The 142,456-nt window shown below is 45.6% G+C and overlaps 1 protein-coding gene across 4 annotated transcripts; it reads left to right on the forward strand.

Moving 5' to 3' along the window:
• The first annotated feature begins 17,432 nt into the window (after positions 1-17,432).
• Positions 17,433-115,672, forward strand: CRYM (crystallin mu). Of its 4 annotated transcripts, none has more exons than XM_073543020.1 (8): positions 17,433-17,559; positions 55,805-55,955; positions 58,317-58,379; positions 60,225-60,326; positions 67,495-67,678; positions 69,340-69,461; positions 72,502-72,586; positions 115,283-115,672. In XM_073543020.1, exons 2-8 carry the CDS (start codon positions 55,818-55,820, stop codon positions 115,354-115,356), a joined length of 768 nt encoding a protein of 255 aa, XP_073399121.1. In that variant the 5' UTR covers positions 17,433-17,559; positions 55,805-55,817; the 3' UTR covers positions 115,357-115,672. The 4 variants fall into 4 exon arrangements, with proteins under 4 accessions (XP_073399121.1, XP_073399118.1, XP_073399120.1 ...); XM_073543017.1 differs by lacking the exon at positions 17,433-17,559 and adding an exon at positions 48,203-48,440; XM_073543018.1 differs by lacking the exon at positions 17,433-17,559 and adding an exon at positions 50,484-51,018.
• The last annotated feature ends 26,784 nt before the right edge of the window (positions 115,673-142,456 follow it).

The following is a 142,456-nucleotide window of genomic DNA, read 5'->3' on the forward strand; positions in this document are numbered from 1 at the left end:
GTTCCTGACTATTTGGCAGACTTTTATTATGTATTTAGTGAGAATGAGTCTGCGTCCTTGCCTCCTCATAGGAGTTATGACTGTGCAATTGAACTAAGCCCAGGGTGTAAATTTCCCAAGGGTCGGCTCTTCAATTTATCTGTACCCGAGCACGAGGCTATGCGGTCCTATAGTAAGGAGGCGTTGGAGAAGGGTCATATTAGACCATCCTCTTCACCCTTAGGTGCCGTTTTTTTTTTTTGTGGCCAAAAAGGATGGTTCTTTAAGGCCTTGTATTGATTATCGTGCCCTCAATAAAATTACTATTAAATATCAGTATCCGTTACCCCTGATTTCGGATCTATTCTCTAGAGTTAGAGGTGCTTGCTGGTTTACCAAGCTTGACCTCAGGGGGGCGTATAATCTTATCCGCATTAAGCAGGGGGATGAATGGAAGACGGCGTTTAATACTCCGGAGGGACATTTTGAGTACCTGGTGATGCCTTTTGGGCTCACTAATGCCCCTTCTGTCTTCCAGTGCTTCATGAACGATATTTTCCAAGACTTTGTCAATAAATTTTTGATTATCTATCTGTATGATATTTTGATCTTCTCCAAGGATTGGGATTCTCATGTGGAACATATTCGGATTGTGTTCCGGATCTTGAGGGAGAATTCCCTGTATGTCAAAGGATCGAAATGCCTTTTTGGAGTACAGAGGATTTCATTTTTGGGATTTATTTTGTCTCCGTCAACTACTGAAATGGACCCGGCCAAGGTACAGGCCATTTATGATTGGGTTCAGCCCACTTCTTTGAAGGCCCTCCAGAAGTTTTTGGGTTTTGCTAATTTTTATCGGAAATTTATAGCAAAATTTTCTAGTATTGCCAAGCCATTGACTGATCTGACTAAGAAGGGTGCTGATGTGTTGAATTGGTCTCCTGAGGCTGTTGCTTCCTTTCAGGAGCTGAAGCGAAGATTTACCTCCGCCCCGGTTTTGCGGCAACCTGATGTCTCACTCCCGTTCCAGGTAGAGGTGGATGCTTCTGAGATTGGTGCAGGAGCTGTTTTGTCCCAAAAGGATCCTGTAACATCTAAAATGAATCCCTGTGCTTTCTTTTCCCGAAAGTTCTCTCCATCTCAATGTAACTATGATGTGGGGAATCGGGAACTGTTGGCCATGAAATGGGCATTTGAGGAGTGGAGACATTGGTTGGAGGGAGCTAAACATCAAGTTGTGGTCCTCACTGACCACAAGAATTTGATTTACCTAGAGTCGGCTAAACGCTTGAACCCTAGACAGGCTAGGTGGGCCTTGTTTTTTACACGTTTTGATTTTGTGGTCTCTTTTCTTCCTGGAACTTAGAATGTCAAGGCAGACGCCCTCTCTAGGAGTTTCTTTGCTGATTCTCCTGTGGTGACCAAGCCTGCTACCATCTTAGGCGAAGGGGTAGTTCTTTCTGCCATCTCGCCCGATTTGAGACGTGCTCTGGAAGAGTTCCAGGAGGACAAACCTGAGCGTTGTCCCAGTGGAAAGTTGTATGTTCCTGACCAGTGGAAGAAGAGAGTGATGTCTGAAGTTCATTGCTCTGCATTGGCTGGTCATCCAGGTATTTTTGGTACTAGAGATCTGGTGAGTCGCTCTTTTTGGTGGCCCACCTTGTCTCATGATGTCAGGAATTTTGTGCAGTCCTGTCGGACTTGCTCCCGGTCTAAATCTTGTTCTTGCTCTAGTGGGTTGTTGATGCCTTTGCCGGTCCCCAGGAGGCCATGGACCCATATTTCAATGGATTTCATCTCTGATATGCCGGTCTCTCAAAGAATGACCGTTATTTGGGTGATTTGTGATAGGTTATCTAAGATGGTTCATCTTGTACCACTCCCTAAGTTGCCATCTTCCTCTGAGTTGGCGCCCCTGTTTTTGCAACAGGTGGTTCGCTTGCACGGGATTCCTGAGAGCATTGTATCTGATAGAGGAGTTCAGTTTGTGTCTAGATTTTGGAGGACTTTCTGTTCCAAGCTGGGAATTCAGTTGTCCTTCTCCTCTGCTTTTCACCCTCAGACCAATGGGCAGACAGAGAGAACAAACCAGACCTTGGAGTTGTATTTTAGATGTTTTATTTCCGCTGATCATGATGATTGGGTTTCATTTTTGCCCTTGGCCGAATTTGCTTTAAATAATAGAGCTAGTTCTGCCACTTTGATGTCACCTTTTTTTGTAACTTTGGGTTTCATCCTCGATTTTCTTCAGGGCAGGTGGAGCCTTCTGCCTGCCCAGGTGTTGACACTGTGGTGGAGAGAATGCACCAGATCTGGGACCAAGTGGTGGATAAGTTATCTCTCTCCCAGGAAAAGGCCCAGCGGTTTTCCAATCGACATAGGACCATTGGTCCCCAGTTTAAGATTAGTGATATGGTGTGGTTATCATCAAAAAATATTGCTATGAAGGTGGCTTCTCCTAAGTTTAAGCCTAGATTTATTGGACCTTACAAGATTTTGGAGATTATTAATCCGGTCTCTTTTCATTTGGCTCTTCCTGTCACATTTAAAATCCATAATGTGTTCCATAAGTCCTTGTTGAAGAGGTTTGTTGAACCAGTTGTTCCTGGGGTGGCACCTCCAGACCCTGTATTGGTTGAAGGTAACATGGAATATGAGGTAGAGAAAATACTGGATTCGCGTCTGGATAGACGGAGACTCCAGTATTTGGTTAAGTGGAAGGGTTATGGTCAGGAGGATAATTCCTGGGTCTCTGCCTCTGATATTCATGCCAAAAGATTGGTGCATGCATTTCATCGGGCTCACCCTGATCGCCCTGGTGGCGTGGTTGAGGGTTCGGTGACCCCTCCTCAAGGGGGAGGTACTGTTGTGAGTTCATTTTCACCTTCGTCATTGAGGTCTGGTGAACTCCCTATTCTGGTAAAGGAAGGTAATGAGCCTGATTATCAGGCACCTGAGTCTAATGAGGATGACTGGCTGAGTGGAGTCACGGACTGGATATAAGGCTGCCGACGCCCTTCTGCCCTGCGGGTGATTTCTCTGTGGACTTCTAGGACACCAGTCTGATTCCTGCTCCTCTAAAGCTAAGTTTTCTGTTTTGCCTGTTAGCATTTTAGTTTTTTGTTTTCCTTGCTTTTCTGTATTCTGCCATTCCCTGCTGGGGTGAGCTGAATCTCCTTTTGCCTGTAGCTCTGTCTTCAGAATATTCCTGAGTACTGACATAGCTTTTTTGAAGCCTAGCGTCTTCAGGGTCTTTTTCACTGTCAGTCTGTTGGCTCTTATTTTCATAGGGTTTTTCACGGATTGCAGACAGCAGCCTTCCTGTCCTTTTCTATCTAGTTAGCTTGGGCCCTGTCTTTGCTCAGTCTATCTTTCTGTCTGTGTTAGTATTTTCATCTTGCTTCACCGTCATTATATGTTGGGGGCTGCCTATTGCTTTGGGGTCTGCTCTGAGGCAGTTTAGATTTCCCCTTTCTTTCTTTAGGCCTATTTAATTCTCCGGCTGTGATCGAGGGGTCTTGGGCATCGTAGGAACCCCCCACGGCTACTGCTAGTTGTGTTGATAGGTTCAGGGGTCTGCAATCCGATAGCTGCCAACTTCTCTGGTTTTCTGGACTTAGCTAGCATTTTGTTTTGCCTCCTACGGTGACTCTATCATAACAGTCACCCTCTTGTGTATGACCTTTGACTTTGTCTGACCTCCCGTCTGTTTATCCCTCCTGTACCTCGCTGTCCGTACTGTGAATGACCTCCGTTTTGCCCAACCCTGAGCTTCTGTCTTCTCTGAAAGCAGGATGCTAAGCCCCGCCCCCTTGCAGTCACATGACCGTAGGTCCCGTGCCGGCTTGCTAAACTTCATCACTCAGGTCCTATGCACCTATACTTTCTGGCTGTCCTGGTCCCCAGGGGTCCCTACAGTGCGGGTGAGTCCCTGCTCAGCGGAGGCTGTACGCCGGCGCTGTCAGGATCCTGATATTATAACTGACCGATACCATTTTTTTCTCTGCTCCCTTCTCCTGTGTGTGATGGATCCTATGCACACTCTTTATGAGCAGGTTAAACACCTAACCCAGATGTCTGAGAAACTCCTTGGAGAACAAAGAGTCCTGGCTCAGTCTCAGCAGCTGATCGCTGACAATGTGCAGGGGGTTTTTTCATCGGGGGCTCAGGATATTACATTAGTTTCCCCTGAGTCTCCAGTGAAGTTACCGGATACCTTTTATGGAGATAAAAAAAAGAGTTCAGAGTTTTCAAGGAGGGATATAAGTTTTTTTTTCCTTAAGACCACACTCTTCTGGGGATGAAAGTCAGAGAGTGGGGTTCATTATGTCTCTGTTAAGGGGAACCCCCAAGCTTGGGCTTTCTCCCTTCTGACCACGGCCCCTGAGCGTATGAATGTGGATGCATTTTTTAAGGCCATGGGGCATATTTATGATGAGCCTGATCATATGCGTATGGCTGAGGACATGGAGATAAGTGTGTGCCAGGGGAAGCACTCAGCCGAGTGGTTTTGGTCAGAATTCAGACGCTGGGCTGCTGAGGTCTGTTGGAATGATGCCGCCCTCCAGGATTTGTTCCATAGAGGCCTGTCTGAATATCTGAAAGATGCCTTGGCTCTCCACCCTCCTCCTGATTCCCTGGAGGAGGCTATGACACAGGCCGTCCGAATGGATCGCTGGCTACGGGCGAGGGGAGTGATGCAAAGTGAAAGACCGTTATTCTCCCAAGGAAGGGGAGCCAGTCCTATATTGGAGATCACGGAGATGGGAACCATCGACCTCAAAGAAAATGAAAGGAGACAATGGCGCATGGGAAAAGGCTGTTTTCACTTTGGCTATTCTAGACATTGGAGAAAGGTTTGCCCCTCCCGTCCACTAACCAAGCAACTGAGCCCGGGTGATTGTCGTGGAGGTCACCCAGGCTCGGGTACCTTTTGCTGCCTTCTCTAAAATGTTGTTGCAAGTGGAACTTTGTTGTGGGAGTGTCTCCACATCCACTTCTGCCTTTGTGGATTGCGGATCAGCATTGAACTTTATTCACTCTGATTTGGTATCCAGGTGTAAGTTAGGGACAGTTAGGTTGGAGGCTCCTATTCACATTGAGGCCATTGACAAAACACCACTGGTAAAGAATGACATTATGTTTCGTACTGAAGAGTTTCTCCTTAAAGTGAGTTCCTTGCACCAGGAATGTATTTCATGTTTTGTGATGGACAACCTGCCAGCGGGACTGGTGTTGGGGTTCCCCTGGTTACAATTGCATAATCCTGTAATTAATTGGGAATGTCGGGACATTGTTAAATGGGGTCCCTATTGTTCTGAGAAATGTCTTGATACTGTGCCTGTGTCGTCCGTGGGTCTGGAAGGTATTCTGGAGTGCCTGATAGACTATATGGACGTTTTCTCCGAAAAAGAGGCTGAGGTTTTACCACCACACCGCCCATTTGATTGTGCCATTGACCTGGTTCCAGGTGCTAAATTGCCCAAGAACCGCTTGTATAACCTTTTGGGTCCAGAACGGGCTACGATGGAGTATATTTCCGAGAGCCTCCGTAAGGGACACATTCGTCCTTCTGTTTCTCCTGTTGCGGCGGGGTTCTTTTTTGTAAAGAAAAAAGACGGTGGTTTACGCCCATGCCTCGATTTTCATGAGTTAAATAAGATAACTGTGAGGAATACGTATCACCTTCCACTTATTCCTGATTTATACAACCAATTGTCCGAAGCTAAGTGGTTATCAAAATTAGATCTACAGGGAGCATATAACCTTATCTGAGTCCGAGACGGAGATGAATGGAAAACCGCTTTTCTCACTACTGAAGGGTTGATTGAAATCTGGTCATGCCTTTCGGCTTGACCAATGCTCCAGTGGTCTTCCAAAACTTCATAAATCACGTGTTCTCTGATTTTATTGGACGTTTTTTGGTGGTATATTTGGATGACATATTGATCTATTCTCCTGATAAACCGACTCACATTGGTCATGTTCGGGCGGTTCTCCAAAGGCTCCGGGAGAACTGTCTCTTTGCTAAACTGGAAAAATGTTTGTTTTTTTGTTCAGGAACTGTCGTTTCTGGGGTTCATCGTGTGTGCTGAAGGGTATCGCATGGATCCTAATAAGGTGCAGGCCATTGTCGAGTGGGTTCAACCTTGTGATTTGAAGGCTCTGCAGCGTTTCCTAGGATTCGCCAATTACTATCGCAAATTTATAAAGGGGTTCTCACAGGTGGTTAAACCCCTCACAGACATGACTCAAAAAGGGGCCGATATCAAGAATTGGTCAACCGCAGCGGTAGCGGCATTTCAGTTTTTGAAAACATGTTTCATGTCGGCCCCGGTTCTTGTTCAACCGGACCCGTTGGAACCATTTATTGTTGAGGTAGATGCCTCAGAGGTGGGGGTGGGGGCGGTATTGTCCCAGGGACCCGCCACTTTGACCAATTTAAGACCTTTCGCCTTTTTCTCAAAGAAATTCTCTCCTGCGGAGAGAAACTATGATGTGGGAAATCGGGAACTTCTGGCCGTTAAGTTGGCCTTTGAAGAATGGAGGCATTTTTTTGGAGGGGGCTGTCCATCCTACAACCGTAATTACGGACCACAAAAACCTAGCTTATATTGAGTCAGCTAAGAGGTTGACTCCTAGACAGGCTAGATGGTCACTTTTTTTCCCCGATTCAACTTCTTGATCACTTTTCGGCCAGGGTCCAAAAATGTCAGAGCGGATGCTTTGTCACGCAGTTTAGATCCGGTGTCCCCCTGGAACCTCCATCCTCCATTCTTCAGCCTGGGGTGGTGGTGGCAGGTATTTCGAATATGTTGGAACGAGAGATTCGGGAAGCCCAGTCTCTTGCACCGCCGGCTAAGCCGGTGGACAAACTTTTTGTGCCAGCTCCGCTTCACCTTAAGGTCCTCCGGGAGTTCCATGACTCAGTTCTGGGTGGACATCCAGGGATCTCGGCTACTCGGAAGGCCATTGCTAGAGTATTCTGGTGGTCTGCTTTAGCCTCTGATGTTGGGGAATATGTGTCTGCTTGTGATGTATGTGCCCGTGCAAAAACCCCCCATAACCGGCCGGCCGGGGAATTGGCACCACTGCCAATTCCTGAGAGACCATGAACGCATTTGTCCATGGATTTCATCACCAATCTTCCCCCCTCCAAGGGTAATACCGTCGTCTGGGTTGTGGTGGACAGGTTTAGTAAGCAGGCACATTTTGTACCTTTGGCAGCTCTATCTAATGCAGAAACATTGTCCAGATTGTTTGTTGAGCATGTGGTGCGGTTCCATGGGGTATCCTTGAATGTGGTGTCTGATAGAGGAGTGCAATTTGTTTCCAGATTTTGGAGGGCTTTTTGTAAAAGGTTGGGTATTGGTCTGTCCTTTTCATCCAGAGACTAATGGGCAGACCAAGCGGACCAATCAGTCTCTGGAGCAAATTCTGTGTTGCTTGACCTCAGACCGACAAGATGATTGGTGTTCTGTGTTACCGGTGGCTGAGTTTGCATTTAACTACCGCGTTAACCAGTCTACGGATACATCCCCCTTTTTCTGCAATTATGGGTTTCATCCTCATTTTGGAGAATTTTCCCGTTTGAATTCTGGGTGTCCTGGGGCGGATGAGACGATCCAGTGGTTGGGGGAGGTATGGCGAGAGGTCCAGAGTAACATTACGAAGGCCCAGGACAAATTTAAATTTTTTGCGGACAAAAAATGATCCCCGGGACCGGTGTTTCAGATTGGGGATAAGGTATGGTTGTCCACCAAGAATATAAGACTCAAGGTCCCCTCTGCGAAGCTTGGACCCAAGTTTATCGGTCCTTATGAAATTACCGAGGCAGTTAACCCGGTGGCTTTTCGGTTGCGTCTCCCGTCATCTCTGCGGATCCCAAATGTTTTTCATAAGGCCCTTTTGAAACCTGTGAGGTCCGCTGGGGAGGGATCATCAGCTTCCCCAACACCGGTTTTGGTAGACGGGCAGTCGGAGTACGAGGTGGAACAAATTGTCGACTCCCGGTTGGTCCGTCGTGCCCTTCAATATCTGGTACATTGGAAAGGCTACGGTCCTGAAGAATGCTCGTGGGTTCCTGCTCGATCGGTTCATGCGGATCGGTTGGTCCGGGACTTTCACGCCAAGTACCCTGAGAGACCTGGGGGTCCAGTGGCCCCCCATTGAGAGGCGGGTACTGTCATGATCCAGGACGGGGTTTCGCTTTGGCCCGTCCTGGTCAGACTGGGGGTTAATTGTTCCGCCTCTCCCTGGCAGAGGGCGGCTATTTAATGCTCACTGGACCTAGGTCCGGTGTCAGTTATACCCCTGCCCTCGGCTGAGTTGGATGACCTTGTGCGTACGTGTGCCTTGCGCCTGATATCTTGCTTGCTTGTTTGGTTTTGATCCGGTTCTGTCTCTGTTACGAGTTCTGCCTGTCCCTCTTGTACTGCAGTACCTCTCGTGTATGGCTCTCTGCTTGTGACCCGACTTCTCTCTGCTTGTCCCCTTGGTACCGTGTCGCCCTCTTGTGTATGACCTTTGGCTTTGGCTGACCTCCCGTCTGTTTATCCCTCCTGTACCTCGCTGTCCGTACTTTGAATGACCTCCGTTTTGCCCGACCCTGAGTTTCTGTCTTCTCTGAAAGCAGGACGCTAAGCCCCGCCCCCTTGCAGTAACATGACCGTAGGTCCCGTGTCGGCTTGCTAAACTTCATCACTCAGGTCCTGTGCACCTATACTTTCTGGCTGTCCTGGTCCCCAGGGGTCCCTACAGTGCGGGTGAGTCCCTGCTCAGCGGAGGCTGTACGCCAGCGCTGTCAGGATCCTGATACCATTCCCTGGCTTCCTCAGGGACCTCTTGACCACCTGGTACCTTTCTACGAGGCCTACCAGGTCATCCACATTCCGGGGTCTCCTTGGGCAACCGAGGTCTGCAGCGGCCTGGGGAGCGAGTGAATGACGACCCCCTCGACTATCTGGGCTGGAGTGGAGGGCTCCGGCTGCAACCATTTCTGGACCAAATGCAACAAGTCAAACATTTGTGAGCGGGGAGGTTTGTCACCACGATACGGCAAGTGATGAACCCTTTGGGCTTTGACAGACATAGTGACCCCTCAGCGTGCCAATATCTCAGTTTTCAACTTGGTATATTCCCAGGCATCCTGCAAGGTCAAGTCAAGATAAGCATTCTGGGGTTCACCTGTCAGATAGGGAGCCAGCACCTCCGCTGACTGCTCCGTGGCAGCCTCTCCCGCTCTGCAACCTATTCAAAAACAGTCAAAACCTCCCCTATATCATCCCCTGGGGTCATCTTTTGCATGGCTCGTCTTACCGCTTTCCAGACGTACGAGTCATCACCTTGATGTAGGGGAGGGACAGTTTATCTGCTGCGGACATCTCCCGCCAGGAGTTCCATCTGTCTTTGTTGTTGTTGCAGCTGCCGTTCTAGGAGCTTATTAGTCTCCTGCTGTACCTAGTGCTGTTTCTGCTGGCTCAGGATCAGGTGCTTGAGTAGCTCCTCCATTTTGTCCGAACGCTGTTCCATCGCTGTAGCCGCCTTCACCCAGAACATGCGGTTTATCCACCGCTGCTACACGTGTACGTGGAACGTTGCACGAATCCGAAACACCACGTGTGAGGTGTTGACAGGTTTAGCTGCTCCTCGACGTAGACTCAGGCACACGAGTGGTTAAAGATTCTTGGTGGTTTATTGCCTCATAAACAAAAAAAAACAAAGACGGTAACAGAAAAACAGCCTGTCCGGCTCAAATGAAAATAAACAGTTCATACACAGGTCCTCTGGGACAACACATATGGCAGCTCTCGCAGGAGCTAGGAATACGGAATTTTGCTTTCCTCGACACACATAGACAAAAAAGTCTTGACATTTAACCCCCCCTCCAGCCACACCATGGAGGTGGAGATATGGTGAGTAGGTAGGCATCCCGCCAATCTCTGACCTACCCACCATGAAAACCATGCCCATTTAGCAACTGGATTGCTCTCAGCACATATCATGCTGGAGAAAACAATTATGGCTTTCACATCACACAGGAAAGCAATCTTTGTGACACATATCTCTCCTCATGTACGACACCAGTGACCCTGTAACAGTCCTTCGACAATTTTTTTTTTTAGACCAACTTGTGCACCAGCACAACAGAGTCCTAATCTTACACATGGTGAACGAATGGAGAGGATGGTGCAGGAGTATTTAGAACTAAACATCAATACCATCAGGGAGGGTTTGGATCCTTTCACATTTTGGTATTCCAAAATGGATGAGTGGCCTGAGCTCGCCGTGCATGCCTTGGAGGTTTTAATGTGCCCGGCAGCCAGCATTCTCTCAGAATATGTTTTCAGTGCTGCTGTTGGTGTCCTGATGGATAAGCACATCTGGCTGTCTCCTGAAAGTGTAGACCGCCTAACTTTCATTAAGATGAACAAGTCAACGATCTCCAAGGACTTTTGCACTGCAATCGCAGACTATACAGACTAGGTGATATTGCATTTTTTAGTGTGATGCATTAATGTCACGTAACTGCACTCTGTGATATCTTTAGTGTGGCTTCTGTGGCTGCTGCTGTTAATGTTAATACAAATTTGTGGAAATGTGAACAGTCATAGTTGGTCTACATCTGCTGGGTTAGCTGTAGTGGAAGACGGAACTCGAGGGCTGTAGCAGTCACTTCTCGGTTAGAGCTCCATGCACCACCTGACAGGCAGGAAGGGAGTGGCTTCTGCATGGAACACTATATGTGTCCCATTGTATATAGAGCACTACATGGGGCCCATTGTGTATGGAACTATATGGGGCCCATTGTGTATGAAGCACTATTTGGGGCCGATTGTGTATGGAACGCTATAAAGGGCCCATTTTGCATGGAACCCTATATGGAGCCCATTCTGCATGGAACCCTATACGGGGCCCATTCTGCATGGAACCCTATACGGGGCCCATTCTGCATGGAACCCTATACGGGGCCCATTCTGCATGGAACCCTATACGGGGCCCATTCTGCATGGAACCCTATACGGGGCCCATTCTGCATGGAACCCTATACGGGGCCCATTCTGCATGGAACCCTATACGGGGCCCATTCTGCATGGAACCCTATATCGGGCCCATTCTGCATGGAACCCTATACGGGGCCAAGTCTGCATGGAACCCTATACGGGGCCCATTCTGCATGGAACCCTATACGGGGCCCATTCTGCATGGAACCCTATACGGGGCCAAGTCTGCATGGAACCCTATACGGGGCCCATTCTGCATGGAACCCTATACGGGGCCCATTCTGCATGGAACCCTATACGGGGCCCATTTTGCATGGAACCCTATACGGGGCCCATTCTGCATGGAACCCTATACGGGGCCCATTCTGCATGGAACCCTATATCGGGCCCATTCTGCATGGAACCCTATACGGGGCCAAGTCTGCATGGAACCCTATACGGGGCCCATTCTGCATGGAACCCTATACGGGGCCCATTCTGCATGGAACCCTATACGGGGCCAAGTCTGCATGGAATCCTATACGGGGCCCATTCTGCATGGAACCCTATATGGGGCCCATTCTGCATGGAACCCTATATGGGGTCCATTCTGCATGGAGCCCTATACGGGGCCCATTCTGCATGGAGCCCTATACGGGGCCCATTCTGCATAGAGCCCTATACGGGGCCCATTCTGCATGGAGCCCTATACGGGGCCCATTCTGCATGGAACCCTATACGGGGCCCATTCTGCATGGAGCCCTATATGGGGTCCATTCTGCATGGAGCCCTATACGGGGCCCATTCTGCATAGAGCCCTATACGGGGTGCATTCTGCATAGAGCCCTATACGGGGCCCATTCTGCATGGAACCCTATACGGGGCCCATTTTGCATGGAATCCTATACGGGGCCCATTTTGCATGGAACCCTATATGGGGCCCATTCTGCATGGAGCCCTATACGGGGCCCATTCTGCATGGAGCCCTATATGGGACCCATTCTGCATGGAGCCCTGTATGGGGTCCATTCTGCATGGAGCCCTATATGGGGTCCATTCTGCATGGAGCCCTATATGGGGTCCATTCTGCATGGAGCCCTATATGGGGCCCATTCTGCATGGAATGCTATATGGGGCCCATTCTGCATGGAACCCTATATGGGGCGCATTCTGCATGGAACCCTATATGGGGCCCATTCTGCATGGAACGCTATATTGGGCCCATTCTGCATGGAGCACTATATGGTGCCCATTCTGCATGGAGCATGTATGTATGGGTCTTCGATTTTAAGCACTACTTTAGTAGTAAAAACGTAGGTAAAAAACGGATGGCACACTGATGATACCAGTAGCATGTTTTCTGGAACCGGTATTACGTGGGCGTGTGAAGGGGCCTAAGGATGAAAGCGAAGGCTAAGGTAAGGTTCATTGAGGTTTAGACATACGCTGATCATAAAGGTTGGGCACATCCTAGTGATACATCATCACTATGCTAATATTTTACTATTTATTTATCTAATTAGGATGTAATAAAAAAAAAACACTTGTGATTTCTTCACACCCATCATAGCGACACTTTCACTGCATAGTGAACAGAGTAGTAGAAGAACATTGATGGAAGAGCTGGTCTGGGTCTAAATCAAAATCGATTAGAAGAGCAGCCAACTGGAAGAAGCAAAATGTTCTATTCTACGGTTGAATGGATTGGGTAGAAACTGTGGGCGAGCCAACTTCCCACAGTACCGTGCCAAAATAAATCAATGACGCTTTTGGTAAACTCTTTTCACTAAATAGAAATTCACCTACAATACCCAATTAATTCCTTAAGAAGGTAGAGAAAGAATCATTACCCACAATGAACAGATATGTCATCTGTTCCCAGTAGTTACGTAACGTTTCACTCAATTACCTATTTAATAAAGAAAATGTACTCTACGGTTAGTCATCCAGCTCCTTTTTCACCAGTGTACAGGATCTGATTTTCATACATTTTTGAACCGCGTGTCACCGTTTCATGTTTTTCTCTTATGCAAAAAAAAAAAATTCCAACTTTTCTATTTTTTTTCAATGGCAATTGGTCAACAACAAAAAAAGACGTGAAAATGGGGTTTTAACTCCATCACCCCCGGGGACATTTTTCTTTTTTTTTTTTTCATTTTTTTCCTCCCCTTCACCCAAGAGCCAAAACTTTTTTTTTTATTTTTCTTTCAATTTAGTTGTATGGGGCTTGTTTTTTGCGAGATGAGTTGTACTTTTGAATGACACTATTCATTTTATCATACAGAATTCTGGAAAACTGGAAAAATAAAATCCAGGTGTGGGGAAATTGCAAAAAAAGTGCAATTGCATAATTGTTTTTTTTTTTTTTTTGCTTCTTTATTTACCATGTTCACTATACAGTAAAACTGACATATATAGGTTTTCTTTTTATTTAAGTGGTGAAAAAAATATCAGAAATTTGTATGAAATGCATTTTTTTTTACATTTGTCACCATTTTCTAAGAACCGTAAAGTTTTAATTTTTCTGGATATGAGGCTGTTTGAGAGCTTATTTTTTGTGACCTGAGCTGACGTTTTTACTGGTACGTATAGGACAAATCATGATATACTATGATTTCCATTTACAGGAAGAATATAATGACAGGCCACGGGGAACTTCAGCAGACCCCTGGATGTCATGACCAGGGCTGCCACCAGGAATTTCAGGGCCCAATACTGACACAATTTTTGGGCCCCCTTGAGTCTCCGCCCAGGCTCCACCCCAGCTCCGCCGCCACCTCCACCTCTCAAACCTTCCACAGTCCCACTGCCCACTCTTGGAAAAATTGCACTTCTGCACTACGTCCTCACAAATCACACATTAACAGTTCCCATCGCCATATCACATACATAACCAGCAGCTTTTGTTTTGGCCAGAAGAAAGATTTTTTTTAAGCCACCACCACAACAAGGTAGACTCTTTTGGCTGGCAGAGGCAGTGACATCATAACTTGGTGACATGTAAGCTGATGTAAGCTGCCAGCCTGTGATTGGCTGGTGGCTGTTAACTGTTGCCGAGCGGGAATCCCTTCCCACACAGCAATATAGATTTTGATGCATGTTCAGGTACTGAACCTGCAGAATCCTGTCTCTGGGGCTCGGTGAGAAGAAGAGGAGGGCTCACTGGGTCCCCTCTGCTCACCAGGCCCCATATACCAGTACGGGTAGTAATGCCCTCAAGGTAATCATGACAACCCATTGGTGCCCCGTGATCATGTGACAGGTGCTTCGAAGGGCAGTAGGCGGTAGCAATGACACACTTCTGCTGGCGTGTGTTAAATTTCACTGTCAATCTCTGACAGCGTGATTTAACAGGTTATCAGCTATGGGCAGAGCACCACTCCTCCCATGGCTGGTAAAGGCACATGATGGCTAATTAAATCAGTGTGTGAACCCATATCAAGTTAGGGACACGACATATGACGTAAATATACGTCATATGTTGTAAAGGGGTTAAACTTGTTTTCAATTTAAATACTTGTATAGAACAGGTATAATATCAGCTTAATAATATTTTCTAAAAATCTGTGTTTTAATTTAAAGAAAATTCCCATCAACCAAATCTTAGGTGCAGAGATAGTTGTTGCACTTGCTTTTTGGGAACAAGGGATCCATAGTCAAAGCCATTCTGCCACATAAGAAGTTACCAATTATATCAATGGCACATCACAGGTTTGTAGAGGGGCAAAAAGACTTGGGTCCATGAAGTTAAACCTTTCTCCACCGATTATACATTCTCTTTCGCTAGATTATTTATAACCCAGAATGCCATTTGTTGGGAGAAAAGCATCCAGACCTACTGGAAATATGAGGGTATGTGCACACGGTGCGGATTCTGCTGTGGATCCGCAGCGTTTCTGCAGCTGCGGGTCCGCAGCAGATTTAGGTGCGTTGTACAGTACCATTGTTTTCAATGGTAAACTGGAAAACGCAGTGCACATACTGCGGATTTTTCCGCTGAGTTTTGCTGCGGTTTACAATCCGCAGCATGTCAATTCTTTAGTGCAGAAACGCTGTAGTTTCACACCTCATCCATTATGAGGTGTAAAAACGCAGGGTAAAACTGCAGGCAAAACCGCAGATAAACCGCAGGACTAAAGTCCTGCGGATTTATCTGCGGTTTTCACTACAAAATCCGCAGAGCCAAAAAACTCCATGTGCACATAGCCTTAGACTTTCTGCAAGACCAAAACTTTAGATTTTTTTTCCAGAGAAACATGCTTTAGGGTATGTGCACACGTTGCGGATTCTGCTGCGTTGTACAGTACCATTAAAGGCTATGAGAACTGAAAAACGCTGTCCACATGCTGCAGATTTTTTTGCGCGGATTTTCTGCGGATTTAAATCCGCAGCATGTCAACTCTTGGTGCGGATTCCGCAGCGTTTTGAGACCTACTCCTTTATAGGAATCTGCAGGTGTCAAAACGCAGGGGAAACCCGCACAAAATCTGCACTAAATCCGTAGGTAAAACGCAGGTCATTTGACCTGTGGATTTACCTGCAGATGTAGCCAAATCCACGCAGAAAAATCTGCAGTGTAATCCGCAACATGTGCACGTACCATTTAGGGTGTGTGCACACATCGCGGTTTTTGCTGTGGATCTGCAGCGGATTAGGTCCTGCGGATACACAGCAGTTTCCATGCAGTTTACAGTACCATGTAAATCTATGGAAAACCAAAGCTGCTTTGCACATGCTACGGAAAATTCCGTGTAGATTTCCTGCTTATTTTCCACAGCATGTCAGTTCTTTTTTGTGGAACAGCAGCTGCATACAAATCAACTAAAATCTCTCTCTCCCTCTCCCCCTCCAAACCGCACTAGAACCTGCATCAAATCTGCTGAACATATGCTAGGAATCCGCAGAAAAAGTTTACCCGCGGATTCTCTGCAAAAAAAAGCCGCAGATTAATCCGCAACGTGTGCGCACACCCTTAGGCTGCATTCCCACAATGAGTTTTTGGTGAGTTATATACTAAGGCCGGAGTCACACTGGCGAGGAATACGGGTGCGTGAGAGGCGCAAAAAGCACGCATTAGACACGGACCAATGATTCTCTATGGGGTCACTCGCACCAGGCGTATATTTCTCCTCAGTATCCTACGCTCCGTGCCACTCGCAGCATGCTGCGATTGTCAGCGTACTACGCCCGTAATACGCCAATGCAAGTCTATGGGTGCGCAAAAAATACGGATTACACACGGACAACACATGTGACCTGCGAGAAATACGCACCCGGTGTCTTTTAGCAAAGCCGGCAATTCAGTGCACGATACAGTAAACTCACACTGACTGTTTTAATAAAGAAATGAAAGAATAGATATAGACACATAGAATACATATATATATATATATATGCATTCTATGTGTCTATATCTATTCTTTCATTTCTTTATTAAAACTGTCATAGGGCTCCATTATATGTCCATTTTGCAAGCCTGCGAGAAAATCTCACCATACGGATGCCACACGGATTACATACGGATGCTGACATGCGCAAAATACGCGACCACACCTTGATTACGGATGACATACGGAGCACTGTTTAGGGGTCTGTCATCCGTATTACGCATGTAAAATACTGACCGTATTTTACGCAGGTTAGGCTGGTTTCACATTCGCGCTTTTTAAGCGCACGCACGGCCGGGGGTAGCTCCACCCCCGAGCCGGCTCTCTGCCCGGCGTGCCCGCCCCTTCCTTGTAGCGCCGCCTCCTAGCGCACAGCGGCGCCTGCGATCGGCGCACCCTATCTTTAGCATAGGGTGCGCAGATCGTGCGCAGGCTGTGCGCTAGTTGCGCTTTGACCTGCGCTACTCACTTTTGACGGTGCGCCGTGCGCGCCAAAATCAAACTTTTCGGATTTTGGCGCGCACGGCGCACCGTCAAAAGTGCGCAGCGCAGGTCAAAGCGCAACTAGCGCACGGCCTGCGCACGATCTGCGCACCCTATGCTAAAGATAGGGTGCGCCGATCGCAGGCGCCGCTGTGCGCTAGGAGGCGGCGCTACAAGGAAGGGGCGGGCACGCCGGGCAGAGAGCCGGCTCGGGGGCGGAGCTACCCCCGGTCGTGCGTGCGCTTAAAAAGCGCGAATGTGAAACCAGCCTTAGTGTGACTCCAGCCTTACTGTACTCTTCATATTCTTGGAAAAATTCAAGTAACAAATTTACTTAACGGGTGCAGAAAATCTGCAACATCAAAAAAATCACCAAAAGTTCAACATGGGAACGTAGCCTAAAAGTGTTCACTGGAAACAGAAAAAAGGAAATGGTATTACAAATAAATTTGAACATGATTTTAACTAGCAAATCAAAATCGCTTTGTCTAGAAAGCTAATCACTTTACTAGTAAAACGGACACCATCTTGTTATGCTGAAAGAGACCTGTCCTTATAGGTTAATGGCAGAGGAGCTTGTGGGCACCTGCAGTAGAAGCTCCACTCTAACGTGTAGGAAGATTTGCTCCCAGTGGATACTGTGATATAATACTGGACATACCAGGAGTGCTGGAGGTGCTGTCCACCACGACTATCTGATCTAATACTGGATATACCAGGGTGCAGAGGTAAGAGAAGGCTGTGCACATACGCCCGCACTTCACCCGCAGAGACGGACATGCGGCACGACTCTCCAGACCGCAGCATGTCAATTTTTTTTGCATAGAAGCGAGTCTCCGCAAGAGAAATCTCACCCCTACGATGTATTGGGTGCAGTGATTCCTCACAGTTCAGTGACCACACGCGGAATCACCTGCGTTCGACAGATGGCAGCACTTTGGACGGAGCACGTGTCTGCTGCGTCCAAAGTGCTGCCATTTCCAGATCGTCTGCACATACCCTAAAAAATGGGTGTTTTGAAAGCCATGTTTTTACTGCCAAGAGAGCAGGCTTTGGCTGCAAAAAAAAAAAAATAATGCACCAAAAACGCTGATTCCTATGCACCCCTGTACTATATATGTGTATGGTTTACCCTTATTGTTTCACATGGAAATTCATTTATTTCTATATCATAAATCCCCTGATTCAGCAGACAATATCCCTGTCTTGTGTCATCCAGACAGCAGTGACAGGAGGTCACCCTGTCACATTACAAGCAGTGATTAGTGACTGCGGTCAGAGCTGATGCTGATCGCTGCTGCATGTTACTGTGAATCCTGATCCTGCAGTGATCAGCACAGAGCTCTGGGACCAAAGTGAGTAAATCACTGCACTCTGACCTGTTATTGCTGCTCTTACTTTCCAGGTTCTGCGGCTTCACTTAGGCATATTCATTCTCTGGACAGTGCTAGAAGCAGCCAATGATCAGGACTCAGGAGGAGACAGAGCTTCAGGCATCGTGCTGCACTGTCACTGTGCTGTAATCGGCCCCTCCCCCTCAACTTTTAACCTGACTGCAGGGAGAAAGAGACAGGGGGGCTCAAGGGGCTTTGCAAGACAGACGCTCCGGACTACAGAGGAATGCACAGCATTATTCACTGCTGTACACCACTTCATAAATGGACTGCAGATGCAGGGGGCCCCCTTTGTAGGTGGGGGCCCCAGGCATCTGCCTGGTCTAAGGAAAAAGAAAGGTCCAGCTTTGCAAATCAAATTCAAGTCCAATTTATTGTTAAAAACAAGTTCAAAACAGAGCAAAAATTGGTGTGTTCACATGAGTAACAAGTAGCAGATGATTACGTGTTTCAAACAATAGCTTGTTCTTTCTCAAAACTACTCCCCCTGGGTGTTACTTCAATATATACTCATTTCACCCAGTAAATTACAAACACATGATGTGAAGGGAAAAAGGAGAGAAAAAAAAAAAAGGAGGGGGGGGAAGGGAACATGTGTGAAATATAAGAAATAATGTGACAAAGAAAAACACAATTTTTTGAGAAAAAGGGGGAGAGAAAAAAATTTTTTTTTTAAAAAGTAAAAAATTTTTTGTGCGTATATATAAATACAATAATAACATCAATAATGAAACAATTTCTCTTCTGGCATTCAGTCCATTGGGAAAGCATGTATTTAGATGAAAAATCCAATACGCTTCACGTGTTAGAAGCCGTTTTTTCAGATCTCCACCTCTTATATGTGGTGTTATTCTCTCAATGCCCATGACACGAAAAAATTCAGTACTTCTTTGGTGTTCATTAATGAAGTGTCTGGATGCAGATGAGATGGAGCGATTAATACTGGAAGGAGATAAGATGTCAGTTATATGTTCAGACATGCGAGTCTTGAGCATGCGAGATGTGCCGCCCACATATCTCAAGCTACATTTGGAGCAGGCAATCACATATACTACATTTTTACTATTACAATTGATATATTGTTTTATTTTGTGTTCATTTCAATTAGTACCATCAAAAAAAGAATGAACATTATTAGAATGTGCACATGTTCTGCATCTGGATGTACCGCAGCGGTAAAAACCGCAGCAGTGTAGCCACGTCCGAGATCCAGTCTTAGAACTAAAAAAGCTAGGAGACACTATGTCTGATAAGGTGTTGGTTTTTTTAGCAACCACTTGGCAGCCCTTAGATAAAATGTTAGACAAGACCTCATCTTCAAACAGAATAGGTAGAGGTTTTAAGATGAGTGCTTTAATGGTGTTAAACTGAGAACTGTATTGGATAGAGCAAACCATCTTATCAGGATTTTTATCGTTATTATATACCTTAGATGATAACAAATCATGTCTTTTTTACATGACTCAATTTCTCCTTTCAGGGCATTGTCATCATTGCAATTTCTAGTGATTCTAGTGAGCTCCCCCACTGGTATAGATTTAATCGTGTGCCATGTAGGATGGTGTTACCAGAAAGTGGCTTGCAGAATGTAGCAGTGCTGATGACAGCACCTGCAATCCCTTTTAGTTTAAAGGGGGTTTTACACATAGCGATATCGCTAGCAATATTGCTAAAACGTCACTGATTTTGTGACGTTATAGCGATATCGCTAGCGATATCACAATGTGTAATACTTACCTCCGACCGGCTCCCCCGCTGTCCATCACTGATCGCGCGGGATCGGGTGGCTCCATTTCTCGTCGTCTGCTTCCTGCTGGGCTTCCTGCTGAGATGACGAGCGACGCGTGGAGGCGGGCAGGAGGCCGTCGGGATCGCTGTGTGTGAAACGTAAGTATCGTCCGCTGCGTCGCTGCTGCATCGCTGTGAGGGCTGCTTGTGTGACAGCTCAGTAGCGATCATTTAGCGATCTACCAGCGATCCTGACCGGGTCGTGTCGCTGGTCGGATCGCTGGTGCATCGCTAAATGTAAAAGGGCCTTAAGATCCAGAAACAAAATTACATGTGGATCGGTCATGAATGTAAATTTGAGATTAAAATCATTAGAGTTGAAATATTCTATTAGTTCTGGTATGAGGAGTGTATCATCAATGAATCTGCCATACCAAAAAATGCTGGACAAGAATGGATTATTATCAGAATACAAAATTACCTCCTCCCAGTGCGACATAACAAGATTAGCCACCGATGGCGAATGTTTGCCGCCCATTGATACTCCTCTGCATTGTAGAAAAAAATCTCCATCAAAAAAGAAATAATTGTGAAGCATTAGGAAATAAATAACCTCATGGTATAATTACACAATTCATTAGTAAAGTTACTATATTTATGCAGAAAAATATTCAGGATTGAGAGTCCTCAGTAGTTGATACAGTAGTTGAGGACTCTCAATCCTGAATATTTTTCTATCCACTGGCTAACACGGTACAAAGATATACATCTTTCCTATATTTATGCAGGTGAAATTCCAATGCTCTGATTGTAACATCTTGAGAAATAGAGGTGTAAAGAGCAGTAACGTCACAGCTAATCCACTGAAAATCACTATTCCAAACTACATTAGAAAATTGATGTAATACGTCTTTTGAGTCTCAGGAACCCCGACACTCGTGTAACCAGAGGCTGTAGCAAAGAATCTACCCACTGGCTGAGGTGTTCCGTGAGAGATCCAATGTCTGAAACAATTGGGCGCATAGGGGGTGGTGATATATTTTTATGAACCTTGGGAAGCCCATAGATTGTCGGATTAGTTAGAGAAACAATTTTTAAAAAACCTACCTGAGCCTTTGTCAGAACACCCAATGCTGCCCCCTCTTCAATTAGTTTGAAAATTTTTCTTTGAAAATCCTTTGTAGGATCATGAGTAGAGTTGAGCGATACCGTCCGATACTTCAAAGTATCGTATCGGATGGTATCGGCCGATCTTTAAAAAAAGTATCGGTATCGCCGATTCCGATACCGGAAGTCCCATTCAAGTCTATGGGACTTCCGGTATCGGAATAAGAAAAACCCTTTCCTGCCCTTGTACAGCCTCTCTGGGGTCTGTACGGGCCTTTCGGGGGGCTGTGCCGGCCTGCCAGGGGGTCTGTGCAGGCTCCGGTGGTCTGTGCCGGCCTGCCGGTGGTCTGTGCAGGCTCCGGGGGGCTGTGCCGGCCTGCCGGGGGGCTGTGCCGGCCTGCCGGGGGGCTGTGCAGGCTCCGGGGGGCTGTGCCGGCCTGCCGGGGGGCTGTGCCGGCCTGCCGGTGGTCTGTGCAGGCTCCGGGGGTCTGTGCAGGCATCGTCCGATGGGACTACAAGTCCCATCGGGCGATGCCTGCTACCATGACAGTGATTGACACATTAGCCAATGATGGGACAGTAGTAGTCCCATCATCCGGCTAATGTGTTAAATGTAAAAAAAAAAAAAAAAAAAAAATTACATGCTACATACATACAACATGCATACTACATACATGCTACATTCATACTACATACTACATACATGCTACATTCATACTACATAAATACTACATGCAACATACATACTACATATATACTACATGCATGCTACATACATACTGCATGCTACATACATACCACATATATACTATATATATACTACATGCATGCTACATGCATGCTACATGCTACATACATAACACATATATACTACATGCATGCTACATACATACTACATGCTACATACTATATATATACTACATGCATGCTACATACTACATGCTACATACATACTACATATATACTACATGCATGCTACATACATACTGCATGCTACATGCATGCTACATGCATACTACATACATACTACATGCTACATACATACTACATATATACTACATACATACTACATACATGCTACATACATACCACATACATAACACATATATACTACATGCATGCTACATACATACTACATGCTACATACATACTACATATATACTACATGCATGCTACATACTACATGCTACATACATACTACATACATACTACATGCATGCTACATACATACCACATACATAACACATATATACTACATGCATGCTACATACATACTACATGCTACATACATACCATATACATACTACATGCATGCTACATACATACTACATGCATGCTACATACATACTACATGCTACATACATACTACATATATACTACATGCATGCTACATACATACTACATGCTACATACATACTACATATATACTACATGCATGCTACATACTACATGCTACATACATACTACATACATACTACATGCTACATACATACCACATATATACTACATACATACAATACATTCATACAATACATACATAGACATACAGTACATATAACATAGAGTAACATACTTACCAATACTTGTCACATTGTTCCCCGAAGCCATTGTCTTTTCCGGGATAAATATTAACATAACAAACCACAAAAATACTCACCCACGATCCGAAGCAGTCCACGAGTGTGTCCCACGACGATCTTGGGTAGGAAATTCCCACGCAGCAATGGCATAAAGTGAGACTAGGGACTTTTTTTTTTTTAAGTGGCGGAGGAATACAGTGCGGAAGGATACCTACCTTCCGTCATTGGATTCCTGCAGCCCGTAGAGAACGGCAGCATCATCTGATGCTGCAGTTCTCTACCCAAGATCGTCGTGGGACACACTCGTGGACTGCTTCGGATCGTGGGTGAGTATTTTTGTGGTTTGTTATGTTAATATTTATCCCGGAAAAGACAATGGCTTCGGGGAACAATGTGACAAGTATTGGTAAGTATGTTACTCTATGTTATATGTACTGTATGTCTATGTATGTATTGTATGAATGTATTGTATGTATGTAGTATATATGTGGTATGTATGTAGCATGTAGTATGTATGTAGTATGTATGTAGCATGCATGTAGCATGTATGTAGCATGCATGTAGTATATATGTAGTATGTATGTAGCATGCATGTAGTATATATGTAGCATGTATGTAGTATGTATGTGGTATGTATGTAACATGTAGTATGTATGTAGCATGCATGTAGTATATATGTAGTATGTATGTAGCATGTAGTATGTATGTAGTATGTATGTAGTATGTATGTGGTATGTATGTAGCATGTAGTATGTATGTAGCATGCATGTAGTATATATGTAGTATGTATGTAGCATGTAGTATGTATGTAGTATGTATGTAGTATGTATGTGGTATGTATGTAGCATGTAGTATGTATGTAGCATGCATGTAGTATATATGTAGTATGTATGTAGCATGTAGTATGTATGTAGTATGTATGTAGTATGTATGTGGTATGTATGTAGCATGTAGTATGTATGTAGCATGCATGTAGTATATATGTAGTATGTAGTATGTATGTAGTATGTATGTGGTATGTATGTAGCATGTAGTATGTATGTAGCATGCATGTAGTATGTATGTAGCATGCATGTAGTATGTATGTAGCATGCATGTAGTATGTATGTAGTATGTATGTAGTATGTATGTAGCATGCAGTATGTATGTAGTATGTATGTAGTATATATGTAGTATGTATGTAGCATGTAGTATGTATGTAGCATGCATGTAGTATATATGTAGTATGTATGTAGCATGCATGTAGTATGTATGTAGTATGTATGTAGCATGCAGTATGTATGTAGTATGTATGTAGCATGCATGTAGCATGTATGTAGTATGTATGTAGCATGCATGTAGTATGTAGCATGCATGTAGTATGTATGTAGTATTTTTTTTTTTTTTAACATTTAACACATTAGCCGGATGATGGGACTACTACTGTCCCATCATTGGCTAATGTGTCAATCACTGTCATGGTAGCAGGCATCGCCCGATGGGACTTGTAGTCCCATCGGACGATGCTTGCACAGACCCCCGGACATCAGCACAGCCCCCCGGCAGGCCGGCACAGCCCCCCGGCAGGCCGGTACAGACCCCCACAGGGTGCACAGACCACCGGCAGGCCGGCACAGCCCCCCGGCAGGCCGGCAGAGACCCCCGGAAGGCCCGAAATGACGGCGCATCATGATGCGCACACACCGCGCATCATGATGACGTCAGGCCGTCAATCAACTGAACTTCCGATTCCGATGCCGACTTCCGATATTGAAAAAATATCGGAAGTCGGTATCGGAATTCCGATACAGCAAGTATCGGCCGATACCCGATACTTGCGGTATCGGAATGCTCAACACTAATCATGAGGCAATTTTCTATATGTAGAACTGTCACTCAGTAGAACATTCGCTTCATCGTGTACACTCTGCTCCTGCAGTTCTCTTCTCGGCTGCTCCCCGCAGCAGCTTCTCAGCCCTGCTACCCGTGTTCCTTGATGTTTTCCGCAGTCCTGCCTCCAGTGTTCCTGCCGTCCTACTCCAGTCCTGCCTCCAGTGTTCCTGCCGTCCTACTCCAGTCCTGCCTCCAGTGTTCCTGCCGTCCTACTCCAGTCCTGCCTCCAGTGTTCCTGCCGTCCTACTCCAGTCCTGCCTCCAGTGTTCCTGCCGTCCTACTCCAGTCCTGCCTCCAGTGTTCCTGCCGTCCTACTCCAGTCCTGCCTCCAGTGTTCCTGCCGTCCTACTCCAGTCCTGCCTCCAGTGTTCCTGCCGTCCTACTCCAGTCCTGCCTCCAGTGTTCCTGCCGTCCTACTCCAGTCCTGCCTCCAGTGTTCCTGCCGTCCTACTCCAGTCCTGCCTCCAGTGCTCCTGCCGTCCTACTCCAGTCCTCCCTCCAGTGCTCCTGCCGTTCTACTCCAGTCCTCCCTCCAGTTCTCCTGCCGTTCTACTCCAGTCCTGCCTTCAGTGTTCCTGCCGTCTTACTCAAGTCTCAGTCTTACTCCAGTCCATCCTGAGCCGCCCCTCTCGGTACCGGCTACCGTGGTACTCGAACCCCTGGGCCTGCTCCTAACGGTCCCTGTATAAGGGTTGGTTCCACCTGGCAGCTCGCCCGGGGTCCCTCGGTGCCACGGTCCAGAGGGTCCACTTCCAGAGCTTCCTGCTCTAGACCACACACGCTAACACTGTCCACCCTATCTATCAAAACTAATTCTGATACCTGGAGTGTTGAGTGCCTGATTTATTCCTGGAGTTAAGAGGGGTGCTGATGTAAGAAGATGCTGCTCCATCTGCTGCTTACCCTATCAACCTGATCCAATACTCGAGATTCCATATATACCATGCACGCTGAGGTAAGAAAAGGCTGCTCACACTGCTGCCCACCTTGTCTATCGAAACTAATACTGATGATACCAGGAGTGCTGAGTGTCTATTTGATTTATTCCTGGAGTTAAGAGGAGTGCTGATGTAAGAAGAAGCTGCTCATACTGCTGTCCACTATGACTAATGACTATCTTATCTAATACTGGAGATATCAGGGTGCAGAGGCTGGTCACACTGCTGTCCGCTCTGTCTATTGGATCTAATACTGAAAATACCAGGAATGCTGAGGTAAAAAGGGGTTGCTCACACTGCTGTCCACCCTGTCTTTCTGATTTAATACTGGAGATACCATGCCTTCTGACGTAAGAAGAGACTGCTCACACTGCAGTCCACTATGGCTATCTGATCTAGTACTGGAGTGTGACACTAGTCACAACCAATGGCTAGACCGTGAAAAAGCGCAATCAGACATTCCAGGGTAAATACCAAAAGATCACATAGTAAACCAAGGGAAAAACACAAAGTCGCAAGTCAGATCACATGCCAGGGTCAGAATGCCAGAGAAACAGCGGATAAGCAAAGGGGCAATAACAACAAGGTCCAAAGGTCAGCAGCTGAATATCAGATGCAAAGGGGAAATGACAAATGGGTAGTCAGAACACAGTTCAAAGGTCAGCAGCGGAAAAAGATCAGAACTTACAGCACAGGGTACAGGCGAATACACCAGAGAGCACCCGCTTAGAACAAGCTTTTGACTGGCAATGATCTGGGCCAGACAGCTCACCTAAATAACAGGGCAATTACCAAGAATATGGAGGACCTGTGGAAGTCTCTGCACATTCCAGTCAGATAGGTCGAGCAAGCTGTCAATCAAAGCAGCGACAGCTCAGCACGCCCCAGCACAGGATAGAATGCCAAAGCTGTCCATCACAGAGTCCCAGACACCCTGAGCAGAGGAATCATGATATGTAGATATCAGGGTGCAGACACTGTTCACACTGCTGTCCGCTCTGTCTATCTGTGAATCTAAGGCCGGAGTCACACTGGCGAGGAATACGGCCGAGTGAGAGGCGCTAAAAGCATGCATTACACACGGACCAATGATTCTCTATGGGGTCACTCGCACCAGGCGTATATTTCTCATCCGTATCCTACGCTCCGTGCCAATCGCAGCATGCTGCGATTGTCAGCGTACTACGCCCGTAGTACGCCAATGCAAGTCTATGGGTGTGCAAAAAATACGGATTACACACGGACCACACATGTGACTTGCGAGAAATACGCACTCGGTGTCTTTTAGAAAAGCTGACAATTCAGTGCGCTGTACAGTAAACTCACACTGACAGGTTTAATAAAGAAATGAAAGAATAGATATAGACACATAGAACATATATATATATATATATATATACACACATACATGTCATTGTGACAAACAGAGTTCTTCATAGCAGAATGGCCGCTAATTAAATATATATATATATATATGCATTCTATGTGTCTATATCTATTCTTTGGTTTCTGTTAGAAACCCTGTCATAGGGCTCCATTATATGTCCATTTTGCAAGCCTGCGAGAAAATCTCGCCATACGGATTACATACGGATGCTCACATGCGCAAAATATGCGACCACCCCTTGATTATGGATGACATACGGAGCACTGTTTAGGGGCCATTCATCCGTATTACGCCTGTAAAATACTGACCGTATTTTGCGTCGGTTAGTGTGACCCCGGCCTAATACTGAAAATACCAGGAGTGCTGAGATAAAGAGGCCGCTCACACTGCTGTCGAGCCTGTCTTTCTGATTTAAAACTGGATAAACCATGCCTGCTGAAGTAAAGGCCCCGTCACACATAGCGATCTCGCTAGCGAGATTGCTGCTGGGTCACAATTTTTGTGACACAACAGCGATCTCACCAGCGAGATTGCTGTCTGTGACAGCGATCAGCGACCCTCCCCCCTGCCGGAATCGCTGATCGCTGCAGGAAAGGCCAGGACTTTTCTCTGGTTGCTGGTCTCCCGCTGGCCACCACGCATCACTGTGTGTGACAGGCGGGAGACCAGCGATCAGCTGGTAACTAACGTACACATCGGGTATCCAAGGGACGTGCGTCCCTTAGATACCCGATGTGTACGTTAGTTACCAGCATCAGCGCACTGGTTACTAACATGCACAGCGACGCTGGGCGTCGCTTTGCTGATCGCTGGTGAAGATGTCTGTTTGACAGCTCACCAGCGATCACATAGCGATTCACCAGCGATCCTGACACATTGATATCATTGTCAGGATCACTGGTGAGTCTCTATGTGTGACTCCAGCCTAAGAATAGACTGCTCACACTGCTGCCCAATCTGTCTATCTGCCACAAAAAAACATCAGAAAAGAGGAAAACAAAGTTTAAAAAATGCTGCAAAAAGAAGAATAATTTGAAAAGATTGCCGTTGAGTATTTTAGTGCTTAGACCTGTATAGGAAAAAAAGCACAACAGAAATGGCCTCAATCAATTTTCCAATATACAGTCTCCTGCTCAAGCGGTTGTCCCATTGAAACTAATTAAAAACAATGTGGTGGGAGCACCAAGGGGGGATTTTTGCACCATACAATCACAAACAATCCAGGCTGACCCTGGATATTTTCACCATCAATAGTCATCAGAAATTGTTTGATGTAAGGCTGCGTTCACACATTGCGTTTTTTTTTGCATTTTCGTGGCGGTTTTTAATGCACGATTTTGCCGCGAAAACGCAAAAAAAACAGCATCCCATGCAATCCTATGGGATTCCGCAATGCTGTGCTAATGCTGCAGATTTTCCCGTGGCGGAATCGCATTGCGGAAAAATGTGCAGCATGCTCATTATTTTGCGGAATCGCAGCAATTCCACCCACATAGGAATGCATTGTTCTGCTTACTTTCCACATGTGGCTATGCCCACCATGCGAAAAGTAAGAAGAACATTTGCGGATGGTACCCACGGTCTGGAGGAGAGGAGACTCCTCCGAGCTCTGGGTACCATATCCCTGTAAAAAATAGAATTAAAATAAAAAATCGTCATATTCTCACCTTCCGATGTCCCTCGCAGCGTCACCAGGCTTCAGCAATGCTGCCGGCAGGTCCCGTTCCCAGTGATGCATTTCGCCAATGACCTTTTGATGGCGTTGCGGTCTCGCGAGACCGTGACGTCATCAAAGGTCATTGCCGCAATGCATCACTGGGAACGGGACCTGCCGGCAGCATCGCGATGATCAGGGACTCTGTGCGGGACGTCGGAAGGTGAGAAAAACACCATTTTTATTTTTTAAATTATTTTTAACATTAGATCTTTTTACTACTGATGCCGCATAGGCAGCCTCAATAGTAAAAAGTTGGTCACACTCGTCAAAGACTGTGTTTGACGAGTGTGACCAACCTGTCAATCTGTTTTCCAAGCAATGCTACAGATCGCCTGGAAAATACTAGCATTCTGCAAGCTAATTACGCTTGCAAATCACTAGTTTTTTCACGGGAATTTAAAATGCGGTTTTCCCACAGAATGGAATTCCGGAATTCCCGCGGTAACTTCTGCGAGAGTTCCTCAATGTGTGCACTTAGCCTAATTGTAATAAAGTTTTCGTACAGTAATGGCCACATCTCCGATGACTGATTTGGCCACTAGATGTCACTATCTCATTGGTTTAAACATAATGACTGTTAATAAAAAAAAAGCTAGTTCAACTTGTACCTACACAATCACTATTTACATTTATAACATAATTTCCATTAAAACATATGATAGCAGTGTTTTATTACTTTTATAGATGCATAGGAGAGAATCATCTTATAGAAGTAGGTAATTTTCAACCACTGATGGCTACAAGACCTAGTAGTTAGCTCTATGTGGAGAGCGGAAAGCACCTTGTCAGCACAGTTCCTAGCTATATCACAGCACAGAACTTATAGAGGTCCGGCGCCTGCGCACTGCAGTATTCTGCTCTGCCCTCGACAGGGCAGAGCAGTGCGCCTGCGCAGGAGCTGCGACGGGAAGCAAAGAAGAGGACGTCACTGTTAGAAGATGGGAGGCACCGGACCAGACTGCGACACCCATCGGACCAAAACCGGACCCGGACCGCCCCTGGGTGAGTATAATATAACTCATTTTTCTTATCTTTCAGGTTACATTGCGGGCTTATCTACAGCATTACAGAATGCTGTAGATAAGCCCTTGATGGCGGTGCCGGCAGCTGTTACTCGAAAAATGGGGTGACAGATTCCCTTTAAAAGAAATTATCCAGAAATATTTAGTTGAAAAATGGGGGGGAACATGGGAGGAAAAACATGTAATCACCATACGCGTTTCGAACAGAGCATGTTCTTAGACTTGGTGTGAATTTTTAGGCTGTGTGCACACGCTGCGGATTCACCTGCGGAATTTTCTGCGCGGATTTAGTGAAATCCGCAGGTAAATCCGCAGGTCTAAAGACCTGCGGTTTATCTGCGGATTAACCTGCGGTTTAGCCCTGCGGTTTCACACCTCTACAATGGGGAAGGTGTGAAACCGCTGCGGATGCCGCAGAAAGAAGAGACATGCTGCGGATTTGAAACCGCAGCAAATCAGCACTGAAAATTCCGCAGCATGTGCACTGCGGTTTTTGATTTCCATAGGTTATAATGGTACTGTACACTGCAGCAAAAACTGCTGCGGATCCGCAGGGCCAAATCCGCTGCGGATCTGCAGCAGAATCCGCAGGGTGTGCACACACCCTCAGAGGTATACAGTATATGTCAGGAAAATTCTCCATGTATGGCACTGTATTTCACATAGCCTAAATCTGACCAATTATATGACTGTGTGCATGACCTTTGCTATCTGTGGCGTAGTGATCGTTGTCGGAGGGGGGCCAGCAGCTATTTCAGATGGATGTGCTTCCGAGGATGCAAATTCATCTGAAATGTATTGCAATGCAGACACACGGCAGGTCCTTGCACCGCAATGCATTCCGCTAGCCAATCAGAGGCCAACAGCTTATGTCGGCAGGTGGCGCATGGCAGTTATATCATACTAGATGGAGGCCCGATGCTATCGCTTCAGGAGGGCGGTAATGTCACGATGGGGGCAGGCTTTGCAGCGTTGAGAATCTCTTCCCCATGTGCTCACCCACCTATCCACTCTCTCTTTCCCCTTGTGCTGACTTCTCCCATCTGTGCTCTCTTCTTTGACCTGTCTACCCTATGTGCTATCCCCCTTGACTGCTGTCTCTCTCCTTCCTGTGCTGTGTTCTCACCTTGCGTGCTGTCCCGTTTGAGCTGTCTCCCTCCTGTGCTCTGTCTCTCTCTCTCACCCCTGTGTCTGACCGTGTACAGAGCATACCACATCTCCTGGGCAGGGGAGGAAGCAAAAGACAATACTGACATTACAGTAGGAGATCGCAGAGGATACATTTTGTGAGGTAAAATATTGTTTAAAAACAGTCAGTGAAATATTTTACCTCACAAAATGAATCCTCTGTGATTCCCTGCTGTAATGTCAGTATTGTCTTTTGCTTCCTCCTCTGCCCAGGAGATGTGGTATGCTCCGTACACGGTCAGACACAGATAATTTTAAAAATGAACTTTCATTTGTGGGAAAACCCCTTTAATGTGATCAGCTTCCTCTGGCTGTAGACACGTCATGCATATGCCGCTGGGATCAGCCGAATGATTTACTGCGCCTGCACGGAATTCGCGCAGGTGCAGTGTGACGGTGTTCCGCTGGTGGCACCGTGCAAGAGGCTGCGTGAGAGTGTGAGTGTATGAGTGTGTGTGTGTGGTGCGTATGGTGTATAGAGTGTGTGTGTGTGTGTGTGTGTGTGGTGCGATGGTGTTCCGCTGGTGGTACCGCACAATAGGTTGGTACCAGCAGCAGTTTCCATATTGAGACACCCATCACTTGAGTATCCCAATATGGCAGTCAGTGAACTTCCGCTTGGAATTCTGGGATATGGTGACATCTGGACAGAACAGGAAATTAAAACATTACAAGGCAATTATATAAATAGATGTCACCGATAGCAGGCACGCTGATGTCAGCCACCAGCCTATGTGCCGGCTCCAGAAGTGGACGCTGCACAACGTGGGAAAGAGGGAAAGTTAGTAAAATGTTTTGGGTTTTTTATGTCATGGTCCAGTCCGGAGTTTATTTTCTGCTGTCTTCACTCCGGACTGGTCATGCGGGAGTTAATCTCCTCAGCCTCGTTCTGGAGCTAGCTGGGCTATTTCAGTCTCTCACAGCCTGCTGACCAGTGTTAGTGATAGCTCAAGCTTCCAGTTTAGAGCCTCTGACCCTTGTACCTTGGAGTTCCTCCTGCCTTTGACTGATATTCACGTGTATGACCCGGACTGATTTCTGACCCCGTCTCTTGGTATTCGTCTCTGCTGTTACGTTCCCTCTCTGGCATCTGACTCATGGCTTGTACCCCGACCACGTATTTCGTCTCATGCTTTGGACCCCGTGCTCATGTTCTGGCTTTCTGACTCTCGGCTTGGTATTTTGACTACGTGTATTGCTGCTCCTTCTGGTACGTCTGCTCCTGCTAGTTTCTGACTCGGTTCGTCTGACTATTCTCTCTCGTTACCTGTGGCACCTGTGCTGTTTCTCAGGGTTGCTGCTCTTAGTGTGTAACCTCTCTTCCCTCACCAGCTCCACTTGGTGGAGGTTTCACTACATTTTAATTATGCGTTAGACTACAGCGGAAAAATGGAGGACATGTATACCAGGAAGGAACCCAAGATGGGAGGCATATATGCCAGAATGTGAGACTTAAATATGCCTAGAGTGGGGGTCTCTCTGGCAGTTAATCATAACATGCAACACATTTCCCACTCCAGGCCAGCAGAGGGAGCTCTGAACCAGAATTGGGGGAGGAGTGCTCTCTGGGGGCCAGGAAGGGAAATTAGTCAGTTAGTGTGAGGAGGGCAAAGAGTGTAGACGTGTGGAGAGAAGCTGGAGGTTGAGCTGAGGATAGAGAGCTCCCTCCCAGTGATAGCGCATGATCTGGAGTCTGGTCTCCACGGTTGTAAGGATACTGAAGGTCCTGCAACATAAACCAGAGGAATAGGAAGCTGTAAATGCTCTATTCTCAACTAAGACTCGGAGGCACAACAGCGAAGGGTGAGCCAAGAGAGAAAGAAGGCTATAGCTGACTGCCATACGAGGTAGATCCAAAAGGGAAGAAGAAGGAGGAACTTCAGTGTAACACTGTACTGCATGTACCTCAAGTAAGCGCTAGAGAGGAGACTACACAACCCATCTGACAGAGAGATTCCTAAGTTGCTTCCAGGCTAATCAGCTCCTGTGCCATCTGTAATCTGGACCCTGGACTGCACTTACAAGTAAAGGTAAAGAAACTACATTCCGCGGTGTCCTTGCCTTCTTTCTGCAACTTCTTCAGTACTGCTACATCTCTGTGCCAGACACTGCACCTTCCTCCCCAACACCTATCTACACTGCCCTGGGACCAACAGCCCTGCCTGTGGAGGGCTACAACATCTTTGCTGCACTACACCATCTGTCCCAGAGGAACTGTCCTCAGTGTCGGCTTAACACCTTCATTGCCGAACACCACAGGTGGCGTCACGAATCACTCAAACTTTATTTCGCCTCTCAAACCCCTTTTTACATGGGCGCTCAGGGCCACGGACCCGGTCACCACTGCTGTGACATTCCCCTCTGAGAGTCCGGCCCGGTACCGAGTACCCCACAGCCCTGGGAGGGCGACTGTTATGATTGAGTCACCGAGGAGGAAAAAACAAAACACAAGCTCAGCCCAGAAAAACAGAGAGGTTGGAAACTAGCAGATTGCAGACCCCTAATCCTATCACACAGCTAGCAGTAGCAGTGGAGTGTTCCTACGGTGATCCTAGACACCTCGTCACAGCCGGAGATCTACATAAGCCTAAAGAGAGAAAAGGGAAAAAATGACTGCCCCAGAGCAGACCCCAAAGCAATAGGCAGCCCCCAACATATAATGACGGTGAAGCAAGATGAAAACACAAACACAGAAAGATAGGTTGAGCAAACGATGGGGCCCAAGCTAACTAAAAAGAACAGGATAGAAAAGCTGCTGTCTGCAATCCAAGAAAACCCTACTAAAAAATATTACCAACACAACTGATAAGCAAAAAGGACCCTGAAGTCACTAGACTTCAAACCCTATATCAGCACTCAGAATATTCTGGAAGCAGAGCCAAAGAGAACACTGATCAAGGAAAAAGAATCCAGCACACCCCTGGCCGGGGATGGCTGAACTCCAAAAAACAAGGTAAACAAAACCAAAACTAATACGTTCAATAGCAGAGCAAAAACTTATCTTTGGAAGCAGGAATCAGACTGGTCTCCAAGAATCCAGCAGAGAAATCACCAGCGACTCAGAAGGGCGTCGACTGCCTTATATCCAGTCAGAAGTTCCCGTTACCCAGTCACCATCCACCTGATCAGGTGTTTGGTAATCAGCCTCACTACCTTCCTTCACGAGAAGAGGGAGATCCTCGGACACAAAAGATGAATGAACAGATGAGCTCACAACAGTGCCTCCCCCTTGAGGAGGGGTCACCGAACCCTCATCCAAGCCACCAGGCCGATCAGGATGAGCTCGATGAAAAGCACGCACCAATCTTTCGGCATGAATATCCGAGGCAGAGACCCAGGAATTATCCTCCTGACCATAACCCTTCCACTTAACCAAATACTGGAGTCTCTGTCTAGCCAGATGGGAATCCAGTATCTTCTCTACCTCATATTCCATGTTACCTTCAACCAACACAGGGTCAGGAGGTGCCGCCATAGGAACCACTGGTTCAACAAACCTCTTCAACGAAATCACCAGTGACTCAGAAGGGCGTCGGCTGCCTTATATCCAGTCAGAAGTTCCTGTTACCCAGTCACCATCCACCTGATCAGGTGTTTGGTAATCAGCTTCACTACCTTCCTTCACCAGAAGAGGGAGATCCTCGGACACAAAAAAATGAATGAACAGATGAGCTCACAACAGGCGACCCAACTTGGCATCACGAATAGGATTACGGAGCCTGGTATCCCCGGGTCCTGTGTGCCAGAGACTGTTTTGTGTATTGTGGACTGTTGGCGCCTTTGCCACCATTATCCCGCTGCTTGGCGCGTGCGGTAAACCAGAGAGGTGGGCCCTCATGGGCGGAGCCTGCAGAAGAGCACAAGGAAGTGAAGTGCCGCGCGGGAAGAGAGGACAGCGCGCAAGAAGGGGAGGAGCTGAGGCCTACAGCTGGTAAGCCGCTCAACCCCGGGGCCTGGCAACCTTTAACTAGGGGGGAAGGAGAATGTCTGAGGCAAGCGCCGATGCAGCGGCGGACGCCCCCGCCAGCCCCTCAGCGCCGCAAGATGCAGTGCCCGACACGGCTGCGGCTCCAATAGCACCCACCACAGCGGTCCCCATAATGCCGCTGTCTATGCCTTACATACCGGGAGCAGCATGGCTATCGCAGTATTCAGGGGAGTCACATACCCTGAGTGAATTTAAAGAGAGACTGTGCAGTTTGTTTGAGGTGTATCCTCTATCTGAAAGCCAGGAGGTGAACATCCTGATTGGGCAGCTAACAGGTGCAGCACAGAGAGAAGTAAAAGCCTGGCAGGACACTGACAAAGAGACTGTTAAAAAGATTTTGGCCAAGCTAAGAAGCACCTTTGTCACTCGCCCTGCAGCTGAAATAAAGATGAGGTTCTTTGGATGTAAACAGAAAGCGCAGGACAATATAAGGGACTATGCTCTTAACCTGCAGGAGGCGCTGCGAGCTGTCAAGCAGATTGATCCTGACAGTGTGAAAGATGGAGACTGACTGTTAAAGGAACAATTCATAGAGGGACTCCTATCCAGTACCCACAGAGCAGAGCTGCGCATCATAGCCCTACAGAACCCGGATCTAGACTTTGCTGATTTCAAGGACAGGGCTATCCGGGTGCTGCAGGAACCAACTGTCAGCCGTCCAGCGCCCCCTAGGTGCCAAGCGATCACCTACCACCAGGAAGCAACATCTTTCCCTTCCATCCCTGTGGAGGCTGATGCACAGACTTTGGATAAAGATCCGACAGAAGAACTGCGTCTTCAGGCCCAGGAGTTGACCAAACAGATGGCTGCACTTACTAAAACCGTGCAGTCCCTGCAGGTGTCCTCCAAGGAGAAGATCCAGCTTGCTTCCAGTCCAGAGGATGTCCCGTGGCTCCGGAAGAGGAGAACCCCCGCCACTCTGAGGGAGGAACAACGATCGCTATGACCAGGACGGACGTCCCATCTGTCGTCACTGCCGCAAGGCAGGTCACCTTGCAAGATTCTGTTATTTAAATGAGCAACCCCTGGGGCAGAGGGCAAACCCCCAGGAGTGGGACCACAAGGCCCAAGGAACTGGCGAGCCAAGTATGTTGGAGGGAGACCGATCCTTCCAGTGGTGATTGATGGCATCCCCATGAACGCTTTGCTGGACACTGGCTCCCAGGTGACCACTATGCCCTATATCCTCCACAAGCGGTATTGGGCTGACTCTGAACTTACCCGTGGCCCAAGTGATGAACTGACAGTAGTTGCCAGTAATGGTCAGTCTTTACCGCAAGTGGGATGTAAAGAAATTACTGTTAAAGTGGGTAGAGTAGAGTTAAAATCTCAAGGTCTGATAGTTGTGGATATTAATCGACGAGAATGTAATCCCATGATGACTCTTGGTACAAATGTAATTGAAAATTGTCTTTCCGAGGTTATTGTCTTGTTGCAACAGGTGGCTGAGACTGCTGGTTCCAGTGAACGAGTCCTGCAGGAGGAGATCAAGGCCCTGATGCAAAGACAGCAGGTGGAACTCTCTGGCGGAGAAATTGGCAGCGTCAGAGTGAGTGATGCTTTCCCCATTGCAATACCCCCCAGATGTGAAATGTTGATTTGATGTCGGGCAGCCGTGGGCATCAGAGGAAAAGATTACCAGGCTTTGGTAGAGCCAGTATACTCTGATAGCAGGCCCACTGTCCTGACAGCCAGAGGGGTAGTTGATGTACGTAAAGGGAGAGTACCTGTACGCCTTTTGAATTGTGGGGAGGAGGAAGCCACAATACCTCGGTATGCCACAGTTGCTAAGCTGCTCACTGTCAGTAATAATGCAATGCAGGCAGCAGAGCCCTTGGTCTCATCCGACCAGGTGGAGGACAATGGCTCTGTAAAGAAGAGGGAGGAGTGGTGTCAGCAACTGCAGGTGGAAACTGACTCCACCCCTTCATACCAAAAGAATGGTGTTTACAGAGTGACCCAGGAGTATGAGCGGGTATTCAGTAAACACCCTCTAGATTTTGGGAAGGCAAAAGGGGTTCAACATCATATCCCCACTGAAGATCATCCACCCATAAAAGAAAGTTACCGGCCTATACCCCCAACACAATACCAATGTGCCAAAGGTATGTTGAGAGAGATGAAGGAAGCAGGGGTTATCAGAGACAGTTGTAGCCCCTGGGAAGCCCCAATAGTTTTTGTAAAGAAAAAGGATGGTACCATGAGAATGTGTGTTGATTACAGGAAAATTAACAGCATTACACATAAGGATGCCTACCCATTACCCAGAATTGAGGAATCATTGGCCGCACTGCTAACTATTTTTCCACCCTTGATCTCACTAGTGGGTATTGGCAGGTTCCCGTGGCAGAGGCAGACAAGGAGAAAACAGCATTTACCACCCCAATGGGTCTCTGTGAGTTCAACTATATGCCATTCGGGCTCTGCACCGCCCCAGGAACATTTCAACAACTGATGGAGTGCTGCCTGGGACACAAGAACTTCGAGACGGTCCTGTTGTACCTTGATGATGTCATTGTTTTCTCCAAGACTTATGAAGACCATCTGAAGCACCTGGCTGAGGTGTTTGAAGCCTTGTCCAACTTTGGCCTGAAGGTGAAGCCTTCCAAATGCCACCTCCTGAAGCCCAAGGTTCCATACCTCGGTCATGTAGTGAGCGCAGAAGGTGTGGCACCAGATCCTGACAAATTCACGGTCATCCGGGACTGGCCAAAGCCCAGCAACCTCTATGAGGTACGCCAATTCCTCGGGTTGGTAGGCTACTACCGAAGGTTCATCAAGGGCTTCACTGAAATAGCCACTCCTATGCAAAATCTTCTGGTGGGGCAGCCCAAGAAAGCCAAACAGAAAAGTTCCACATTTGAATGGACTGAGGAGTTGGAGAGGTCCTTCACCCGACTGAAGATGGCTCTCACAGGAGATGAAGTTCTGGCCTACCCAGATTATGACCAACCCTTTGTGTTGTATACTGATGCCAGCAACGTGGGACTTGGAGCAGTACTGTCACAGGTACAGAATGGCAAAGAAAGAGTGATCTCCTACGCCAGCAGGAAGCTTCGTCCCACTGAAAGGAACTCTGACAACTACAGTTCCTTCAAGCTGGAGTTCCTCGCCATAGTCTGGGCTGTGACTGAAAGATTCAAGCATTACCTAGCTTCAGCCAAGTTTACCATCGTCACGGACAACAACCCGTTGACTCACTTGGAAACTGCCAAGCTAGGTGCACTGGAGCAGCGATGGATGGCTGGGCTGTCTAACTATGAATTCACCAACAAGTACCGAGCAGGGCACAAGAATGCCAATGCTGATGCGCTGTCCAGGATGCCTAATCTGCCAGATGCAGGAGAAGATCCTGAGGCACTCGAAGAAGTAGTTACCTCCCTTCCACCGGCCAATTGCGGCCCAACGTGCCCAGGGAGTGAGAAACAGACAGTCTATCCTGAAAGAGGCTGCCCTAAATCCATTGGCTCACCATGACTGGGCAGAAACCCAGGATAGCGACCCTGCAGTCCGCTTGGTGAAGGAGCTACTGTCACAAGCTGACTCACGCCTGGATTCAGATGCTCCTGAAGAAACCCAGTAGTTGTGGAAGGAAAGAGGCAGACTGTTCCTCTATGAAGGAAAGCTGTGTCGGAGGAGTATCAATGTCCGCACTCATGAGTTGGTCTGGAAGGTGGTAGTCCCAAAGAGAAAGACATCAATGGTCTTGGAAGCATACCATAATGGATCTGGACACTTCGGATGGAAGAAGCTGGAAGCCTTGCTCCGGGAGAGATTTTACTGGACTGGTATGAGGAAAGCCATTGAAAATTAGTGCCGGGAGTGTGGGCAATGCAACCTGCGCAGAAAGGACCGAAACAGCCAGCGAGCTCCTTTGCAGCCAATAATAACCAAACAACCACTTGATTTGGTCTCCCTGGACTATGTGAAGCTGGTCCCAAGCCATTCAGGCTACATTTATGCTCTTACCATCGTTGACCACTACTCAAGATTCTTGGTAGTTGTGCCTGTCAAGGATCAAACAGCCAGGACAGCAGCCAGAGCATTCCAACAGCACTTTTGTAGACCACACAGATACCCCGAGCGAGTGCTTACAGATCAAGGTCCAGCCTTTGAGGCGGAAGTGTTCCAGGAATTCTGTAACTTGTACGGTTGTAAGAAGATCAGGACAACACCGTATCATCCACAGACCAATGGCATGTGTGAAAAGATGAACCAGGTGGTGATCGATCTACTGAAGACCTTGCCCTAGGAAGAGAGGAATCTGTGGCCAGAAAAGTTGCCAGATCTGGTAGACCTCTACAATCACATTCCTGTGAATTCCACCAACTGCACTCCAGCCTACCTCATGAGAGCAAGGCCTGGTAAGCTGCCTATTGATTTGGATATGGGAGTCCTGACACCTGAAGTGACATCACCAGATGCTGACTGGGATACAGAGAGGCAGCAGCAGTACAGTACAAGAGTGTGTGGAAAAGAGTCTAGCTGAGGCAAGACAAAAACAAGAGAGGAACTACAATCAGCATGCACCTGCAGTTCCCTTGTCACCAGGAGAACAAGTCCTAAAGAGGAAAAGAAGGATGCATAAGTTGGATGACCAATGGGAAGCTGAACCCTACACCATTCTACCCTAAAGCTTTGACAATACCAAGGTGTGCCTTATTAGTAAAGATGGAGGAGAAACCTCAGCAGCAATATCAAGGGATCACTTGAAATTATGCCCTAACCAGCTAAAGGAAAGAATGGAAGAACAAAATAACATCCAACCCATAGAAGAAGAAAAGGTCAGCACTATACTTGGAGATACTTGGAGAATTCCTTGCAAATTGGACTAAAGTAAATGATGCCATAGTGGTGCCAGTGTTGACATTTCCCCAACTGGTAGTACAAGAAGAAGTGACTCAAGAAGATCCTGAAAATCAGTCAGCAGATGCCACACCAGCAGTGGAGCCAGAGAACCCTCGCCCTGCCAGTGGTGAATCTGTCATGCCCACAGTGAGTAGAAGTGGTGCTAGGAAATCTAGTATCCCTGTGCTACGCAGAACCACCAGTAGTGTATCCAGTACATCACACACTACACCAGTAGTTACAGTGGGGCAAAAAAGTATTTAGTCAGTCAGCAATAGTGCAAGTTCCACCACTTAAAAAGATGAGAGGCGTCTGTAATTTACATCATAGGTAGACCTCAACTATGGGAGACAAACTGAGAAAAAAAAATCCAGAAAATCACATTGTCTGTTTTTTTTTCATTTTATTTGCATATTATGGTGGAAAATAAGTATTTGGTCAGAAACAAGCAATCAAGATTTCTGGCTCACAGACCTGTAACTTCTTCTTTAAGAGTCTCCTCTTTCCTCCACTCATTACCTGTAGTAATGGCACCTGTTTAAACTTGTTATCAGTATAAAAAGACACCTGTGCACACCCTCAAACAGTCTGACTCCAAACTCCACTATGGTGAAGACCAAAGAGCTGTCAAAGGACACCAGAAACAAAATTGTAGCCCTGCACCAGGCTGGGAAGACTGAATCTGCAATAGCCAACCAGCTTGGAGTGAAGAAATCAACTGTGGGAGCAATAATTAGAAAATGGAAGACATGCAAGACCACTGATAATCTCCCTCGATCTGGTGCTCCACGCAAAATCCCACCCCATGGGGTCAGAATGATCACAAGAACGGTGAGCAAAAATCCCAGAACCACGCGGGGGGACCTAGTGAATGAACTGCAGAGAGCTGGGACCAATGTAACAAGGCCTACCATAAGTAACACACTACGCCACCATGGACTCAGATCCTGCAGTGCCAGACGTGTCCCACTGCTTAAGCCTGTACATGTCCGGGCCCGTCTGAAGTTTGCTAGAGAGCATTTGGATGATCCAGAGGAGTTTTGGGAGAATGTCCTATGGTCTGATGAAACCAAACTGGAACTGTTTGGTAGAAACACAACTTGTCGTGTTTGGAGGAAAAAGAATACTGAGTTGCATCCATCAAACACCATACCTACTGTAAAGCATGGTGGTGGAAACATCATGCTTTGGGGCTGTTTCTCTGCAAAGGGGCCAGGACGACTGATCCGGGTACATGAAAGAATGAATGGGGCCATGTATCGTGAGATTTTGAGTGCAAATCTCCTTCCATCAGCAAGGGCATTGAAGATGAAACGTGGCTGGGTCTTTCAACATGACAATGATCCAAAGCACACCGCCAGGGCAACGAAGGAGTGGCTTCGTAAGAAGCATTTCAAGGTCCTGGAGTGGCCTAGCCAGTCTCCAGATCCCAACCCTATAGAAAACCTTTCGAGGGAGTTGAAAGTCCGTGTTGCCAAGCGTAAAGCCAAAAACATCACTGTTCTAGAGGAGATCTGCATGGAGGAATGGGCCAACATACCAACAACAGTGTGTGGCAACCTTGTGAAGACTTACAGAAAACGTTTGACCTCTGTCATTGCCAACAAAGGATATATCACAAAGTATTGAGATGAAATTTTGTTTCTGACCAAATACTTATTTTCCACCATAATATGCAAATAAAATGAAAAAAAAACAGACAATGTGATTTTCTGGATTTTTTTTCTCAGTTTGTCTCCCATAGTTGAGGTCTACCTATGATGTAAATTACAGACGCCTCTCATCTTTTTAAGTGGTGGAACTTGCACTATTGCTGACTGACTAAATACTTTTTTGCCCCACTGTAGCATCAGGCAACCAGTAAGATCCTCAACCACGCCAGTGTTACGTAGATCTACCCGTACTACTCAAGGTATACCACCCATTAGATTCCGCATATGAATAAGTTAAAGCAATCTAAGTGTTAACATGTATAGACGTAACTGTTCAAATTTTGTGCCTACAGATATTCTGTAAGAAATTTCCTTTTTAAGTTTTCCCATTTGTGTTATGGACATTTTGGCCACTGGACTAGGTGTGGTCACTAACTTTGTACATAGTTCACCATTTGCCCAGGAATGGACCATGGACGTTGATGCATGGACTTATCATCACAGGACTATTTTTGGAGCCTTTGGTTTTTGTAATTTTTCATTTTTCTAAACCTTGTACAATTATATTTGTTAATATGTTGTGTATGTTTTTCATCAGCCCTGGAGTGCTGAATTGCACTAGGGGGGAATGTGGCGCCCCCAGCAGTATGGTCGCCACACTGGCATTGCCTTCCTCCAGGGAGGGTGATGTCAGGCTTGGAAGCGATGAAGGGTCTCTCTGACAGTTAACCATGTCATGCAACACAGTTCCCACTCCAGGCTAGCAGAGGGAGCTCTGAACCAGAATTGGGGGAGGAGTGCTCTCTGAGGGCCAGGAAGGGAAATTAGTTAGTTAGTGTGAGGAGGGCAAAGAGTGTAGACGTGTGGAGAGAAGCTGGAAGTTGAGCTGAGGATAGAGAGCTCCCTCCCAGTGATAGCGCATGGTCTGGAGTCTGGTTTCCACGGTTGTAAGGATACTGAAGCTCCTGCAACAGAAACCAGAGGAATAGGAGACTGTAAATGCTCTATTCCCAACTAAGACTCGGAGGCACAACAGCGAACGGTGAGCCAAGAGAGATAGAAGGCTACAGCTGTCTGCCATACCAGGTAGATCCAAAAGGGAAGAAGAAGGAGGAACTTCAGTGTAACACTGTACTGCATGTACCTCAAGTAAGCGCTAGAGAGGAGACTACACAACCCATCTGACAGAGAGATTACTAAGTTGCTTCCAGGCTAATCAGCTCCTGTGCCATCTGTAATCTGGACCCTGGACGGCACTTACAAGTAAAGGTAAAGAAACTACATTCCGCTGTGTCCTTGCCTTCTTCCTGCAACTTCTTCAGCACTGCTACATCTCTGTCCAGACACTGCACCCTCTTCCCCAACACCTATCTACATTGCCCTGGGACTACAGCCCTGCCTGTGGAGGGCTACAACATCTTTGCTGCACTACACCATCTGTCCCAGAGGATCTGTCTGCAGCGTCGGCTTAACACCTTCATTGCCGAACACCACAGGTGGCGCCACGAATCACTCATAAACTTTATTCCACCACTCAAACCCCTTTTTACATGGGCGCCCAGGGCCACGGACGGGGTCACCACTGCTGTGACATTCCCCTCTGAGAGACCGGCCCGGTACCGAGTACCCCACAGCCCCGGGAGGGCGACCCATACACACGTGGTCAAAATTGTTGGTACCCCTCATTTAATGACAGAAAAACCCACAATGGTCACAGAAATAACTTGAATCTGCCAAAAGTAATAATAAATAAAAAATCTATGAAAATGAACAATTGAAAGTCAGACATGACTTTTCAACCATGCTTCCACAGATTTTTTAAAAGAATTAAACTCAAGAAATAGGCCTGGACAGAAATGAGGGTACCCCTGAAAATACCATTGTGTGATTTTCTCTCATTAAATGAGGGGTACCAACAATTTTGACCACGTGTGTATGTACCAGGATGGGGAACATATATTCCAGGAATTACCACAGGATGGGGGGGGGGCACATATGCCAGGAATGGGGACATATATACCAGGAAGGAATCCAGGATGGTGGACATATATTTAAGAATGGAGCCCAGGATGGTGGACATATATACAAGGATGGAGCATAGGATGGGAAGCATATATACCAGGAAGGGGCCCAGGATGGGGGGCTTATAGGCCAGGATGGGGAATATATATTCCAAGGAAGTAACACAGGATGGGGGCATATATACCAGGAAGGAATCCAGGATGGGAAGCATATACAGTATACCTGGATAGGGGACATACTGTATATACCAGGAAGGGGCCCAGAATATGGGTCCAAATTTTGAACTAGGTCCCACTGTTTATTATGATACTTGCCTGACAGTTCTTATGTCTTAAATATATACTAAAAAATAAATTGTTGCACTTCTGAAATGATACATATGTGGCAATAGACTAATAAATGTATGTACATCTTTATATTTAAAAATGAATGTGTGTGTGTGTGTATCACCAACCAATCACGAAGCATCTTTCATTTCACCAGAGCTGTTCAAAAGAAGCTGAGCTGTCATTGGTTGCTATGACCAACAGTTTTCCCACTTGACAACACTTCAGCAGACACTGACATGGTGGGAGAAATATAACATCCCTGGGAACATAAGCTCCCAGCCATTGTCTGCCACCCTGAAAGGAGCAGAGATCACAAGACAGAAATGAATCCCCCTTCCCATGCCTATATCCCCATCACACCTCCTCCATCCCGCAGGCACATCTTCCCTCTTAAAGGGATCATTGGTATGGAAGTCAGAGTAAATCCATCCAGCGCTTTGGTACTGAACCCAGGGTCTCTTAAAGGGATCATTGGTATGGAATTTAGGGCAAATCCACTCTGTGCTTTGGTACTGACCCCATGCCTTTCTTAAAGGGATCTCCGGTATGGAAGTCAGGGCAAATCCATCCAGAGCTTTAATTCTGACCCCAGGCCTCTCTTAAAGGGATCCCCGGTATGGAAGTCAGGGCAATTGCCTTCAAATGCTCTGGTACTGACCCCAGGCTCTCTTAAAGGGATCACCGGTATGAAAGTTAGGGCAAATCCACTCAGCGCTCTGGTTCTGACCCAAGTCCCCTCTTAAAGAGATCCCCAGTATGGAAGTTAGGACCGTTCCACTCAGCGCTCTTGTTCTGACTCCAGGCTGACGGGATGATGTGGGATATTAGTGGTAGTTGTCCGGTGGCTCTGGCTGACGGGATGATGTGGGATATTAGTGGTAGTTGTCCGGTGGCTCTGGCTGACGGGATGATGTGGGATATTAGGGGTAGTTATCCAGTGGCTCTGGCTGACGGGGTGATGTGGGAAATTAGGGGTAGTAGTCCGGTGGCTCTGGCTGATGGGATGATGTGGAATATTAGTGGTAGTAGTCCGGTGACTCTGGCTGATGGGATGATGTGGGATATTAGGGGTAGTTATCCAGTGGCTCTGGCTGACGGGATGATGTGGGATATTAGTGGTAGTAGTCTAGTGCCTCTGGCTGATGTGGGATATTAGGGGCAGTAGTCCGGTGGCTCTGGCTGACGGGATGATGTGGGATATTAGGGTTAGTAGTCCGGTGGCTCTGGCTGACGGGATGATGTGGGATATTAGTGGTACTGAAATAGCACAAAAAGAGGACTTAAAAATCCTCCAATAATAGAAGAAAACAGCAAAAAAGCAGAAAGGTTTACCCGTCCAGGCCTCCAGACAAATGCACTATCAGGATGCAGTGAACCAATATAATTAAGATGGCAACACAGGTGCAAGAGTACCGATGAAACAACCGCTCACAGCCTACCAATACATGGAGGGGGCGGTTGCCTGGTATGTTAATGCACAATGAAAAACTTGTATGCGGCGCTGTTCACACTATGGCCATGCACAGCATCCAGGTTAACAGCCTAGTAGTGACACCCTTCTACTAGCTCAGGCGGGCTGTTCAGCGCTATCAAAATGCATGCCATGCATTGCCATAAAAGTCCTCTTTTTGTACTATGTCAGTGTTAGGATTTAGTGTTAGGGACCCGTAAACATGGAGACCTTTGGAGCAGGTTACGGGCACACGTATTTTGGCCAAAATATCAGCCAATACTCCACATTTTTTATGTGTTTTTTGCACTTTTTTTTCAGGGTGCAGTTGGGCCCATTTGGTGTTGTAAACTGCGGTGTCTGTTCACATGGCATGCATTTTGATAGCGCTGGGCAGCCCGCCTGAGCTAGTAGAAGGGTGTCACTACTAGGCTGTTAACCTGGATGCTGTGCATTGCCATAGTGTGAACAGCGCCGCATACAAGTTTTTTATTGTGCATTAACATACCAGGCAATCGCCCCCTCCATGTATTGGTAGGCTGTGAGCGGTTGTTTCATCGGTATTCTTGCACCTGTGTTGCCATCTTAATTATATGGGTCCACTGCATTTGTCTGGAGGCCTGGACGGGATATTAGTGGTAGTAGCCAGTGGCTCTGGCTGATGGGAATATGTGAGATATTAGGGGTAGTAGTCCGGTGGCTCTGGCTGATGGGATGATGTGAGATATTAGTGGTAGTAGTACGGTGGCTCTGGCTGACGGGATGATGTGGGATATTAGGGGTAGTAGTCCGGTGGCTCTGGCTGACGGGATGATGTGAGATATTAGTGGTAGTAGTACGTGGCTCTGGCTGACGGGATGATGTGAGATATTAGTGGTAGTAGTCCGGTGGCTCTGGCTGACGGGATGATGTGGGATATTAGTGGTAGTAGTCCGGTGGCTCTGGCTGACGGGATGATGTGAGATATTAGTGGTAGTAGTACGGTGGCTCTGGCTGACGGGATGATGTGGGATATTAGTGGTAGTAGTCCGGTGGCTCTGGCTGATGGGATGATGTGGGATATTAGTGGTAGTAGTCCGGTGGCTCTGGCTGACGGGATGATGTGGGATATTAGGGTAGTAGTCCGGTAGCTCTGGCTGACGGGATGATGTGAGATATTAGTGGTAGTAGTACGGTGGCTCTGGCTGACGGGATGATGTGAGATATTAGTGGTAGTAGTACGGTGGCTCTGGCTGACGGGATGATGTGGGATATTAGTGGTAGTAGTCCGGTGGCTCTGGCTGACGGGATGATGTGAGATATTAGTGGTAGTAGTACGGTGGCTCTGGCTGACGGGATGATGTGGGATATTAGTGGTAGTAGTCCGGTGGCTCTGGCTGACGGGATGATGTGAGATATTAGTGGTAGTAGTACGGTGGCTCTGGCTGACGGGATGATGTGGGATATTAGTGGTAGTAGTCCGGTGGCTCTGGCTGACGGGATGATGTGGGATATTAGTGGTAGTAGTCCGGTGGCTCTGGCTGACGGGATGATGTGGGATATTAGGGTAGTAGTCCGGTAGCTCTGGCTGACGGGATGATGTGAGATATTAGTGGTAGTAGTAGGGTGGCTCTGGCTGACGGGATGATGTGAGATATTAGTGGTAGTAGTACGGTGGCTCTGGCTGACGGGATGATGTGGGATATTAGTGGTAGTAGTCCGGTGGCTCTGGCTGACGGGATGATGTGAGATATTAGTGGTAGTAGTACGGTGGCTCTGGCTGACGGGATGATGTGGGATATTAGTGGTAGTAGTCCGGTGGCTCTGGCTGATGGGATGATGTGAGATATTAGTGGTAGTAGTACGGTGACTCTGGCTGACGGGATGATGTGGGATATTAGGGGTAGTAGTCCGGTGGCTTTGGCTGACGGGATGATGTGGGATATTAGGGGTAGTAGTCCGGTGGCTCTGGCAGACGGGAAGATGTGGGATATTAGGGGTAGTAGTCCGGTGGCTCTGGCTGATGGGATGATGTGGGATATTAGGGGTAGTAGTCCGGTAGCTCTGGCTGACGGGATGATGTGGGATATTAGGGGTAGTAGTCCGGTGGCTCTGGCAGACGGGAAGATGTGGGATATTAGGGGTAGTAGTCCGGTGGCTCTGGCTGATGGGATGATGTGGGATATTAGGGGTAGTAGTCCGGTGGCTCTGGCTGACGGGATGATGTTGGATATTAGGGGTAGTAGTCCGGTGGCTCTGGCTGACGGGATGATGTGGGATATTAGGGGTAGTAGTCCGGTGGCTCTGGCTGACGGGATGATGTGGGATATTAGGGGTAGTAGTCCGGTGGCTCTGGCAGACGGGATGATGTGGGATATTAGGGGTAGTAGTCCCGTGGCTCTGGCTGACGGGATGATGTGGGATATTAGGGGTAGTAGTCCGGTGGCTCTGGCTGATGGGATGATGTGGGATATTAGGGGTAGTAGTCCGGTGGCTCTGGCTGACGGGATGATGTGGGATATTAGCGGTAGTAGTCCGGTGGCTCTTGCTGACGGGATGATGTGGGATATTAGGGGTAGTAGTCCGGTGGCTCTGGCTGACGGGATGATGTGGGATATTAGGGTAGTAGTCCGGTAGCTCTGGCTGACGGGATGATGTGGGATATTAGGGGTAGTAGTCCGGTGGCTCTGGCTGACGGGATGATGTGGGATATTAGGGGTAGTAGTCCGGTGGCTCTGGCTGACGGGATGATGTGGGATATTAGGGGTAGTAGTCCGGTAGCTCTGGCTGACGGGATGATGTGGGATATTATAGTGAATGTGGCTATGCAGAATGGGCGGGGCTCTACACTCAGCTTTCTATATATAGATATAATCATTATAATTTGTTATAACTAACCATAGTTAGTTACTATGCCCGGGCAGTTCCAGGCACTTCAGCTAGTAACTTATATAGCCAGAAAACATTTCAGAACTTTTTTCAGCTTAAGGTGCCAGGGCTTCCTCTGTCAGCCAGAGTGCAGTGATATAATGCAGTTAATGTATACTTGTTCCGGCAGCAGAAGGATTAAAAAGTAACCTCAGAACTGGTCGCCCAACCAGGGAGAGAGGTGGGTCTGGGAGAGGAGGTGTCACCAGAAATTGGGCTGGATAAGTAGCTGAGAAGTTCTCAGCTGTTTGCTATTTTATATGGTCTGGTGACATGGAGAGTTGTCTCTGAAGTCATCTATTAGACATTCAATATGAGTGAACAGCCGGTGTTCCTAGGGCCTGAGATAGTGGATAAGTATTTAGTTTATTCGACTTTAATCCCTTTGCTGGAGAAAGCTTTGATTAATTATTCTAGTGGAAAGGAAGGCGGTGTTGTGCAACCCATCCGGACCATTGTGCCCGTGGCAAAGCACAGAGGGTAAGCATATTCTTACAACAAGCTATATAAAATACTGTTATGGGTGTGTGTAGCATTATTAATTTATTATGCTTTGCTTATATAGCGCCATCATATACCGCAGCACTTTACAGACATTATCATTATTAGTCCTTAGTGTAGTCTAGTAAAGCTTCTTGTCTTAGCAGTATGTCCTGTGCCGTGGCTCCGTTATTCCTCCTACTGTAGAAGTATATAAATACAGTAGTTATCTGTGTTTTCCTATTGTCCTTGCAGAGGGTATATGTTCCTACACAGCTTGATATTGTCTGCACTGTGTGTAAGGACACCCAGGGGAATGTTAGCACCCATTGGTCAATGCATCCATACATTTCCAGGAAGAATAATAAAAGGAATGGTGCAACGCAAAGATCTGAGAAAAGATGCCTCATACTCATGTCAGGCGAGTCGTCAGGTCCTGTTTTATCCCTGTTTCCACTTACATTCAACATGAAACATTCAGAAAATCATTTACTGAATTTAGTTACATAATGATTTTTCCACCATTCATGTCTAAAGCTAAATTCAGCATTTTTGGTGACAGAGAGCAGTGAATTATGGCAACAATTAATCAGAACGTGTGGACTGTCAGGACTGGACATCCTTTCATTGATCCCTTTCATTGATTTCTTTATATTGCTCATTTGCTTGCTTAATGCAAATTTAGTGTTTTATTGGTTTCATAAATCAGAGGTACAAGTGACGATCAGTAGCAACAAGTAACATTTTACCATGCAGTAGCACTAGCAACAAGTAACATTTGCAGCAGCAACAATTTGCAGTAGCAACAAGTAAGATTGCATACTGTAAGAGTTTGGAGTGGACTGAGAAGAACAGCATGAGTTTGACAGCAACACCAGGTTAGTGAATGTGTATCTTTGAGTGGTTTAAATCTAGAAAAGTAACTGGCCACTCCGGTTTTGACACGACCTGCAGGTCTTAAAGGCAAGAGCTACTCATGCTCAGTTATTGGGCACCTGGGGTTGGGCTTAACATGAAACGCAGAGATCCTCAGATCTTGATATGGTGGTGAATGACCTCATAACCATCTGTGGACTGTGGTTTATTTGGACCTAGTGGAGAGAAGTGATTATGGAAATTGTGAGTGGTTACTGTCTGCTCCGTGACAACTACTAAGACTGGATGAAAAAAGTCAAGTTCCCTGAACCAAATTGTGACCCTTGGGTATGTAAATTGAAATGTACTCTAAGTGGCTTACAGCAATTGACGCTGCCAGGCCTACTCCCCTGCAACTGCCTGTGGCGAATATGATGTGGTCCAAATAGAAAATGTGACTGCAGCCTGTATCATTATGTTGTGCTGTAGCCAGAGACATCAGAATCAAGTGGGAAAAGTATATTGAACGTTGTGGTGTCCTACAATGGTGAAGAAAATTTTTTCTTTAAAATGGATCTTTTACTGAGAGTTCTACCGTGGATTTGTGTCAATGAGTAATATTATGGACTGTTCCTAAAGATAAAAAAAACATGGACTGCTCTGAGGATGTCAAGCAGCAAGGTGTACCGTGTTAATTGCCTCAAGCAGCTATTGGGATGTGTTCATTGCGGAAGGCAATCGTCTGCTTCATCTACTAACAATTCTTGTTGTTTACCATCACTGGCAAATCTCAATGCCGTGGCATTGTTGTGCCACTTCTAAGCTCTGTACTTAGATATTTAAATGTAACCACCAATCTCTGTGCCACTATCCAGTGTGTAACCATCAAGTCTGTGTCCTCTCTGAGAGACTGTAACCACTATACGGCACTGCTTCAAGTTGAATGCATTTGCTTGTTTCCATCCTTGTCATGTCTCATATAGGAAGCAATTTTTATGTGGTGCCCCTGTGGTTCAATCACTACAGAGGTATTGCACCTCACCTAGAGGTGTGGTACCTGGCACTCAGGTAAGGTGGGGGTCATTACCCAGGATTCTAACACTTGCATCCAACATTAGATCTCTCAGTCGATGGGAAGAGCTGTGTAGAGGTTGTGTGTCTGTGTGACCAGAGGGCAGTCTGTGAGAGTCTGTTGGAGGGAGAGGAAGGAGGCAGACAGTCTACAGGGGGGGCTAAAGCTGAGAGCAGCTTGTCCCCAGACTACAGAAAGTGAAGAAGCACGGAACAGAGAGAGAGGTTCCAGAAGTGAAAAGGAAGAAGACGTCTTGGGGGCACGGATAATGAGAGATCTATCCGTGGAGCCCGCATCCACCGGCGTGGACCGGCCCCAAAACTAGCGGTGACACTAAGGACTCAGCTAGGAAACCGGAGGTGGTAGGCATTGCAAGTGTTACAGCCACATCCATACATATTCGCCGAAAATGCAGACATATCGGATCCAGGGGCCTGACCAACGTCGTCCGACAAGATCCGAGTCTGCTGGATTGGGACACTGTATGTGAAGACGCAGGGCAGGAGAGGTGGTAGCCAGCGTAGTGAGACGGCCAGGAAAGGAACATCTGAAGGGAATCCTGGTAAAATGATTACCAAATTACTTGGGAGCTGGCTGGACCACAAACATGGAGGACACAGCACCCCGGCTGGGAACTGTAACAACAGAACTGTGAGTAAAGTGTGAAAACTGCACTCTACTGTGTCCTCAGTTTATTTGCTGCGTCACTTGCCCTGCACTACAACCACCATCATTTCCAACACCATAATCTGCCCTGGGGAATAGCTCTGCCTGTGGAGAGCTGAACCAACTCTGCTGCATTAACATCTGCCCCAGTGGACTGAATCTGCAGCATTGGCTAACACCTTATTTGCCGAATACCACAGGTGGCGTCACAAATCTTTTATAAACTTTAAACCCCTTTTCATCATTTTTATTGGACACCCAGGGCCACGGATCGGGTCACTGCTGCCGTGACACATCCCTTTAAGAACTGACCGGGCCCAGTGCCTAGTATCCCCACGGCCCTGGCGGGCGCTCTATTTATCCTCAAGACCCACCATAAGAAATTGACCCACTATTATACTGCTTTATCCTAGGCTAATATTCAAATACTTCATCTAAATCTTAGTGACCTGTAAGTTCTTTATCAAACCAGTTGGCAAATTATCGAGGAATCGATTCTGCATCACACATACGGTATACAGAAAAAGACAACTCTGACCATGTTTCATTCTCCTGATCTGTAACCTTTTGACGTCCTACAAGATGTAGAGATGGGAAATTGCTTCAAGAGAACAGGAAAGTATTCCCCAGATCACTCATGATTAACATTTGGAGAAATTGAAGTTTAGGGTTTTTTTTAAAAATTGTTTTATGTAAAAAATAATGTAAGAGTAAGTGGGTCTAATAAAATGTCGCACTACAGAGATTATACCTTGAATACAAAAACTGCAAATACACCCATTGATTCTGGTAAAATAAAGGGAAGGTGCCATAAAAAAATCAAAAATTGAAAAAAATGGAATCTAAAGTATTAATGTTTTCATTTTTTATATTATCATTTCTATTTAATTAAGTAAAATACTAACAATAGTCTAAATGGGTTGATATTTTCCACTTTTAAACACTAGAGGAAGCAGCTGCTGAAATTTTCCATGAAAGCCTAGTGTAGTGTTAGAACACATTACGACTGCATTAAATGTGGCTTTGATCTGCTCACATGTGTGACCGCGCTCTTCTCCCCTTCTGGGTGTTTGTTTGCTCCATTCACTTCTATGGGAGTAGTGGTAATATAATGGGCCCCATATAGTGCTTCACAGTATAATGGGCCCCACATAGTGCTCCACACATTATAATGGCCCCACATAGTGCTCCACACATTATAATGGCCCCACAAAGTGCTTCCCAGTATAATGGCTCCACATAGTGCTTCGCCATATAATGGGTCCACATGGTGCTCTACAATATAATGGCCCACATAGTGCACCACACAGTATAATGGCCTGACATAGAGCTTCACAGTATAATGGCCTCACATAGTGCTCCACAATATAATGGCGCCACATAGTGCACAATATAGTATAATGGCCCCACATAGTGCACCATATAGTATAATGGCCCCACATAGTGCACCATACAGTATAATGGCCCCACATAGTGCTAAAGAATGCAATGGACCCACATAGAGCTCCACAATATAATGGCGCCACATACTGCACAATATAGTACAATGGCCCCACATAGTGCACCATATAGTATAATGGCCTCACATAGTGCACCATACAGTATAATGACCCCTCATAGTGCACCATACAGTATAACGGCCCCACAGAGTGCTCCAGAATGTAGTGGACCCACATAGTGCTCCTCAGTATAATGTGCACCACATATTGCTCCATTGTGCTTCACAGTATAATGGCCCCACATAGTCACTGGACAGTGACTACAGACTCATATGTGCAGGGGCTCCCATATTTTAGGTGTGTAAGTGCTGTTACACACCAGCAAATATAAATGGCAGATCTCAGTGGTTGGTTAAATAATTAAAAAAAACTTTGATAAAACAGTGAATTTAGTTTTGAATTAAAAATAATTGATTACGGTATATATAAATGATTATTAAAACAAAAATAGAAATCACGGCACCTTCTCTTTAAATACTTTAGACATTTGTTTTAAAGACTTTATCTTAGTTCCTTTAGGAGATAAATAATGTTTATTCTTGAAATAAATTTTGGAACATCTCTACCTGGACTTGCTTAAGCGACAGCTACCTCCTTTTGCCAGGCTGCTCTTTATTCACTCTGAGGGTGGAGCTGGTGATGGGCGAGATGTCATGGACACAGCCTCTGGAAGATGAGGAGCTGCAAAGCCAAAGATATTAGTGTGGATGGGGTTTGTGATGCTGTCCAGTCCGGCAGAATGGGCGTGTGTACTTTCCAGTCGGGCAGAATGAGTGTGTATGCTTTCCAGTCAGGCAGAACGGGCGTGTGTGCTGTCCAGTCAGGCAGAATGGATGTGTGCTGTCCAGTCAGGAAGAATGGGTGTGCTCGTGGTCCATTCGGGCAGAATGGGTGTGTGTGCGGTCCAGTCAGGCAGAATGGGTGTGTGCGCGGTCCAGTCGGGCAGAATGGGTGTGTGCGCGGTCCAGTCGGGCAGAATGGGTGTGTGTGCGGTCCAGTCGGGCAGAATGGGTGTGTGTGCGGTCCAGTCGGGCAGAATGGGTGTGTGTGCGGTCCAGTCGGGCAGAATGGGTGTGTGTGCGGTCCAGTCGGGCAGAATGGGTGTGTGTGCGGTCCAGTCGGGCAGAATGGGTGTGTGTGCGGTCCAGTCGGGCAGAATGGGTGTGTGCGCGGTCCAGTCGGGCAGAATGGGTGTGTGCGCGGTCCAGTCGGGCAGAAAGGGTGTATGCGCGGTCCAGTCGGGCAGAAAGGGTGTGTGTGCGGTCCAGTCGGGCAGAATGGGTGTGTGTGCGGTCCAGTCGGGCAGAATGGGTGTGTGTGCGGTCCAGTCGGGCAGAATGGGTGTGTGTGCGGTTCAGTCGGGCAGAATGGGTGTGTGTGCGGTTCAGTCGGGCAGAATGGGTGTGTGTGCGGTCCAGTCTGGCAGAATGGGTGTGTGTGCCGTCTAGTTGGGCAGAATGGGTGTGTATGTGGTCCAGTCGGGCAGAATGGGTGTGTGTGCGGTCCAGTCGGGCAGAATGGGTGTGTGTGCGGTCCAGTCGGGCAGAATGGGTGTGTGTGTGGTCCAGTCGGGCAGAATGGGTGTGTGTGCGGTCCAGTCGGGCAGAATGGGTGTGTGTGTCATCTAGTTGGGCAGAAAGGGTGTGTGTGTGGTCCAGTCGGGCAGAATGGGTGTGTGTGTGGTCCAGTCGGGCAGAATGGGTGTGTGTGCGGTCCAGTCGGGCAGAATGGGTGTGTGTGCGGTCCAGTCGGGCAGAATGGGTGTGTGTGCGGTTCAGTCGGGCAGAATGGGTGTGTGTGCGGTCCAGTCTGGCAGAATGGGTGTGTGTGCCGTCTAGTTGGGCAGAAAGGGTGTGTATGTGGTCCAGTCGGGCAGAATGGGTGTGTGTGCGGTCCAGTCGGGCAGAATGGGTGTGTGTGCGGTCCAGTCGGGCAGAATGGGTGTGTGTGTCGTCCAGTCGGGCAGAATGGGTGTGTGTGCGGTCCAGTCGGGCAGAATGGGTGTGTGTGTCGTCTAGTTGGGCAGAAAGGGTGTGTGTGTGGTCCAGTCGGGCAGAATGGGTGTGTGTGCGGTCCAGTCGGGCAGAATGGGTATGTGTGCTGTCCAGCAGCACAGCAAGAGTAATCAGCATCATTCTTTTCCCACTTGTGCATAACCACACCCTATTTAAACTCCCTGTAGTTGCCAAATAGCTTTCCTCCGATATTTCTGCTATCCCTGTTGATTTCCTGATTCTGCTTGATCCTGACCTTGAATCACACTAATGATGACCATGTAGTAAACACAAGGCACCACTGAATGTTATATGCAATAAAAATATTCTTTATTTGAAGATAATTAAAAACATATATAAACAAGGTGCTGAATGAATGAATGAATGGGGACACACTCGCCATAAACTCACCCCAAACCAATGCTGTCCAACCACAATACAACAAATTTCACAATGTGATAACAGTCACAGAGGACCACAATGCCCCATCATGAATAAATAATGAGCCTAAGAAAGAGGCATACATATAAAAAGGACTGTGCATCCACTTCTCACAACTTAAATGCTGGCCTGAGCCAATAGTATACTGTGAATGGATTTAAAAAGATGTATGAATGTACATACCAGCAGTAGAACGGTGGTGGACCCTGGATGTCCCTCTGCCCCAACGCACGTTTCACACAGCTTCTTCAGGAGGCGCCTCATTCCTTTTATTTCCTACTCTCCCTCCTGTCACTTCAGCCTCTTTGCTTTGTGCAGTGAGTGATGCCAGGGTGTAGGAGAGATGTCCGTGTACAAATAAAAATAAAAGGGGGGGGTACTGGAACTCTTTCCTTAACCAATGGAATCAGTTGCTGTGGATCCTTTTCTCCACTACCCACAAAAGAGTTAAGAGGAGGCAAGTGGAGAAATCTCCCGCCATCTTTGTGTGGCCAAAGGAACCCCCTGGCCTATGTGCAACTACAACTATTGCAACCCCCTATAGGCACTGACTGCACTAAAAGAAAGCGATCATCAGACCCTACAATCTCACATTATCAACGACTTGGCTAAAACATTTAGTTGGTTGTGCAATTTTTTGTTTTATTATTATTTATTCTATTAAAATCCCATTGTTGGACCTTTTGTAAAAGTTGGATGAACTCTTTTATCTACACAATAAACTTTTGGGTGAATGACAATTTCTGGTAACTATAACTAATTGGAGACGTTTATCTCGTCCTAACAGATAATATAGTGATTTTTTTTAATCCCATCCTAAGCATAATATGATCTTAGTTTCTTAGGGGTGATGCCAGCTTATAGCGCAGAGGACGATGCCTTAACAACAAAGTTGGTGACGTTCTATGAAACTAAGACCTCGTCTGACACTCCTTCGCATCAAGCAACCGTCCTTTTATTTGAGCCGTCCGACGGGACCCTCAAAGCTGTAAGTACCGTGCGCCGTTGATGTCCGACTGTTCCTAGTTTATCGGAATATCGAGAGTTGGTTCAGTCTCCAGCAGGGGGCACCAATGCTCTTTATGCTCCTGTTTGTTTCTAGTGTAGTAATGGGATGGATGGGAAATGGTTAATATTTGCTGTATTAAATGTTCTTTCTCTGGTTGTTTTTTTCAGATAAATTATGGCATTTTAACAGTAATTTATAGGGTAACCGATAAAGCACTTTAGTTACAAGTCCCAGATGTGCTGGAACTATGTGGAAGTTATGCAATATCTTTTTTCTTTAACTCTTTCATAATTTTTAAAAACTATTCCATGTGTGACCAGGTTTATGCTTCAGGGGTATCATCTGCAGTAACTAATGTCAATATTATCTACATTATCATATTTTAAAATTCTGGGTTAAAGGTGCTGTCTACTTTGAGATAATTTATTGTTATTATTATTTAAAGGGTATCTGTGACCAGGTTTTTGCTACCTCATCTGAGAGCAGCATAATGTAGAAAAAGAGATCCTGATTCCAGCGATGTATCACTTAGTTTACTGGGTGCAGCAGTTGTGACAGAAACAGCGTTTTTAGTTGTTGCATGTAGCTGAGATAAGAAAGCTAACCCCGCCCCCACACCACAGCTTTCTGTGTACATTGTATATCAACAGTAAGCTGCTTATCAGAGGAGGGGGCGTGGTCGCACCAGGAGGCACCAATCCAGGCAGTGATAATCTCCAGCTGATAAAACACTCATTGCATTGAAACAACAGCATACAGTCTAATAAGTGATACATCGCTGAAATCAGAATCTCATCCCCTACCTCATGTTACCATCGGATTACATAGCAGAATCCTGATGACAGATTCCTTTAAATGTCTTGGGCAAGAAATCACGTTTCCAAATAAGTTTTCTTAAAATGCTTGTACAGTTTGCCCTTTACAGCCTGTGTTGCACTGTCTATTGCTGGCTGCAGAATGAGTTAACTGAGTGTCCGTCAATGAGCTCATTCTGAGAGTCAAATGGGAGAGGTTGTAACTCTTTTACCTGTCTTTTTGTGCACTCAATTCATCTGGTTTATGCCACAGAGCACATCAAAGATGAATCTGAAGAAAAATAACATTATATTAAAATTCCGGTAAAACCCCAATAAATGATAGCAGGAGGGGTTGCACTAGAAAATGATGTAAAAAAAAAAATCTAAGTGCAATGAAATGGAGGAAACAATTGTACTTTTGTTTTTGCTTTTTCTTTCTTTTTTTTTATTTTTACTGATTTATTGTACAGTAAAAATGACCTGACATGTCACTGACAAATCCAGAAATTTGCTACAGAAAAAACTAAATTGGTTTGTTGCTTTTTTTTTTTTAGACTCATTACTTTTTCATTTTTCTGCATCAGTGGAGCTGTATTAGGGCTTATCTTATTGATGCCAAGATAAGGAGCAAACAGTTATATCACTTCTTTTTGCATTTTTGGGTGGTAGCACAGAAACAAAAAAAAAAAAGGCAATTCTGGGATTTTAATTTTTACTAATATATAATTTTATTGGATTTTATTGTTTTCTTATTTATTTTTCAACTAGGAAAATTGAGGTGGCAAATTTTTATATAATTTCCACATTTCTGCGTAAATTGAACTTGGCCAAATTTTCACACAAATTCGTAGTAAGTAGATAAAGAGAACCAAATCAGATAAGTGCGTAAAACAAATTTCTCTTTAGAATGAGAAAAAAGATCCAATATCCCGTCTGTGAGTGGCAAAAGTATGTGAACCCTTTTTTTCCGGTATCTGGGGTGACCAAATTGTTCAGCAATAACTTCATCGAAATGTTTCCACTAATTGTCGATTAGTTCTGCTCATCGACCTGGAGGCATATAGGCCAATTCCTCCTTATAAAACAGCTTTGATTCTGGTATGTCGGTGGGTTTTCTCTTTTCTGGCCCTTTCATGGCATTTCTGCAGGATTAAGCTCAGGACTTGGCCATTTCAAAACTTCAATTTTATTGATTGACAGCCGGCTCTGCACCGATATGTCATAAATCCAAAACCTGGAAAACAAGTGCGAAATTGCATTTTTTTTTCATAATGTCAGTGCATCTGGAATTTTTTTTCCAGTTTTTCAGTGCGTTGTATGGCAAAATGATGTCTACCAAAACTACAACTCGTCCCGCAAATGGCCCTTTAGTTTCAGAGGGTCTTGGTGTATTATGAAATATATTAGCTGCTAAAACACTTTATTTTCAGTTTGCCATCATTTTCTATATTTGCTGTTTTCATTGTATTGTCCGCGCTGTCTCCGTGACTTACTTACATCATATTTCTCTATTCTTCTTTTGTCGTGTTACTTTTGGACCTAGGTGATTGATGGTAAAGTCATTACAGATAAGAGAACTGCTGCCGTTTCAGCAATTGCGACAAAGGTGAGGGCACAATTTAGTGAGGAATTAAAGGGAATCTGTCACCTATTTTTCGCCTATCAGCTGCCGGCACCGCCATCAGGGGCTTATCTATAGCACTCTGTAATGCATTCTGTAATGCTGTAGATAAGCCCCCGATGTAACCTGAAAGAGAAGAAAAAGGAGTTATATTATATTCACTCAGGGGCGGTCCCGTCTTGGTCCAATGGGTGTTGCAGTCCGGCGCCTCCCATCTTGTAGCGATGACGTCCTCTTCTTTGCTGCCTGTCGTGGCTCCTGCGTAGGCGCACTGCTCTGCCCTGTTGAGGGCTGAGCAGAATACTGCAGTGCGCAGGCGCCGGACCTCTCCCGAGTGCCAGGGTAGTGACGTGCAAGACTCACCCAAGTTTCTCGCATGTGTGACCCCAGCCTTAGTGAGACTGACCTCTCCGACATACACTTCAGCCAGGGAGTAAAAATATCCGGCACCCAGCACTTCTTGACCCATAATAAGATTGTTACCACCATTGCATAACAAGTTGGACCTAATGAAGAATTTTGTAAAGGCAATGGATAAAAATGAAAAAGCATTTAAGTATCTCATTGATACACTTCCAGGGTTGAGTGGAGCAAAGATAAAGGATGAAGTCTTTATTAGACCTCAGATTCATAAGCTTCTTCAAGATGAGGAGTTTCTTTGGTTGTTGCATGGGTAGCATTCAAGTTAGTAGTAACTAATTTTTGGAGAAACTCAAGAGCAGATAACTATGAAGACTTGGTGGATAGAGTTGAGCGACTTTGGTCGGATCGGGTTTCATGAAACAAAATTTGTTTCAGATGAAATTGGTCCGACTAGGGCAAAAAAAGTCGGAGTTTCGTCCGAAACCCGACCCCAATGCAAGTCAATGGGGAATAAAAGTCGGCATTGAGCGGATGACATTCATCCACTCAATGCATTGGGGACGGGTTTCGGACGAAACTCCGACTTTTTTTTGCCCTAGTCGGACCAGTTTCATCTGAAACAAATTTTGTTTCATGAAACCCGATCCGACCAAAGTCGCTCAACTCTATTGGTGGAAAATCTCCTCAAAACATATAAGGATCTTGGCTTTAGCAACAATTCAAATGACTAATTCCTGTCTACACACTATTGTGAATTATAAACAGTTACAGAAATTGCACTGCAACATTTGATCCTCATTCAGTGACAAGTCTTTTTTTTGCTTGTCTCTTGTACTCCTGCATTGGATCATCTCTCACAATTGTCCAACAATAATCTGATAGCATTGATGAATTACATTTTTTCCTTGGTATCTTTTCTCCATAGCTGCAATATCTTGGTGAAATCTCTCACCTTGCTCATCATTCACTGCTCCGCAGTTTGGTGGAAAGAAGTCTAGAGGCGAATGTTATAAATGAATCTTTAAAGACATGTTACAACCAAGCTGTTTCGGTATGAGAAAGAAAAATAATGCTGCGAGTGGCTCCAATATTTGGATCACGCGCACCCATACAAGTCTACGGGTGCGCATCTGAGTGCAGTCAGATTACTGTGGGCACAGGCAATGGAGAAGATGGAGAAATTAATTTCTCTGTCTTCTCCACACCTGTGCTGCGATTCTCTCATGTGAAAGAATCAGATCACATTAAGGTACAACAGAATTTGGTTGTGTATTCAGTGAAATGCTTATTTGTGGAGGGTAGGGCATATGCAAGGGACATGGAAAATAGTGGCCGACCCCTTTAAATTAAAAACCCGAATTCAGTGATTAAGACGTGTCCCAATCGTTTTGTCCATATAGTTTGGATATAGACAATATATTCATAATGACAGTATTTAGCCTTTACTGTGATCTTTTTCTTTTCCAGCTGCTGAAACCCTCACCTGCTGAAGTGCTCTGCATTCTGGGCTCCGGCGCTCAGGCGCTCAGTCATTACCAAGCCTTCACACAGCAGTTTTTATTCAAAGAGGTAAATAAGAGCTGTCATTATAACAAGAGGAACCGATGCACTTGCATTGGGTGAAATCAGAATTGCTCATATTACTCTCAACAATGTGAAGGAGACCGTTAGATTTGTCATTTCTATTACAGTCGAGGCTTCAATAAAACAAAATGCGGAGAAGGTTCGAAAGTCACAATAGGTTTTCACTTTCATAGCCGAATCCAAATACTACCCTGAATGAAGTCAAATGAGAAGCTGGAGGGGAGCAACGAGTTTATTCTTGTGCAAGTAGTGATTGGCAGAGGGCGAAATGTTTAAAAGGAGGCCAATCTGACAGTATAAACTGCCCACATAGGAATGTAGGCAATATACAAATCGCCTGTTGTCTGTTCTAATCGCTTCCTTCATTCTGCAAAAATGTTATTTAAGCTTCTGAGTGCACCCTTGGTGTGGCCGAGAGGCGCAGTGCACTGATCCGCCCGCTGGTTTTGCATGCCCACCGCCTTCAACTTACTTTGTCTGCGGTAAGCTGTGTCTGCAGAGGAAGTTCAGGGAAGCCACCACTGTCAATCACCAGTAAGGAAGGTGGAGACATGCTAACTAATGGGAGGGGCCATACACTGAGCCTCTCAGCCACACCATGGGTGCACCGAGCACACTAATTGGCATATTTAATTAATCTTCAGTTTTTACAGAATGGAGGACGCAACTAAAATAGTAAGGCCATGTTCATATCTAGTGCAAACAATACAGGTTTTCTGTACCAAACTACGCAATAACAATCTCCTCTGGTTACTGCATTTTTGTTGTGTGTTTTTTATGCGTTTTCCCCATTTGGTACAGATTAGAAGCACTGTTTTTATAGGACAGAAAAGCTTTCATTCTGCACAACCATTTGTGTGTGATTTTTTTTTGTATTTTTTTACACTGCTTTTGTGGTTTTTTTCAGGATCTCCATAGGAGTCTGTAGAGATAAAATGCACAAAAATGAATATCTTTAAACGTAGGAGATTTTCTGCACACAAAAATAGCAGCAGAAAAAACATAGTATATACCCTAAATGTGAACATGGCCTGAGAGCGTGATTTTTTTAAAAATTTTGTTATAGGGGCTACATCTCCCACAAGATCATTTATGGGCTTAGTTTATACTGTTAGTTTGAACTGACTGACTCCCTTTAGAAATTAAGGATAGCGAGCGCACATAGGGCAATAAAAGTGATATTTTCGGTGACAATACACGGTTAATGCACTCAACTTTAAAGGAAAAGGGATCAGTGGTTGCTGCAGACTCCCGTAGATACCAATGTCACAAAGGAGGAAAGAAAAAGACCGGGTTTTTTAATGTATCCGCGCTGACCACACAAGGACAGGATTATTCTTCAAAGCTTTATTGTGCCGATGCGTTCTTTGGCCCGGAGGAAGTGGCAGATTTGCCACGAAACGCGTCGGCACAATAAAGCTTTGAAGAATAATCCTGTCCTTGTGTGGTCAGCGCGGATACATTGAAAAACCCGGTCTTTTTCTTTCCTCCTTTGTGACTCCCTTTAGGGCATTTTGGTGGGCTACACTAATAGCATAATTCAGAGCATGGTTGTGTTTTTTTTTTCTACTTAAACCCTTTAAGGACCAATGAATTTTTTTGTTTTTTTCCACGAGCCAAAACTATTTTATTTTCCCACAGACATTGACACTTGAGGGCTTGCTTGTTTTTTTTTTTGCGGGACGAGTTGTAGTTTTTAATGACACTACTTGTTTTATCATACAATGTGCTTAAAAAAAAAAAAAAAAAAAAGAAACAATTGTCATTAAATGGTGAAAAAAATATAATTCTGTCATTGTTTTTTGTTTTTATTTTATGGCGTTCATTGTGCAGTTAAAATGACCCGGAAACATAATTGTACAGGTCAGTACGATCGTGGCAAAAACGCACTAGCAGTTATTTCTTTTCTTCTTTATAACTCATGAAACAAAATTTAGAATATTGTACCAAAATTTATTTTGCTTTCTGCCACCATTTTTCAGCATTTTTATATTTTTATTTTCCGATGATGGAGCTGCATGAGGGCTTGTTTTTTTCGTAGTGATACCAGTTTAGTTTACCTACAATATTTTTTACTACATTTTTAGGGAGAGGAGACAATAAAAACAAATTGTTGTATTTTGATTTTTTTTTTTCTTTTTACAGTGTTTACCATATAGGTTAATTGATTCCATGTTTTGATAGATCTGACTTTGATGTTTTTTATTTTAATTTTTTCCTTTATTTTTAATAGGGGGAAAGGTGGTGATTTGAGTTTTTTTATTTTTTTCACATTATATTTTAGTCCTTTTAGGGGACTTGCACCTGCGATTGTTTTATTGTTTGTACTATATACTGCAATACTTCATTTCAAAATTACAAAAAAGGAAAATAGGTTGATGCAAAAATTTTTGCATAGACCTATTTTTCTTTTTTGTAATTTTTAAAATGAAAAAATCACATATATATACAGTGTATGTACAGTATGTGTGTGTGTGTGTATATATATATATATATATATATATATATATATATATATATATATATATATATATTGTGGTGTAATGACCACTGTGTCCGCTAGGGGGCGCTGTGTGGATGTCCTAGGAGAGAGGATGAATGGCAGAGTCCTGAATGACCGTTATGTATCTCAAGGTGGGTGGCCTTGAGATGGAGACTTATGCGTGTATTGATCAGCAGTGATACTGCTGAGGTGCTGGTTCAATGTGTCAGGGAGAAGTCTCCAGGTAACTAGGGAGACGGGCGGACCTAGTTACCTACATACCCACCCAGGGGGTGTGTTTAGTACACTATGGTAGAGTGTGTATGAGTGTGTGAAGGACCTGCAATGAGGTCATAGCCATGTGACCCAGGGGGCGTGGCTATGGACCATATAAGGTGGCCAGGGTAGGTCACATGGGTGAATGTAGGGACCTAGTTGGTCCAGTGTGGAAGGTCCCGCTAGGAGATGTGTCTCCTGGCACACAGCATGAGAAGTGGCTATGTGGAATGGCTGCCAGCGTCTGAGAGTTCCCAGAGGAGGGAAGGAACGTCTGCAGTGGGCTGTAGCAGCCATGAGGTAAACCCTGATGGGGTGAGAAGTCTGTGAGGCTGAAGAGCCTGAGTACTGGACATTGAGACCCTGTGTGACCACAGGCTTAACAGAGGGAAGCTCTGTAATGGACGCTATGCTGGTGATATGAACTGTATGTTATTGGTCACAGTTTATGATGCGTGAATAAACCGCAGGGCCTGATATGGTTTTATGGAAAACCTGTGCCAGATGTGATTATTGGGCTGCCAAGCGAGAATCCCCTATCCGAATGACAGCGCTACCTCACTATATATATATATATATATATATATATATATTACTAAAATACAAAGGAAATGTGTCATGATGACCTTTAGCCCTTTTAGACATCATTTCAGTTTCAACTAGGCTAGCTGTTCACAATGAGGCCTCATTCCCATTTGCGATGTAATCTGACAAATGCAATCTGATTAAAAATCAGATTGCATTCGGACCAATGTTATTCTATCATTGTGTGTTCATCTGCGATTTTTTTTTTTTTTTTTTTTTTAATTTTCCAGCAAGGATCGAATCACAATCAGACTGGAAAAAAATCGCAACATGCTACGATTGTAATCGGAAATCGGATCGCATTCCGCAATAAAACTCAATGGGTGCGAGGAAAAAAAAAATCACACAGCACTCGGACCATGCGTCCAAGCCGGGAATTCATCTGGTGTATATAGTAAAATCACAGTGGGACCCAACAGGATAGAATAGATAGATATAAAGATGCTAGTTACATATACAATTAGTGCAGTGTGTGCAGCTTACTGTACATGTTTTTAATTATTAAAAGATTATCTTTCTGAAAAAATGGAGTGGGTTCCCGCGTAATTTTCTTAACCAGCAGAGGGAAAGCCGACGGCTGGGGGCAGATGTTTATAGCCAGGGAAGGGAGTAATACAAATGGAGCTTCCCAGGCTATTAATATAATTTCACAGCTGTATACTTAACTCTTACTGGCTATCAAAAACGGGGGGACCCACCAAAAAATGACCTAGGGTCCCGCTATAATTAATAACCAGCAAAGGCTAGGCAGACATCTGTGGGCTGTTATTAAAAGCCTAGGAAGGGGTCATTGGACATTGCCCCCACCAGACTAAAAACATAAGCTCTCAGCCAACCCAGAAAAAGCCTGTCATCTAGATGTAGCAGAGCAAGACCTGTCGTGGGACAGATGGATTACTATCTTTTCAGGGGACAGGTGAGAAATTTTGTTGTTTACTATTTTAATTCTCTTACATGGGCATCACTGGAATCTGTGTTGTCGTAAATATGGTTTAATTAAGATTGACTAAAGGAGTCTGTGTCATTCTTTCAATTGAAAGACTTTATTCTGGATATGTTTTTGTACAATGTCTCTATATGGGGTACAGATGGTATGGTATAGCTGCCACTCCATTACTAACCTCTGAGCTTGATGTCAGCTGCTAATACAAAGGTGACATCAACCCCCCAACTATTAAACCACTTGCCAGCGCAACAGGACAAGTGGGAAGAGTGAGGCTAAGTGCCAGAATTGGCACATCTTATAGATGTGCTTTTCTGGGGTGACTGAGAGCTGATGTTTTTAGCCTGGGGGGCAATATCCAGTTAATATCAGTTGCAGCTGTCTTCTTACCCTTTTCTGGTCATTTTTTGGGGGCGTCCCCCATTTTAATAGCCAGTAAAGGCCTTGGAAGCTCCATGGGTATTACCCCCTTACCAGGATATAAACATCTGCCCCCAGCCATTGGCTTTCCCTCTGCTGGTTAAGAAAAGCCCACTCCATTTTTTTCAGAAAAAAAATCCTTTTATAATTAAATACATGAACAGTAAGATGCACACACACTGTACTAATTGTATATGTCACAGACCTCTATGTGTATATACTGTATGTAATCTATCTATTCTATCCTGTCGGGTCCCACTGTGACTTTACGCAGCTGCTGAAGTGTCGGCTTTTTATCTGTCTATCTATAAAAAATATATATATATGTTTTTTTGATGTGTGTGTTTTGAAGAATATTTCCTTAGAAAACTGTGTAATTGACATAGAGAATTGCTGCATGTAAAAGCTCATGTTAAAATCACATTGCAATCAGATAGCAATTGCACTACATTCGGATGTAAATTGCATGCTAGGTGTGAAAAATTAGATTGTACTTGCATGATAGACACTTGCACGACACTTGACAGACTTCGCTGGAACAGAATCAGACCTATTTTAAAATCGCCAGTGTGTCTCCGGCCTAACAGTCATTTTGATCAGGGGTGTCTAAACTTTTACATGCCACTGAAATAGGAGGCAGTAGACAGAATGTTACATTCAATGGAGAAGTAAGATGAATTGAAGTTTGCATAGCTCACCTACGCAATTTGCATACCACACCCCATATGAAAAGTGAATCAGATAAGTCATATTACGCAATATACATATATATAATCATGTTTTTCCTGAATATGTAAGCAGTTCTACAATTTTAGAATCCATGAACAGCACAGTAAAAAAATAATGCCCACGTTAGCTAGAAATAAAGCTTGACATCCAACCACAGGCGTATAAATATTCATGAAGTGATTCAGACATCATATTGAACATTGATGGCATTGATACCTCTTGTGGTTTATGATCCCATAGCCAGGTTTCCTGAACCCACATATTACCTTCTCCTTATTTTATTTCCATACTCCCCTCCTACATCGTGCATCAGTGTGTCCTAGTAGGACAGTTATAAATGTCATTCATACCTGTAGTCTTGTTCGTATTCACAATTAGCACTGATATCGTGACAGTAACATTATAAGCGTCCTTGACAAAATGCTGTAAAATTCTAAATCCCCTTAAGGATGATTTGATTCAGCTTATTTCCCACAAACTGTAATCTCCATGAGATAGAAGTGGAGCTTGTGACCCTGATGTTAAGAAAATGATGAGCACAACAGAGGAATAGCACCACAGTACAGGGAGTAAACCAAGCTATAAGGGCACGTGCAGACCACCGTTTTAATTGGACAAATGTTATCCATGGTTTTGACAGATAACACTTGCACCCATGTTAATCAATGAGGTCTTGCACATGATCAGTTTTTATTCGGTTTCCCATGACAGGTGCTGTAGGTGGTGCACGAGAGAGGGGATCCGCCCTTCAGGGACAGGAAACCTACAGACATAAAAGGGCGGCACCTCTCCCACACATCAGTTGGTTTCCTGTCCCTATCCTTACAGACATACCTGTAGAAGATTGACGGATTCCAGGCCCGGCCGGTCAGTTCAGGCAGCGGAGGTTCCTTTCCTCGTACCGAGTGGAAGGTGGAGAAACTTTGGTGGTTTCTCTTTATCGTTGAGAAAATTGAATCCCACTCTGATCACAATCTGATCAGAGTGTGAGTAGCATAATAAGGCCGGGATCACACATTCGAGAAACTCGGATGAGTCTTGTATGTTAATACCCGGCACTGCCACCGGCACACGGATCGGAGCATGCGGCTGCATAGCAATACATGCAGCTACAGGCTCAGCTCCTGAATGCCGGCGGCAGTGCCAGGTATTAATATGCGAAACTCGTCCAAGTTTCTTGCATGTGTGATCCTGGCCTAAGACTGATTTTCTCGGATGGAGAAAAAAAGTCATCTGCACCTGCCCTGATTGGCAATTCCCAGAATTCCCAGAAGTGTGGGAGTTTAAATAGGGTGTGGTACTGCCTCATTGACCACAGTAGGGAACTGATTACTCCTTATGAGCTGCAAGACTGTGCACACACCCTTTCTCTTTAGCCGGCAACACCACAAGTCCAAACCACACCAGTGTTGCTGGCTGAACAGTCCCTAATCTTCCCAGTAATATTGGTCTTAACTTCCCCACCACCACCAGCGCTGAACGAGGAGTAAATAAGGTAGCACATGGCAACAGAAGCAGATATCGATGGAGCAGGTCCAGGTAAGGATGTAGCAGGTATTTATATTCCTCCTTTCATATAAAGCTGGAATTTTCTTTTATGTCCGCTTCTATAGTGATACAACGCTTCTCCCAGTGGCCTAGTAAACTTCTTTCACCCTAGAGTGAAGAAGAATCTTAAAATTATTGTCTATGAAAATCTTTTTTTTCTTACCACAAAGGTCAGGATTTGGAGTCGCACAAAGGAAAAATCTGAAAAATTTGCGAGAGCCGTAGAAGGAAAAGTTCATGTTTGTTCCACAGCCCAAGAAGCAGTGACTGATGCGGATGTAATTATCACAGCCACAATGTCTACAGAACCCATCCTTTTTGGGGATTGGGTCAAGCCAGGTGCCCACATAAACGGTACTGCAGTTAACACTGTCTTCTTTTCTGTAAAGACAATAATATAGAAAAATGAGTAAACTCTGGCAACACATGAAAATATTCCAAACATTCTTCAAATATGTTGCCCTTTTAATTTTTTTTTTTTTTTAAAAATTAAAAATAAAAATCACAGACAGCCAACATATTTCATAGAATCATAGAATCATAGAATCGTAGAGTTGGAAGGGACCTCCTGGGCCATCTGGTCCAACCCCCTGCTCAAAGCAGGATTCGCTAAATCATCCCAGTCAGATGTCTGTCCAGCCTCTGTTTGAAGACTTCCATTGAAGGAGAACTCACCACTTCTCGTGGCAGCCTGTTCCACTCATTAATCACTCTAACTGTCAAAAAGTTTTTTCTAATATCTAATCTGTGTCTCCTCCCATTCAGTTTCATCCCATTGCTTCTAGTCTTTCCTTGGGCAAATGAGAATAAAGTTGATCCTTCTACAATGTGACAGCCCTTTAGATATTTGTAGACAGCTATTAAGTCTCCTCTCAGTCTTCTCTTTTGCAAACTAAACATTCCCAAATCCTGCAACCTTTCTTTTCTGAACTTGCTCCAGTTTGTTGATGTCTTTTTTAAAATGTGGTGCCCAAAGCTGGACACAATATTCCAGATGAGGTCTGACCAAAGAGGAGTAGAGGGAGATAATGACTTCACGTGATCTAGACTGTATGCTTCTGTTAATACATCCTAGAATTGCATTTGCCTTTTTTGCTGTTGCATCACACTGTTGACTCATATTCAGTCTGTGATCTATTAGTATACCCAAGTCTTTTTCACATGTGCTGTCACTTAGCCCTATTCCTCCCATTCTATATATGCTTTTTTCATTTTTATTGCCCAGATGTAGTACTTTGCATTTCTCCCTGTTAAAAACCATTCTGTTAGTTGCTGCCCACTTCTCCAGTTTATTTAAATCTTTTTGAATCCTCTCTCTCTCTTCTCTAGTATTAGCTATCCCTCCTAGCTTTGTGTCATCAGCAAATTTAATCAGTTTACCCTCAATTCCTTCATCTAAATCATTGATAAAGATGTTGAACAATACAGGGCCCAGCATTTGCTGATACATTGGAAAACCTGGAGTATTAAGATAAGATGGGCTTTATATATACTGCTGAAAAAAATAAAGGGAATGCAAACTGCGTGTGTTGTGACTGTCACGCAGCTGCGACACAGGCAGCTGCAGTGCCGAACACCAGATTATCGGGAGCGATCCAAGTATTCAGGATCCCGCTGTAGCTTCTTTGTTAAGCGCTATAGCTTGCCGAATAAGGAGGGAGCCAAACATATTCGCCCATGTCTAGTTAAAAGGAGTCTGTCAGCACAAAGTGACTGTTCATACTCAATACAGGCACTGGGAGTACATTGGGAATGGCTCAGCTCTTCATGTTTTCTGGAAAGCCAGAGCTGTCAATCATGGATGAGGAGGTTGGAAATAGATGGAAAACAAGTAGGTGGGAAGATCCACTGATCTACTTGGATATGCCATGGGTGCACTGAGCTCCTATGCTTGGTTTGAACACTCATTTTGTGCTCAGGGACTCCCTGTAAGGATGCCTTAAAGTGAACATAGCCAATCATTAGATTTAGAATTCAGTGATTTCAAGATTAAATAAGACCACGTTCTTTTTCAGCTCTTGGTGCTTGCCGGCCAGACTGGAGAGAACTAGACGATACTCTGATGAAGAATTGTGTGCTGTATGTGGACACCAGAGAGGCCAGTCAGAAGGAGTCTGGGGATATTGTGCTATCCGGGGTAAGATGTTTTCACAAGAAAAATGTATTGGCCACCAGTGATCAGTGAAGAAGAACACTTCCAGATCATCTGATGATAAAACTACAGTACAACTATGGTAAAATAATTGATGCCCTAGTAATAAAACTTTGTTTAAAATTTAATAAAATTACACAAGAACTTCAGGAAAGAGCTCGAAGTGAACAAACCTATATATCAGACCACTCTGACAATAGTATATACATATGGAAAGAGGCCATACAAAGAATACGACTTGTTTAAGGCGGATGATAAACATTTGTCCATCAAAAATATTTTGAAAAGGGGAAAAGTGATGGCCACTTGCTTGCCACAGTAGGACGATCTTATAAAACCTCTAAGGGGAAGCTTGTAAAAGATTCTTATAATATTATGGGGGACTAATATGAGGAAGTTTAAAAATATAAAATTGCTCATAAGGACGCTGGGATAGGAAGGTTTCTAGACAATATCAAATTGCCCAAGTTGTAAGCAGAAGCCAGTGCGGCTATGGATCCACCTCTGACCCTTAAAGAGCTGAAGGTCACCTCACAATCCATACCCAATGAAAAGGCTTCGGAATCAAATGGCTAAGGCTGGTTTCACACTTCGTGCGCGTCCATGCGCATGCGTCCTGCGCCCCTTTCTTTAACATGGGGGCGCATGGTCTAGCGTATGCACGCGTTCGTATGCATTTTCGTGCGTATGCTTTTTTTGTAGTGTGTGCCTAGGCGCGCCGGCAGTAACCTATTGCATTTTTGGTCCGTCCGACCTGTCTCAAAAAAACGCATGCGCACGCTTGTGCACGGAATGCGCAAAAAAAAAAAATCACATTACAGTCTATGGGAACGCAGGCGTGCGCATGGACGTGCGCACGCCTGCGTTTAAAATCGCAGGCGTTTTAAGAGTTAACATGGCTAGAAACTGGTTAAAACGCATGCACCTAAAAAAGCAAACGCATACAAAACGTATGCGTTTTTTGCATGCGATTCTATTGGGCACGAAGCGCAGAGCTAAAAAATGCTAGTGTGAAACTAGCCTCACTGAGAATTTTCCAAAAATGTGGTGAGATATTATTACCAAAGTTGGATTCTGTCGCATTGTGGAGGTGCACACTGCAGATTGTCCCCTGTCTTCGATCTCCTTCGTTATTACCATGAAGCCTCTGGCATGATTGTTGAGATAAGAAATTTTAAATGCAGTAATATGGAGGAACATATCTCACTATATGCTGATGATACGTTATCGTTTTCTGAGGATGTCCTAAAATGTATAGACCCGATAATGAATACTATTAATGAATACGGGAAACTGTCAGCTCGACTTCATAAACTGAGACAAATCGGTGTTGCTTCTCTGGCATTTGTCACCATTCTGCACCATGCTGGTAGTTTGGGGCTTATGCCTACATACTGTTAATCATTCATCTGATAGTGAGGCATTCTGTTTCTGAATATTTTTGTAATAGATTTTGAGTATATTATTATTATACTTGGTGAGCTGGTTGTGTTATTTGTCTGAATAGTACATAACATAGAGATACAGTAGTTTAAGACACTGAACATAGAACTTAAAGGGTTATCCTCTATCCATTGGGTTGAGGGGCAGCTTACCGATTGCTGGGCCCTTTTCCTTTAAGAGAGTAGTGGACTCAACCAAGGTTAGCCATATTGGCCACCAGATCAGGGTTAGGAAATATTGTATCTGTCTGTAATGATATTCTACCCTATTACTTGTAAAAAGGCGACATGTAATTTGCAAAGAATGTAATTGTTAATTTTTAAATGAATAAATAAGTTGGTAATTTATCAACTCTGGCCCATTACCAAGCCCTAATAGAATGGATATAGTTGAGTGCTATACTTGGCTATCTCAAGTATGCGCATAGAGGATGAATGGTGCAGTGGTGCACATGCTCAGCCTTCTGTCAGGGAGCACTGTCAATGGAAGGCTTTCTGCTCTTAAAAGAGCTTCCCTGGACCACCTTTGTTCTAGCCACTTTGTCTTGCAGATACCAGAGGAATGCTGGCCTTGACTTTTTAGCCACTATATAGGGATCTGTATTTACGCAAGGGCCCCTTGGGTTGAGTCCACAGAGAGGCTATTATCCACTGCAGCGGTCTGGCAGCAGATGGATAGGAATCCAGCTCAATACCAAGACATGGGAATCAAGAACAATATTGCCAGGTGGTTGAATAGTCAAATCACAAGCTGAGAGCAGAATTAGGAATCAAACTAGCTAAGCAGTTTCAGAGTAACGATAGTGAACCAGGGAAAGAAGAATTTAGAACTGGCGACTGGTGGCAGGGAGAGAGGGGTTTACATATTGTGTAGCTCCTCTTAAGGCTCACAAAAGGGAGTTAATGAGAAATCCATGGAATTTACCGTCAAGGTCTTCTGAAACCCGCTTTTTTATCATCACTGGGGGTCCCAGCGGTTAGACCCCCGATAAATGGGTAGCTATCCTCTAATCTTTGAAGCCCTCATAACTGTTCAATTAAAGCTTTATTAAAAAATAGATCATATTTATATCTAAATATTGCCCTTGATAGAACAGAGCAGCTTTGTATTTAGTATTCCAAAGCTTGTAATTACATTTCCACAGTCATCAGTTTGGTTGTCTGACAGGAGCTAATTGTTACATATTAGGTGGTAGGAAACTAACACGCTCAGAATAGTAATTGTATCTCCAGAGCGGATGTACAATCTGAATACTCAGTTGTTTCCTGCGGTCCTATAGAGAATGAATTGAGAATTAGTGCGCATGCGCGGCTACACTTCAATTCTAATAGGGCATTTGAGAGTCCAATTCTTAGTATCAGTGGGGGGGGCTCAAAGGTTGAATCCCCATCGATTCGCAAATTATGACTTATTCAGTGAATAGGTGCTAACTTTAATTTTTTTTTATAACCCTTTTCAGTACTCAGACATTGCAATGAGCTTTGTGTTCCATACTTGTTCTTTTTAGACTGATGTCCAAGAATCAGAAATGCAAAAGTTGAAAATATTTTGATTGTGGGTTTTTTTTTTTTGTTTTGTTTAGGCAACTATTTTTGGAGAAATTGGTGAAATGCTCAAAGGAACAAAACCCGCTTTTCCAGATAAAACAACGGTTTTTAAGTCAGTAGGTAAGAAAGAAATCTGAGTTATAGAGCAATATTGTAAAAATGCTTGAATGAATAGTATAAGATGGCAAAAATAGAGCAAACTACAATAATACATATTGTAGAGATCTGTAATCACGATTGCGATTGAGGTAGGCACAGGAAGCGGTATTGCGGCAATGTCCATGCAAGTTTATTTAAAGTGCATAAACTGCTCCAGATGGCGAAACAAAAAGTAGCCTTTTCCATCACAAAGTGAAAACATAAAGTAAAAAGTTCATACAACTTACAGCGGGTCTGCCCACTCAGGATAGTGTCGTTATTGTTCCCACACCCTGACGCCTCACAGATGAAACAACAAGTCCTTTTTGCTGTGTGTGTGATGGGTGCGACCGAGTACTCACTTCCATTGCTGGAATCCCTTCAATCTCTGTCATTCCAGCTTTTGACTTCCAAGTTCCAGGAAACACCACAAAGTCACAGTTCTTTTCCAACAGTTGAACTTTACTAAACAATAAGGCATCCATCACATCAGCAGGACAGTTCACACAGGGCAACGTATCCCATACTTTCCCTGCCTTCTGGGAAGACTCCATTCTCTCTATAATCTCTCTTTCTTTGCTCCTGGCAATCCCTGCCGTCTCTTTGGACAATCAGTGTCCAGCCCATGTCTCACTTGTACCTGCCATCCAGGCAGACACTTTGGACAATCCGTGTCCCATCAGTACGTTACACATCACCAGCTCCCTGTCAGCCCCTCGTCCAGTTACATTAGGGAAAGGTGCTTAGACCCCGAATCCTTCATGGAGATGATTCTGTTGAGCTGGTGTCCGTTTACATTGTTCTCCAGCCTGGGGCCCCTTACTGCAATCCGAAGACTTATTCCCATACCTATAATTCTTTGTTCTCTCTCTACTTACACATCCTGCCCTTGGGCAGGCTGCCCGGGCGTTTGTCTCCAAACAGGAAGTCCCTTTCCTATATCTCCCTGCTCTGTGCCCCTCCCATCTACTTAACCCTTACGCTGTCTATACCTTACTACTCTTACATCTATCCTATGCTCTCTCTCTACTGTGCCCCCCTCTATTCTAATCCACCTACAGTCCTGCACTACTTCCTAATCTATCCCTAAGCGCAACACATGACAACACGACAAATACATTTACATTACAGTACACACAATAGTAAAACATTAATAAAACATCAGGGTGCCACATGTGACACAGATAAACAGTGTAAATGAGAGAGAAGGTACATGAGTGCCCCGCCACCTCTTTACATTAGCACAGACCAACACACAGGAGATCCACACATCTCCAGCTCCAGACCCTGAATGAGGCATTCGGCCTCCATTTTATCTACCAAACCACGCCTCTGGGGGTTGGGATATGTGAGCAATCATTCCCATCCATCTCTTATGACTAGAGTTGAGCGAAACGGGTCGAAAAATTTAAAAAGTCGCCGACTTTTGGCAAAGTCGGGTTTCATGAAACGAAACCCGACCCTAGGATGAGGTCGGCCACGAGGTCGGCGACTAACACGCCAAAGTCGCGTTTCAAAAGTTTGTTTTGCGCTCTTTTTCAGCCAATCAGGATCCACGGACACTGTGGGCAACGTGATGACATAGGCAGGGGTCACCACCATCTTTCAGAAGGGCATGCAAGTGATTGGCTTGCTTTGGTGGGCGTCACAGGGGGTATAAAAGGGCGTGCACGCCGACCGCCATCTTACTTCTGCCGATCTCAGTATAGGGAGAGGTTGCTGCTGATTCTGTAGGGAGAGCGTTAGGCAGGGAAGAAGACAAAAAAACTGCTTCTGCTGCTAGCGATTTGGCCTGCACAACACACCAGTCACTGTGTGTGCAGTGCAAGGGGAGGCTATATAGTGGTGTATCAGTGGTGTTGGTTGTTGGGCTGCCTTCTAAGGCTTCCTGACATTCCTGCATTGCTGTTTACCCACTGCTCCGCAAACTGCTTTTTTAAAAGCAATCCCAATTTTTTTTTTTTGTCCTGAGAAGAAAAAAAAACTGCTTCTGCTGCTAGCAATTTGGCCTGCACAACACACCAGTCACTGTGTGTGCAGTGCAAGGGGAGGCTATATTGTGCTGTATCAGTGGTGTTGGTTGTTGGGCTGCCTTTTAAGGCTTCCTGACAGGCTGGCATTGCTGTTTACCCACTGCTCCGCAAACTGCTTTTTTAAAAGCAATCCAATCTCCCTTATCCTCTAGTCCCTTTTGTCACAGCTGTGCCATCGAGCCTGTCACATAGCGCTCAGATATCAGTGGGCCTCACACAATCCAAAACTGTCCACAAGTGTCTGCAGAAATTCAAAATCTCCCTTATCCTCTCGTCACTTTTGTCACAGCTGTGCCATCGAGCCTGTGACATAGCGCTCAGATATCAGTGGGCCTCACACAATACAAAACTGTCCACAAGTGTCTGCAGAAATTCAAAATCTCCCTTATCCTCTCGTCACTTTTGTCACAGCTGTGCCATCGAGCCTGTCACATAGCGCTCAGATATCAGTGGGCCTCACACAATCCAAAACTGTCCACAAGTGTCTGCAGAAATTCAAAATCTCCCTTATCCTCTCGTCACTTTTGTCACAGCTGTGCCATCGAGCCTGTCACATAGCGCTCAGATATCAGTGGGCCTCACACAATCCAAAACTGTCCACAAGTGTCTGCAGAAATTCAAAATCTCCCTTATCCTCTCGTCACTTTTGGCACAGCTGTGCCATCGAGCCTGTCACATAGCGCTCAGATATCAGTGGGCCTCACACAATCCAAAACTGTCCACAAGTGTCTGCAGAAATTCAAAATCTCCCTTATCCTCTCGTCACTTTTGTCACAGCTGTGCCATCGAGCCTGTCACATAGCGCTCAGATATCAGTGGGCCTCACACAATCCAAAACTGTCCACAAGTGTCTGCAGAAATTCAAAATCTCCCTTATCCTCTCGTCACTTTTGGCACAGCTGTGCCATCGAGCCTGTCACATAGCGCTCAGGTATCAGTGGGCCTCACACAATCCAAAACTGTCCACAAGTGTCTGCAGAAATTCAAAATCTCCCTTATCCTCTCGTCACTTTTGTCACAGCTGTGCCATCGAGCCTGTGACATAGCGCTCAGATATCAGTGGGCCTCACACAATACAAAACTGTCCACAAGTGTCTGCAGAAATTCAAAATCTCCCTTATCCTCTCGTCACTTTTGTCACAGCTGTGCCATCGAGCCTGTCACATAGCGCTCAGATATCAGTGGGCCTCACACAATCGAAACTGTCCACAAGTGTCTGCAGAAATTCAAAATCTCCCTTATCCTCTCGTCACTTTTGTCACAGCTGTGCCATCGAGCCTGTGACATAGCGCTCAGATATCAGTGGGCCTCACACAATCCAAAACTGTCCACAAGTGTCTGCAGAAATTCAAAATCTCCCTTATCCTCTCGTCACTTTTGTCACAGCTGTGCCATCGAGCCTGTCACATAGCGCTCAGATATCAGTGGGCCTCACACAATCCAAAACTGTCCACAAGTGTCTGCAGAAATTCAAAATCTCCCTTATCCTCTCGTCACTTTTGTCACAGCTGTGCCATCGAGCCTGTGACATAGCGCTCAGATATCAGTGGGCCTCACACAATCCAAAACTGTCCACAAGTGTCTGCAGAAATTCAAAATCTCCCCTGTCCTATAGACACCTTGTACCTTGTTTTACATTACTATATAGTTTGTTGGATTTTGTCTACATTTCTACCAAAAATGAGGAAGGCTGGTGGAAGAGGCCGTGGAATTGGGTGGGGGTTGGCAGCTGGTAATGATGGTGTTGGTGGTGGATCTGATGGTAGTGGCAAGAGCAAAATAGGACCGAATGCAGGAGGTGTTGAGCCTGCGTCATCGTCTGGCTACATAAGGCCTCGAACGCTTAGTTTTCTAGGAGTTGGCAAACCGCTTTTAAAGCCAGAGCATCAGGAAAAAGTTTTGTCTTACATTGCTGACTCAGCCTCCAGCTCTATCGCCTCCTCTTCTTCAGTTGTAAAAAGTAAAAGCACTGAGTCGTCTTTGGAGGCTCATGTTCATGAACCACACCTTTCCTTGTGTCCTTCACCCCAACCAAGATTGATGGATGACGCAGGCCATACTACTGATTACTCCATGGAGCTGTTTTCACATACCATGCCTGGATTATCAAGTGAAATGGTGAATTACCCAGGCCAAGATGAATCTGACATGGAGTGCACTGATGCACAGCCGCTGATGGATGATTCTGCTGGTACATTCACTCAGAGCACTACATTGTCCTCGCAGTGTACAGAGCCAGATTCTGACCCTGATGAGACTCAGGTGCCCCTTCCCGCACACTATACCACCATACACGGTGACACAGAGGAAGGTGCACATGACATAGAAGAGGAGGTGATGGATGACCCAGTTGTTGACCCAGATTGGCATCCATTGGGGGAAGAGGGTGCTGCTTCCAATAGCTCAGATGAGGAGCATCCACAGCAGACATCGACATCGCAACAGCTGTTATCTGGCAGGCCCGGAGCACTCCAAAGACAGGTTCCAAACATCAAAAGAGTTGCTGGACAGCTTGTCCAGAGGGTCAAAAGATCACAGCGTGCTAGGCCGCAAAATGTCTGCCAAAGTAGGATGAGTGCAGTGTGGCACTTTTTTGAACAAAATCCTCATGATCAGGCCAAGGTTATCTGTAAGAAGTGCGCAAAGACCTTTAGCCGAGGGAAAAATCTGAAAAATTTGAATACCAGTTGCATGCTTAGACATTTAACCAGCATGCACTTGCAAGCGTGGACACAACACCAAACCTCAAGTGCCACATGTGCAACTGATCACAACGAAGGTAGTCAGCAACGCTACATTGTTTCCCCCACTGTAAGCCCACCGGTTAGCACAGCAGCAAATGTTGAGGTGTCGTTGCAAGGCCACAGCAGTCAGGGAATCCCACTGTTATATCAACGAAAGACTGATTCTAGGCCATCAGAAAGAACACCAACTCCATCACCATCATCAACCCTCTCTCAGTCCGCCTTGTCCACCGCTACTTCCACCATATGCAGCTCTCAAGTCCAGCTCACCCTCCCAGACACTATGAGTAGGTCAAGAAAGTACTCAGTCTCTCTTCCGCGTACACTGGGTTTGAACGCCCACATTGCCAAACTAATCTCGTTTGAGATGATGCCCTTTCGGTTGGTGGAAAACACAGCTTTCCGCGAACTCATGGCCTATGCAGTACCACGCTATGACCTACCCAGTCGCCACTTCTTCTCTCGCAAAGCCATCCCAGCCCTCCACCATCATGTGAAAGACCGCATTGTCCATGCACTCAAGCAGTCAGTGAGCGGAAAGGTGCACCTCACAACTGATGCATGGTCCAGTCGGCATGGCCAGGGCCGTTACATGTCCATCACTGCGCACTGGGTTAATGTGGTGGATGCAGGGTCCACAGGGGACATCGGTGGTGGGACAGTGCTGCCTAGCCCACGGTATAGGAAACAGTTGGCTGTAGGCGTTCGACCCTCCTCCTCCTCCTCCTCCTCCAGAAGCGAAAGCTCGTCCACAGAGCGCAGTCGTACGAGCACTCCATCTGCAGCTGCCACTGTTGCACACGATGTGTCCCCCTATCGAGCAGCTAGTGGAAAGCATCAGCAGGCTGTGATGCAGATGATGTGTTTGGGCGACAGACACACCGCCGAGGTGCTGGCCGAGTACTTGAAGCGACAAACTGAGTCATGACTGGGCAGTGTACATCTTGAGGCAGGCAAGGTAGTTAGTGATAACGGCCGTAATTTTGTGGCAGCCATAGCCCTTTCAAAACTCAGCCACATACCTTGCTTGGCTCACACCTTGAACCTGGTGGTGCAGTGTTTCCTCAAAAATTATCCGGAGTTAACAGCCCTGCTCCAGAAGGTGCGAAGACTGTGCGCGCACATCCGCCGGTCGCCTGTACACTCCGTTCGTATGCAGAAGCTGCAGCGATTGCTCCACCTTCCCAACCACCGCCTCATTATCGACATTGCAACAAGGTGGAACTCCACCCTGCATATGGTGGAGCGGCTGTGCGAGCAGAGGCAGGCCATAATGCATTTGTGGGAGGATACACGGCCAGGCACTTTGAGAGCAGACATGGAGTTGACAGGCGTGCAGTGGTCGAAGCTGAAAGACCTTTGTAAAGTCCTTCATTGTTTTGAGGAATGCACACGGCTGGTAAGCGCAGACGACGCCATCCTAAGCATGAGCATCCCACTTATGCGTCTGCTCATGCAAACTTTGACGCACCTTAAGGAGCAGGCGTCTGCAGCCAATGTTGATGAGGAGGAAGAGGAGGAGGGAATCCTTGATGACATTCAGCCATTGTCTGCTCAGGGACCTCTCCTGGACGAGGTGGAGGAAGAAGAGGAGGAGGAGGATGATGGGGATGATTACTTAGGGGAGGAGGATGCATCTCGTGGGGCAAGTGAAAATGTTGGCGTGGCAAGGTCTGGTACAGGGTTTGTGCGTGACTGGAGGGATGTGGATTTGCCAGAAAGTGCTCCTCCACCCAGCACTCGCAGTGCATCATTGACACCGGGAACATTGGCCCACATGTCAGATTATGCCTTGCGGATCCTAAAAAGGGACCCCCGCATTGCCAAAATGATGAACGATGACGACTACTGGTTGGCCAGCATCCTGGATCCACGCTATAAAGGCAAATTACAAAACATCATGCCACAGGAGAACCTTGACCTAATATTGGCTAATAAACAAGCAACTCTGGTAAATCGGTTGCTTGAGGCATTCCCAGCACACAGCAGCGGTGATGGTTCTCACAAGAGCCGTACGGGCCGGGGGCAGCTTGGCAGAGGTGTTCGTGGTGCACACAGCAGAAGTGGCGTTGGAGACAGGGGTTTCATGACAATGTTGTGGACTGATTTTTCAAATACCGCTCACACAACTGGTAATACTGCATCGATGGAAAGTGACAGGAAACAGCAGTTGTCAACTATGGTTACAAACTACTTTTCCTCCCATATCGATGTTCTCCCACACAGGTCATTCCCCTTTGACTATTGGGCCGCTAAACTGGACACCTGGCCTGAATTGGCCCAATATGCCTTACAGGAGCTCGCTTGCCCAGCTGCAAGTGTGCTATCGGAAAGAGTCTTCAGTGCAGCTGGATCAATCCTGACAGAAAAAAGGACCCGTCTGTCAACCCAAAATGTGGATGATCTAACCTTCATTAAAATGAACCACGCATGGGTTTCCAAGGATTTTGTCCCACCTTCCCCTGATGACACATAGGGTGACAGAAAAATGGCTTGCTTTGGTCCACCTCTTCCTGGTACTTCACCTATTTCGCCTTTTGCATCAGCTGAATGTCCAACATCAACATATGCCACTTTCTAAAACTTCATAACTGTGCTGCCTCCCCCCCATGGCCGGGGTCACCACCTACCGCACGACACCGTGCGAGTGCCGTTGCCCTGGACAGGTGGGTAGGCCGACTCTTGGGCGCGGGCACTGGCACAGGGTCCCTCATAGTGCAATCAAGTGTCTCTGACGGTGGTGGTGCACACCCGCCGTCAGACACACCGCTGTACTATGAGGGGCCCAGTGCCAGTACCGACGCCCACGAGTGGGCCCCCCTTGCTTGGCCAGGGCCCCAGCATTTGCAATCTTTACCTCTCCCTGCTCCTCCGCTGTGTAATCTGGGCCGTCAAATCCATACTGTGCCTGACACCGTCTGAGCCTGCCTCCTGAGACATATATTTTGAATGTGTACGCTATCCATACATGTTATCCAGGGATACGGTACCCTTTCTAACCTTTGTGCAATGACGTGCAATCCATACTGGGCCTAACACCGTCTGAGCCTGCCTCATGCTGTATAGACATATATTTTGAATGTGTACGCTATCCATACATGTTATCCAGGGATACGGTACCCTTTCTAACCTTTGTGCAATGACGTGCAATCCATACTGGGCCTAACACTGTCTGAGCCTGCCTCATGCTGTATAGACATATATTTTGAATGTGTACGCTATCCATACATGTTATCCGGGGATACGGTACCCTTTCTAACCTTTGTGCAATGACGTGCAATCCATACTGGGCCTAACACCGTCTGAGCCTGCCTCCTGAGACATATATTTTGAATGTGTACGCTATCCATACATGTTATCTGGGGATACGGTACCCTTTCTAACCTTTGTGCAATCACGTGCAATCCATACTGGGCCTAACACCGTCTGAGCCTGCCTCCTGAGACATATATTTTGAATGTGTACGCTATCCATACATGTTATCTGGGGATACGGTACCCTTTCTAACCTTTGTGCAATCACGTGCAATCCATACTGGGCCTAACACCGTCTGAGAATGATAGATGGGGCCCACCATGCACTGGAACATTCCAAAGGTGGACATCAGACACTGGAGCAGCATTTACAGGGCCCATTATACACTAGAGCATTAGAAATGGGGCCCATTATGTTTGGAGCATTATTTGGGCCCATAAGACAGTAGAGCTTCATCCATGGGGACCAACATATACTGTAGCATTATGTGGAGCTCATCATATACTGTTTCAAACATTATATGGGAGCAATGATTCTGTATAGAGAAATAGATGGGCCTCGTCATGAGATGTAAAAAGTGAGGTATTTTTCATTGTACTATACCGCTATTTCTCTGCCGTATCGGAGCATGATGAGTTGTGGTATGTGTTAAAGGGGCGCTCTTTCGCCCAGGGCACATGAAAACCTGGAGCCAGCCCTCCCCCCCCACAGTCTGTAGCCAAATAACCCCCATTTTTCAGTGCGTAACTTGTATTATGAAGTTAATTAAGGTTGACAAGCTTAAGTAAGAAGAATTGATGCTTTTGGCATTCAAATGGGCACTGTTGGTGTGTTTCCTGTCCTCCTCTCACTGCCGACTTTTATTCCCCATTGACTTACATTGGGTTTCGTGTTTCGGGACGACCCCGACTTTTCCCTATAATCGGACGATCTTGCTCGACCCGACTTTTGGAAAAGTCGGGTTTCACGAAACGAAACGCGACCCTAAAAAAACAAAAGTCGCTCAACTCTACTTATGACTGTTCATAAAACCCAGTCCTGAAATGGCCAAATAACCCTATCAGCAGTATATGTGCTGGAGCATTCTTCCGAGCTCACATCACCGCAACTAATAGCCACGATGACAGATATCTCCCCTTAAGGGCTCGTCCGGCTGCCATCTTACAATATGAAGGTGGTGCCATCGTGTATCTAATTCAGGTCATAATATCTACATAAGTTTACCAATTATCTAGTACAGTGGTGGGGAACCTTAGGCCCCTGGGCCATTTACGGCCCTTGATGACCTTTTATCAGGCCCCTGGGCAGATTCTCAAGGACCGCATTCTTGGGCAGGGAGCTGTATTTTGATTGCCACAATCTCATTAATTTCTTCTTGCTCTGCTCTGTTAGCACACACATGCAGTGTTCACGACCGAACATTGAAGGGCATGCAATGAAAGATTACATCCTGACACCAGTGCCAGACTCAGGAAGTGCTTTGTGGGCGGAGTTTGTATGGCCCCAGAAGGATGGTATAAATATCCAAATGGCCCTTGGCAGAAAAAGGATCCCCCCACCCCTGAACTAGTACAATATGTAATTTGCATACATTATGTGTGTATATATATATATATATATATATATACACATATACTGTATATACATGTATGTCTTGGAAGTGGACAATATTACAGTGTATTGTAAAACTATCATTGTAAAATCAGCACCCGATTTCCAGCCTTTTAAATGCTGATCTCCTTGATAGCAGCAGTTAAAGAAATATTCCCATCTCCAAGATTCTATCCCCATATGTAGTAGGTGTAATAATTAAATTGGCAAATACCTCCAGTTAGAAATGTAGTATAGTTCTTCTGATAAGCAATGTCACTTACCCCATGTACAGGGCATTGCAGTAGCTTAGGTATCCATGGTTATGACCACTAACAACTAACTGTCACTATATGAGTAGTTGAAACCTTGGATACCTAAGCCACCGTAATGCTGTAGGGAAGGTGGACTGATGGACGAACCTGTCTGTAATAGGAAGGCAAAGGGTGTAAGGCAGTGTAGGAGTGAGAGATGGAAAACAGCTGTAGATAAAGAGAACGAAGCGTAGTGTTGGGGTTTGACCATTAGAGGGCAGTGGAGAGTTGTAGGGTTGTAGGTAAGGACTGAACACCAGCCATTGGCTAGAAAAACTGTTGAGTCATGGGGGCGGAGTTACCAGAGCAGAAGGTGATAAAAGGCAGATGGAAGGTTCTGGAAGAGTCAGTCAGCAATGGGAGCACAGGAAACAAGCACAGCTGAGGAAAAAGGAAGTTCCTGAGAGGACTGACAGTTGTGCCAGTTACGGGGGGTGGCCCTGACAGGATTAGCCGCAGACAGAGACAGCAGAGGCCACAGACAGAGAGCAAAGAGAGGCCGCAGACAGATACAGCCTGGGGTACCACTAAACCGAACGGACTCGGACTGGTGAAACGCTGTGGTGGTAGGCCTAGGGCAGCCACAGTGACAGAGCCGTGAGGGACGTCACTTTATCAACTAAAGAAAGTTAAGGCACCCGGGCCTGTGTATGAAGTCAAGCAGCTACTGTGTGTAGCTGAGGGAATCGTCGAGCAGCTGCTGTGTGCGGCTGTGGAGAGTGACGAGCAGCTGCTGTGTGCGGCTGTGGAGAGTGACGAGCAGCTGCTGTGTGCGGCTGTGGAGAGTGACGAGCAGCTGCTGTGTGCGGCTGTGGAGAGCGACGAGCAGCTGCTGTGTGCGGCTGTGGAGAGTGAGGAGCAGCTGCTGTGTGCGGCTGTGGAGAGTGACGAGCAGCTGCTGTGTGCGGCTGTGGAGAGCGACGAGCAGCTGCTGTGTGCGGCTGTGGAGAGTGACGAGCAGCTGCTGTGTGCGGCTGTGGAGAGTGACGAGCAGCTGCTGTGTGCAGCTGTGGAGAGCGACGAGCAGCTGCTGTGTGCGGCTGTGGAGAGTGAGGAGCAGCTGCTGTGTGCGGCTGTGGAGAGCGACGAGCAGTTGCTGTGTGCGGCTGTGGAGAGTGACGAGCAGCTGCTGTGTGCGGCTGTGGAGAGTGACGAGCAGCTGCTGTGTGCGGCTGTGGAGAGTGACGAGCAGCTGCTGTGTGCAGCTGTGGGGATTGTTGAGCAGCTGCTGTGTGCGGCTGTAGGGATTGTCGAGCAGCTGCTGTGTGCGGCTGTGGAGAGTGACGAGCAGCTGCTGTGTGCGGCTGTGGAGAGTGACGAGCAGCTGCTGTGTGCGGCTGTGGGGATTGTTGAGCAGCTGCTGTGTGTGGCTGTAGGGATTGTCGAGCAGCTGCTGTGTGCGGCTGTGGAGAGTGACGAGCAGCTGCTGTGTGCGGCTGTGGAGAGTGACGAGCAGCTGCTGTGTGCGGCTGTGGAGAGTGACGAGCAGCTGCTGTGTGCGGCTGTGGAGAGTGACGAGCAGCTGCTGTGTGCGGCTGTAGGGATTGTCGAGCAGCTGCTGTGTGCGGCTGTGGAGAGTGACGAGCAGCTGCTTTGTGCGACTGTGGAGAGTGACGAGCAGCTGCTGTGTGCAGCTGTGGGGATTGTTGAGCAGCTGCTGTGTGCGGCTGTAGGGATTGTTGAGCAGCTGCTGTGTGCGGCTGTGGAGAGTGACGAGCAGCTGCTGTGTGCGGCTGTGGAGAGTGACGAGCAGCTGCTGTGTGCGGCTGTGGAGAGTGACGAGCAGCTGCTGTGTGCGGCTGTGGAGAGTGACGAGCAGCTGCTGTGTGCGGCTGTGGAGAGTGACGAGCAGCTGCTGTGTGCGGCTGTGGAGAGTGACGAGCAGCTGCTGTGTGCAGCTGTGGGGATTGTTGAGCAGCTGCTGTGTGCGGCTGTAGGGATTGTCGAGCAGCTGCTGTGTGCGGCTGTGGAGAGTGACGAGCAGCTGCTGTGTGCAGCTGTGGGGATTGTTGAGCAGCTGCTGTGTGCGGCTGTAGGGATTGTCGAGCAGCTGCTGTGTGCGGCTGTGGAGAGTGTCGAGCAGCTGCTGTGTGCGGCTGTGGAGAGTGACGAGCAGCTGCTGTGTGCGGCTGTGGAGAGTGACGAGCAGCTGCTGTGTGCAGCTGTGGAGAGTGATGAGCAGCTGCTGTGTGCGGCTGTAGGGATTGTCGAGCAGCTGCTGTGTGAGGCTGTGGAGAGTGACGAGCAGTTGCTGTGTGCAGCTGTGGGGATTGTTGAGCAGCTGCTGTGTGCGGTTGTAGGGATTGTCGAGCAGCTGCTGTGTGCGGCTGTGGAGAGTGACGAGCAGCTGCTGTGTGCGGCTGTGGAGAGTGACGAGCAGCTGCTGTGTGCGGCTGTGGAGAGTGACGAGCAGCTGCTGTGTGCGGCTGTGGAGAGTGACGAGCAGCTGCTGTGTGCGGCTGTAGGGATTGTCGAGCAGCTGCTGTGTGCGGCTGTGGAGAGTGACGAGCAGCTGCTGTGTGCAGCTGTGGTGATTGTCGAGCAGCTGCTGTGTGCGGCTGTAGGGATTGTCGAGCAGCTGCTGTGTGCGGCTGTGGAGAGTGAGGAGCAGCTGCTGTGTGCGGCTGTGGAGAGTGACGAGCAGCTGCTGTGTGCGGCTGTGGAGAGTGACGAGCAGCTGCTGTGTGCGGCTGTGGAGAGTGACGAGCAGCTGCTGTGTGCGGCTGTGGAGAGTGACGAGCAGCTGCTGTGTGCGGCTGTGGAGAGTGACGAGCAGCTGCTGTGTGCGGCTGTGGAGAGTGACGAGCAGCTGCTGTGTGCGGCTGTGGAGAGTGACGAGCAGCTGCTGTGTGCGGCTGTAGGGATTGTCGAGCAGCTGCTGTGTGCGGCTGTAGAGAGTGACGAGCAGCTGCTGTGTGAGGCTGTGGAGAGTGACGAGCAGCTGCTGTGTGCGGCTGTAGGGATTGTCGAGCAGCTGCTGTGTGCGGCTGTGGAGAGTGACGAGCAGCTGCTGTGTGCGGCTGTGGAGAGCGACGAGCAGCTGCTGTGTGCGGCTGTGGAGAGCGACGAGCAGCTGCTGTGTGCGGCTGTGGAGAGCGACGAGCAGCTGCTGTGTGCGGCTGTGGAGAGTGACGAGCAGCTGCTGTGTGCGGCTGTGGAGAGTGATGAGCAGCTGCTGTGTGCGGCTGTAGGGATTGTCGAGCAGCTGCTGTGTGAGGCTGTGGAGAGTGACGAGCAGTTGCTGTGTGCAGCTGTGGGGATTGTTGAGCAGCTGCTGTGTGCGGCTGTAGGGATTGTCGAGCAGCTGCTGTGTGCGGCTGTGGAGAGTGTCGAGCAGCTGCTGTGTGCGGCTGTGGAGAGTGACGAGCAGCTGCTGTGTGCGGCTGTGGAGAGTGACGAGCAGCTGCTGTGTGCGGCTGTGGAGAGTGACGAGCAGCTGCTGTGTGCGGCTGTAGGGATTGTCGAGCAGCTGCTGTGTGCGGCTGTGGAGAGTGACGAGCAGCTGCTGTGTGCGGCTGTGGAGAGTGACGAGCAGCTGCTGTGTGCAGCTGTGGGGATTGTTGAGCAGCTGCTGTGTGCGGCTGTAGGGATTGTCGAGCAGCTGCTGTGTGCGGCTGTAGGGATTGTCGAGCAGCTGCTGTGTGCGGCTGTGGAGAGTGAGGAGCAGCTGCTGTGTGCGGCTGTGGAGAGTGAGGAGCAGTTGCTGTGTGCGGCTGTGGAGATTGTCGAGCAGCTGCTGTGTGCGGCTGTAGGGATTGTCGAGCAGCTGCTGTGTGAGGCTGCGGAAGTTGTCGAGCAGCCGCTGAGGGAGGCTGCGAAGTTTGTCACGCAGCTGTTGACTGATTAATAAAGAAGACCTGTTGGACACGATCCTGTCTCTGTCTCAAGTCTGTGTGCGGCCAGTAACGGACCATACCCCCGGTCGGTTGCCCCCCCACCTTACCTACAATGCCCTGCACGAGGGGTAAGCGAAATAGCTAATCAAAAAACCTATACTACATTTCTAATTAGAGGTATTTACCAATATTATTATTACTCCTACTACATATTGGGATAGGATCTTGGAGATGGGAATACCTCTTTAAACTCCTGTGTTGTGCAGCAGTGTCACCCACTAGATGCCATGAGTGAAGTAGTTATACTTGGGTGTCGTCTGTACAACACAGCCGGATCCGTGCTGTGTGGCGAAAGCTCAACTGTGCCCACAAGGCCAATTGAATCCTTCCAAATTCGTTAGGCTCCCACACTTTCCCAGGTGTGCAGGATACTAGCGCCGGCCTTGTTATACCTCTCCATTCACCCTCCCTGCAAATACTATTAATTTTGAATTTGATGTTGGCATCTTGAAAGGGTAATACCCATTGGAAGATTGGTGATAATTTGATTATTGTTAGGGGTCAAATGGGTGGGACCTTCAGCAATGCCGACATCGGGGCTCTTGAGCTTTGTCCTGAACAGCGCTTAGGTCCAATCATTGTCTACGGGACTGCCGGAAATAGCCAAACACTGTACTCAGCAGACTCAGACTGTTAATGGAGCGGAGGCCGAGCATTTTCTATATAAATAAGTTCTGTATTTGACCAAGCATAATGAATGAATATATTGTAATAATAATATTATTGGGCTACTCTTTTACTTGTTGTACAAGCATGTGCAATTTCTCTACTGCTTAGGTCTTATATTGGAAAAGTTTATTTGTCACTCGCTTAGGTCAGCGTGACCCATGTACTTTAATAAATACTTGGCAATGTAAGCCCACAATATTTAGGCTGAAAGGCGCATAAAGAAATGTATTTACATCAGTATAAATTCAGTATAAATTTCCATGGTAACATCTAATAGCACGCACAGTGCTCTCTATTCTTCTTTTTGTTAGTAAATCCCATTATTTTCCCAGGAACGTTGGTTAATGCTTCTACATAATAAAAGTTGCCCGAACTTAGTTTTATCGGATTCTGTCTTAAATGTATTGCACATTAGCAACCGATGAAATATACCTAATAGACTGATCCGTCAATTACAGAACCTGATTATAACAGTTTATGATTGAAAGAATGACACTTGGAACCTCAGCCTCATATTGTGCCGGCCGCTAATGGATTTCTGGGTCATTATATTAATTTATGGCTAGACCCAAGAGTAATAAATTGCATGAGGAAAAAAAATGGTGTTGCTCTTAGGATGCATGAATATATTCAGGTGTTGTGAAATGCACAGAAGATGCATAATAGAGGATCACTCCTTGATCTTCCTTTGAAGCCCAGACTTCATTGGATTTCATTATATACTTCAAAGCTCTAGTATTGCAGTATATAAAACGAGCAATCAAGTGATGTCAGGTTCAAGTTCCCTAAAGGAAGTAAAAACAAAACAAAAAAAAATCAATTATATATATATATATATAGTTGGGTCGTCCTCTCGTGCCTTTTCTGAACGTCTCCTCTATAGCGTCTTTAAGTGTGAAGATCTCCTAGTACTGAGTTACACTGGAGTTCCTCCTGACAGATGTTCCCAAGAACTCTACTTGCACTGCAGACAGCTGTAGCCTGCTTCGGGGACTCTCTACTCCTGAGTCCCGGCTCTCTATCCGTGTTGCTGTTGTGCCCCCAAGTCTTAGATGGGAGTAGTGCATTTACAGCTCACTACTCCACCGGTGTCTGCTGCAGAACCATTAGTGTCCATACAACCTCGGGGACCTGGCCCCGGCCTTGTGCTTAGAAATTCTAGGCAGGGTTCTTCCTCTAACCCACGTCCTCTGTGTTCCCTTTCACTCCTACGTTCCGAACTTGTCTTTCCCTCCTATGGAAGCTCAGGCTTCGGTTCAATGTCTTTCTCCTTCTTTCCTTTCCCGTGCCAGCTGGCTCAGATCACTGAGGCAGCTGCAGCACTCCTTCCTCCATCCCTCTTCCAGGGATCCCCACTCCTCTCTGAGTGGCTTCCTCTCTCCGAGTCTGACTGACTTACTGAACGACTGACCTCTAATCCTAAACCTTCCCGCTCATTTATATATTCTAAACTCCACCCACCTCCCAGCACATCTAGCGTTCCAAGCAGGGAACCACCAAAGGTGCTCTGCTTCTCTCTAAGCAAGGAACCACAATGTGGTTTTGCTGAACTACTCTATTGTGTGGGGTGCGAGTGTTGGAGCGTGGTCAGGAGCCTCCAACTTACCTGAATGGTGGGGCACCACACCTTAGGAGAAGGTGCAGTACCTCTGTGGCGACTGAGCCTCAGGGGTGCCACATACCCCCCCGTTAAACACAGCAAGTCCGCGGGCTGCAAGGTAAGTAAAGTTGACAACACAGGAACATACAAATTTTTGCAATGCTGAATAAACACTTCATATACTAAATTTCCCAATGTGAGAGACACTTATTCTTGAACGTTGCAAACAATTCTTAATTAACTATCTAAAATCCTAAGTTAAAAGTGCAATTTTCTATACAATACTTAATTCAAAGTGCCATTATCTGTTACTCACTACCACTTCAGTATTCTTCATCAACACATTTCTTTTTTTTCTTAACTCCGAGTGACAACCGTGGTGCCTGGTTTATCATCTACATTTTCAATTCTTTATTATTCTCTATCCAAATCTCTTATCTCTTTATTTAAACATTCTACATATATAAAAGCCATTTACTCTCATAAGACACATCATTAACATATACTTCACATTAAACTTTTCAATAATTCTTGTAAGTGCTGGACACTGCTCCCAGCCAGGATCTCTTGCAGTGTCCTTTGATTGGAGTCATGCTCCAAATGAGGTAGACGTTATCTTCGCAAAGTGTCCTATGTAAAACCAAGAGAGGGCACCTAAAGAGGTGCAACTATTTACAACTGCAGTTCTGGACCATTCAGCGTTCATGATCTCCATAGTTCAATGGAAAGGCTGCCAACAAAACAGGGCAACACTGAAAAAGCAAAACTAAAACATAGTGGAAAAACAAAGCACAACTGTGCAAATACCCTCCTGGGTAACGAGAGTTAGGTTGTAGGTATTTCCTTTAATGTTGGTGGGCCCCTCCTGGGGTTCTGGAAGCTGATGATTGGGAACTGCTACCAGATGTAAGGAATGCATGGGCAGTCCTCAGGTATTCTTCCTCCAGTGGGGTGAAGCTTGCGGCTTTCCGTACCTTTAGTGCAACTTGGCACATGGGGGCAGTAGGTGGTTTCTGCCTGCAGATGTGGATGAGATCCTCCGGGACTCGCCTGATGTTCATCACATACCAGCCTCTCAATCCTTCATGTCTGGTGAATGTCACATGATCTCCCGGGCTCAGGTTCCTGGCAGGGTGCCCCTTCCTTAAGTGTGGCTCTACATCCCTCCGGTTAAAGAACAGATCGGAGATTCGGCTAGGGTCATGGATAAAGCCGAACCCCCTCTCATGATTCACGTTCAGGACGTGGCCCCAACCAGTTGCATCTCTGGGACCATAATGACCGGCTCTGACCTGTTCCTTCCGGTCCAAATCTGGGCCTAGTACCGCTAACCGACGCTGCTCCCTCTCCCGATGTTCAGCTGCCAGTTGCCGGATGGTAGCTTGACAACTAGCCCAGTTCTCCTCATCCTTCCATTCCGGGACCGATCTAGGCTGGTTTGGTATCGCGGCGCCACCGTCAGGGGATCTGGTGTTTCCCCCCGGGGACAGGCATCCCGGTCCCAGACCAGATCTAGCACAACCTGGCCAGCCGCTGCGACCGCGGTACACCCCAGGGCCTTCCCAGGTGTAGGGGCATCAGACGTACCTGGAGCCTCCTGGCGGTGTGGTCTCTGCTCCGGTGCAGGCGTAGTGGCAGTGGACGTCGGTTGGTGCGATACCGGGGATGACGGTGGAGCTAATGGCGGCTCTGGATCCGCGGGGGTCTCTGTAGGGACCTGCGCAACCGCGTCAGGTCTGGACGGGGGCTTCTCTTCCTCCGCTTCATCTCCCGGGGCCTCATACAATTCTTCCTGTGGGGCAGCAAGGGGGCTTCGGATGCTGCTGGTGGTGTGATGGCGGCAGCAGGCTCCATGGAATCTGCCTGGGGAAGCTCCGGTGCAGCAGCGGCGGTTACCGCCGGTGTAGGCCCCTCCCGGGTGTGCTGCCAGTTCAGCCTCCACAAGGCCTCCTGCCTCAGTTGCAAGCTGCACGTCAGCTGGGCTATTTCCTCCTCCAGCTGCTGGCGATTCATCTCGGACACTGGGTTGGAGCCTTCAGCCATGGCGCCGGGGAGATCCACTTCCCCGCGCTCCGCAGGCCTCCTCCCGTCTCTCTCCAAGATGGCGTTCTGGCGTTCTTCTCCCTTCTCTCTCGGCCCCTTTCCCACCACTGGCTTCTGCCCCTCCTTCTTGGGGCGGCATCTTCTTCCAGCGCCTCCATACCAAGCCAGTATACGAACCCCTCGGGGGGTGGGCCATGTTCTTCCAGCAGTCACATTGTACTTCAGGCAGGGGAGGCCCAAGACTGTTCGCGGTCTTTTCCTAGGACCTCCCATCTCATCACGCCCTTCTTCTCCACGCCAACGGCCATTTTTAATGTTCATTTTACAGTCTATTAAATTGGGTCTTCTGCACATTCTCAAAAGTTTTAAGTACAACAAATCTTAGGCACACAGAACCCGATGGCATCGGGTCTCGCCATCCTGTTTGTGACGCCAAGTTGGGTCACCCTCTCAGGGCTGTGGGGTACTCGGTACTGGGCTGGTATCAGTGGGATGTGTCACAGCAGCGGTGACCCGGACCGTGGCACTGGGTGCCCAGGTAATAGGGAGATGTGAATGGTGGAATGTAGTTAGATGAATAGTTCGTGACGCCACCTGTGGTGTTCGGCAAGGGAGGTGTTAAGCTGACGCTACAGACAGATCCTCCGGAACAGATGGTGTGGTGCAGCAATGATGTTATAGCCCTCCAAAGGCAGGGCTGTTGTCCCAGGGCAGGATAGGTGAAGAGACACTTAGATGGTGTAGTGTTTGGCGCAGGGGATGTAGCAGGACCAGGCGGACGGACGCAGGAAGGAATGGAGGACACCAGGGCATGTAGTTCCAAAGCTTTACTCACAGTCTGTAGTGCCCACTTCTGTGCCGTGTCCTCCGGGTTAGGGATTCAGTCAACCTCCAAGCAAGATGGAATGCTCCCTTCCACACTCCGCCAACTTATGTGCCTTTTCTGAACGTCTCCTCTACAGCGCATTTAAGTGTGAAGATCTCCTAGTACTGAGTTACACTGGAGTTCCTCCTGACAGATGTTCCCAAGAACTCTACTTGTATGGCAGACAGCTGTAGCCTGTTTCGGGGACTCTCTACTCCTGAGTCCCGGCTCTCTATCCGTGTTGCTGTTGTGCCCCCAAGTCTTAGATGGGAGTAGTGCATTTACAGCCCATTACTCCACCGGTGTCTGCAGCAGAACCATTAGTGTCCATACAACCTCGGGACAGGCCCCGGCCTTGCGCTTAGAACTTCTAGGCAGGGTTCTTCCTCTAACCCACGTCCTCTGTGTTCCCTTTCACTCCTACGTTCCGTACTTTTCTTTCCCTCCTATGGAAGCTCAGGCTTCGGTTCAATGTCTTTCTCCTTCTTTCGTTTCCTGTGCCAGCTGGCTCAGATCACTGAGGCAGCTGCAGCACTCCTTCCTCCATCCCTCTTCCAGGGATCCCCACTCCTCTCCGAGTGGCTTCCTCTCTCCGACTCCCTGTCTGACTGACTTACTGAACGACTGACCTCTAATCCTAAACCTTTTATGTATTCTAAACTGCACCCACCTCCCAGCACGTCTAGTGTTCCAAGCACGGAACCACCAAAGGTGCTCTGCTTCTCTCTAAGCAAGGAGCCGCAATGTGGTTTTGCTGAACTACTCTATTGTGTGGGGTGCGAGTGTTGGAGCGTGGTCAGGAGCCTCCAACTTACCTGGATGGTGGGGCACCACACCATAGGAGAAGGTGCAGTACCTCTGTGGCAACTGAGCCTCAGGGGCACTATATATATATACTAGATTAAGGCCCGATGCTATCGCATCGAGAGGATAGTGACACACCTCTTGACATGTTAACCCTCAATACACACACACCTCCTCAACACACCACACCTCCTCAACATACACTCCTCTCACCTTTCACCATCTCCACTCACATCCACTCACTCTTTCACTCCACATACGACCCTTTCTCTCACTCCGTCTCTCATACTCACACTGTCATCGTCGCTGCTCCATGATCCCCGACATCTTCCGCCGGCGCCATCCTGGATCCCGACGTTGTCCACGCCGGCGACATGTTATTGCGGCCATGCCATCTTGAGTATTCTGAAATCCTGCGAGTGGACATTAGTGGAGATAGTGAAAGGTGAGAGGAGTGTGTGTTGAGGAGTGGTGTGTTGAGGGTTAACATGGCAAGAGGTGTGCTGTGACGTCACCAGTTACAACTGGACGGAAGTTGTTACAACCCGGAAGCTGCTTAGCGCATTTATTATAGTAGATTAAGGCCCGATGCTATCGCATCGAGAGGATAGTGAAACACCTCTTGCCATGTTAACCCTCAATACACACACACCTCCTCAACACACCACACCGCCTCAACACACACTCCTCTCACCTTTCACCATCTCCACTCACGTCCACTCTTTCACTCCACATACGACCCTTTCTCTCACTCCGTCTCTCATACTCACACCGTCATTGTCGCTGCTCCACGATCCCCGACATCTTCTTCCGCCGGCGCCATCCTGGATCCCGACATTGTCCACGCCGGCGACATGTTCTTGCGTCCATGCCATCTTGAGTATTCTGAAATCCTGCGAGTGGACATTAGTGGAGATAGTGAAAGATGAGAGGAGTGTGTGTTGAGGAGTGGTGTGTTGAGGGTTAACATGGCAAGAGGTGTGCTGTGACGTCACCGGTTACAACTGGACGGAAGTTGTTACAACCCGGAAGCTGCTTAGCGCATTTATTATAGTAGATTAAGGCCCGATGCTATCGCATCAGGAGGATAGTGACACACCTCTTGCCATGTGAACCCTCAACACACAGTCCTCCTCAACACACCACACCGCCTCAACACACACTCCTCTCACCTTTCACCATCTCCACTCACTCTTTCACTCCACATACGACCCTTTCTCTCACTCCGTCTCTCATACTCACACCGTCATCATCGCTGCTCCACGATCCCCGACATCTTCTTCCACCGGCGCCATCCTAAATCCCGACGTTGTCCACGCCGGAGACATGTTCTTGCGGCCACGCCATCTTGAGTATTCTAAAATCCTGCGACTGGACGTTAGTGGAGATAGTGAAAGGTGACAGGAGTGTGTGTTGAGGAGGAGTGGTGTGTTGAGGGTTAACATGGCAAGAGGTGTGCTGTGACATCACCAGTTACAACTGGACGGAAGTTGTTACAACCCGGAAGCTGCTTAGCGCATTTATTATAGTAGATAGATGTATCACACCTATGTTTTTATGTGGATAAGATATTTACATAGTGAGCCTCAAGAAGGACAGTATTACTGATGTATGTAAAGTGCTATTGAAATAATAGTACTCTATTAACCCCTTCACGACATATGACGCCTACGTAGGCGTCATGAAAAGCAGTGCCCAAACGACCTATGACGCCTACGTAGGCGTCATGCTATAAATAGCCCCCCTGCGGGTCGGGTGACCGGGGTCACTGAAAGGTCACCCGACCCGCACACAAAGGACCCTTCAGAGTTAACACCTGGGGGTGTGGCTTAGCCCCCACGTGCCTACGATCGCTCTGATTGGCTGTTAAAAGTGAAACTGCCAATCAGAGCGATTGTAATATTTCACCAATGAAAATTGGTGAAATATTACAATCCAGCCATGGCCGATGCTGAAATAGCATCGGACATGGCTGGACACCGAGACCCGACCCCCCCCCACACCGACTGACGGCACCGATCGGCTGCCGCCACCTTCTGACGGCACCGATCGGCAGCCGCCGTCATGATCTGCCCCCCCCGCCTTCTCTCCTCCCCCCCAGCCCTCCGATCATCCCCTCTCACCCTCCGATCACCCCCTCACCCTCCTTTGTGCCTCCGATCTCCCGCTATCCGTCCCGGTGTCCTGCCGTCCAGCGTCATGGGCGCCGCCATCTTGCAAGATGGCGGGCGCATGCGCAGTGCGCCGAATCGAATCTGCAATGCTGCAGATTCATTTATTTTGATCACTATGATAAACTTTCATAGTGATCAAAATAAATAAAAAGTAAATCACCGCCCCCTTTATCACCCCCATAGGTAGGGACAAATAATAAAATATTTTTTTTTTTTTTTTTTTCCATTAGGGTTAGGTCCAGGGCTAGGGTTAGGGCTAGGGTTAGGGTTAGGGTTAGGGTTGGACTAAGGGTTAGGGTTGGACTAGGGGTTAGGGTTGGACTAGGGGTTAGGGTTGGACTAGGGGTTAGGGTTGGACTAGGGGTTAGGGTTGGACTAAGGGTTAGGGTTGGACTAAGGGTTAGGGTTGGACTAAGGGTTAGGGTTGGACTAAGGGTTAGGGTTGAATTTAGGGTTAGGGTTGAATTTAGGGTTAGGGTTGGAATTGGGATTAGGGTTGGGGTTGGGATTACGGTTAGGCTTGTGGTTAGGGTTAGAGTTGGGATTTCGTTAGGGGTGTGTTGGGATTAGGGTTGTGGTTAGGGTTATGATTAGGGTTGGGATTAGGGTTAGGGGTGTGTTGGCGTTAGGGTTGGAGATAGAATTGAGGGGTTTCCACTGTTTAGGCACATCAGGGGCTCTCCAAACGCGACATGGAGCCACCATTTATTCCAGCCAATTTTGCGTTCAAAAAGTCAAACGGTGCTCCCTCCATTTCGAGCCCCGACGTGTGCCCAAACAGTGGTGTACCCCCACTTATGGGGTATCAGGGTACTCAGGAAAAATTGCACAACAACTTTAGGGGTCTAATTTCTCCTGTTACCCTTGGGAAAATAAAAAAATGGGGGCGAAAATAATTATTTTTGTGGAAAAAAAAGATTTTTTATTTTCACGGTTCTGCGTTATAAACTTCTGTGAAGCACTTGGGGGTTCAACGTGCTCACCACACATCTAGATAAGTTCCTTGGGGGGTCTAGTTTCCAAAATGGGGTCACTTGTGGGGGGTTTCCACTGTTTAGGTACATCAGGGGCTCTGCAAACGTAACATGACGCCCACAGACCATTCCATCAAGTCGGCATTTCAAAACGTCACTACTTCCATTCCGAGCCCCAACGTGTCCCCGAACAGTGGTCCCCCCCATATATGGGGTACCAGCGTACTCAGGACAAACTGGACAACAACTTTTGGGGTCCAATTTATCCTGTTACCCTTGGGAAAATAAAAAATAGTGGGCTAAAAATCACTTTTTGAGGAAAAAAAAATATTTTTTTATTTTCACAGCTCTGCGTTATAAACTTCTGTGAAGCACTTGGGGGTTCAACGTGCTCACCACACATCTAGATAAGTTCCTTGGGGGGTCTAGTTTCCAAAATGGGGTCACTTGTGGGGGGTTTCCACTGTTTAGGTACATCAGGGGCTCTGCAAACGTAACATGACGCCCACAGACCATTCCATCAAGTCGGCATTTCAAAGCGTCACTACTTCCCTTCCGAGCCCCAACGTGTGCCCAAACAGTGGTCCCCCCCCATATATGGGGTACCAGCGTACTCAGGACAACCTGGACAACAACTTTTGGGGTCCAATTTATCCTGTTACCCTTGTGAAAATAAAAAATAGTGGGCTAAAAATCACTTTTTGAGGAAAAAAAAATATTTTTTTATTTTCACAGCTCTGCGTTATAAACTTCTGTGAAGCACTTGGGGGTTCAAAGTGCTGACCTCACATCTAGATTAGTTCCTTAGGTGATATAGTTTCCAAAATGGGGTCACTTGTGGGGGGTTTCCACTGTTTAGGTACATCAGGGGCTCTGCAAATGTAGCATGACGCCCACAGACCATTCCATCAAGTCTTCATTTCAAAGCGTCACTACTTCCCTTCCGAGCCCCAACGTGTGCCCAAACAGTGGTCCCCCCCCACTTATGGGGTACCAGCGTACTCAGGACACACTGGACAACAACTTTTGGGGTCCAATTTATCCTGTTACCCTTGTGAAAATAAAAAATAGTGGACTAAAAATAATTTTTTGAGGAAAAAAAAATATTTTTTTATTTTCACGGCTCTGCGTTATAAACTTCTTTGAAGCACTTGGGGGTTCAACGTGCTCACCACACATCTATATTAGTTTCTTGGGTGATCTAGTTTCCAAAATGGGGTCATTTGTGGGGGGTTTCCACTGTTTAGGTACATCAGGGGCTCTGCAAACATAACATGACGCCCACAGACCATTCCATCAAGTCGGCATTTCAAAACGTCACTACTTCCCTTCTGAGCCCCAACGTGTGCCCAAACAGTGGTCCCCCCCACATATGTGGTACCAGCGTACTCAGGACAAGCTGGACAACAACTTTTGGGGTCCAATTTATCCTGTTACCTTTGTGAAAATAAAAAATAGCAGGCTAAAAATTTATTTTTTGAGGGAAAAAAATATTTTTATTTTAACGGCTCTGCGTTATAAACTTCTGTGTAGCACCTGGGGGTTCAAAGTGCTCACTATGCATCTAGATAAGTTCCTTAGGGGGTCTAGTTTCCAATATGGGGTCATTTGTGGGGGAGCTCCAAAGTTTACGCACACAGGGGCTCTGCAAACACAACATGGTGTCCGCTAACGATTGGAGCTAATTTTCCATTCAAAAAGTCAAATGACGCTCCTTCCCTTCTGAGTCATGCCGTGCGCTCAAACAGTGGTTTTCCCCCACATATGGGGTACCAGTGTACTCAGGACAAACTGGACAACAACTTTTGGGGTCCAATTTATCCTGTTACCCTTGGGAAAATAAAAAATAGCGGGCTAAAAAATCATTTTTGAGGAAAAAAAATTATTTTTTTATTTTCACTGCTCTGCGTTATAAACTTCTGTGAAGCACTTGGGGGTTCAAAGTGCTCACCACACATCTAGATAAGTTCCTTCGGGGGTCTAGTTTCCAAAATGGGGTCACTTGTGGGGGAGCTCCAATGTTTAGGCACACAGGGGCTCTCCAAATGCGACATGGTGTCCGCTAACGATTGGAGCTAATTTTCCAATCAAAAAGTCACATGGCGCTCCTTCCCTTCCGGGCCTTGCGGTGCGCCCAAACAGTGGTTTATGACCACATATGAGATATTGATGTACTCAGGAGAAATTGCCCAACAAATTTTAGGATCCATTTTATCCTGTTGCCCATGTGAAAATGAAAAAACTGAGGCCAAATAAAATTTTTGTGAAAAAAAAAGTACTTTTTTTTTTTACAGATCAATTTGTGAAGCACCTGGGGGTTCAAAGTGCATACTATGCATCTAGATAAGTTCTTTGGAGGGTCTAGTTTCCAAAATGGGCTCACTTGTGGGGGAGCTCCAATGTTTAGGCACACAGGTACTCTTAAAACAAGACATGGCAACCGCTAAACATTCAAGCATATTTTACATTCAAAAAGTAAAATGGCGCTCCTTGCCTTCTGAGCCCTGCCGTGCGCCCAAATAGTGGTTTATGACCACATATGAGGTATCAGTGTACTCAGGAGAAATTGCCCAACAAATCTTAGGATACATTTTATCCTGTTACCCATGTGAAAATGAAAAAACTGATGCTAAAATAAAATTTTGGTTGGAAAAATTAAAATGTCCATTTTTTCATTCCATGTTGCTTTAGTTCCTGTGAAGCACCTGAAGGGTTAATAATCTTCTTGAATATAGTTTTGAGTAGCTTGAGGGGTGCAGTTTTTAGAATGGTGACACTTTTGGGTATTTTCTGCCATATAGACCCCTCAAAGTGACTTCAAATGTGAGGTGGTCCCTAAAAAAAATGGTTTTGTAAATTTTGTTGTAAAAATGAGAAATTGCTGGTCAACTTTTAACCCTTATAACTTCCTAACGAAAAAAAATGTTGTTTCCAAAATTGTGCTGATGTAAAGTAGACATGTGGGAAATGTTATTTATTAACTATTTTGTGTCACATAACTCTCTGGTTTAACAGAATAAAAATTCAAAATTTGAAAATTGCAAAATTTTCAAAATTTTTGCCAAATTTCCATTTTTTTCACAAATAAACGCAAAAATTATTGACCTAAATATACCACTATCATGAAGCCCAATATGTCACGAAAAAACAATCTCGGAATCGCTAGGATGCGTTGAAGCGTTCCTGAGTTATTACCTCATAAAGGGACATTGGTCAGAATTGCAAAAAATGGCCAGGTCATTAAGGTCAAAATAGGCTGGGTCATGAAGGGGTTAATAAATAAAAAATTAATTATTATTACCTAAGTTATGTAGGTATGTGTTAGCTATGTAGTTGAAATCTACGTATGTTTGCCTAAATTTTTTTTGTTTTTGCCTTTTTATTTTTAATCTATATATACCTATACCTATGTATATTTTTATGGATTTAAATATGTCTATGACATATATGTGAAAGAGATAATTAGTGTAAGATATATCTATCTGCTTAAAATATTTATATATATAACATATATCAAGCTATGTATAGAAGTCTTAGAAGTCTATTATCTATATCTATTTAGAATGTAACTATTATTTATATATCTACAATATATATCTATCAATTCCAGGACCAACTTAAATAGTTTAAAGTAAGACATTTTTGTTAACGACATTTCTAGTGAAGATTTTTGGGCTATTAGGTAGCAATTGTCCTTGAAGTGGTGTATCCACCACTTTGACCCTAACGTTGCTGCGTTGCTTTACTCGGGAGAATGCAACATACAATTGTCCATGGGCAAATACAGGTTCGGGCAAAAAAGTTCCAACTCGATTGAGGGTCTGTCCTTGGGATTTGTTAATGGTCATAGCAAAAGCAGGTTTTAGAGGAAACTGTCGACGTTTTAATTTAAAAGGTAACCCAGTTTCTGAAGGACACAAATCGATGCGTGGAATAAACACAATGTCTCCTTCAGCTGAGCCAGTAATCACTTTAGCCTGTATGATGTTGCGGAGTAAGGCAATGACAATGAGGCGAGTGCCATTGCAGAGACCTTTCTTGGTGTTTAGGTTTCTTAATAGCATCACAATGGTGCCAATTTTAAGTTTTAAGAGATGTGATGGCATTCCTGATGGTGTCAGAGAGTTTAAAAATTCAACTGGGTAGTTTTCACATTCCTCTGCCTCATCAGTATCGACAGAATCATCACTTGTATATACAGTATAATCACCACTGATGCGATCCATTACTTTACAGTTCAGAAAATCGACGTCATCATTTTTCGGACATAGTATAGCATGTGATGCAGCAGTGTCGAGGCTTTGTTGGTCATTAACATCAATGCAAATATGGTCTCCAAAGATCTCGGTTACTATAGAGCCAGTGCAAGGCATGTCTGGAGGAATTTCAATGACATCCTCTCCAAGGTTATGTTCATTAGACAGCTCACCATTTCCAAGTTTAAGCAACCAAGTGCTGTATTCAGGATCAGTGGAGCGCATGTTGTTAATTAGCGGTAGTCTGGTAAAATGTTGCCAATGTTCTGAATATTTAATGCAGGAATCTACAATGTCTATTCTTGTTCCACGAGCGATGACGGGAAGACATTGTCTGAAGTCTCCTCCAAGAACAATAACTTTACCTCCAAATGGTGTTTTATTTTTTTCAGCAACATTTGTTGTCATGATGTCATGTAGAAGTCTATCTATCACATTCAATGCATGTTTTTGGACCATAGTGCACTCATCAATAATAAAAAGTTTTGTACTCTGTAAATGTTTTCCTGCATTTGTATCGTTTTTAATCCTGGAAACAGATGTTTCGTTGACCGGAATAGGTATGCCATATAGAGAGTGGATTGTTCGGCCTCCTTGTATCAAGTTAGATGCTATTCCTGTAGTTGCTGCAGGTGACACAATTTCTCCTTGTCCTCTTAAATGATGTGTAAGTAGATGGTATAGGTAGGTCTTTCCACTGCCACCAGGTCCATCGAGAAAAAAGCACTTTGGTATTAAACTGCTATTTTGTAAAGCTTCAGTAATGACATCATAGGCAAAAAGTTGCTCCTGATTAAGAGTTTCTTTCATCTCTGCAGCTTTTTTTAACTCATAATCCTTATCATATTGTTTAAGGAGTTGTTTAATATTTTTTGCTGGGCGTTGTAAATTATAATCAGCAAAAGTTTTTCCATGGACTATGAGGACATCTTGGACATCTTTCATAGCATATCCTTCACAATCGATACACTCTTCAGTGTTGCTGTGGTATGTATGACAATAGTCTTGTAAAAAATGGTCCTTAAATTCATTCCACAATTCAAGTGGATTACTGGGGGGGCCAAAAATACAGATATAAGCAAACATGTCTCTAAGTTGGGAAGGCATGTTAAGAATGCAAGCATCTGTTAAAGTATGTCTCCAGATGCTATCATCGAATAATAATCCAAGTGCTAACGCAGCATCCTTAAAGGTTTCATGCATAACTCCATTGACGGTTTTAATGCTGTCAAAACTGGTAGCAGCTTTTACATGCAGTAACAACAAACGTAAATAATAGCGTTCTTGGTCTTTCACACTAACAGTATACATTCTTCCAATAACTGTGAGACCCCCTCGTTTTCTTTGTTCCCATGTGCCTTGTTTCCAAACGTAGTGTTCTGGAATTTCGTGGTAGAAATAGTTATGTGCATTGTGGTCGATCTTATTAAGGTTGAAATACGCCATAAGTGTAGAATTGGAATTGAGCTTTTGATGGATGTTGTCTGCAGAGTCATTCTCATGAAAATAGAGTGGTTGAGAATTAGGCAGATGTACGGCTAGGCGAATGATGGCATGAGATTGTTTATGCATAGGAAAAGCAAATATCCGCCATGCAGCCTCAGGTGCACTAACATATCTGGTATCCGTAAATTGGTGTGTTTCATCATGTTGGATGTTATTTTGGGAAATTTCAAGGTTGGCTTTGTCATGTCCTTTGTAAACGTATTTAAATAAATATTTTACACTTTGAATGGAAGCACATATTTCTACATTAATATGGCACTTGTATTTGGTGAGTAAAAATGGGTTATATGGAACTACCCATGAATTGTCAATCGTCTTAGAATGGTGTTCATATGTTTTGCCAATGGGTCTGCGGTAAGTGGGATAGCCATCCTTTTCTTTGATGGTATATGGTTGGTTTTGTTTTGGGAAACCTTTGCTACACTTTCCAAGATCCATACACGGAGAATTAGGATTGTGTTCTCCACAGGGACCATGAATCATGTGTTGAAGAACAATGTTATGGAGCTGAGGGTAGATTGTTTCATCAGGTATTTCAGCCCAGACTATATTCTCTATGTCCGCCTCAGTCCGTAATTTAGACAGGCTGTCAAGAATAATTAAAATATGAGCGTGTGGGAGACCACGCTTCTGAAATTCAATGACATGGACCATTGCAGTGACGTTTCCAAATAATCCACTGCTAATGTCTTTTAAGAGGGATTCCAGTTTAATTTTAAAGACACGTGCAACTGAGTCTGGTCTGTGTTCAACACGCTGCCACGGTTCTAAATGTGTAGTAATCTCATTCCACTTAGGATTACATGTCATGGTGATAAATAGATCTGGTCGACCATACTTTGTAACAATAGCCATAGCATCCTGGTAGCGCTGCTGCATGTTTCTTGGACTGCCTTCAAAAGAAGACGGTAAAATGATGGTTTTCCCAATAGGGATGCCCTTTTGAACCGATTTTTTGAGTAGATGTTCTTGAAGGAGGCAGTAATCCTCCACTTTTAAATCTTTTTGGTGTTTGCGGATGTAATGTAGGCGATTAGCTTCGATTTTGACATAAGCATCTACTAAATATTGCTGTGTTAGCTTACCACCATTGAGGAGTGGATTAAAGTAATTTCTGACAGATAACATATAGCAATAGTATTGGAGTTGAGTGATCCTCCTCGAACTTTTGCCTTGTTGTTTGAGTCCATCATGCCATCCTTGGTCTCCATAAGGGAAAAATATTGGATAGAGGAGGGCATCCAAATTGCTATGGAGAATACTAATTTGTTGTGTTTTTGGAGCTAAAGGGTTATGGGGATCAGGTTTTAAATGAATTAATATGTCTCTATTGAAAGGTGGCTCACCATTGTCATTTTGAAACACGACTGCTACTTCACTGACAGTGGGATTATTGTAGCGTCGAGGGTCTTGAGTACGATCTTGTTTAATAGCCATAGTGATGTTTGGCATGACAGTTCCGTTTTGTAGAGATTTAATTTTTTCTTGTTCTTCCACATCACGTAACATTTGATAAGCTTCCACAAAAGGATTAATAGTTTGGATTTGAAGTGCAATAATGTTCATCAATGTAGGATGACATTTTTGATTTTCTTTACATCGTAAGCGTTGTTCGTTTGCGGTAGTGGTATAGAGAATGTAAAGTTGGGCAAATGCGCGTTGCTGGTCATCTGAGGGATGTAGTGTTCCAGTTCTATGATAGATCTGGCCATGTATGCGGAAACAGTATGGGCCATATCCAGGAGGTGGTGAAATATTTGCACCCATGGAGGCAAAAGCAAAGGAACTGTTAATACTTCGAATATTATCCATGAAATTTTTGCTAAATTCACTTTGCCCTTTCAGCAAACGTGTAAAGACATCAGGATATTGTAGTATGGGTACATGGACTTTACCCTTCTGACAGCAGAGCGTAAAGTTGTTATCAGAAGGTATCTCTGCTACAAAATGCAAAGCTTCGCAATGCTCACATACATGGGTCATGTCACCACAGCTGTGTTCGGTAATACTATTTTCATCATTAGTGAAAATGTGAGGTTGTAGTAGAAGTGCATGTCCAACCGATGGGGTGCGCCTAGTTTTGAGACCAACGTATATTTGTCTTGGTTGCACTTTCTGCGGGCTAACTGCAGCTTGTATGTGAAGAAACTGTGAGTTGGTATTGACTAATGGTGGTATTGATAGGGCAGAAACAGATTGCTGATTAGTTATGTCAGTGAACGGCATATAGGATGAAGTGTGGTAGTAACTTGTTCCACATGCTGATGTGGAAGCATCCTGTTGTGAGTCTACTAATAATGATGAGGAAGAAGCCGTCTGTTGTTGGCGGTGATGGCGTGTAGAGGCTTCTTCAGCCAATGTAATAGATTTAGAGTTAGGGGATTCGTGTGTGAGACGACGGCGTTTATAAGCCTTAATCTTGTCAAGTCGATGCTGTTTTTCCTCAGGAGTCTCATTAGCACGGCGTTGTTTTTGTCGTAGTGCTAAAGCTGCTTTCCTTTCACTGGCATTGGCATACTGTGCATCGGTATTGAATGGTGGTATTGATAGGGCAGAAACAGATTGCTGATTAGTTATGTCAGTGAACGGCATATGGGATGAAGTGTAGCAGTAAATTGTTCCACATGCTGATGTGGAAGCATCCTGTTGTGAGTCTAATAATAATGATGAGGAAGAGGCCGTCTGTTGTCGACGGTGACGGCGTGCAGAGGCTTCTTCAGCCAATCTTATGGATTTAGAGTTAGGGGATTCGTGTGTGAGGCGACGGCGTTTATAAGCCTTAATCTTCTCAAGGCGATGGTGTTTTTCCTCAGGAGTCTCATTAGCACGGCATTGTTTTTGTCGTAGTGCTAAAGCTGCTTTCCTTGCATTGGCATACTTTTTGTTATGACTCATTTTGGCACAGGTAAAGGAGTCTATTTGGCAGTTATCTGGCAGTGAAGAAGGCGTCCTGGAGTATTGTAGAGTAAACAGATACTAATTGACCCTGTAATTGCCCAGCAGTAGTTATGAAGTGGTAGTGGCAAATTGGCCCTGTAGTTAGACACCGGCAGAGGAGCAAGGCAGCAGTAGTTATGGCGGTAGAGGCAAATTGGCCCTGTAATTAGACACCGGCAGAGGAGCAAGGCAGCAGTAGTTATGGCGGTAGAGGCAAATTGGCCCTGTAATTAGACACCGGCAGAGGAGCAAGGCAGCAGTAGTTATGGCGGTAGAGGCAAATTGGCCCTGTAATTAGACACCGGCAGAGGAGCAAGGCAGCAGTAGTTATGGCGGTAGAGGCAAATTGGCCCTGTAATTAGACACAGGCAGTAAACAGTCAGAGGAGCAAGGCAGCAGTACTTATGGCGGTAGAGGCAAATTGGCCCTGTAATTAGACACCGGCAGAGGAGCAAGGCAGCAGTAGTTATGGCGGTATTGGCAAATTGGCCCTGTAATTAGACACCGGCAGAGGAGCAAGGCAGCAGTAGTTATGGCGGTAGAGGCAAATTGGCCCTGTAATTAGACACAGGCAGTAAACAGTCAGAGGAGCAAGGCAGCAGTACTTATGGCGGTAGAGGCAAATTGGCCCTGTAATTAGACACCGGCAGAGGAGCAAGGCAGCAGTAGTTATGGCGGTATTGGCAAATTGGCCCTGTAATTAGACACCAGCAGAGGAGCAATGCAGCAGTAGTTATGGCGGTAGAGGCAAATTGGCCCTGTAATTAGACACCGGCAGAGGAGCAAGGCAGCAGTAGTTATGGCGGTAGAGGCAAATTGGCCCTGTAATTAGACACCGGCAGAGGAGCAAGGTAGCAGTAGTTATGGCGGTAGAGGCAAATTAGCCCTGTAATTAGACACCGGCAGAGGAGCAAGGCAGCAGTAGTTATGGCGGTAGAGGCAAATTAGCCCTGTAATTAGACACCGGCAGAGGAGCAAGGCAGCAGTAGTTATGGCGGTAGAGGCAAATTGGCCTTGTAATTAGACACCGGCAGTAAACAGGCAGATGACCAAAGCAGCAGTAGTTATGGCGATAGAGGCAAATTGGCCCTGTAATTAGACACCGGCAGAGGAGCAAGGCAGCAGTAGTTATGGCGGTAGAGGCAAATTGGCCTTGTAATTAGACACCGGCAGTAAACAGGCAGATGACCAAAGCAGCAGTAGTTATGGCGATAGAGGCAAATTGGCCCTGTAATTAGACACTGGCAGAGGACAAAGGCAGCAGTAGTTATGGCAGTATAGGCAAATTGGCCCTGTAATTAGACACCGGCAGAGGACAAAGGCAGTAGTTATGGCGGTATAGGCAAATTGGTCCTGTAATTAGACACCGGCAGAGGAGCAAGGCAGCAGTAGTTATGGCGGTACAGGCAAATTGGTCCAGTAATTAGACACCGGCAGTAAACAGGCATAGGACCAAGGCAGCAGTAGTTATGGTGGTACAGGCAATGCCAAGCGTCCACACAGCAAGTCGGCGTGAGGTAAATGACGCAATTTCACGAATGCAAGATGGCGTCGGCGAAATCTCGCGAGATTTCGCCGACGTCGTTAACACCTCTTGCCATGTTAACCCTCAACACACCACACCGCCTCAACACACACTCCTCTCACCTTTCACCTCCACTCATGTCCACTCACTCTTTCACTCCACATACGTTCCTTTCTCTCACTCCGTTTCTCATACTCACACCGTCATCGTCGCTGCCCCGACATCTTCCTCCGCCGCCGCGATCCAGGATCCAGACGTTCTCCAGGCCGCCGACATGTTCTTGCGGGACACCACCTTGGATTTTGTGAAATCCCGCGATATTCAAGATAGCGTCGCTGCAACAACATGTCGCTGGCGTGGACGACATCGGGATCCAAAAAGATGGCGTCGGCGAAATCTCGCGAGATTACGCTGACGCCATTTTGGATCCCGATGTCGCCCACGCCAGCGACATATTCTTGCGGGACGCCATCTTGGATGTCGTGAAGTCCCGCGATATTCAAGATGGCGTTGCCGCAACAACATGTCGCTGGCATGGGCGACATCGGGATCCAAAATGGCGTCGGCGTAATCTCGCGAGATTTCACCGACGCCATCTTTTTGGATCCCGATGTCGTCCAAGCCAGCGACATATTGTTGCGGCGACGCCATCTTGAATCTCGCGGGATTTCACGACATCCAAGATGGCGTCCCGCAAGAACATGTCGGCGGCCTGGAGAACGTCTGGATCGCGGCGGCGGAGGAAGATGTCGGGGCAGCGACGATGACGGTGTGAGTATGAGAAACGGAGTGAGAGAAAGGAACGTATGTGGAGTGAAAGGGTGAGTGGACATGAGTGGAGGTGAAAGGTGAGAGGAGTGTGTGTTGAGGCGGTGTGTTGTGTTGAGGGTTAACATGTGCGTGTGTGTGTGGTGACGTCACCGGTTACAACTGGACGGAAGTTGTTACAACCGGAAGCTGGTTAGGGCATTTATTATTATAGATATATATATATATATATATATATATATATATATATATATATATATATATATATATAAATAATGTGTGTGTATGTATATATAATAAAAAAATATATGAAAAATATCAATGTTTGAATCCCCCCTCTTTCCCAGTTTAAAAAACCCCAAACCATTAAAAAAAAGCATATTTGTTATTGTCACATCTGTAAAAGTCTGATCTACCAAAATATAAAACAGTCTAACCCATATGGTAAAGAGGGAAGAAGGATCAACACCTTCGACATATGGTGCTGTAGAAGGATGTTCTCAATACCATGGATGGCGAGAAGACAAATTGATTTTGGAACAAATCAAATCAGACGTGTCACACGAAGCAAGGATCACCAAGCTATGACTGGCGGACTTTGGACACATCATACAAAGAGAGCCATCACTAGAGAAGGACGCCATGGACAGAATAGAAGGAAGGAGGCGAAGAGGAAGACAAGCAACATGATTGCTTGATACAAATCAAAATACCGGCGGAGAAGACTCTGGTGGACCAATCTAGGTTTGCACAAGATCGATCTTCCTACAGATCGTTCATCCATCAAGTCACCATTGCTTGAGATCTAGCTAAAGGCTGTTAAAAAATAAGATAAAGAGAAGAAAAAAATCAAAACATTATTGGCATTTTTAGGTTCTCCATTTTTTCTCATGAAAAATGCAATAAAAAGCTATCAAAATGTCAAAAGTACCCCAAAATGGGATCTACAAAAACGTCATCTTGCCAGGCAAAACAAAACCCTCACACAGCCCACTCAAAGAAAAAACGGAAAAGTTATGGGTCTCAGAAAATGGAGACACAAACCAAATTTTTATTTTTCGAAAGCTCAATTTTTTTTTTCCCCACTTGATTTAAAAAAAAATATTCAAGTTTGGTATGCGTGTAATCACACTGACTTGGAGAGTCATGTTACCAGGTCAATTTTACCACACAATGAGAAACATAAAAACAAAATGCCAAAAACAAATGGCAGAATATTTTTTTGTAACATTTCACCACACTTGGAATTCGGTTTCTGTATCTCAGTACATTGCATGGTGAAATGATTCTCAAACATGGGACTAGCCAGATCTCCCTCCAGGGAAGGACCCAGCCAAGGGGTGGCTCCTTTCGGAAACCACCATATTAAGTGGCTATTTAAAGGTACTGTCACACTTAGCGATGTACCAGCGATCCCGACCAGCGATATGACGCGGTCAGGATCGCTGGTGCATCGCTAAGTGGTCGCTAGTGAGCTGCCACACAGGCAGATCTTACCAGCGACATCGCTGGGGACGGGGGTCGCTACTTACCTGTCACACCAGGCGATCCTGCGTCCTCCCGCCTGGCTCCACGCGGTCCAGGACGTTCTCGCGCGATCAGCGATAAGCAGCGGGGGAGCGGGTTGTAGGTAAGTATCAGACACAGCGATATCGCTAGCAATATCGCTATAACGTCACAAGTTATAGCGATATTGCTAGCGATATCGCTTAGTGTGACATGCCCTTAAGTCAATATCCAGCTCTTTACGAGTTTACAGATATGACAAGGGAAATACCAAGGCCAGGTATCCATCCACAGACAGCTGTTTCGGGGTGCTGCCCCTCATCAGTGTGGACTAGGATTCTGGCTAAGTGGGAGCAATTCCTAGTAGACCAACATCACGAAACAATCACTGACCTCAGGGAGACCAGTCAAAGAAAACACTGCGGCAGATTTGGCTAGTCCCGTGTTTGAGACTTTTAAATGAAGCTCCACGGACTTTATTTGCATATTCGTATTTCCCAGGGAGCATTGCACCTAGGATTTCACTGATTGAGCACCTTTGTCGGCTGCCGCAGTGTTTTCTTTGACTGGTCTCCCAGTTTTGTGTTTTGTGATGTTGGTCTACTAGGCATTGCTCCCACCTAGTCAGAATCCTACTCCACACTGATGAGGAGCAACACCCCGAAACAGCTGTCTGTGGATGGTTACCTGGCCTTGGTATTTCCCTTGTCATATCTGTAAACTCGTAAAGAGCTGGATATTGACTTAAAGGGCCACTTGATATGGTGGTAATGGTGGTTTCCGAAATGAGCCACCCCTTGGCTGGGTCCTTCCCTGGAGGAAGATCTGGCTAGTCCCGTGTTTGAGACTCTTAAATGAGGCTCCACGGACTTTATTTGCATATTTGTATTTCCCAGGGAGCATTGCACCTAGGATTTCACTGATTGAGCGCCTTTGCCGGCTGCCGCAGTGTTTTCTTTGACTGGTCTCCTTGAGGTCAGTGATTGTTTCGTGATGGTGAAATGATTGACATTCAAAACTATAATCATCCAGCAAAATAATAACTCCTCATATGGCTATGTCAATAAAAATTAAGAAAAAAATGGCTTTTTGAAGAAGGTGAAGAAAAAAACTAAATTGCAAGAATTACCAAGGCAAGATGAAAAATATGCTCGAGTCCCCTTGGCTTCATGTCTCGTGGCTGTTCGACATCTGGAACACATGCAAAGATTTCCTGTTTGTTAGACAATCCCTACATGTATTGTGGCTGTCTAACAGCTGAGAGACATGCAGCAGGGAGGACTCAAACATATTTTTCGAGCACGTCAAAGTCACTTAGTTAGCACCGGAGCATGTGTGGCACCCCCAGGGGTATGGCCGCCACAGTGACTTTGCCTTCCTCCAGGGGAGGGTAATGTCAGGCTTGGAGGCAATGATGGGTCTCTCTCGCAGTCAATCCATACATGCAACACAGTTCCAATCCAGGCCACCAGGGGGAACTCTGAACCAGGGTTAAGGGGAGGGGTGCTCCCTGAGGGCCAAAAGAAAGGAGTGGTCAGTTAGTCTGCGGAGGGTGAAGTGTGCAGATGTGTGGAAAGAAGCTGGAGGTTGAGCAAGGAAGGAGAGCTCCCTCAGCTTGAGAGCGCATGAACTGGAGCCTGGTCTCCACGGCTGTACGGGTACTAAAGGTCCTACAGCAGATACCAGAGGAGTAGGAGGCTGTAAATGCCCTACTCCTATCTAAGACTTGAGGCACAACAGCAGCTTGGATAGAGAGCCAGGACTAGAGAAAGGAGTCCCAGAGAGAGGCTACAGCTGTCTGCCGTGCAAGTGAGGTTCTTCGGAACATCTGACAGGAGGAACTCTAGAGTAACTAAGTACTGGAGTGCTTCACACCACAAGGCGCTAGGAAGGAGACTGCACAGCCCGTCTGTGAGAGAGAATCCCTGAGTTGCTTCCAGGCTAGCCTGCTCCAATACCATCTGTAATCAGGACCCTGGACTGCAGTTATCAAGTAAAGGTACAGAAATTGCACCCCGCTGTGTCTTGTCTGCTTCCTACCCTTACGGCACTGCTACATCACCGTGCCATCCACCTCTACACTGCCCTGGGACATTAGCCCTGTCTGTGGAGGGCTATACCATCACTGCTGCACCACACCATCTGTCCCAGCGGAGCTGTCTGCAGTGTCGGCTTAACATCTCCCTTGCCGAACACCACAGGTGGCGTCACAAATTATTCCATTAACTACAAACCCCATTACTTTGGCGCCCAGGGCCACGGACCAGGTCACTGCTGCTGTGACACATCCCACTGACACCGGCCCGGTACCGAGTACCCCACAGCCCTGGGAGGGCGACCCACATGCTCAGAAAACACCTTACCTGAGCACGTTCGCTCCTTCATCCCTGCAGGCAGATACTCCCCAGTTAGGCAATATGGACCTATTCAGAAGTACAATTTTGGGTGAAAAAGTGTAAAAACTGCTTCTATTTAACGGTTAAACATAGTGGATCAAGATAGAATTCCTCTTCTGAGCTGAAAATGCCTTTAATCTGCTCTCATACACCGGTGATTGTGAAGCCGAGAGTTCTGAGTTCTGATAAAAGGCCTTTAAATAGGCCTGCACTTGGTATTTAAGCAGCTGCGCTACCCACAGCGAGGACCACTGGCTGCTCGAAAACTGAAGATGTAGAGGTGACTTTCCTGAATTGTATCTCATGAAATCAGCATGGAGCTCAACCTCCGCTTATTGTAAGGACGCAAGCCATGAATTCAAGTTTATCTGACAGACTCCTTGTAAGAGTGACCTTTCATTTCCAACAACTAAATAGTTGTTGGAACACAGTATATTTGGTAAATTATGCCTGCACAAAACTCTAATCATCAGAGGACTGGGCTGGCCCAATACTCTGATTAAAGAGAATCACGCCGTTTACTTGAAGAACTTTATATCAGGCACTGGAAACACCTGTCTAGTGTAAAGCCGTAATATAATATATATCCTCATGGATTCTGACTGACTAGAAGATCTGCTTTAAAGGTTTGGTATGAAGCACAAATTAATTTTCATCCAACACGTCTATCTATTTTTTGCCATAATCTAATATCTATATACACTCACTGGCCACTTTATTAGGTACACCTGTCCAACTGTGTGTTAAGACTTAATTTCTAATCAGCCAATCACATGGCGGCAACGCAGTGCATTTAGGCATGTAGACATGGTCAAGACAATCTCCTGCAGTTCAAACCGAGCATCAGTATGGGGAAGAAAGGTGATTTGAGTGCCTTTGAACGTGGCATGATTGTTGGTGCCAGAAGGGCTGGTCTGAGAATTTCAGAAACTGCTGATCTACTGGGATTTTCACGCACAACCATTTCTAGGGTTTACAGAGAATGGTCCGAAAAAGAAAAAAAAACCAGTGAGCGGCAGTTCTGTGGCCGGAAATGCCATGTTGATGCCAGAGGTCAGAGGAGAATGGGCAGACTGGTTCGAGCTGATAGAAAGGCAACATTGACTCAAATTGCCACCCGTTACAACCAAGGTAGGCAGAAGAGCATCTCTGAAGGCACAGTGCGTCGAACTTTGAGGCAGATGGGCTACAGCAGCAGAAGACCACACTGGGTACCACTCCTCTCAGCTAAGAACAGGAAACTGAGGCTACAATTTGCACAAGCTCATCGAAATTGGACAGTAGAAGATTGGAAAAACGATGCCTGGTCTGATGAGTCTCGATTTCTGCTGCGACATTCGGATGGTAGGGTCAGAATTTGGCGTAAACAACATGAAAGCATGGATCCATCCTGCCTTGTATCAACGGTTCAGGCTGGTGGTGGTGGTGTCATGGTGTGGGGAATTTTTTCTGGGCACTCTTTGGGCCCCTTGGTACCAATTGAGCATCGTTGCAACGCCACAGCCTACCTGAGTATTGTTGCTGACCATGTCCATCCCTTTATGACCACAATGTACCCAACATCTGATGGCTACTTTCAGCAGGATAATGCGCCATGTCATAAAGCTCGAATCATCTCAGATTGGTTTCTTGAACATGACAATGAGTTTACTGTACTCAAATGGCCTCCTCAGTCACCAGATCTCAATCCAATAGAGCATCTTTGGGATGTGGTGGAACGGGAGATTCGCATCAGGGATGTGCAGCCGACAAATCTGCGCCAACTGTGTGATGCCATCATGTCAATATGGTCCAAAATCTCTGAGGAATGCTTCCAGCACCTTGTTGAATCTCTGCCACGAAGAATTGAGGCAGTTCTGAAGGCAAAAGGGGGTCCAACCCCTTACTAGCATGGTGTACCTAATAAAGTGGCCAGTGAGTGTATATAAAAATGAGTGTGTGTATGTATGTGTGTGTTTGTGTGTGTATCAGCCACGCTCACTCCACATAGCAACCAATCACTAAGCATCTATCACCAGAGCTGTTTAAAAGATGAAAGCTGAGCTGTGATTGGTTGCTATGAGCAGCTGTTTTCCTTGTAGACAGTTGTGGTAACTGAGGCCTATTATTCTTATCATTTCTATGGTGTTATCGTCCTTCTGTAAAGCTGAAAATAACACAATTTATTACCGTGCCGACACAGACCACCCTCTGACACAGACTGCAGGGGGAGCCCAGTATCGCACAGGATAGGATTAGATACACAGCTCAGCAGTCAGTATCACACAGGATAGGATTAGATACATGGCTCAGCGGACAGTATCACACAGGATAGGATTAGATACACGGCTCAGCGGACAGTATCACACAGGAGAGGAGAGGATTAGATACACGACTCAGCACACAGTATCACACAGGATAGGATTAGATATACGGCTCAGCAGACAGTATCACACAGGTCAGGATTAGATACACAGCTCAGCACACAGTATCACACAGGAGAGGATTAGATACACGGCTCAGCAGACAGCATCACACAGGATAGGATTAGACACATGGCTCAGCAGTCAGTATCACACAGGATAGGATTAGATACACGGCTCAGCAGTCAGTAACACACAGGAGATTATTAGATACACAGCTCAGCAGTCAGTATCACACAGGAGATGATTAGATACACGGCTCAGCAGTCAGTATGACACAGGAGAGGATTAGATACACGGCTCAGCAGTCAGTATCACACAAGATAGGATTAGATACACAGCTCAGCAGTCAGTAACACAGGATAGGATTAGATACACCGCTCAGCACACAGTATCACACAGGAGAGGATTAGATACACGGCTCAGCAGACAGTATCACACAGGATAGGATTAGATACACGGCTCAGCAACAGGATGTGCCAAAGGAGAGGACATTTTCATTCCAAGAATTCCACTCATTCCATCTGATTTGTTTTTTTATTTTAAACGCCTCCAGTTTCCAGTTCAACTGCTATTTGCAATGTCCATTAACAATGCTCAGGGACAGTCCTTGAAAGTAGTAGGGATCGATTTGCAATCTCCATGCTTTTCTCACGGTCAACTTTATGTGGTCTGTTCAAGAGTTGGAACTGCCAAAAATCTGTTCATCTTTGCACCGAAAGGAAAAACGAAAAATGTTGTTTATCAAAAGGCTTTTGAATGAGTTGAAAATAAAATACTATCAATACTTGGGTAATCGTTTAGTTAATTTGTGTTGCAAATCTGTAGTGTTGAATATATGATGTGAAATGTTTTTATGTGCAATATAATCATTATAATTTGTTATAACTCCACAGTTGGTTACTATGCCCGGGCAACGCCGGGCTCTTCAGCTAGTGTTTTATAATATACTGTACTTAAAAAATGTCCTATCCTTTCCTCACTACACTATCTAACTGCTTTGTTTATTTTTTAAATTTTTTTTGCTACTTTTTTTGATGAGGCTTCGTTTGAGAATCCCAGTGCATGCTGGGATACTCAAAGTATCATCAAGCTGCAATCCTTTTCGCAGCCTCTGCCCCCTCCCTGAAACAAAATATCATCAGTGGCGCCTGTTTCAGGAGCTGGGCTAGTCCCTGCTCTACTGATCATGCATCATTTGTTAATTCCAATGGATACTCAGTAGATTCTTGTTATGATATGAACAGTGCACAATCTTGCCGAATGTGATCTGAAGTAGCGAGCCACTGTCAGTGCACATTGTAAGAACAGCTGGCGAGGAAGCGCACTGTCAGCGCACATTGTAAAAGTAGTTGATGAGGGAGTGCACTGTCAGTACATGTTGTAAGAGTAGTTGGTGAGGGAGCACACATTGTAAGAGTAGTTGGCAATGGAGCGCACTGTCAGCACACATTGTAAGAGTAGTTGGCAATAGAGCACACTGTCAGCGTACGCTGTAAGAGTAGTTGGTGATGGAGCGCACTGTCAGTGCATGTTGTATCAGTAGTTGGAAAGGGAGTGCACATTGTAAGAGTAGTTGGTGAGGGAATGCACTGTCAGCGCACATTGTAAGAGTAGTTGGCAAGGAATCATGCTGTCAGCGCACGTTGCAAGAGTAGTTGGCGAGGGAGCATACTGTCACCGCACGTTGTAAGAGTAGTTGGCAAGGGAGCACACTGGCAGCGCACGTAAGAGTAGTTGGCGAGGGAGTGTACTGTTAGCGCACGTTGTAAGAGTAGTTGGTGAGGGAGTGCACTGTCAGTGCATGTAGTAAGAGTAGTAGGTGAGGGAGCGCACTGTCAGTGCACGTTGTAAGAGTTGTTGGCGAGGGAGTGTTAGGAGCATTTTATTTAAAGTATATTAAAAAATAGATTCAATTATGGCATTAAATAGATAGGGATTTAGAATGAAAATGAATTTGTATTTTAGAACACCGCCTTAAAGCAAAAGCTATTGGTCTGTGACTTTTTTTATGACACCATTCAGACTGGGATAATGTTGCGCGGCTGTAATCTCATTATTTCATACTGATAATCAATTAGAATTTGTTAATGACGACCTTTGTAGACTTCACAATAATGGCCATATTTGATATAGAAAAAGGGAATGTGTCATTGGAAAAGTACCTACATTCAAATTAGGTTTTTAGGTTAAATAAATATATTTATTTTTGTTTTTGGTATTTGACCTATAGACACAATAATAACCATCAAGGATCTAATTAATTAGATGGTAGGACCTCAATCTTCTTTTCTTTTGTGTTGCTACAGTAACCCAATCCAATAAGAGACAAAACAGTGAGGCTATATTATTGTGTTACATGTATGACAATTAGGTCTCTTTTTTTTTTTACTTTTTGCTTTCTTTAATGTCTCATTTCAGGCATGGCAATTGAAGACACAGTCTCAGCAAAGCTGGTTTATGACTCCTGGCTATCCAGTAAAGGAAATAAATGAATACTAAGGCGCATCAGCTCTAGCCGTCATTAGCATACAAAATATATCCAATAAAGCTATTTTCTACAGTTTTTTTTATCATTCCGCTTTTTATGTTTTTTATTACTGATTAATCATATTTTTACTACAACTGTTGAGCATCATTGTTTTGACTTCAATTTAAGCATAATTTGTTGCTTAGTAGCTATAACACGCTAGAAAATTGTATATCAACAAGTTCTCTCTGGTTTTAAGGAAACAATTTCACGATAATGATGTGTCAGTGACATGAATATGCTAAACACCTTTCTTTGAGAACAATAAACTGTTACTGTCATTTGGTGCATGTTTATTTGGTGACTGTTAGATAATATAGAGGTATTGGAGAGATATTCACCCGACCTCTATCCATAAATACACAGACTCTTCCCCTTTGTCTCCTACCTCCCGACCATGTGTGTCACTTTTTACATGTAACTGTCATGCATACATAATAACAAAATTATTGGGCCACCTGTCTTAATCATTGAATTCAGGTTTTTCATTCAGTCCCATTGCACCGAGAGACTAACACCCTGCCCCCTCCTCCCCGATGTATAATATTTCCTCCTGGATTGGGTGTAGTGGAAGAGATGTTGCTCCCTATTATACTATTTCTACTCTGGTGAAATGGATACCACTTTGTTGGTGTCTGCCACTAATTTTTGGAAATGTGGAGACTCCTGATTGGACCTCTCCATCTGTTGGGTTGGCTGTAGTGGAAGAGATGTCGGTCCTCATTTTACTGTTTATACTGTGGTGAAATTGATACCACTTCGGTGGTGTCAGGCCTTAATTTTTTTTAAATTTGAAGACTCCAGAAAGTGTCTCCAATCCATCTGCTGGGTTGGCTGAAGTGGAAGAGGTGTTGGTCCCCATTATACTAGTTCTACTCTCTTGCAATTGATTCCATTGTGGAAGTCTGTCACAAATTTTTGCAAAGGTGTAGACTCCAGGTTGGGTCTCTTTTATACGTGTTGCCTGTAGCAGTAGGCCTTCGAGACCCACAGGCCTCCACTTCCTTTGAGTCAACTATCTGTGTTACTTTCCTTACATCTTTCTGACAATAATAGTCTACAAACACAGCAGGCCTACACTGACGCCACACCCAACTTGTCTTAATTTGAAATTCAATAAAAGGCTACAAATTCTGGCCCAGACCCTGATACCTCATGCATTGCTGATTGCTGGCCGTGCCATTCTAAAATTTGTCCTGTGGCTCAACTGAGGCCAGTTTCTTGGTATCTGCCCCTATTTTGATTCGTTTTGGCAGTATGAATGTGTTGTGTATGTGTTTGTTTTTGCCTCTCATTGACTCCAATGGCATTCAGATATGTTCTGCAACTATTCGACGAATAAATCGTCGAATATTGTAAATTCGGCCATTGTAATCTGAACTGAACATTGAAATATTCTCTCATTTCTAGTCAGGAGCAGTCAGAGAATGCTCTGAGCCGGTGCCAGATACAGTAGAACTAGAAGGTAGTTAGCAACTGCGTGTCTTTAATTTTTTTGGGCTCATAGTAAAAAAAAAAAATGTAGTCTTGGACAAGAGCTTTAAGAGCAGTTATTCTAAGTGCACCATAGTAATATCATTATATACAAAAGCTTGCTCAGGGCAATATACTTGGGGGATTTAAATAAAGTGCCAGGAGTGCTGATTGGCTGCATAACCCATCCACTGATTAGTCTGACTCCTCTAGATTGGCTTTGCGAAGAATGATATGTATGGTGCACTTAGGCCTCTTTCACACATCCGGTTTTCGCCGTCAGGCTATGTGCCCGCGTGTTAAAACGCACACAGAAAACCGGACTCCTTCCCAGAAATCGCGCTTTTTTTTTCTGCGCGATTTCACCGTGATTTTACCGCGATTATGATCGCGATTTTGCCGCGATTTTCGCGTGCAATATTCAAGCACTTTCCATGCGATCTGAAGCATCGCTTGGAAAGTGATTGACAGGTTGGTCACACTCGTCAAACATAGTGTTTGACAAGTGTGAGCAGGTTTTTACTATTACGCTTACTTTCCGCATGTGGCTATGTCCACCATGCGGGAAGTTAAGCATCTCATGTGCGGTTGGTACCCACGGTGTGGAGGAGAGGAGACTGTCCTCCAGGCCCTGGGTACCATACCCCTGTAAAAAAAAAAAAAAAAAAAAAATCGGGGTATATTTACCTTCCGGCGTCACGCGCTGCATTCCCGGCCTCAGCGTTCCCAGTAATGCCTTGCGAGACCTGTGATGACGTAGTCTCGCGTTGCTATAGCGATCTCGCGAGACTACGTCATCACAGGGCCTTGCCGCAAGGCATTACTGGGAACGCTTAGGCCGGGAATGCAGCGCGGGACGCCGGAAGGTAAATATACCCCGATTTTTTATTCTTTTTTTTTACAGGGGTATGGTACCCAGGGCCTGGAGGACAGTCTCCTCTCCTCCACACCGTGGGTACCAACCGCACATGAGACGCTTAACTTCCCGCATGGTGGACATAGCCACATGCGGGAAGTAAGCGATTCTCATGCATTCCTATGGGTGCGGAATCGCGGCAATTCTTTGCGATTCCGCACAAAAGAATGAGCATGCTGCGATTTTTTTCCGCGATGCAATTCCGCCGCGGAAAAAATCGCAGCATTAGCACAGCATGTGCAGAATGCCATAGGAATGCATTTGGGGGGTTCTGTACACGATTTTTAAACGTTTTCGCGCTGAAAATTGCAGCAAAAACGCTTAAAAATTGCTACGTGGGCACACAGCCTTAGGCGAGATCCGGCATGTGTGTGTTAAAACGGATCCGTTTTTTTTTACCGCCGGATGCGTTTTTTCTCATAGATCATAACATGCGCCGGATCGCGCCGCATGTGCCAGCGTTTGTTCCGTTTTTTGCCGGATCCGGCGAAAACATGGTGTCCGGCGGCCGGACAGAACGCATGCTGTAACGTTTTTTTGTCCGGCGTGAAAAGCCGGACAAGCGTGGATGCGGCGCTCCCGGCACTGTGTCACAATGAAAGCGAATGATGACTTCCGGCTGCCGGATCAGTCTTTTGCCTGATCCAGCCACCGCTTTCCGGCATTTTCCCTCTGCGCATGCCCGGATCTCTCTCTCTCTCCTTATCCCGTTCAGCACTGCGCGACTTCGTTTCATCCTCAGTGCGACTCATCATGCCCATAACAGAGCGCCGGAACTTCAAACGCATCTCTCTCTGATGCATCCGTTCTGGGCCGCTTCCGGCACTCCGGCTTCACGCCGCCGGAATAGCAAAAATGGATGTGTGAAAGTAGCCTTACACAGTTATTTTATCCCTACTGAAGCCCGTTAGTGTACTCCCTCACTATGATACCCTTTTTATTGTCCCCCTTAGAATATGAAAACCCCAAAAATGCAAGCAAAGAGAAATCCAGCTCCACGGAAATACAAAATACTTCTTTATAGATGTGAATAGAAAACACTTCCGTCGGTGAATTTAAAATGCCATGGTTATGGATAAAACAACTAGTTTCAGTTAGTAAAACCTCCAATCATGTTGCCATATAATAGGAAGAGTTGGAACATATGTAGGGCAGAATCGTGATTCCACATTTGATGCCTGATTGACAGATTAACTCCCTCACATGCATAGAAAGCAAAAAGCATGATAATACTGACAAGAACAAGTGACATATAATGTACAAAATACACAATATGAAAGATGCACCTACAATAAAATAAATACACAAAAGAAAATACGAGATCTGTATCATATTATACAAAATTGTGCAATAATTGTATAAATAACAAAACATATGGAAATGCAATATATGTATATATATGGTATATGAAAAATGCAAGGTATATAGTAAGTTATATTTTACATTTTATGTTGTTATTGCTGTTACAGAAGCGTATATGTTTACAGAAATTATTAATGATATTCTCATAAATATATTCTTGTTATTGCAATATTTCTCTTAACCGCAAACAGTTGTACCTCAATGTGACATAAGCAATGGGAAGAATTGGAAAATTATGGTCCAAATCCATGCAGTCTTTCACCTATTTTAATGGAAAATAAGGATAATTAATAATGGAGCATAATATCATTTCTAACATTCAGACCTATCAGTAACCTTGTATTCAGATTAAATATCCACCAATCCTCACGTCTTTTCAAAGCGATCTCTCTGTTTCCCCCTCAATTACTGGAGAATACATGTTCGATTTGATAGCATAAACCATTATACCTGATGTGTCACTATGATGTTTTTCAATGTAATGCCTTGATGCCTGAGAAATTCTTTTATGAGAGTTTTCATAGTTGTGTATGTAATAGACATGCTCCCTAGTGCGAACCTTTAGTTGGCGAGTACTACTGCCTATTGTATTTTAGGTTGCAGTGGGAGTGCTCCACGCCATACACAACAAAATTTGATTGGCAATTGATGAAAGTCTTAATAGGAAACTCGGCTTTGTTCAAGGAATCAAAAAACTCTTACATTTCTTGGTATACGAACAGAAGTTACAAGATTTGATGCCACATTTAAGAAATTCAGTAATTGATATTTTCCGGTGCTTAGCTTAGAGTTTTTTACTCCACTCGATGCAAGAATTTGTCCCAAGGAAGATGATTTCCTTGGGAAAACACAGTAGCCTTTTTTTTTTAGAACTGCAGCTGATTTCCAATATAAATACATTGAAAGTGAATTCTACATTGAATGGATTAAGATTCACATATACAATGAATGATGGTATGGCAGATTCATTGGATGCCCGGATGAGGAGCAAATCATCGATAGATCTGCCATACACTATAAACCTCAATCAGTGGCTTTCCATGCACTCAATTACCACCTTGCCAAATACAGTATCTATTTATCTATACTTCAAGAATTCATTAACGATACTATGAGACTTGTTAAGAAAAATAATTTCTTTAATTTCAGTGGTACCTTATATATACAAGCCATGTGCATTTATATGGGTGCTAAGCATCCACCTTCTAACCACCAAATTAACCATGAGTTGATGGGTGGAGTGCTATATCTTTAATGTCACCAATCCTTTTCTGGACTGTACAGTCCTTCTCATTGTTATTGACACCCATGAAGTTTAAGTACATAATGTGGAATATCTCCTGAAAAAAATGAATCAAGTGAAACTTTTTTTGTATAAAGCTCTCATGTTAAGTACAAAAGACAAATGATAGACATTAATTAAAAAAAACAATAGGAGGGAAAAATAGAAAAACCTACCCATATATACTCGAGTATAAGCTTACCCGAGTATAAGCCGAGGCCCCTAATTTTTGCCACAAAAAACTGGGGAAATTTATTGACTCGAGTATAAGCCTAGGGTGAGAAATGCAGCAACTACTGGTAAATTTAAAAAATGAAAACAGATACCAATAAAAGTAAAATTAATTGAGACATCAGTAGGTTATATGTTTTTGAATATCTATATTGAATCAGGAGCCCCATATAATGCTCCATACAGTTCATGATGGGCCCCATAAGATGCTCCATACAAAATACGCCCCATATAATGCTCCATACAGTTCATGATGGGCCCCATAAGATGCTCCATACAAAATACGGCCCATATAATGCTCTATAAAGTTCATAATGGGCCCCATAAGATTCTCCATACAAAAAATCTGCCCCATATAATGCTGCACAAAGGTTGATAATGGCCCCATAAGATGCTCCATATTAAAATAAGCCCCATATAATGCTGCATAAAAGGTTAATGTTGGCCCCATAAGATGCTCCATAGAATAATATGCCCCATATAATGCTGCATAAAGGTTATGGCCCATAAGATGTTCCATAGATATATATGCCCCATAAGCTGCTGCTGCAATTAAAAAACAGAAAAAATTACATAATCACCTCTCATCACTGGGGGCCAGGTGCCGGTTTCCTGAGCAGGCGGGGACACTGTCACGCTATGGGGGCCAGGTGCCGGTGTCACCACTGGCTCAAGCCCCCGGAACTTGCAATATTCACCTGTCCCCATTTCACTGCCACGCGCCACTCTGTCTTCCAGGTCTCTGCAGTGACTGTTCAGGCAGAGGGCGTGCACTAACCACGTCAACGCGCCCTCTGACCTGAACGTCACAGCCAGAGGACATGGAAGACAGAGCGGCGAGCGGTGATGGAACAGGGACAGGTGAATATCGCATGGCTCACCCCGTCCTCCCCGTCATACTCACCTCCTCCTGGCGCGTCTCTGCACTTGCTTCTCCGATGGTCTCCGGCGCCGGCAGCTCCTTCCAGTGTTCAGCGGTTACGTAGTACCGCTCATTAAAGTCATGAATATGCTCTCTACGCCTATGGGAGTGGAGTGGTGTACACATTCATTACTTTAATGAGCAGTACCAAGTGACTGATGAACACAGGAAGAGCTGCGGCGCCGGAGACCATCTAAGAAGCAGGGAAGTGCAGAGACTGCGCCAGGAGGGGGTGAGTATGATCTGACAGCCGCCGGCTCCTTCACTCCCCCTCCCCCACCTATCCCCTGAGACTTTTACTCGAGTATAAGCTGAGAGGGGCACTTTCAGACTAAAAAAATGGGCTGAAAATCTCGGCTTATACTCGAGTATATACGGTAAATTTTGCTGTGACGCTGGTATTGGTACCCTTTACATTAAATTAGTATGGAAACACATTTTGACTCACCTGTTGTAAATCACACATGAGAATCACCTGTGATTAATTCTCGGTGCCCATGTAACATGAATTAGCCAATGAATGATGACTTCAGTGTTTTAAAAAGCCACATGGTAGGCCCTGTTTCTTTGACACATTGGTGAAGACATAGGAGATGTCTGATAACATCAGAACTGCTTTTATTAGCAAACACAAGACTTCCAAAGGGTATAAGGCCATCTCCAAAGACCTTGGTTTCAATAGTGCGCAATGTTATTAAGACGTTTACCAAGCATGGAACCATCAAGAATCTCCGTGGACGTGAGGGAAAGAGAAAAATTTACAGGCACATATGACTTCAGCAACCAATCACAGAACACATTGTGTCATGACATTGTGGATGGTTTCTGCTCCCTGATTGGCTGCCGGAATCAACACACATAAAGTTAAGGAAAAAAAAAACTTTCCTCTAACCTCTCCACAAATCCTGCCCTCAGCAAACACTTCCCCCGTACCTCCCGCTCATCATACAGCACTAACCAAAGTAATAACAAAAGCATTAGTGGAAACACAATAATTTATCTAACGGTGACCGAATTTTGCCGACTTTCAGTAAAAATGCTTTTAAAACCGAGCACAAATCCAAATGTCACACGTTCGTGCCGAATTTGAGATTGGCGAATTTTTTCCGAAGAAGTTCGCTCATCTCTACTAAGGAATGAGTTGCTTTGAGCATATCATCAGTGAGCAGTGGTGACATCATCAAGGTTTCCACCGGTCACTCAGGCTGTGTTCCCAGCCGAGCCCCTGGACTACAATAACCTTTTTGACTTCATCGCTAGCACAATGAGAAAAAGTCTCACGATGCAGCGCTGATCTCATCGAGGTTGCCTCAGTTCAGGGGCCCGACTGGGAATACTCCCATCAGCCGCCACCTGCTCTCACTGTTAACAGTTGAATACAACTCTCAACAATGTCCCCTGCTAGCACTGATTGCAGTGCGAGCAGGGGACAGTGATATCAGCTGTCTTTTTCAGCACCCAGCACTGGTGAATAGCGCAAACAATAGTGCTGATTTCCAGAACCCGGTATGTGTCACATTGATGACACATGGGTGTCATCCATGTGTCATCAGTGTGCACATGTGTGGGATATTTTACGGCCCATGCTGCTACTGGAAACGCTGACGTTGAAAGAGCCCTTAGTGAACTCAGCCATTTACCGAACTTTGTATGACTTTTGCTAATTTTTTTAAAAAAAGCTTGGAAATCTGAACACGAATCTGAATGTGCAATGCTCGTGCCAAAGTTGAGATTAGGGAACATTTTCCGAACAAGCTATAGTGTACAGCCAACTGCTGCTGCATTTTCACCAGTAGTGGGATGCTATTGTCCGATATGTGAAGTCAGTAAAAAGACGTATTGGTGGTCACTAAGGGGTTAATGCATAAAAGTTTCAGTACTATTAAACATTATTTTTGCCAATATAAAGATGCAGAATATTTTGTTATACCAATTTTCTGACATTTATTTAGAGGAAACTTAGTAACAATTCAAATAACAAAAACATGTCTAAACATTATTGCGAATTCTAAACAGTTACAGAAATTGCACTACAAAATTTGGTCCTCATCCAGTGAAAACTTTGTTTTTGCTTGTCTCTTGTACTTCTGCATTGGATCATCTCTCACAATTGCAAAAACCCTAGTCCATGCCCTCATCATCTCTCGCCTTGACTACTGCAACCTCATGCTCTGCGGCCTCCCCTCAAACACTCTTGCACCCCTCCAATCTATTCTAAACTCTGCTGCCCGACTAATCCACCTGTCCCCCCACTATTCCCCAGCTTCTCCCCTCTGTCAATCCCTTCACTGGCTCCCAATTGCCCAGAGACTCCATTACAAAACCCTAACCATGACATACAAAGCCATCCACAACTTGTCTCCTCCATACATCTGTGACCTCGTCTCCCGGTACTTTCCTGCACGCAACCTCCGATCCTCACAAGATCTCCTTCTCTACTCCCCTCTTATCTCCTCTTCCCACAATCGCATACAAGATTTCTCTCGCGCATCCCCCCTACTCTGGAACTCTCTACCACAACATATCAGACTCTCACCTACCATCGAAACCTTCAAAAAGAGCCTGAAGACCCACCTCTTCCGACAAGCCTATAACCTGCAGTAACCACCGATCGACCAAACCGCTGCACGACCAGCTCTACCCTCGCCTACTGTATTATCACCCATCCCTTGAAGATTGTGAGCCCTCGCGGGCAGGGTCCTCTCTCCTCCTGTACCAGTTATGACTTGTATTGTTTAAGATTATTGTACTTGTTTTTATGTATACCCCCCTCACATGTAAAGCGCCATGGAATAAATGGCGCTATAACAATAAATAATAATAATAATAATAATAATTATCCAACAGTAATCTGCAAGATTTCTTGTTTTTTGCAAGATTAGGGAGGTTTCCACCCCTCCCTTGTGGGCCGTGCACATAAAAGACGTCTTCCATATTGTGTTCACATCGGACATTACCAGTCAGAATCCAGCTCATATAGGTACTGCAGTGGCATGCAATTGAAGTAAGTGACATAGGTTATTAGGAGAACTATACTACATATCTAATTGTTGGTATTAGCAAATAATATTATTATTATTACACCTAATAAATATTGGGATAGGATCTTGGAGATGCGAATACCCCTTTAAGTTCAATTGCTTTTGTCTCTGAACCTATTTGGCTGTAGAACAGTGTAATCAGGAGGAACATTCTACTATGGACACCACATGGTTTGTGCTACAATCTTTTTTAAATATTACATTTTCTTATAAATAACTAATCACTGTATTAAATATTACATATTCCCATCCTGGCAGAATATCTCCGCATATGCATTAATTGATTAGCCGTGATTCTTTTCTTACCCATGCAATCATGCAGCCATAAATTAATACTGCCTTACGTCAAAGTAACGGATGACCAGCTGAGTTTGTGGGCTAGAAAAGCAAAACACTAATGGATTTTGACATTGCTTAATGGATAGAGCTCAGCAATCACTTAGGTATTCTACTCTCTAATTAAAAAGTGACAGTGAATGTTGCTGTTTTCTCCAAGATTGTATAACATAAAGTGTATTAACCAGATTTGTAGGGTTGTGTACTTATATGTCCTGTTTTATACAATGTTTTAATGTGAAAAATTTGATCTCATTCAGCTAACCACAATTTTTTCTTCCTTCTCAGTAATGTGCTACATTTATTTTAAAGAGTTTTTTTTGGTGATACCTAAAGTGAAATTTCTATAGTCTTGCTCTGGATAATACAGAGAATCTCAGGACTCGTTCACACTTGTGTTTAAAAAATCGGTTCCATTCTCATCCAAAAAAGTGTGATGAGTGAAATCCGTATGGTATTCAGTATGTCATGAGAGTGCAATGCAATAGTGCGATTTTTTTTATCGCATAGCATCCATATGGCATGCGTATGAAATGCGTTTTTCAACCATCTCTTTGTAATTTCAAAAGAGTCTATTATTGTTGGGCATTTTAGATTGCAGATGAGGAAGATGTCACGGGTTTACCGCGACAAAGAGGAGCCTGAAGATGACATGGTATGATTCCTCCTATTCCTGCACTGATTAGAAGCATTTCATCTTCATATTAACCGGTACGGTATAAATTTCTTTTGACAGTGCAGGAGTTAATCTGTTCTACTAAGAGATTCCAGAGTGTTAAGGCTTTCAGCTGTGTCCTGTTAGCCACTCCCATCTCCTATATAATCTGGGTCCTGGCTAGCACTCATTGTCAGAGTTAGCTTTTGCTGCATGGCTTGAGGTTGTTGATTACTTTTGGAGAAGGTATTCATCACTAATTGCTAACCCTATATAAACCCTCTAGCAAAGGTCACACGTTGAGCACATCCATATTTTTGAGGTGATACTCATCATATTTTTTCGACCTGCAGTGGTTTTTTTATCTTACCTGCAACTATGCCTATTAGGAACTTGCTGTTCAGTACTCCTTAACTGGTCCTGTTTAACCGAGTACTATTCCGTGAATTTGAGACAAAGTATCTGGGCTTCGATGTTCTGGTGGGACGTTGTAGATTCTGGGTACATTCTCTCCTCAGCCAATGTGCAAGAAGAGGACATTTTGCCCATATCTAAGAGGAAGACATTTTGCCCATAAGTAAGAAGAGGACATTTTGCCCGTATATATGTTGACCTACGTAGGAACCCAGAGAAATTCTTTCCCAATTCCTGAAAGACCATCACCTCCTTTGACTGTCTATTGGAGGAGCTTCGGCTGGAATAACTTACCAGAACACACATTTTCGGCCAAGTATTTCTGTAGAATGACTGCTGCTTACCCTTAGTATTGAACAATCCATAGCTATTTTTTTATTGATAGTGCTTGTAAACAAGGATTTTCTATTTAAAATGTATGATTGTTTTGTTTTTTTTTAAAACTTCGTTAGATTAAAAATATTTTGCTCCACCAATAATATTAGAGCGACAACATCACATAATATGACAGTTTTTTTTGTTTGGGTGTTTTCAGGCAAAAATGTCTTCTTTTAGGAGTCACAGCTTCTGTTTGCTTAACTCTTTTCTGTACACAAATTATGTTGGCTCAGGGTTTTTTTTTAAATTGTTTCTAATGTTTTGTGTCTCTCATTACAGGCTCCCTGTCTTTTGGGTATACTTGGCTACTTTCCTTTTTTTTTAAATTAAAAAAGAACCAACACAAATGAGCCAGTTATTTACTTAAATTACAAATATCTGTCTGCTAAAGTGTTCCTTTGTGTGTTCTGTTCATGAATATTTATTTTAATTTCAATTTACCATTCACATTTCTTTGCAATAGTCTCTCCTTTGCTGCACTTACAGTGAAGTTTCTTCTGAGTAAGTCTACTCTCTCTGACTTTGTGCAAAATACCTACTAGCAAATCTGGGATCGTCTACAGCCCAAAGTCATGTCTAAGCCAACCCATGAAGACTGGGTTTGCATTTCGGGGTGGATGTATACAACATGCCAATTTTCAAACTGTATTGGTGCTTTGGATGGCAAACACATCCATGTGAAGTAGCCGCCAAACTTAGGTTGCCAATACTGTACTTACAAACAATACTTTTCTGTATTGCTGTTGGCTTTGGTTGACAGCAACTACCGGTTTGTGCTTGTAGATATTGGGGCCTATGGATGAACTGGAGATCTGCGAATCCTCAATTCTTCCTTAATGGGTCGGCAGCTTCGGAACAATTAATTGAGTGTGTCTCCCACCAGGGAACCTCCCGGGTTCAACTGGAGAACCGGTCCTGTTTGTTCTGGTTTCTGATGAGGCCTTTAAGCTCACCTGGTATTTGATGAGGCCTTATCACCACTGAGGCCTGGACCGCCAAAGGTGGATTTTCAATTACAGGCTTACTAGGATGCACCGTCTGGTTGAATGCGTTTTTGGCATTTTGGGTCCTAAATGGAGGGTATTTCTTAGTGCCCTCCAATTAAGGGAGCAAAATGTCAATGGCGTCATTAAAGGGAACCTGTCACCCCCCCAGGGCGTTTTTAAGTTAAAGATCCACCTTCAGCTGCACTAAGGCTGCATCCTGTGAAGGTGGCTCTTCTGTTTCTGACCCCCAGTAACGCTGAAATATCGACTTTTATAATGCACCATACCTGTAATGCATCCCATAAGTATGGTGTGTCTCCCTGTATCAGCCACCTACCATCCGTCCATCATGCCCCTTGTCTTGTGTCTGGGCGCCGCCCACCATCCGTCCATCATGCCCCTGTGTGCTGCCGCCTCCTCCTGGTTTGTATGCTGGCGCCTGCGCTGTGACAAGAGTTCGCGGGCATGCGCAGTGCGCACTGCCCAAGAACCGACATCAGGCTTTTGCGCCTGCGTGTTGCCATGGCCCCAGCCCCGCAGTGTGAATACATGATAACATATTGCGGGGCGGGATCTGGGGCCTCCGCAGCATGCAGGCTCAATAGCCTGATATCGGTTCTCGGGCAGCGTGCACTGCACATGCCCGAGATCTCTTGTCACAGCGCAGGTGCCAACATACAAACCAGGAGGAGGTGGCAGCGCACAGGGGCATGATGGACGGATGGTGGGAGGCGCCCAGACACAAGACAAGGGGCATGATGGACGGATGGTAGGCGGCTGATACAGGGGGACACACTATACCTATGGGACGCACTACAGGTATGAGGACCTAGTTATAAAAGTCAATATTTCAGCGATACTGGATGTCAGAAACAGAAGAGCCACCTTGACAGAATGCAGCCTTAGTGCTGCTGAAGGTGGCTCTTTAACTTAAAAACGCCCTGGGGGGGTGACAGGTTCCCTTTAACGACTGTGTAATACTACACAATTTCACCAGCATCCATGATTCGGCTGTGTCTGTGGACGCAGAGAGAGGATTGCTCAACGATCCAGGCTCAGGAGCACAGGTTTTGCCCAGACGCTATGACCCTTCTGGCTTCAGAGTCCGTAAATTGCTTGCAGATTATTTCCAGATGCCTGAAGGGTCAACACCCTGACAAGGTAATTAGGTGGTGTGATGTTTGCACTATATGTTTATTTTGTTGTAATTGTACCACACACCGAAAAAAAATGTTTTTTTATGAAAAAAAAAGAAAAATTTAAATGTCAAGCAAAACCTAAACATATATTTATTTGCAAATATAAAAACAGCTTTAACTCAGGCAAAACGCTGGACAAGTCACAAACACAATTAATTAAAAAATGGCTTAGGCTAGTTTCACACTAGCGTTTATGAGCGCAGCGACGGCCTGCGCACGGCCGCCGCTAAGCCCCACCCCCTGCCGCGCCTCCTCCCGTAGCTCCGCCCACCGGCGCATGACGCTGCATGCGCCCTGCGTCCCCTATCTTTATCACAGGGGGCGCAGGCCGTGCGCAGTATGCGTTTGGCGGTGCATGCGTCCTTTTGACGGTGCGCCGACCTGCGCCAAACGCAACCTGCTGCAGTTTGGTTGTGTCGGCGCACCGTCAAAAAGGCGCATGCGCCGCCAAACGCATACTGCGCATGGCCTGCGCCCCCTGTGATAAAGATAGGGGACGCTGGGCGCATGCAGCGTCATGCGCCGGTGGGCGGAGCTACGGGAGGAGGAGCTGCAGGGGGCGGGGCTTAGCGGCGGCCGTGCGCAGGCCATCGCTCCACTCATAAACGCTAGTGTGAAACTAGCCTTAGGCTTAATGGGAAAACCAAAATATTAATGAATTATAATATGAGGTAGGGGATGTGGAAGTAGGGGACTGGCAGAAGGGTGGTACCTAGCTCTCATGGGCAGTATGGGCACATGTTAACTCCTGGTGGTGGTCCCTGGGATGGCGTTGGCTTCTGTGACCCACATTGTAGCTTTGGGACTGTGGTCCATGATACTATCCTTCCCCTGGGCCAGTGATATGGTGCTGCTCAAAGCGGCCAGCATGGTATCTATGCAATTAGTAACATGGTGAGGATGGTGGTGGATGTGATGGTGGCTTGTAGGAAACGGTGTTGGCTGTTGCCTCTGGTCATGTCTCAGCTGCCTTCATTCCAGCAGTTCATCAGTTCATAAACCTCCTGGGGTTCATTTGGCGGGATTGCAGCATCGAGGAGGAGCAGCATGGCTGATTTGGTGCAGATCCGGATATCCGCAGTAACTTCCCACAGATGCTTGGCCTCCTCCCCATCATCATCAACTGTGCGAGATAGATAGTCGATGACTCGACTTTCTACCTTGCACCGTGTGGTGTTGGGGAGGGCCTCTCTCCTTCACCAGGCTTGGCGGGTTAAGGGTGGGGCTTGGGGTGACTTATCAAGCGGCAAGGTGGGGCTCCTGCTCTGCACCTGTTCCTCTTCGGTGCCGCTTTCTGGTGCAGCCGACTGTATTGGCTCCTCTGGTGGGTCCACCACCTCAGACTCAGATGTCGTGTCCCTGTCACTGTCCTGAAAGTTGCTTTTAGTTCTATTATGACATTGTTGCATGATAATTTAAACAATATTATGGTATCAAACCATTTTTTATGAAAAATGCACAGAGGTTTGAACTTACAGTCTCAGACCCATAATGGGTGCCAGGAAATTCAGCCTCTTCATGTACAGATTGGTGGATCTTTTTACTTTTTTTTCGGCCCCATCTCCACTTTTGCCTCACTGATGCCACTCCCTTTCAAACTGATCCCTACAGCTGGACCATCTTCTTGTCATATCATTTGGTTGAAGAAAATAAAATATCAGATAAAAATTTAAACAATCACATCAATAAATAAATGTGTTCTGGTTTTTCTGTTCTGCAAGTATGTTTAAAAAAAAAGATTTCACATTGCCAGTTCAAGGAGGCTCAACCTGAGAAATTATATAATGTATCTTATGGCAAAAATTGTAAATCAGCCATAAATAAAGGTAGCTAACAATACACAGATGTTCATTTGGTAACTTTACACATAACGTAGCTGGAACCTATGTAGAGAAAAATACACAAAAAACAGCCTCAAAAGTAATGGCACGGACTACATCCCCCTTAACAAGGGAGGTTATGGGAGGGCCGCATGACTCAGGATGTCTGCTAGGCTTGAAGTGTGGGCAGTTAGGGGTTAAGGTTAAGAATTTGCATTTTGAAGGGGAGTTTTAGGGGAGGGGTATTGGGGCAGTTAGGTCTGAAGGTCTTACCTGATAGGCTGATGGGAGGTAAATATCGGGGTCATATAAAAGAGGGGTGCTGCTGTGGGATGTCCTTTCTCTGTGGTGATCTGGTATCTGGAAAGTCCCGCCCTACTATTATTTTCCTTGTTTTTTGTTTTATGTTAGCTAATGCATTTTTTGCTTCTTAAATTGTCAAAGCGGTTGGCGTAAAAGGAGGGGGGTTTTGAGGGTGGTTGGTTGCACTGAAGGATGGGGGGAGTCCAGTGCAGGGATGGATCACTCCCTATTTGTTTGCAAGGTTCTTACAAAATTGGAAGCTTTTTTTCAATGTACACAGAAAGCAGCCAATCAGTGGTGTGGGCGGGGTTACACAGAGCTCAGCATTGACAGCACCGCTAGATCTGCAGTAGAAAAAATAGTGATTGTGTCAAAACGACAGCAAGCAGCCCAGTAAGTGACACATCCCTGGAATCAGGGTCTCTGCCTCTACATCATGCTGATGTCACATTACATGGCAAAAACCTGATGACATATTGATTTTAATATCTACGTGTGAACAGAATTTTACCATCTACTCTTTTTGTAACCAACACTGCATCTTGTCTGCTTGCTTTAAGAATGTGCTGCATATTCTTCGTATTCGTTATTCTTTTTTTCTTCTACTTCTGCTATTCAGTGCCAAAACCTTTATACTGAAATGGCAGGAAGGAAACAACTAATAGTATGTGTACCATTGAAACAGACTACAGAAAATATTCAGAAATACATTTTAGGGAAGACGCTTTTGGCAGCAGTTATAATTCACTCGCTTTATATGATAAATTAATAATAATGTAACTAATGACCTAATAAGTACAGTTGGTAAATGTGTTTTTAGGGGATTGTGTTCTTCTGTCTTGTCACACCTCCACTGGTCATTTTCTGCTATCAAACGACACTATAATAAAGGCGTGTCCGTGCATTTTTGTTTCTCCGAACAGTCACTCTCTGACACCAGAAATCAACATTGAAATTTACAGACAATAGGTTGTAGAGTTTTCCATAAATATAATTTACAAATTGTGTGACATAGAACAAGAAATATTCTGACTCCATAACTAGGCTGCGAGTGTGGGGCTCTGGAGACAGTTTCTATAGATGTCTGCGTAGAGCCAGTACTCACACCAAGTGATTTCATCAGATAGCTCAACTCAACTGCGGAGGCACATATGAAGATTCAAGAAGAAGTTTTATTCTCAGGCTGAATTCTTGTATTATGCACAATAGCAATAGCTGCAGCAGCTAAAAAGACAATTCTGATCGAGAGCTATACAGTTATGAACTGAAGATGAATGACGAACGCTAACACAGGAGGAAGATGAGAGGTGTTACCTATGTAGGTACGTGTGCCGACTGGGGGGTGGTCACTTTCGGCCACGGAACAGACTGGAGGCAGAGGCAGAAATCCATTCAATCTGGTCCAAACTTTATTCAGTGTACTCTTGATATCCACAGCAGACACATCAGCTCCTGCCCCCTGGCCTGGGTACCTGTTACTTCTGCTTCAATTGGCGAAGACCCTCTGGGTTCTTTCACCGTGACTGCACCCAAGGCCCACGGCCACAGCACTTCCCCCTGGCTAAGTCTGCCCGCTGTACACCTACTCACTCTTCGTTGTCCCAAACCTTCCGTCAGTCACTGCCGTCCCTTCCTGCGGCTGCCTCCTCAGGGCAACCCCCCTCTCCGATTCACCATCTCTGGCTCTCCTCTGTCCTTCCTGAGCTTCTTCTCTCCGTCCTCTCCTATGCTCTTCTCTCTTCTCTCTTCCTCCTGGGTGTCGCTCTCTGTCCTGCCCCTGGGACTCTCCTCTCTTATATCTCCTCTTTCTGGAAGTCCCTTTCTCAGTCCCGTAACCCCGCCCACCATGACTCTGCGGTTTCCTAGCCTTAAGCTGCTGTTAAGCCCTTTTCTCACCGATCCCTGTCTCCATTTTGTGGCCCATACCCAGTACTACACCTTCTTTCAGTAATTCTAGCTGTTGCCCCACACAATATACATACAAGTCAGAATACAGCATTGTATACATCATCTCTTTGCATTTCCCTCTTTATCAGACAGGTCCATAGGTCAGTCCACCCCCTACACTTACATTAGTGCTGGGCTACAGGGAGAGAGGCAGGACAAACTTATAAAAGGAAAACTGATACCAGAGCAGTGTAACAGCAACAATATGTATATGGGGGGGTTTTCAGGGTATCAGTTAGCCACCATTGCCTCAGGTGATTATAACTTGTTTAGTGTTCCTTTAAATGGATGGCCATAAAGTTGTTGAGCGTGTTTGAGCTCATATCTTTCTGCATTTCCACGTTATTTACATACATTTCCATCAAGCATGGAAGTTAGTGTTGAACTTGAATGGCATTTCACTACTGAGCCAATGACAGGATCATACATAATGCACAAATTGCCTTTATTCTGCAGGTCTTGAATCTCATTATTATATATAATACTCGGAGTTATAAAACAATTTGCTTATCCATATTGAATACAGACTTAAGGCGTACAGATAAGTTACATGCAACTACTGCACCAAACCTGCACTCGGCCTTAATGCGATATATATGTGTCTTCTTAATGTTTTATTATATGATTTGATATATAGAAGAAATGCAGTGTCGTATCTGTTTTACCAGATTTGTTTATCTGTTTTACTGCTTTTATGTATTGGGACCTTTTCCCGACATATACTGCACTTTATCGTTCCCATGCAAGACAGAGGACAATAATGTGTTCTTTTGGCACTGTCTAGCTGGTAAACGTCAGTATACGGGTACGTTCATACTGACGTATAAATAATTGGTCCCATTCTCATCCAGGAGTGTGTGACAATGTTCTCTCACTTTTCACTGTCCGTATGCAATACTTTTTTTTTATTCAGCAGCTATTAACCTTTTATAGGACCATGCTACAGAACTGCAATGTATCCGTAAATCGGATGCCACCCTGGTAGTCCGTATGGCGATTTCTTTTTCATGACGAATAAAGCGGAGACAAAATACGCAGACCTGCACTGCCTCATTGAATAACATTGGTCCGAGTGCACTCTAATTTTTTATCGAATTGCACTTGGAAGTGTGAACGAGCCCCTATGTTTATTGTATAGGAAAGCGCTGCAGACTATAGGTTACGGTATACATTTGTTAGCAATGGCTCTCTTTGGTGGATGGCTGCCAAGGCATCAATCTAGACTGCGGACGCTGTCAGGGGTCTACCTTGTGAGTGTATTCTTCCGATAGGCATCACAAACACAGTGTGTACTGATCTGAAATGCTACTTCCAATTTCATAAAATTTGGCAAACTGGAGATTATCACAAAGTGCTGGCTGCGCTCCTTGAAAGGATTAAATCCAGAGAGTATGGGCAAGGTTTTTTTTATTCACACCAACGTGTTTCAGAACCATTGTTGACACTTGGTTTTTTACCTTGAGAAAGACTCCGGTCTGGCAATGAACAAAAAAAACTTGCTTATACTTTCTGCATCTCATCCTTTCCGTGTGCGCATTGTGATAATCTCTACTTTATCAAACTGCTATCTTGATGATACTCTGCTCCAGTCATGTGGATGCAGTTACAGCACAACAGACTTCTACAGGTGTTGTTTCCTTACACAACCCTTACAGGTGAGCTCTACCACCACTCTTGTAGGGTTTGGGGGCCGAGCTGGGGGGTGGTCCCTCTGGGTACCGCGCAGCAACGTATAGACACAAGATGAGGCAGGTTTCGGGTTCAACAGGTCCAAGTTTATTCTCTCACCGTCCGACTGACGGCCCTCACAGTACACCACAATATCTCCTTCGCGGCCATCCATCTCCAGGGCCGCTTCATATACACCGTACTTTACACCGGGGACATACATGTACGCACCTTCCCCTCTTCACTCTTAGACGCTCCTGTCAGATCCGTCACTGTGGCCGCCTTAGGCCCGTAAACCAACAGTACTTTTGCTGATCAGTCGTCTCTCTCAATACGGTATGCTTTTCCTCTTTGCCTCATCTATGTTGCGGTACTTTCGTGTCAGGACCACCCCTCTGACTTTCTTTCTCCTCAGTCCCCCTGGTTTGGTTCTCTCACAGTGCACAAACTGTCGTAGTCCTCCTGTCACTTGAGCTCCCCCTGGGGACTGGAACTTTCTGGAACCCTCCTGTCAAATTTATAACTTTCCAGGTTCCCTCTGACTCCGCCCCCCATGACCAACAGTTTCTTGAGCCCTAAGCTGATGTCAAGTCCTATACTCACACTCCTCCCTGCCCTCTAATGGTCAACCCAAGGTACTGCACCTCCACTACACTTTCCTAGCTGTTTCCCCACTGTAATAACTGACACCTGTCTAAACTGTGCAAACCTTCCTTTCTCTATTCTGACAAGTCTGTCCGTCAGGTCACCTTCCCTACACTCTCACCCCATCTGGTACCCAGGGTACTGCCTTATCTGTGCCCATTTGTCTCATTCAGATATTTCCTTTCTCATAAAAGTTCCAAAGTCTAAAAGGAAAATGAAGAAGGTTGGTAAATGGTCTACATTAAAACCTATGTGTTTCTATTGTCACAGATTACAAGCAAATATGATCCTGTAATCATACCCTATACCATCTGTCTTCTATTTCTTCCTAAAATACATTAGCAAAACGTATAGGATAAACAAAACTGGACAAGTAATTGGCTTGGCACTTACAAAGCACCCGATGAAAATGTCCCGAACTGATTAAGTGGAATTATTGACAAGGCAGGAAATATATCCTCTAGCCTATAGAAGTATGAGTGCACACGAAACGGTTGTTACCGGCATTGCTGATAGCATGTTCTCCGCAGGTCATTTACGATATATCATTAACTTTTGATATTCAATACAAAAGACGGAAATTTAATGCCTTCACTTTTTCTTTTCTCGTTATGCAATAAAGTAGGGGACCTAAGTGCAACTTTTCCAGAGGACGACACATAGTGCCCATTAAGGCTTTGACAACATCACTTTACCACTCTGCAGTGATAGATCCGGTAGAGATGGTTGGGACAACGCCTCTTTATTTTACAGGTACAGCGACTCTATCAGTTTATTATCATTCTCGGAAAGGTGAACTAACTAGCTATGTCATGTGCCAGATATCCTTCTCAATAGAGTAGCAGAGACTTTAGACCTTGGGTTCGTACTCTAGGAAAAAATAGCAAATCTAGCTGCTCTCCAGCAGACAAGCTGTTGGTATATTGCCAGCAAACAAAGGTGGTTTCTCATAACTTAACTCATATTTCCTATATAGAAGAGAGTCATGCTATGTAAGATACTCATGCCCTGTAGAGTGTAATGTGAGCACTGGCATATGGAAATTCTTGAATAATGGCAAGAAATGGGCAGATGTGAGCAGTAAGGGAACAGTTTCTCATATCAATCACTCTCTGCACTATGATGGTGGGATTTTTTATGAAGTATGAAACAATCAATGAAAATTGGTAGTCTCTCAATAGGAATAATAAAAACGGGATCTTCCTATTTCAAGGCAAGACAAAGTCTCTAATATTTAAAAATGATCTGACACTGTCAAAAAAATTAGTTTAATAATTTTTAAATGTTCCTGAACTCTCTTGATTCTGCCAGTCTTTTACATTTTGTGCTGCATCGCTCCCTTGCAGAGAATTTGTTTTTTCTGGAGCGAAGTATGTGAGATCTCGGCTTATTCACCATCTGGACATTTTCCCAGTCTTTTCTATGGGTGTGCGCTTTCACACCTTAAATCACAGCTCACCAGTGTCTAAGACTGCTAGACTATTAGATCAGTTTCCGAGTTAACATTAGCAGGATTCCGGAGGGAGGGGTGAAAGCATATGCCCCCAAATTAGACTCTGAAGAAATACCCTGTTGATTGCTACTATATCCACAAATGTGAATATCTCTTGAAATGGGTTGCACAAGAAATGGAAAAGAATGGCAGAATCAGGGGAGCTCAGGAATTTTTACAATGCATTTAATTCATTCTTTTTATCAAGTGCGGGGCAGGGATGAGTGAACCCAAACTGTAAAATTTGTGCTTCGTACCGGACAACTAGTGTTCAGTACCAAACACTGAACACACACTTTTTACCGGAAGTCCAGTTTACTGTTCAGGTCTGGTACTGAAAAAGGTTTCTGGAAAAGCTGCATCACATCCAAACACCAAGCTTTTAGGCTGTGGACACTTCCAGAGCCATTACAGCCATGTCAAGTATTGGCATGGCTGTGATTCGCCAGTGCACCACGTGACCCAAGCTGTATAAATGTTGGATCACGGGTGCCGCCACCATTGTGCTCTGCTTAGCATAGTGACAGGATGCAGCTGAAATGAGGGACAGTATTAGGTTTTTTTGATGCAGACTTTCAAAAAAGCCTTTGTGTGCACTCTGCACCCATGTCTTTGGGAGTAGTGTGCCTAAAACCATTTTTTTATATTCTGCACCTGTGTCTGTAGGAGTAGTGTACCCAAAACTATTTTTTTCTACTCTGCACCCGTGTGTGGGAGTAGTGTTCCTTAAAACAATTTTTTTTATATTCTGCACCCGTGTCTGTGGGAGTAGTGTGCCTAAAGTCAATTGTTTATTCTCTGCTCTCTGTACCAGTGTCTGTGGGAGTAGTGTGCCTAAAACCATCTTTTTCTACTCTGCACCTATGTCTGTGTGTCACACACAGTGAAGGGAGACTAAGCTCAATACGAAGGGATAAGGGAAAGGGAACCAAACACTAGGGAAGGAAAGAGTGGAGACCCCTAGACAGATCTAACATCACCCTATCTGCCCTATCATCTCTATATAGGTTCCTCACCTATCGCTGAACAGGATACCGAATCCCTGCATGATCCTGGTGATAAACCCTACATTGGGAAGGACAGGATAAGCGCTGGTCAATCCTCATTACCGCTAAAGACAGATAAGATAACCGAAACAAGGGAAGCACTTAGCTTGAGTAGACTCAGAGAGAAACACGGATGTCCTCCAAACACCAGAGAGGGTGCTATCAGACTTCTACAGCTCCAAGCCTCAACGGAGAAGTGCAAATTGAAAATAACACATGCAACTCCCAACAGGAAGTTGGGAGATATAAACACCCAGATTCAGGTGACACCATTAAGGCCGGGAAGTTGGCCACTAGTCTTAAAGGTCAACTGCTGAGACATTCTGCAGCCAGATCAGTGCGACTGTCTGCAGCCTTTGACACACCCATGACACTGTGGGAGCAGTGTGCCTAAAACCAATTTTTTATTCTCTGCACAAGTGTCTATGGGAGTAGTGTGCCTAAAACAATTTTTTTTCTACTTTGCATCCCTGTCTGTGAGAATAGTGTGTCTTAAAGCAATTTTTTTATTTTCTGAACCTGTGTCTGTGGGATCAGTGTGCCTGAAACCAATTTTTTTTCTTTGCACCTGTTTATGTGGGAGTAGTGTGCGTAAAAAACACTTAAAAATGAAAATTCCATTAAATAGGGGACATAAACATGGTGGTGCTGGTGTAGCTGCTGCTGCTAGTTGTGGTGTAGCTGCTGCAGGGAGAAGACGTGGTTGTTCTATGCCTGCTTCATGCCTAAAATGATAGAGCTTCTGGTGCAAGCAGGCGACACGTCGGTCTACATAATTTCATAGGACCAAGTACTGTTACACGAATGGTGAGGCCAAAAGATATTGAGGCAGTGTTAGACTGGATTGCTGAGATTGCCTTCAGTTCCTTCGCATTATCTTCCACTCAGTCCCCTGCAGAAAGGTCAGAGTTGGCACCTGAGGACCATGGTCATCCAGCTTCCACCTTATCTCTTTGCAAATCAGCCAATCAGTCTGAGCCCCAAGTCCTGTAGCAATTTATTGTTTTTTGATGAGTCCGCCAGCTGGGGTTTTGTGGCCCATCCACCTGGCTTTGCCCCAGAAGTGAAATAGACTGAGTGCACTGATGCCCAACCATTTGCTATGTAGGAGGATGAGTATGTGGGACCACCGCAGCACACCTCAGAGGACGACGAAACACAGTTGCCAACTGCAGTGTCTTTCTGTAGTATGCAGACCGGCAAGGAGAGTAGGGGTAAGTAGTGGATGGAAGATGATGAGAGATGGTGAGGTCTTCGACCCCACATGGAGAGAATGCCATCTTAGTGATATTCGGAGGAAGAGGAGATGGTCATGCTTCCCCGGATGCACATCAAAAGAGGAAGCAGGGTGCAAAAAGACAGCATGCGGTCTTTATCAAGTTTGTTGGCTGCTACTGCCCACCACGCTGATAAAATGAGCAAACCAAAGCCATCTCATAGGAGCTCCCTGGTGTGACATTTCTTCAGCCAATGTACTGACAAGACATGGGTGGTTTGCATGCTCTGCCATCAGAGCCTGAAGTGAGGTATAAATGTTCTGAACCTGAGCACCACCTGCATAACAAGGCATCTGAATTCCAAGCACAATTTGCAGTGGAGTACACACTTTAAAAAGTATGACAGAGAAGAAGTTCTGCTGCTGGCTCAGCCTCTTCCTCTCACTCATGATCAACAGGGCCACCTGCCTTCCCGCAAAGACAGGATGTGACAGCCCCACCATCAGCAGTGTCACCGAGCATGTCCACAAAGTCCAATGGAACTGTTCAGCTCTCCTTCCCCCAAACCATTGAGCGAAAGAAAATACCCCCCTAACCACCCATAAGCCATTTCCAAGTTCCTGGCTTTTGAAATGCTGCCATTCTGGCAGGTGGAGACATACAGTTTTAAAAAAAATAATGGTGGTGGCTGTCCTTTTCCCAGCCACCACTACTTTTCCAGGTGGGCCATCCCTGCCCTGCCCACACATTGTGAACCAAATGACGTTAACTGTGCGACACCATCACTGGCAAAGTCCACATAACCATCAATAAGAGGATCAGTAAGCACAGCCAAGGAAATGATATCTTCCTAATTGCCCACGGCCACTGGGTAAATGGAGTGACAGCTGGGACAGAGGAGGAAGGTGTTCTTGTGCATGTCCTACCACAACCAAGGATTGCTGGATGTTCCTCTGTCCAAGTTGCCTCCTCCTCCTACTCTGCCTCCTCCAGCGCTTCCTCATCTGGTCACAGTAAAACCCTGCACCACCAACTTCAGCACAGTCATGGGGAACAACATTAGGCTGTTCTCAAATCCCACACTGTGCAGGAGCTGTGGACAGGAATAAAACATCAAACAGATGAGTGGCTGGTTCTAGTGAACTGCAAGCTTGGCCTGGTGGTGTGCGATAACGGGCGAAATCTCATAGCAGCTCTGAGCTTAGCCAGTTTGATGCAAATCCCTTGCCTGGTGCATGTGCTGAATTTGGTGGTGCAGCGCTTCCACAAAAATTACCCACATATGTCAGAGCTGCTGCAGGATTAGCATGGCCAAAATGTGGGAAAACTTTCTTAACACGCCACAACATCCAACACCACCATCTGCAGGAGGCAGCATTACAACATGGTGTAAGAGTACGTGTCCACACATCTCCATGTACTAACTGATAGGTCTGCCCCATATAACTTCTGGGTTTCCAAATTGGACACCTGGTCTGAGCTTACCTTTTATGCTTTGGAGGTGCTGGCCAGTTTGTGAACTGTTGAAACGTGTGTCTAGCATGGCAGGGGGTGTGATTGCAGACAGGTGCATCCGTCTGTCCACAGCCAACGTGGCGAAGCTAACATTGAACCAGGCATGGATCCCACAAGACTTGTCCGTACCTTTGACTGACTAGACAACTATATCAGCAGAACCCAGCATTGTTCAACTCTACTTGCCATTTGTTTAATTTTGAGGCCTCTCCAAATAGAAAAACAAAACAACAGTGTTGGCTACCTCCTCCCCCACCTCTTCCACCTACACCACCATGTCCACCTACTCCAACTTTGACCTCCGCCTCCTTGTACTAGATTATTTTTTTTAATTTTATGTTCTTTTAAGTCAGTTCCCTAAAAAAAATATATATTTTTTGTTGGTCTACCTGACCGTGGTTTTGTTTTTACAGAGCCCCTAAGGGTGTGTGCACACGCTGCGGATTCTGCTGCGGATTTTTCCGCGTGGATTTGGAAAATCCGCAGGTACATCCGCAGGTCAAATGACCTGTGGTTTATTTGCGGATTAGCCTGCGGTTTTCCCCTGTGGTTTGACACCTCTGCAATGGAGCAGGTGTGAAACCGCTGCGGATTCCGCACAAAGAAGTGACATGCTGCGGTTTTGAAACCGCAGCAAATCCGCGTGGAAAAATCCGCACCATGTGCACTGTGGTTCTTGTTTTCCATTGAAAATAAAGGTACTGTACACCGCAGCAAAAACTGCTGCGGATCCGCAGGGCCAAATCCGCTGCGGATCCGCAGCAGGATCCGCAGCGTGTGCACACATCCTAATATTCCATTTGTTAATTGCAGCCGGACCTCTCTAACCTTTCCCGGCGCCTGTGCACTGCAGTACTTTACTCTGGCCTCAACAGGGCAGAGAAAGTATGCCTGCGCAGGAGAGCAGCATGAAGTAAGAAGGAGGACATCATCGTATCAAAATGGGAGGCGCCGGACCGGACCGCGACACTCACCGCACCTGACCACGCCCCCCCGGTAAGTATAATCTAACTTGTTTTTCTTATCTTTCAGGTTACATCGGGGGCTTATCTACAGCCTTACAGAATACTGTAATTAAGCCCCTGATGGCGGTGGCCGCATCTTATAGGCCAAAAATGGGGTGACAGATTCCCTTTAACTGTCCCCATAACTTCTCTGACTCTGAGACACAACCTTCTTTTTGTTACAAAAGCATGCAGAATAGGTATTAGTTCCTAAAAGTGCCTAGTCGGTAACATTTACTTATTGCTGGGCCTGGCAGTCTCCATGGTACAGATGTTTCAGATATTGGTGTCACACAGGTACTCTGCCCCGAAGCTTTCATTGTCCATTGGGTGATATGGTTAGGGCACATTGAAACATAAATATAAGGTTAGTAAATGACTTAGTTGTAGAGTTGAGCAAAAACATTTGTAGGACCTCAGTCAGCAGTCACAGAGGTGGTCCATGGCTGCCTGACCAGAGCCTTGCAGATCTCCTCCTACTTTCCGGCACCTCCATCACCTTTTCTGCTTGATAGTACTGCCACCATGTAATGCGTACGTTACATGTGTTTTGCGCTGCACAATAAGACTTTTTATTAGGCCAGAGTCACACTAAACGTATGAAAAATCGTTCAGAGTCTCCCTGCCGAGATTCTCACGTGTCATGCGAGTACAATCCGATTTTTCACACCTAGCAACCGATTTACATCCAAACGCAGTGTGATTGCTATCCGATTGCAATGCGATTTTAACATGAGCTTTTACTTACAGCAATCTTCTATGTCATTTACACATATTCATCAAAACACACACACATATTTTACATACCCCGACAGAATTTTTGCTTTCTTGGCCTTTTTTGAGAGAATATGAATGATAACACCAAAATTTTTTATTCACTCATGGTTAGTGGTTGGGTGAAGCCATTTACTGTCAAACTACTGTGTTTTCTCTTTTTAAATCCTAATGATAACCCAAAACATCCAAATTATCCTGATCAAAATTTCACATACCCTGGTGATTTTGGCCTAATAACATGCACAGAAGTTGACACCAATGGGTTTGAATGGATACTAAAGGTAACATTCTCACCCGTGACCTGTTTGCTTGTAATCAGTGTGTGTGTGTGCATAAAAACTGAGTGAGTTTCTGAATCCGGACAGACTCTGGCATCTTTCATCCAGCCACTGATGTTTCCGGATGGTGAGTCATGGAAAATCGGGGGCTCTGTAAA

This window comes from Dendrobates tinctorius, unplaced genomic scaffold (genome assembly GCF_039654945.1).
Source record: "Dendrobates tinctorius isolate UK_male_01 unplaced genomic scaffold, ASM3965494v1 ptg000129l, whole genome shotgun sequence".
NCBI lineage: Eukaryota > Metazoa > Chordata > Amphibia > Anura > Dendrobatidae > Dendrobates > Dendrobates tinctorius.

Coding starts and splice junctions, on each gene's coding strand:
- CRYM (XM_073543017.1), top strand. CDS start 48,274: ATGAGTGAACAGCCGGTGTTCCTAGGGCCTGAGATAGTGGATAAGTAT. Junction 58,380..60,224: donor TTTCAGCAATTGCGACAAAG/GTGAGGGCACAA, acceptor TTTCTTTTCCAG/CTGCTGAAACCCTCACCTGC. Junction 72,587..115,282: donor AACGGTTTTTAAGTCAGTAG/GTAAGAAAGAAA, acceptor GTCTCATTTCAG/GCATGGCAATTGAAGACACA.